Genomic DNA, 144,179 nt, shown 5'->3' on the forward strand with positions numbered 1-144,179 from the left:
GAAAAAGATGGGCGTCCATCTTTTCTTTCATAAATACGGTTGGAACCTGCCAAATGCCTAGGATTTGAGATGGGCGGATTTGAGATGGGCGCCCTCGGTTTTCAGCGATAATAGAAACCGAAGGCGTCCAGCACAAAAACGAACCCAAGCCATTTGGTCGTGGGAGGGGCCAGGATTTGTAGTGCACTGGTCCCCCTCACATGCCAGGACACCAACTGGGCACCCTAGCAGGGGCACTTGTAACAATTAAAAAAAAAAAGGAAAATACCTCCCAAGTCCAAAGCTCCCTTCCCTTGGGTGCTGAGCCCCCCAAATCCCCCCCCCCCCCAAAACCCACTGCCCACAACTCTACACCATTACCATAGCACTTATGGCTGAAGGGGGGCACCTAGATGTGGGTACAGTGGGTTTTGGGGGCGGTTTGGAGCATTTTCCTGTGCTTTGGAGACTTGGATTTTCAGGCACTGCTCATCTCAGTTTCATTTTATTGCGCTCTATGTTTGTTTTTATACTTTAATTATTTATTAGTTTCAAAAAATTTTTAACAAATAATACATTTGAAACAGAAAAGGTACCTTCGTCAATTTTACAAAGAAATCTCATTCCAATATTAACTTTATGACTAAGTACACTCCAGTCCACAACATCTAATCCAAGATTTACTACTAAGAGGGATTACAACTAAATTAAATAAAAGGAAAAATAAGAACCGATCTATTTGACGGTGTCCTTTTTCATTTAAGAGCTTTACCTCATAGAACTTCTGGCGGCTATGAATTCAGATAATTGAACAGATTCATAAAAAACATATTTAACCGATTGATGACAAATTATGCATTTACAAGGAAATCGTAACATAAAAGTAGCTCCCAGTTGAAGCACCCCTGGTTACTTTTAACAGAAGAAATTGTTTATGCCTCTTTTGGGTATCTTTACATACATCCGGAAATATACGGACCTTGAGTCCTAGGAAATCTTTCTCTCTACTTTTAAAGAATTTTTTCATAATTAAAGTTTTATCCATGGCTAAAGCCAAAGTAACTAATAAAGTTGCGGAACTTATTAAGTCTGCTGTTGGTGTTTCTAAAATTGCGGAAACATCCAGTGATTGATCCATCTGTTGTTCAGGTTCTTCGAAATTTTTATTAGGTAAATAATATACTTGAGTCATTGGAGGTAAAATGTCATCTGTAAAACCCAGATTTTCTTTCAAGTATCTATTTATCATTTCTCTAGGAGTAGTAGTGACTATCCTAGGGAAATTCAAAAACCTCAGATTTTAAATCTTTGAGCATTTTCCAGGTTTTCAATTTTTCTTCTCAAATTAGAAACATCTTTTACAATATTGTTTTGCAAATCTCGTGATTTCTCTGAGTTTTCAGTCACTGAATTTATCTTAGCCAGCATTTCTTCTTTTTCCAATTCCAAACCCTCAGCTTTCTCTTCAATTTTCCTTACCCGGGACTCAAGACCTTGAATTTGAGGGCATATAGCTTTACCCAAATTAGTAATTAATACCCAAAGACTTTCCAGGGATATCTCTGCTGGTCTCTCTTCTAAAAAGGATAAAGTACCTTGCATTTGTAATCCTCCGGTTTGTAACTTCTTCACTTCTGAGTCCATAGCCTTCTCCTTCGTTCCTCCCGCAGTGAGAGTTGTATTCTCCCGGTTCAATTGAGGGCTTTTATCTCCCTCAATTCCTTCTCTCTCCAGCTCCCGCTAGCTCCGGGACGCCAATTCCTGGCTGTTTCGGGGTCGACGCCATCTCTGGAGAGGAAACACACTGGGGTTGCGGGGGAGGAGCCCGTTGATCGGGGCTGAGGGTAACCTCCAGCAGGGGCGGCGTCTGAAGCCCTCCATTCGTCGCAGACGCCGCCAATCTGCCACCCACTGATCCCGTCGGCACCGTCGGTGTCCGCACGAACAAGTCCATGGGGCCAGTCTGCGAAGAGAGGGGTCGGTTCGGGGGAGCAGCTGCCGCCGCCTTCCCTCTTCGTTTAGGCATCACGAGAAGGTAGGAAAACGTGTGGACAGACGATCGGTTCAAGCGGCCATCTTGAACCAGGTGTCCTATGTTTGTTTTTTTTTAAATTCCCTTTCCTGCACATATATTCTCTTACTGTGAACGAGTAACAGTAATACTTTAGAGCATTTATGGTGTTTTTTTAATGATTTTAAACAGATATCACCAAGTATAACCCTTTATTGTTAGACACCTTTGGCACATAGTTTTAGAGGTTTTTTTCTGACAATACGCAGCGAGCATACACATACCATAGCACTATTTTTTGTGACACAGCAATATGTAGTATAACCATGACATCATTCCATGAGATGTTTCTCACATACATTCAGTATATTGTGCATCTCCACATCCTGTTAGTCTGAACAGTAGTGATTTTATATACATTGTTCATTTTCATTTTTAATTTTCATTCCTTATTTTTTGGACAGTCATTTTAAGCATCTGCTGTATGCGCTGGTTTTTTTCCAATCTATTATACGCCACAAGTGAGTAACCTTTTATTGCATAATCTTATTCATATTGCTATTTATTTTTGTTTTTATTTCTTATTTTTTTATTTTTCATTATTATGATCTTTTATCATTGCTGGTTTGATACATTTATATTTAGTGTTTGATTACATTTATATTTTTAGGTTTTCCGTTTTTAGAGTTGCTCCTTTCAGAAGGTTTCAAATTAGGTATGTGTCCACCACTCCATTTTTATTATTTAATATGTTACACAATATTTTCACATATTTCTATATGTTCAAGGTCTAATGCTGTACATCAGTGCCCTTGCTTTGCTGTTTTTATGTATATGTTCTTATATAGATATTTATTATCTATTATATATATGTTGGGAATCGTATACATGCTTATATATATATATACAATTTTTAAATACATATAATGCGGTTTTTGTGATGGGATGATTTATTTATTTATTTATTTGTATTAAGTGGTCCTTTCTATGTACACCACATACTTATTTATTCATGTTTAGATTTTACATACATGTATGTATAACATTTTATTTTCATTTTATAGCTTATACATTATCACGTTTCCCAAATGTGTTTGTCACACATGATATGTACTGTATTACAAAAGCACTCTGTATTTGTTCACATCGTACTGGTGATCGCCTCTACGATACTAAGTAAGCCACATTGAGCCTGCAAATAGGTGGGAAAATGTAGGATACAAATGTAACAAATAAAATAAATATTCTTATTTCTAGTCATGTAATTCAAATCTCTTCTTACTGGGTGGCCAGTATATCTATTTGATATTCCAATCGCTCGTATTTCAAGAGTGGCCTTTTAGTAATCCTGCCACCCTGTAGATTGCACTTGGAATCCTCCCTTCAAAAGACCTTCAGGTATCTGGTTCCAACAATGTGGGACTCTATCCTCCATTCCATTTTATTCACTTGCTTACAACACAGTAATTAAGCGGTGTACAAGCACAAACATATGCATCAAATCAATAACGTACAATATAACAACAATAAATGACTAAAACACAAAAAATAATAAAAATAAACATACAGTATTACATTGAATGTTCCTAACTCTCCATATCCATGGCTTGAGGATAAATGGCACATATTCAACCTTCAGAACTGGCCTTAAAACCTAGCTGTATATAGAAGCTTTTGAAGATCAGCACTAATTCTACCTTGTTACCTGTTTTCTGACTTCATCTGTATTCCCCAGTTCAAGTTTCTCCACAGCTTTTCTGCCACTTCAGTGACATTCTATAGTTCTTTTGCTATGCTTGTAATTTTCCACTTCTTTTGCTATCCTGTATTGTCTGGTTCATTAATTATCTGAGGCAGTATATCAAGTGAAGTCACAGAACTAAAATCAAAATGGTGATAAATAAATCCACCCTCCCTGACCCTCACCCTGCTTAGTTTCACCCTGTTAGATGCTGTTCCCTGTCTACTCCTTGTATACTTTTCTTAATTTCCTATTTTGTAATTTTACTTAACTTTTTGTAAGCCACATTGTGCCTGCATGAGTGGGAAAATGTGGGATATAAGCGAACCATAAATAAATAAATCTATTTGTTCATGAATATATGAGAAACTATGGTGGTATGTTGTTTTTATATTTTAAGCATGTTGTTTTTATATTTTAAATTTAATGATTTATTTATTATAATTCAATCTGTTTGTTTATTGTAGCCCCTGACGCAGCCCTTGGTGGGCGAAACACGACCTGTGTCGGGCAATTTGTTTACATGCGGTATCTTCAATAAAATCTTTCTGATGTTATATTGATCTGCTGGCTTCTTTTACCATTTGAGGCTGGCATACAGGCTGGAAAAAAAGTTTTTAAAGGTCTTTTTTTTGTGGTGGGAGTGGGTTAGTGACAACTGGGGGAGTCAGGGGAGGTCATCCCCGATTCCCTCCGGTGGTCATCTGGTCACTTAGGGCACTTTTTTTGGGACGTGTTCCTGAAAAAAAGGGTCCAAAAAAGTGACCTAAATTCCCGCTAAAAACGCCCATTTTTTTTGATTATCGGCCGAAGGCGCCCATCTCTCCTCGGCCGATAACCACACCCCAGTCCCCACTTCACCACGCCTCCAACATGCCCCCGTCAACTTTGGCCGTTTCTGCGATGGAGTGCAGTTGAAGACGCCCAAAATCGGCTTGCGATTATACCGATTTGGGTGCCTTTGCGAGATGGACATCCATCTCCCAATTTGGGTCGAAATATGGGCGCCCATCACTTTCGAAAATAAGGCAGATAGTACCTTGTTTTAACTACTGCAGAACTTGTGTTCATGAAGGAGAGAGAAAGCAAGCTCTATTTGGCAGGCAGCTCTACAAGCATGTTTGTAAAGAAGTTGGCTGTGATTTTTAGCTATAATTGGGCTCTTATTTATTTTTAGTGCAGTTATCCAGCCTGGTGTTTGCAGTTTTCCTACACCAACTTGGGTTAAGTTTTATTTTTGGTGCATCTGTGTTTTAATGGATGGCTGAATTGTGTTTTATCCTTTACATAGAATGGATTCATTTTATCTGTATAAGTGCTCTTATTGTATCCAAGATTTTATGTCTGAAATACATATAGACAATTGACTGTAGTGTTCTTAATGTATGATTGAAACAGTATAAATGTTTTGTCTGGTAGTGCTTTTATTGTATTTAAGGTTTTATGTCTGATTATATATATAGACAATTGTTTTTTTGTTTCTTGGGAACAATTGTGGTTCATGTAGAATTTATAATGAATAGTCTTTTTTAATGGTGTTTTTATTTATTTGTTTATTTATTCCTATTCCTATTTATATTTATTTTCAACAGTATTTTCAGACCCTGAGACAGCCCATTACATGGCGAAACTTGGCCGAGTTGGGCATTTGTTTAACCCTCCAGTTCTGTCGTCTGATTTATAAATTCTACTTTGGACAATTCTACATTCTGTTTTTGTTAACATGGTTGTTGCTCTGGATTTTGTGGACCGATCTTCCTATTTCTTGGGACCTTACACCAGAAAGTGCAATATTGACTAGACATGCAGCTGGCAGTGGTCAGCTTTATTTAAATGCAGACCACTGTGGGCAGAATTAGGCCCCAATACTCAATGCCAGGACATGCCCAGGCACTGGCACTGAATATGTGACCATGATGACCACCTATGAGTGTGCTGCTCTTGCTTATGTGGGTCTTGGCTGATATTCAGCCAGGACCTGCATGAAATTCTTATGCAGGTCTTAGCTGCTGTCAGTACTAGGAAGAGCTCCCAACTTGGTGAGTGATATTTCACTTAGCACACGAGGTCACGAAACCCCTCCATGTCCAGGGTCAGTGAGGGCATTGCAGTGGAATACCATGCAAGAGCCATCAGAAAATGCAGGTGATATTCCTCAGTCCTTGCAGTAAACCTTGGAGAACATTGGTTCAGGAGCAGCATTTGGAGGTTTGGGAGAGCTGCTGATGGTGGGAACTGCTGAAGGTTCACAGAGTGTTGGCAGTTCTTCTATAACTTTACCTTTGCCTATTGACTTGGCATCCTCTTTTGAAACTCTGCTGAAACCCAAAGTGGTAACGTTGAAGGCTTTATGGACAATTATGGATAAACTTTATTAGGTATGTTCTCTTTTATTGCAGTACCCGCTTCTTCCTCTTATGATACAAGAAAGTGAAGCCAAGACAATTAATCAGCCATTATGAAGATGGACTTGGGAATATTCACTGCTTATTTCTAGGATAAGCAACATAAAATCTGTTTTACTGTTCTGGGATCTTGCTAGGTACTTGTGACCTGGATTGGCCACTGTTGGAATCAGGATACTGGGCTTGATGGACCTTCGATCTGTCCCAATATGGCAATTCTTATGTACTAGGATGACAATTTGGAAACTTCAGTGGACTACTGTAATTCCCTTTTCTCAGGTTTACTACTTTCTTCTTCGAAGCGCCTACAACTCATACAATCCACTGCAGTTATACAATGCTTGAAACTTTGACCAGTTACCCCTCTTCTACAACAAGAGCACTGACTGCCCATATCATTTTGGATTATCTACAAATTACTCTTACTGGTAGATAAAGACCTTCTTCCACCTGCCATGGAATATATCTCGACTACTTATACCATAACATTCCCCTTGTATCCTGCGCTCTACCCAACTGAATTTATTATACCTTCACCCTCCCCAATCATATATCTAGATGTTACACGTGCCACTGCTTTTGTATACACCACCCCTCAACATTGGAATGTCCTGTCATTATATCTCAAAACTGAATAATCATATCCTGCATTTAAGAAACTTCTGGAAGCTTGGCTATTCTCTCAAGCCTTTCCAACATAGTCTTTTCCCTATCTTCTTTCTTCCACTCTGTCCTTTAGCCATACACCAAACTTTTTCTTTCCCTCCCCCACCTTTTCATTCATCGCGCTTCTCGCTCATTGTGTATTTTATTGTAAACTGCCCAGATGCACATAGCAATAGGCAGTATATCAAATGCAAATAAATAAAATAAACAAGCAGGGCTGCAGTATCTAGGAAGAGACTGAGGAAGAAGAGTGACCTTAGCAGAGAGTGCTACCCTCTAAATGACAGAAGCAGAAGCAGATTTGAGGTAGGATAAGTTTATGGTGGGGTGGTGGGATTGGGTCAGGGGGATATAAGGGGTGTCCTAAACACCTGGTTATTTTGAGGAGGTTAGAAGGGGTGGAAAGTGCCCTAGACACCAGGGTTTTTTTGGGGTGGGGGAGGGGGTCAGGATTAGGGGAAGGGAATCATTCCAGGTAGAGAGGATCAGATTGGATCAGTTTTGTCAAAGGGAATTGGGAGAGTAGGGGGTCACCTCAGTGGGGAGGTGAGGGGTGGGAGGATCAGGGAACCGATGACTCCTTTGGGAGGCCTGAGGAGGGGTGCGGTCATGCCAAGGGGGAAGGGGGATGTTGCTAGACACTAGGGTTTTTCTTAGGTCTTTATCTGCCATCATTTGCTATGTTACTATGTTATGTATGTTGTTGGGAGCAGACTACCAGGGATGGGGCCAATGCAGAATGCCAGAGACTTTTTAAAAATGCTTCCCTTCCTGTCAGGTTGTGAGCCAATTGCTGCTCACACGTTGATAGAAAGTGGGATATTATAACAATGAGCTGCAGGTAATTGCTATAATGCGAGTAATTTGCACAATCATTGCATACTGCATTGCCGTGCGGTTTTCTTTTTTAAGTTAATTTTGTGGTAGAAGCTGTGCATTAAGCCATCAGTGTGCAGTTTTACTGTGTGGCTTTCTGCTTCAGTCAGAGCTGCCAAGTACCCAGTTCCAAGGAGGGTGACTTTTTGTCCAGTCCTGATTTTAAGCTTACAGTCCAGAGCAGTATGGTGTTTGCAGTCTTTGATTCTACCTACTGAAATCAGTGCTGCAGGTCCCATAATGCATCAGTTGTCTGAAATCTGTTAGTGGCCTAAAATCTCCCTCTTGAAACTGAGTAACTTAGCAGCTCTGCAGGAGGGAGATCTGACACTAGTCCTGGATTTCTGATAATCTTATCCTGATGTATTATGGGGCCTGCAGCACTGATTTCAGTGGGTAGAATCAGAGACTACAAATCCCACACTACTTAGGATATAAATTCAAAAGCAGGAGTAGTCACATGGAGGCATATTTTCAAAGCAGTTTGGGAGGCTAAGTTCCATAGGTTTCTATGGAACTTTGGGAGGCTAAGTGCTTTGAAAATGAGCCTCCTAGTCTCCCTGCTGAGACTGAGTAACTTGGAAGCCGGGCATACTGACAGCAAGACTCCTACTGTTGTTAAGGTCAGGGGAGTTTATTGCAGTTGAAAAGTGTGCTAAAGTTTTAGGTATGATACTTGACTCTTGCTTGTCTTTTGAGTCACAGGTAAATAGTTTGGTCAGGAAAGTATTTTTCATGCTGAGGCTGTCAGAATGATTGTTCAGGCTATTATTCTTTTGCAGCTTGATTATTGTAATCTGCTTTCTCTGAATATTTCTTCAAAATTGCTTCATAAGCTTCAGTTATTACAAAATATAGCTGCCAAATTAATATTAGGTTTGCAAAGTATGATAGAGTAACACCAATATTGTTCCAGCTTTATTGGTTACCCATCGAAGCTCAAGTTAAATGCAAAATGGCGTATCATAATAAAATCTTACAAGGCCTTTGTTCTGCATGCCAGCTCTGTTTGATGAGTTTCTTTAATAGGATATAAAATCAGGATTCTTGACTTCGTTAATGATGAACTATCCTTCTATTAAGAATATTCGTTTTAAAAGGCTCTGGGAGAATTCCTTAACAGCTCAAGAAAGTAAGATCTGGAATGGCCTTCCTATTCAGATTAGAACATTATCTTCTTACCTGCTTTTTCAAATTAATTTAAAGAGTTATTTATTCCAAAAATTCTTGTTGAAATAAGTGATAATGGATAATCTTATATATAGATTTGTTTGTAACTCACAACTGATTGAGTTGATCCTTCTTATGTCAAGCTGCTTTGAACTCTCAGAATAGAACAGAATATCCTTTTGCTGCTGCAGCTCTAGGTGGGAAGTAAGAAAACATTTCTGAAAATAGGCACCTTTATTTCTGGTTGGAACTTTGTGTTCCTACGGAAATCAGAAGTATATTTCTGTATATACCATGGGGAAAAACCAGGAATGACCAACTTGTCTCAGCGACATGAAATTATATAATTATCCTACCTATAAACTGTCCCTGTGATATTGAAAACGGTTTAACCAGCTAGCAATGGTTCCTGGCCAGTTAAATAGGGTTTAAGCACCTAACCATGGGTATTCAGCGGGAGATAACCAGTTATCTCCCGCTGAATATCCCAGTTAGCGGCTAGCTGCTAACTGGCTATATTGCGTGATATTGGTGGTTAGGTGCGGACATTCATCACTAAACTGGCTATGTTGAGTGATCAAAATAGGCAGCTTAAATAGCTCTGCTAAAAAGTTAACAAATTAGGATTGAATATTGGCATAGCTTGTTAATGTTTTAGCAGCCAAAAGTACTCTGGATATTCAATGTCGGTCACTGGAAATGGCCTGGCATTGAATATCCAGGGTCAGCGCCAAATGCGGCACTTATATGGGCTGAATATTGGCCCCCGTGCACTCACTGCTTGCAGCCTTAAGGGTGAATCGTGGTCACGTTGGGTAACTTGTTTTAATAAACCACTTCTCTTTTATCTTATCTTATTTTATTTTATTTGATCTGCTTTCTTTTATACTTGTATCTGAGCAGACAAATCGGTGCCTCTTGTTTTGGTTATTTTATTCACATACTGGTGCCAGCATTTTAATTAATATGATGGCTGCCGCAGCTGAAAATTGGGCTCAGAGTATAGTGAGCCACTACTGAAGCAATGTATTTGCCTAGTCAACATGACAGGTTAAAGTACATAATGAACGCATAACTGTAAATAATAGAAAACAGACAACACCTCCCTCCCCATCCCCCAATATTCAACATGAAATGATCACTAGTTTTAAAGCCACTGACCACCATGGACTAAATCTAACCTGAATATTCAATGACAGGCCAGGGCATAAGTATTGAACATCTGGATCAGCTGCAGACCTGGAAATTATGCTGGCGCTGGCTGATATTCAGGGCTGGCCCTGTATAGCTAACTGGGCAAAGACAGGACTGCCTTTTGTGTGGCCCTGTCTTCTTGGCTAGCTATGGAGCACTGGCAATAAGTAGTGCCAGTTCCCCCAACTGCCAGCTGTTTCCCAACTCTGCCCATGGACTGCTCGCGGCAGTCAGAGAGAATATTTAGCGGCACTGTGCAGTTAAGTTCTGGTGAATATCTGGGGATAGCCTTTTGAGGGAAGTTTACACTTAAACTTCTTTCAGTATTTTTAGAGTCAAGGATTTTGTATTTTACAAATAGAATATTATACAATATAAACTTTAAAAAATATTTGTGGAAATGGCATAGCAATATACAGTGGTGGAAATAAGTATTTGATCCCTTGCTGATTTTGTAAGTGTGCCCACTGACAAAGACATGAGCAGCCCATAATTGAAGGGTAGGTTATTGGTAACAGTGAGAGATAGCACATCACAAATTAAATCCGGAAAATCACATTGTGGAAAGTATATGAATTTATTTGCATTCTGCAGAGGGAAATAAGTATTTGATCCCCCACCAACCAGTAAGAGATCTGGCCCCTACAGACCAGGTAGATGCTCCAAATCAACTCGTTACCTGCATGACAGACAGCTGTCGGCAATGGTCACCTGTATGAAAGACACCTGTCCACAGACTCAGTGAATCAGTCAGACTCTAACCTCTACAAAATGGCCAAGAGCAAGGAGCTGTCTAAGGATGTCAGGGACAAGATCATACACCTGCACAAGGCTGGAATGGGCTACAAAACCATCAGTAAGACGCTGGGCGAGAAGGAGACAACTGTTGGTGCCATAGTAAGAAAATGGAAGAAGTACAAAATGACTGTCAATCGACAAAGATCTGGGGCTCCACGCAAAATCTCACCTCGTGGGGTATCCTTGATCATGAGGAAGGTTAGAAATCAGCCTACAACTACAAGGGGGGAACTTGTCAATGATCTCAAGGCAGCTGGGACCACTGTCACCACGAAAACCATTGGTAACACATTACGACATAACGGATTGCAATCCTGCAGTGCCCACAAGGTCCCCCTGCTCCGGAAGGCACATGTGACGGCCCGTCTGATGTTTGCCAGTGAACACCTGGATGATGCCGAGAGTGATTGGGAGAAGGTGCTGTGGTCAGATGAGACAAAAATTGAGCTCTTTGGCATGAACTCAACTCGCCGTGTTTGGAGGAAGAGAAATGCTGCCTATGACCCAAAGAACACCGTCCCCACTGTCAAGCATGGAGGTGGAAATGTTATGTTTTGGGGGTGTTTCTCTGCTAAGGGCACAGGACTACTTCACCGCATCAATGGGAGAATGGATGGGGCCATGTACCGTACAATTCTGAGTGACAACCTCCTTCCCTCCGCCAGGGCCTTAAAAATGGGTCGTGGCTGGGTCTTCCAGCACGACAATGACCCAAAACATACAGCCAAGGCAACAAAGGAGTGGCTCAGGAAGAAGCACATTAGGGTCATGGAGTGGCCTAGCCAGTCACCAGACCTTAATCCCATTGAAAACTTATGGAGGGAGCTGAAGCTGCGAGTTGCCAAGCGACAGCCCAGAACTCTTAATGATTTAGAGATGATCTGCAAAGAGGAGTGGACCAAAATTCCTCCTGACATGTGTGCAAACCTCATCATCAACTACAGAAGACGTCTGACCGCTGTGCTTGCCAACAAGGGTTTTGCCACCAAGTATTAGGTCTTGTTTGCCAGAGGGATTAAATACTTATTTCCCTCTGCAGAATGCAAATAAATTCATATACTTTCCACAATGTGATTTTCCGGATTTAATTTGTGATGTGCTATCTCTCACTGTTACCAATAACCTACCCTTCAATTATGGGCTGCTCATGTCTTTGTCAGTGGGCACACTTACAAAATCAGCAAGGGATCAAATACTTATTTCCACCACTGTAGGAATATATCTGCTGCATGGTGAGATCCAGAAGTTCTTGGAGGACTGATTATATGCAGTATGTATTAATCCTTCAAAACCTTCAAATAGTTAATTGGAAATACATGGCTTCTCAGCACGATGACTGCTGGATATGGGCACTAGCTTGTGTTTGAATTATGGGATATATTACTTATGTTTTCCAAATCCAAGCAATAGGCAGGTTACATTCAGGTACATGAGTTATTTCCCTGTTCAAGTGAACTTACAATCTAAATTGTACCTGAAGAAATGGAGGAAGAAGTGGTCTCCCAAGATCATACTGAGTGTCAGTGGAAACTGAAGCACAGTTTGAATTCTGGCTTCCCTTGTTTGCAACCTGCTTCTGTAACCACTAAGCTACTCCTCTGCTCCAGGTTGGCTCTCTTGGGTTCCACTTCTCATCTTAACATTTTACAGTGTAGGATGACTAACATATTTGGCAGTAAGGTTACCAGATTTAAAGGGACTGTCCCTGATTTGAGGCCTATGTCCCCTCAACTCTGTCTAACAACTGGCTGTCTCCAATTTCAGGGCTGATCGAGATGTAAGAGTTCTCTGGCCCACCACAGGTAAAGTGCAATAGAATACTGGTGACCAGTCATCAGGACTGGCTTAATTATTGGACCAAGTGAACACTGGCTCTGGGCACCAGTAATAAAGGACATCAAAATCCCCAGTTTCTGACATCACCACCAGTGCTTCATGTGGTCTAATGTTAAGCCTTCTATCCCCCCCCCCCCCCCACTCTTTCCTTCTCAGAGGTCCAACATCTCTCCCTCCATCCTTCTCCCTATTTAGCATCTCTCCTCCTTCTCTCTTCCCCCTTACCATGAGTCCGGCATTGCTCCCTCTCCTCTAACTCCCCCCCCCCCCCCCCCCCACGGTCCTGTAAATTTTATGTAAGTTGCTGGCAGCAGCAGCATGAAGACAGGCTACCTTTGGCCAGTCCCAGGTCTTCCCTCTGCAGTATCCCTCCCGCACAAAGGAAATTGCATCAAATGAGGCAAGATACAGCTGAGAGAAGACCCAGAGACTGACTAAAGGCAGCATGAAGCCTTCAAGCAATTCACATAAACTTTACAGACTGCTGGGGGGGAGGGAGGGAGAGAAGAGAAGGAGTGATGCTGAACTCAGGAGGGGGAAGAAAAGGGACAGAGAGATACTGAACTTTGAAAGGCAAGGAACCAATGGGGGAGGACATGCCAATCTGGGAAACGGGGGTGGGGCGCACCGAAGCAAGTTGGCTCAGGGCTCCAAAATCCCTTGAACCTAGCTCTGCCATTTGTGTCCTATCAATGCTTCCCCCTCCTTGTTCTGGCTGTTATCTTGTCCTCTTTATCCTTACTCCAAGCAGGCAGCAGGAACAATGCTTAACAGTATGTTAGATTTTTGTACCATGAGTGACCAGTTTCACACATGAAATTGACATGCTATAAAAAAAACTGTTCCTGCAGCCACCATTAGGGGAAGATGAGATTCTCTTGTGTTTATGCCAGACTCAGTTGATAAAGAACAGCTTCTTCCATTTCCACCATCCTGGCTAACATAAGTACATAAGTAATGCCACACTGGGAAAAGACCAAAGATCCATCGAGCCCAACATCCTGTCCACGACAGCGGCCAATCCAGGCCAAGGGCATCCGGTGAGCTTCCCAAACGTACAAACATTCTATACATGTTATTCCTGGAATTGTGGATTTTTCCCAAGTCCATTTAGTAGTGGTTTATGGACTTGTCCTTTAGGAAACCGTCTAGCCCCTTTTTAAACTCTGCTAAGCTAACCGCCTCCACCACGTTCTCCGGCAACGAATTCCAGAGTTTAATTACGCGTTGGGTGAAGAAAAATTTTCTCCGATGTTTTAAATTTACTACACTGTAGTTTCATCGCATGCCCCCAAGTCCTAGTATTTTTGGAAAGCGTGAACAGACGCTTCACATCCACCTGTTCCACTCCTCATTATTTTATATACCTCTATCATGTCTCCCCTCAGCCGTCTCTTCTCCAAGCTGAAAAGCCCTAGCCTCCTTAGTCTTTCTTCATAGGGAAGTCGTCCCATCCCCGCTATCATTTTAGTCGCCCTTCGCTGCACCTTTTCCAATTCTACTATATCTTTCTTGAGATGCGGCAACTAGAATTGAACACAGTACTCAAGGTGCAGTCGCACCATGGAGCGATATAACGGCATTATAACATCCTCACACCTGTTTTCCATACCTTTCCTAATGATACCCAACATTCTATTCGCTTTCCTAGCCGCAGCAGCACACTGAGCAGAAGGTTTCAGTGTATTATCGACGACGACACCCAGATCCCTTTCTTGGTCCGTAACTCCTAACGTGGAACCTTGCATGATGTACCTATAATGTGGGTTCTTTTTTCCCACATGCATCACCTTGCACTTGCTCACATTAAACGACATCTGCCATTTAGCCTCCCAGTCTCTTAAGGTCCTTCTGTAAGTTTTCACAATCCTGTCGCGAGTTAACGACTTTGAATAACTTTGTGTCATCAGCAAACTTAATTACCTCGCTAGTTACTCCCATCTCTAAATCATTTATAAATATGTTAAAAAGCAGAGGTCCTAGCACAGACCCCTGAGGAACCCCACTAACTACCCTTCTCCATTGTGAATACTGCCCATTTAAGCCCACTCTCTGTTTCCTATCCTTCAACCAGTTTTTAATCCACAATAGGACATTTCCTCCTATCCCATGACCCTCCAATTTCCTCTGTAGCCTTTCATGAGGTACCTTGTCAAACGCCTTTTGAAAATCCAGATACACAATATCAACCGGCTCCCCTTTGTCCACGTTTGTTTACTCCTTTAAAGAATTGAAGTAAATTGGTCAGGCAAGATTTCCCCACACAAAAGCCGTGCTGACTTGGACTCAGTAATCCATGTCCTCGGATGTGCTCTGTAATTTTGTTTTTGATAATAGTCTCTACCATTTTCCCCAGCACCGATGTTAGACTCACCGGTCTATAATTTCCTGGATCTCCCCTGGAACCTTTTTAAAAAATCGGCGTAAAAATTGGCCACCCTCCAATCTTCTGGTACCACGCTCGATTTTAAGGATAAATTACATATCACTAACAGCAGCTCCGCAAGCTCATGTTTCAGTTATATCAGTACTCTAGGATGAATACAGAAGATCAGAACAGATGTTCAGTGGCGTTCCTAGGGGGGGGGGGAGACGGTAAGTGCGGTCCGCCCCGGGTGCATGCCGCTGGGGGGGTGCCGGGCGTGCCTGTCCTCCGTTGTTCCATGCGTCTTCTCTGCCCCGGAACAGGTTACTTCCTGTTCCGGGGCAGAGAAGAAGCATGGAACAACGGAGGACAGGCGCGCGTGGCACCCCCCCAGTGGCGTGCACCCGGGGGGGGGTTCCTTCGTGGGGGGTCCTTGCGCGGGGGGGGTCTGCGCTGCATCCGGGGGGGCGCTGCACCCGGGGGCCGGGGCGCAACAGTGATCCGCCCCGGGTGTCAGCCCCCCTAGGAACGCCACTGCAGATGTTGAACCTGTTCCTCTTACAACTAGCTCCTCTCCCTCCTTCATGATTCAGATCAGTCATTGGACCTCAGGGAGGGAGAGTATCAAATAGGAGAAGCAAGTTTGAGGTACTCAGCTACCACCTAACCTTTTCTTCCATTGTTGCTGGGGAAGGAGGTGGAGGAAAGAGATCTGAAGGGCAGGCAGAAGGAGTAGGAGCAGCACTAGCCAACTTCGTTAAGGGGAGAGATTGAGGACCCAAGAGGGGGGAATAGGAGAGAGTGGGAAGAGGGTAGGAGTTTCACAGGGACTTGTGAGATAAGGGGAGAGAATGGTACTCAACAACTGGGGAGGGAGAAAGGAGACTCAGAGAACTCAGAGACTGGGTCAGAGGGGGAATAGTGAGGACTCCAAGACAGTGTTGGAGGAGAGCAGGGGTTGGGGTATTGGGGGCATAGTTGAAACTCAGGAGAGGAGCAGAAGCATAGCCAGGTTTTGATGTCAGGGGGAGCAGACCTTTTGTAAAATGGGCATCATTGCGAAACTGAAGAACTGATCTGCATAAGCACCATTTATTCAAAATCTGTTTCGGGGGGGGGGGGGGGGGGGGGGGGGGGGGGGGAGGGGATGCCGTTCCCCTAGAACCCCACCTAGCTATGCCTTTGGAGACAGTGGAGACTTTGACATTCAGGAGGGGAGAGAACAATAAGGATTTAGGAGCATAGGGATTCAGGGATTGGTGAGAAAGTATGAGGAGGTTAATGAGACAGCTGATGATGTGAGATGGGAATAAGAGGGTGGAGAAAGGCAGATGAAGGCTTAAGAGACAGGGTAAATAGAAGGGACTGGTGAAAGAGTGAGAGTTTATTTAAAGATTTGCTATACCATCTTTCAACACTTTAAAGCAAAACAGTTCACAATAATTGCAAAAAGGAACATAAAAACAAGATAAAAAGAAAACAATGTTTAGATGGGCAAGATAAAGTTAATAAATTCTAAGAAAAGCAGAAAAATGCGTGCCTCCCTTCACTCTTTCCTTTCATGATGATACTACTGCTGTCCATCTCTCTCCGTCTTCCCAGTTCCTCTGTTGCTCTCTCCCAGAGGATGAAGGGAAGAAAGGGAACCATAAGGAAGAGTTGGAAAGATGAGAAAAAGAGAAAGATGGAGAGGGAAAGAACAAGTCAGAAAAGGAAAGGAATGGAACATTCACCGTCAAGGTAAAGAAAGATGAAACAACTGGAAAATAAAAAGGAAGAATAGACAGCAATAAGGCAGAAAAAAAGAGGCAGACGGGGTGAATAAAGAAGGAAAAGCAGAGCAGAATATAAAACCAGAGACAGAAAAGGTTACAAGAATGTGAACCAAAATAAAACCTCTTGGAACCCAGTTCAAAAGTACTACAGCCAGCACATAGGGCCACAAACTACAGATGTGACAGCATGCTTCTGCCCATCTCATGGCATAGATTGGTATCCCAGGTTGGGCCCTGAAATTGGGGCTGGATAAAATTGATTGCAACAATGAGTGGTCTGCCTACTCCATTCCTGCACCCCCATACCTGGTTGCGAAAATCTCCAAATGCTCCAGATTAGGCCTTCAAAAATCTGGTAACCTTACTTTGAAGTAATAGACCACTAGGATTGTCAGAAGAAGCTTACTAACAGCTGGAAGAAAGTGACATTTAGAACACTTTTCAGTGGGAGAACCCAGAGAAGACCAGAAGAGGCCATTAGGAGAAAAGCTTCAGTAGTAGAAACCCAACAGCAGCTGGAAGAAAGAGACTGCATTGAAGTTGAGTGCTGCAGTTGCTTTTTGAGAAATTGATCACATGAATTGATTTCTCAGGGAAAGCAGCTTTTCCTCTAGAATCACTCATTTGTTCTGTAGCACAGCCACGCAGTTCAGTCACAAATCCTGCACAGAAAAGTAATATACATATTGTCAGTTTCACAGAGAAATAATACACATGTTCTCAGTTTCACCACCGGCATGTTATCAGTATCTCTGCGATCGAGTTATCTACATCTCGGCATGTCTGTACTCATGTTACTTACTTTTCAGTAAATAGTCAAATGGGAATTTGAAGTTATGCTAATACTCAATACGTTTCAGTTTTTAGGGTTTCATTGGGAAAAACTTTTCCAAAGGATTGCAAAGCTGCCAAATTACCAGCTCCAGGAGGGAGGTTTTTGGCCAGTCCTGTATTTCTGTCAACCTCAGCCTGATGCATTATGGGACCCACAGCACTGATTTCAATGGATAGACTCAGAGACTGTGAATTCTACAGTGCTCTGGGATGTAAGTTTAAAACAAGGACAGGCCAAAAAGTCTCCTTCCTGGAATGGATAACTTAGCAGCTTTGGGACTGACATCTCAACAGCTCATGAACAACACTGATTCATATCGTGGAAACAAACTAGAAGTGAGTGGTAAACCCTTCATCATTCTCCTGTGTTCCACCTTGGAGTGGAGGTGTTGCCTAGTGGTTAGTGCAGCAGACTTTGATCCTGTGGAACTGGGTTCAGGTCCAACTGCAGCTCCTTGTGACTCTGGGCAAGTTACTTAACCCTCCATTGCCCCAGGTACAAATAAATACCTGTATGTACTATATAAACCACTTTGAATGTTGCAAAAAAAAAAAAAAAAACCCATAGAAAAACAGTATCCTGCTTATAATCGAAAGAGAAAAACGCCTATATTTCGACCCAAATCGGGAGATAGACGTTTATCTCACAAAAACGAATAAATCGGTATAATCGAATGCCGATTTTAGACGTTTTCAACTGCACTCCGTGGCGGATGCGGACAAAGTTGACAGGGGTGTGTCGGAGGCGTGGTGAAGGCGGGACTGGGGCGTGGTTATCGGCCGAGGAGAGATGGGCGTCCTCGGCCGATAATCGAAAAAAGAAAGGCGTTTTTAACGAGAATTTAGGGCATTTTTGCTGGACCCTTTTTTTTCACGAGTAAGTCCCAAAAAAGTGCCCTAAATGACCAGATGACCACTACAGAGAATCGGGGATCACCTCCCCTGACTCCCCCAGTGGGCACTAACCCCCTCCCACCAAAAAAAAGAAGTTTAAAAACTTTTTTTTTCCAGCCTGTATGCGAGCCTCAAATGTGATACCCAGCTCCATCACAGCAGTATGCTAGTCACTGGAGCAGTTGTTAGTGGGTGCAGTGGACCCCAGGCCCATCACCCCCCTACCTGTTACACTTGTGGTGCGTAATACTGAGCCCTCCAAACCCCCCCAAAACCCACTGTACCCACATATAGGTGCCCCCCCTTCACCCCATGGGGCTATGGTAATGGTGTAGACTTGTGGGCAGTGGGTTTTGGGGGAGATTTGGGGGGCTCAGTGCACAAGGGAAAGCTGCTATGCCCTTGGGAGCTCGTTTATGGTTTTTCTTTGATTTGTAAAAGTGCCCCCTAAGGTGCCCGGTTGGTGTCCTGGCATGTGAGGGGGACCAGTGCACTACGACTCCTGGCCCCTCCCACGAACAAGTGCCTTGGATGTATTCATTTTTGAGCTGGGCGCTTTCGGTTTCCATTATCGCTGAAAAACAAAAGCACCCAGCTCAAAAACGAACACATCAAAGGCATTTGCCCCGCACAACCCATATTTTTGGGAAAAAATATGAACGTCCATTTTTTTTCGAAAATACGGTTTGTCCCGCCCCTTCAGGTACCCGTTATCGGAGATAAACGCCCATTGAGATAGGCGTTTTCATTCGATTATGCCCCTCTCTGTCAATTACATATTAACATAGTAAATGATGGCAGATAAAGACCTGTATGATCCATCCAGTCTGCCCAACAAGATAAACTCATTTTACATGGTATGTGATACTTTATACCAGGGGCGTATCTGCGTGGGGCCTCAGGGGCCTGGGCCCCCGCAGATTTCGCCCTGGACCCCCCTACCGCTGCCAACCCTCCCCCTCCGTTGCTCGCCTACCTTCGCTGGCGGGGGACCCCAACCCCCGCCAGCCGAGGTCCGCGTCCTCCTGCCGCTGCCGGCTGCCTTTGGTCCTTTCATTTGTCCATTGAAGCTAGCGCCGACGAAAGTTTCTTTTGAGTCTGACGTCGCTGCACGTTGTACGTGCAGGACGTCAGGCTCAGAAAATGTTTCTGAGTCTGACGTCCTGCACGTACAACGTGCAGCGACGTCAGAGTCAAAAGAAACTTTCGTCGGCGCCAGCTTCAATGGACAAATGAATGGACCAAAGGCAGCCGGCAGCGGCAGCGGCAGGAGGACGCGGACCTCGGCTGGCGGGGGTTGGGGTCCCCCGCCAGCGAAGGTAGGCAAGCAACGGAGGGGGAGGGTTGGAAATGGTAGCAGCTGGGGGGAGGGGGATCGGCAATGGCAGCGGCGGCGGCGGCGGCGGCGGCGGCGGGGGGGGGGGCTATAATGTGCCCCCTCACTCTGGCCTTGGCCCCCCCTACCGCCGCAGTTCAGATACGCCCCTGCTTTATACCCGAGTTTGATTTGTCCTTGCCATTCTCAGGGCACAGACTATAGAAGTCTGCCCAGCACTGTTGTTGTACTAAGTTCTGAAGCTAATGTTGAAACCCCTTAAAATTTACACTCCAGCCCATCCCTATCTATTCTGTCACGATCAGAGCGTAGACTGTAGAAGTCTGCCCAGCACCGGTTTTGCTTCCCAATTACCGGCGTCACCACCTAATCTCCGCTAAGATTCCGTGGATCCATTCCTTCTAAACAGGATTCATTTATGTTTTTCCCACGCATGTTTGAATTCCATTACCGTTTTCATCTCCACCACCTCCCGCGGGAGGGCAGTCCACATATCCACCACCATCTCTGTGAAAAAATACTTCCTGATATTACTCCTGAGTCTGCCCCCCTTCAACCTCAATTCATGTCTTCTAGTTCTACTGCCTTCCTGTCTCCAAAAAAGGTATGTTTGCGGATTAACACCTTTCAAATATTTGAACATCTGTATCATGTCACCCCCGTTTCTCCTTTCCTCCAAGGTATACACATTCAGGTCAGCAAGTCTCTCCTGAACATTCCCTTTCCTTAGGTAAACTCAAGTGCCCAATACTCAATTGTATGGTCTCATACCTCTCTTTACTACATCAAACTGGATACATTCCGTTTCCTCCCCTCTGCAGCTCATTGTTTCCTCCTCATCACAGGAGTTGGCGTTCATTGAAGAAAAGCAAGATGGACAGGTTTGCCCATTCAAAGTAGTATTTACTGAAAGCACTAAGAAAGGGTAAAACCAGAATCAAATTTCTGGCTCAGGGTTTTCAGACAACATTAGGTCAACAGGTACAAGCTGAATTAAACCTTTCCTCCCCACCTCCCTCCAGTTTTCAATACAGCCACTTTGCTCAGGAAATCAGAGTTATAAATCCAGACATGCAATGGAAAAAGGGCAACCTGCTGGACTAGTTAAAAAAGAAGCCTGTGTTATCTGTTCTTTACAACCTGGAGTCAGATGATCACTCTTAGAGGTTGGTGTAATAAAACCTGAAAAAATACAGTTTTTGACTCCTGATATAGCAGTGCAGTAAGGAAATAATATCCAAATATATCATGAGTTTAAAAAAACATACTAATGTGAAGCCCCATTTTAGACAGAATGTAGAAACTGGATTTGAAATCAGGGTCCAGAGGTATGCAGCTCTGGTAGTATTTTAGAATAGGATCTGCCAACCTAGTGCCTGATCTAAAATATTTTCAGGAATGGGCCTGTGTGTACCAGTTATGTGTGATGGAAATATTGATTTGACAAAAATGAATGGGGTTAATACTCAAAAGGGTTTAACCACTCTCTTGAGTCTACCAGTATTGGATATTCAGCGGCACTTAACTGTTAGTGCCACTGAATTTCCCTACTAACTGGCTATCCTCTAACCAGCTATGTTAGGGCCGGGTTGGGGGGGGTGGACCATCAACTCAGCTAGTTAGCATCACCGCTAACGGGCTAAGTGAGCACACAAAGTTAGGACAGCAAAACGGCTTTCCTAATTTTATATGCTAACTAGGCACTGCTCTGAATATTGGCCAGTGCCCAGTTAACTTCTTGGTTAACCCTCATACCTAGACATTCATTTCTAGAAGCTGCGCATGCCTTGACACTGAATATCTAGGGTTAGGTCATCCTGTGGCTGGAAATGGCTTACAAGCTGCTTACTGCCACATTACATGCTTCTAATGTGGATAACATCAATGGAGGAAACACAGCTACAAAGATGTCTATGCGCCGACACATAGGCTTTTCTAGAAGTCCCAAGCTTTAGACATATTATACTTGATGTGATGTATACAGGAATTCAATGTTTATGGTTATAGGTCCATCGCTTTGGAACTCATTGTCATTAGGCCTACGTCAGAATGAATCTATTCTTTCTTTTCGCAATCAATTGAAAGCCTATTTCAGCAGGCTTTTTCTTGATTTTGAATTCTACTAAGTGATTTGCTTGTTGTATTTTATTTGTTCAATATTATTGATTTTAGTATTTTGTTCTTATGTTACTTTGTAAGTTGTTAGTTGTGTTTTGATTATGTATGTTTATTTGTAAATTGCCTAGAGTGATAGATAGGCGGGGTATAAAAGATTCTAAATAAATAAAAGTGCGTACCATTTTGGAATCATACACATCTATATGTTGCCAATTAAGAATATAGCCTGCTAAGGTTCAGCACGGTTCCTTTCAGGCGACATTAAAAAACGCTGGGAGATTAAGGGAGCAATCACTCCAATCCTTCATTTGGAGCACTGCCAAACTGAGCACATTTCTGAAACCTAGACATCCCCAGAAGCAGCTGTAAATCCCAACATTGATGTCTATAGTCATAGATGTGCATTCACCTTCTGAAATGGGGAATACATGTGCATCGTTTGTTCCTGTCCTAGTCCCACTCAAACAACGCCCCCTTTGCATTGTGCATACATTACACATTTAGATACATATCTGGCTTTCTAAAACTGGTTTCCAAATGTGTATGTGATATACCCATCTAAAATGACTGCCAAAATGTGGGTGCAGAGACATGACTAAAAGAGGCAAGAAGCCTACTAGACTTTCTACATCAGACAGTGAGCTAAATTGCTAACTTTATTAGTAATGTTACCTTCGGTGGCATGAGGTGGAAGAAAAGTCTAACTCACAAATCTAAGTATTAAATTGAAAAAAAAACCTTGAAGACACCATGTTGTAGCCTGAGATCCTTGAGTCAGATGGACTCTTCCCCAGGAACCCTGAGTCAAAGACCCTAGGCTCCTGTGACCACTAAGCCATAAATCAGGAACCCTAGTGTTCAGCCTTTGATTTTTAGGATTGGAAATTTAACTCATGAGTCAGAGATACAGTTAATTCACATTTCTGGGGTTCCTGGGTGTAGTGGTCCACCATGGATCTAGGTGATCTGAATCTAGGATCCCCAGTACTCAGGAACTTCAGGTCCAGAATTATGCTGGCATTGTATCAGCACCACTAGTTTTCAGTTACATTTCATATTCAATTTAAAATATTGATTCTTGCCCATAAAGCCATTTACATTAATACTTCCCCTTACTGGATTTGCACACACAACTTAAGTCATACTATATAGAATCTGGGAGAAAATGCAGTCCTATATTTATACAGTTATTGATAATCGGTTAAGTGCTAAATATCGCATTTAACTGACTATGTTTTTGCTGGCTCCATATACCCAGAAATTCAATGCTAGAGTACAGACATGGCCCTGCTTTGAATTTCTCGGTATAACATCAGCGGTGGTCAACAAAATGCTGATTGCCACTGGCTGAATATTGGACCCTTTGTTTTTAGCCCGAAAGGTGGTATATCAAGTAAAAGTAATCGTAGCCATAACTCTTCTTCGTATAAAGTTATGCTTCTCTGTTTGACTGTTGGACATAGGTACTTAGGCTGACTGAAAACAGGTATAAAGTTATGTGTATAGCTTATACGCATAACTTTATTACTTTACTTCACCCCTGACTCAGGGCTTGAATTTCCAGCATTAAAAAAAAATGTGAACTAAGCTTTCAGGGCTTTAATGTATCTTTATGCATAGGAAAGTTACAGCTAATCCCTTCATATAAATGGAATTTGCATAGAGACATGCTAATTTTAACACACCTTCTTAAGCTTATGTGGACTAAAAATAAATCATGATTAAAGTTTAATTTAAAAAAGAGTGAAATGTTTCATCAGCTTGTTAGTGGGTTAAAACAAGAGCTAATTACTGTTAGCAACCTATCAACCAAAATGTAACTACTTGTGATGGACTATGTGTGGGACCACTGCGTGTTCAGGGGACCCCTGTATGTGCATATCTGTTTTTATTTCTCCAGTGTTGTAATACTTGCTGAGTTCAGTTTCTTGGGGTACCCATTTTTATTTCTATTTGTGATACCTTGTTCTGTATTTGGAGAAGGTCTGTCTGTGTGTGAAGAAGTCATTTAAAGTTGTTTTATGTTTTTCCCTTGTGGTGCTGCCAACTAAAGTGGCTTGAGCTAAGAAAAGAGCTCCCTTCTCTGCAGTGGATTTAGTGGTAGTAGGCTGATGAGACCAGTCTGATGCTAGGGCTGGGTAAAGGGGGCTGGGGGCTAACAAGGGAGCAGGTGAAAGATGGGAGCTGGGGCTTGGAGATGGGCTTGATACGGGAATGGGAGGAGGGCATTGGTGGTAGGAGAAGGAGGAGAAGGACAGATATTGTTGGAAGAGGGAGAAACAGGCATATGCAGGAGAAGGTGAAGATGGAGAGGCACAGAGATGGATGCTGGGGTTAAGGTGGAAGAAAGTAGTAGAAAAATATTGGAGGAGGTGAGTGGATGCTGGGGAAGTGGAGAAGGAAATATGGGAGAAAAGGTAGGGACAGTGGCTGCTGGGGAAAAAGAGGACTACAAAGGGTGCTTGAAGGATAAAATAAAAGGTGACATGTGAGAGTGGGTGGAAATAGGGGAGGTAAAATGGGGTAATATATAAGAAAGGGACTGGAGGTGGGGGAGATGAAAAATAGGGATGATATAAGAGGCAGAGATTGATGAGGTCTGGAAGGCAATGAATACAGGTTCTGGAAATGGGAGACTGGAAAGTGAGTGAAATTCAGGGATTAGGAGACTAGAGAAGGAATGAGGGAGAAGGGATCAGAGGTGAAGGGGAGAAAGTGGAAAGCTGAGAAGTAGGTGAAAGAGGAGACCAAGGATTGTGGAGAGAAAGAGGGATGAAATCTAGTTACAAGTTCATAAAAAGGCAGGTCAGAGAAATTGAGACAAAAATGAAACAAAAGGATCAGTATCAGAGTTAGTTATAAGGAAGAAGACAGGACAGTGAAGAAACAGAAAATGGAAATAAGATCCTGGAAAGGGACTTGGAGAAAAGCAACAACAGGAGAGACCAGGATTATAAAATGGTCAGAAAACAAGGATACACATAAGTTTATTTTTGGTATTCAGAGAAAGATAATTTCAGCTTTGAAAATGTGCACTTGTATTTTGTTCTGTACTGAAGGAAATACATCTCTGTTTTTCAGGGGCTTTATTGCTCAGTCTGGTTTCTTTTGTCTTCCATTTAACTTTTTTTGTCTATATTATGTTTCAAGTTTATAATCTCATATTTATTTGGTAAGTGGCCTGTGTTAACCTTGTGTAACAGGGATGAGGGATTCAGTTGATATGTAGATTCTGTATAGGAATCTGTAGCGATCTGTCCTTTTCTGGGTGAAAAGGAGCCTGCCGCCCCCTATACTTAATAAAAGACCCTCACTACCAATCCCTGGAGGTGTGATGGTGTTCTAGAGCATTTGCAGTGCTAACTTCGTTGGTAGGGTTAGTGCAGTTTGAGTCCTTTATTTGATGCCAGTATGGTAAGCTTTGGTTAATTTCTGTTTGCAAGGTTTTGTTTTGCATCACATATTATTTGGTAGTGGAGGGAGTTTGTGTTGCTGTCACTGATTTGACACCAGAGATTGAATGTTGAGTTGTAAAGTGAAACATTCTATTTTTGCGCTGTACCTCTTGTTGGGAGAGTTTTATTGGTTGATCTGGGAATGCTCCATGAATGAATAATCATACTCTATATTCTCTGTGAATACTTGTGCTCCTTACCCTAGGCCTCAGTGGTTTGCAACTAGATCCTGGTGGCCACTAGCACCAGAGGGCTCAACCCTGATGGAATGAACAAGACATGTTTTTTTTTTGTGTGTGTGGTTTGACTCCATTAGGCTGTTCCACTTTGGTTTTATGTGCATATGGTTTATGTATTTTCATGATTTTGTGATAAATTTAATTGCTTGGCTCCTGTCAGTTTGTAATTTTCTATCACTGTCAACCACCTTACTCCCTGATTGTAGCTCTGAGAGGGAGTTTGGGGGGGCAGGATGTGGGGGCGCCATCTCATCCCTCGCCTCAGGCAATAGATTGCCTTGAGCCACTCCTGATGTGCACTGAACATGAATTCTATAAATAGCTGGTATACATGTTTGTGCCTAACTGTAAGTATTCTATAAGAAGTGGGCATAAGTGCCAGGTATGCCCCTGTCTTGCCTAGGCCCCTCCCAGCCCCCTCCCTCTCCAACAGTTGCACTGTATGGAAAATATGCCCACATTTTATAAAATACTGATTCTGTAACTACTAGTCAGTGCCAATTAACACCAAATATAGCCAGTAATTGCTTGTTAAAGCCAAGAGGAGTGGCCTAGTGGTTAGGGTGGTGGACTTTGGCCCTGAGGAACTGAGTTCAATTCCCACCTCAGGCACAGGCAGCTCCTTGTGACTCTGGGCAAGTCACTTAACCCTCCATTGCCCCATGTAAGCCGCATTGAGCCTGCCATGAGTGGGAAAGTGCGGGGTACAAATGTAAAAAAAAAAAATTATTTGATTATTACACATGCAACTGATTTTAATATATAACTTGGCCATGCAACTTTCTGTGGTTAGTATCAAGTTGGGTGCGCAAGTTTATTGAATGATGAGCAGTATGGTGCCATATGTTACTAACAGAGCAAATAGCATGGAGCAGTTAATGCCAACTCAGTAGTTGGCATTAAGTGCATCCATGTTGTCTGCATCATAGCTAACATACAGTAAGTGTACTGTCTCTCTGTTAATAATATGGGAAGATGCTGGTCATGTGATTTACATTTGTATCTCAGATGAACATAGAAATCCCCGATGCTAGAAAGCAGGGATTTAAACATGCAAATCTGCAATTCATGCATATGACAATAGGACATGGTTTGGACAGGGCTAATTAATGCATGTATATTCCCCATTTCAAAAGGAGAATGCACATCTGTGTCTATCGAGATCACTGTTGGGATTTATAGTTGCCCCCAGGCCCATCTTGATTTTTGAAAAGTCTTTGTTTTGGGCAAAACTCTACTGTAAGACATTATGGGAGGTTGCACCTTCATACCCCAGTGTTTTGTCTGCCCACCACAATCAATTGTGCTGAATGATTGTGGGCTCTGTACTAAGTTCTGACACTTAGGCGTGTAAGTTGCTATGCTGACCCTCTGCTGTTCTAAATATTGGCAGCACTTAGATATGTAGGGGCTCAATATTCACATCATTTACAGTGGTGGAAATAAGTATTTGATCCCTTGCTGAGTTTGTAAGTTTGCCCACTGACAAAGACATGAGCAGCCCATAATTGAAGGGTAGGTTATTGGTAACAGTGAGAGATAGCACATCACAAATTAAATCCGGAAAATCACATTGTGGAAAGTATATGAATTTATTTGCATTCTGCAGAGGGAAATAAGTATTTAATCCCTCTGGCAAACAAGACCTAATACTTGGTGGCAAAACCCTTGTTGGCAAGCACAGCGGTCAGACGTCTTCTGTAGTTGATGATGAGGTTTGCACACATGTCAGGAGGAATTTTGGTCCACTCCTCTTTGCAGATCATCTCTAAATCATTAAGAGTTCTGGGCTGTCGCTTGGCAACTCGCAGCTTCAGCTCCCTCCATAAGTTTTCAATGGGATTAAGGTCTGGTGACTGGCTAGGCCACTCCATGACCCTAATGTGCTTCTTCCTGAGCCACTCCTTTGTTGCCTTGGCTGTATGTTTTGGGTCATTGTCGTGCTGGAAGACCCAGCCACGACCCATTTTTAAGGCCCTGGCGGAGGGAAGGAGGTTGTCACTCAGAATTGTACGGTACATGGCCCCATCCATTCTCCCATTGATGCGGTGAAGTAGTCCTGTGCCCTTAGCAGAGAAACACCCCCAAAACATAACATTTCCACCTCCATGCTTGACAGTGGGGACGGTGTTCTTTGGGTCATAGGCAGCATTTCTCTTCCTCCAAACACGGCGAGTTGAGTTCATGCCAAAGAGCTCAATTTTTGTCTCATCTGACCACAGCACCTTCTCCCAATCACTCTCGGCATCATCCAGGTGTTCACTGGCAAACTTCAGACGGGCCGTCACATGTGCCTTCCGGAGCAGGGGGACCTTGCGGGCACTGCAGGATTGCAATCCGTTATGTCGTAATGTGTTACCAATGGTTTTCGTGGTGACAGTGGTCCCAGCTGCCTTGAGATCATTGACAAGTTCCCCCCTTGTAGTTGTAGGCTGATTTCTAACCTTCCTCATGATCAAGGATACCCCACGAGGTGAGATTTTGCGTGGAGCCCCAGATCTTTGTTGATTGACAGTCATTTTGTACTTCTTCCATTTTCTTACTATGGCACCAACAGTTGTCTCCTTCTCGCCCAGCGTCTTACTGATGGTTTTGTAGCCCATTCCAGCCTTGTGCAGGTGTATGATCTTGTCCCTGACATCCTTAGACAGCTCCTTGCTCTTGGCCATTTTGTAGAGGTTAGAGTCTGACTGATTCACTGAGTCTGTGGACAGGTGTCTTTCATACAGGTGACCATTGCCGACAGCTGTCTGTCATGCAGGTAACGAGTTGATTTGGAGCATCTACCTGGTCTGTAGGGGCCAGATCTCTTACTGGTTGGTGGGGGATCAAATACTTATTTCCCTCTGCAGAATGCAAATAAATTCATATACTTTCCACAATGTGATTTTCCGGATTTAATTTGTGATGTGCTATCTCTCACTGTTACCAATAACCTACCCTTCAATTATGGGCTGCTCATGTCTTTGTCAGTGGGCAAACTTACAAAATCAGCAAGGGATCAAATACTTATTTCCACCACTGTAAGTACATAAGTATTGCCATACTGGGAAAGACCAAAGGTCCATCAAGCCCAGCATCCTGTTTCCAACAGTGGCCAATCCAGATCACAAATACCTGGCAAGATCCCAAAAAAGTACAAAACATTTTATACTGCTTATCCCAGAAACAGTGGATTTTCCCTCAGTTCACTGAATAATAGTCTATGGACTTTTCCTTTAGGAAGCCGTCCAATCCTTTTTAAAACTCCACTAAGCTAACCGCCTTTACCACATTCTCTGGCAACGAATTCCAGAGTTTAATTATACGTTAAGTGAAGAAAAATTTTCTCAGATTTGTTTTAAATTTACTACATTGTAGCTTCATCGCATGCCCCCTAGTTCTAGTATTTTTGGGGCTGAGTGCATACATTTTTACTCAGAAATTCATTTAAATATAGGAGCATAAAAGGTGGGTGACACAGGGGCAGATTTAGGGTAGAGAAAAGAAGCTAGGTGCTTAGCACTGATTTTCAGTTCCAGGCTCATAAATTGGACTCATAAATCTAGGCAAACAAATACCAGGCCTGAATTAATGAGCATAACGTTTAAGCTCCTAAATTAAGATGAATTTTAGCTGAGAAGTTATGCTTCTAAGTTTGGCTGAAGTAGGGCACAAATTTAGGCAGCTAACGTAGGAGCATAAATTTAAGAGCTCAGCATTTTCTGAATATTGGGCCTGTTGAGAATGGCAAACATACATGTTTACTTGTTGGCACTTACTTGTCTAGGCTCTGAAATATCCATATACACAGGTAAGTTCTGACACTTAGGTGTGTAAGTTGCTATGCTGACCCTCTAGCTGTTCAAAATATTGATAACTATAAAATGGCTGCCCCCTGTTGCATATAGCTGGCACATACACATTCATTCTTGCATGTATTTTAGACAATGACAGACACTTTTTCTAAAATGCTACCAGAATTTGACATGTTGCAACCTTAGCATCTGAATTCTAAGTTCTATTTAAAATCTGTTGTAGAAGCTTTGCAGTTACTAGGTATTCATTTTAGCCAATACATGTCAACAGCTAAATTTTAATGTACATTAGCAAAGAGGCCCCAAGTGTCACTCAGACAAATTGAACACATCACGCATACCCAGTCGTTCCTCAGGATATCATTGCAAACCCTGTGAAACCCTGTTGATGTTATCCAGCACAAATCATTTTTTGTTGCTGCAGTGCTCCTTGATTTTAGTCTGCTCCTGAAAGAGTTGTGCCTATATAATTTTGCTTTTTTTTTTTTTCATGAGTGGAAAATAACCATTCTGTCCTGATAAGTTGTAACTACAAGGGCTAGTCTGAGCTTTTCAGCCAAGTGGAGTGACTTTGATCACTGGAGTAACAGTTGTTTTTAACATTTTTTAAAATCAATTCCAGAAGCTACAGGAAGGATTTCATCCTTTGAGGAAATATAGGCTGGGACATTTTAAGAAAAACAGGAAGAAAACAAAGAAAAGTACCCACATGGGGAAAACAAGGAAATGGGTAAATGCCATCCTACCAAAGCCATTAATTAGAAACAATTTTGTCTTGAAGCAAAGGTAATCTGAGGAAGCAAGGGCAATCCACCATGATATTTTAAACCACAGGTTTTCAACCCAGTCGTCGGGCACACCCAGCCAGTCAAGGACAGTGCATTTTATCTAGCAAAAAAGGTGCCGGTACTCAAATGCTAGGCCACCCTTCAGGGGTGGGGTGATCACTGAAGGACCCACCCCACAATAGCCAGGGCCCCTGCAACCAGTCACAGAATCTATGACAAGGAAGAATTGGTGTATAGAGCCTGAGCTCTTTCATTACAACTTGCAATCCATGGGTCAATTTTAGCAGACAATGAAAAAGGTGCCGGCACTCAGTACCCCCTCAAAAAAAGCCCTGGTCAAGGATATCCTGAAAATCCCAACTGGCTGGGTGTGCCCTGAAGACTGGGTTGAAAACCCCTGTATTAAACCAATGAATGAGCTGTAGCCCATTATAGGGCTGCCGATACATACACTTTGGTTTCCCATTGTTACAAAGGTCAGAAGTACAGCAGAGTGTGTTCACGGTCACTCGGAAGTTTCCAGCAGTCATGCTTGAGTTCCAGCAGTTCTCTTTTCTTCCACAGGCTTTCTCAAAGATCTGTCTCTTATGACTTTCTGTTGAGGTGAGGCATAGTGTTAGGGAGATGGATGAACCTCGTGCAATACACTTCAAATCTAAGTACAACCCTGCAAATATTTTGACTCAAATTGATTCAGAAAAGTACTTCTCAGCCCCAACTGGAATCTGACTAGCCACAAATGTCATTCAAGACATGTATGTACTGTGCCCTGAATTTGATTTGCTGGGAAACAAGTGTTAATCCCCCAGAAATGCTTCCCTTTTTTTGTATGAAGACCTATAAGTCTCAGTCCAGTGTGTTTTGTGCCCTATATATAGAAAGGGAGAGCTTACTACTCATGGGAGGATTGTAAGGGAGTGATTTAAATTTGACGTCGATGCTGTCCATTCTGAATGGCAGAGCAGTATTATGAAAGAGGGGTAGGGCCGGCTTAACCATTGGATCGGGTGAGGCACTGGCTCAGGGCACCGGGTGATAAAGGACACCAAAATCCCCAACCTCTGACATCACCACCAATGCCTCATCTGGTCTAAAGGATAAGCCTTCTCCCACTCCCTGGTGAGTCTAGCATTTCTTCCTCTCTCCTTTCCTTTATCCAGCGTTTCTCCTCTTTTCTCCCCACTTCCCAGTCCAGTATTGCAACCCCTCCTCTCTCCTTCCTCCACTGCAGTCCTGTACATTTACCTTGGTTTCTGGCAGCAGCATCATGAACAATATTCAGCTTTTGACCCGCTTCTGTGGCTTTGCTCTGCCAAATCCTGCCCATACAAAATTGCATTGGAGGAGGCAGAACACGACAGAGGGAAAGGGCAGGCCAAATACCACCTGTTGTTCACACTGTTGCTGCTGGAAACTAAGGTGAAGTGTACAAGACCACAGTGGTGAAGGGAGGGAGGGGGAGAGAGAGACCAGACTGGGGGGGGGGGGGGGGGGGGGAGGGATTAGGAAGATGTAAACCCCCACTATGATGTCATGTGTGCTCACTTGAAGGAACAGGCCCTGAAAATGTCACAGTGCTTTTCCCCACAAATAAAAACTACCAGAGCCTTTGTCAAATTAAGGTAAATGTTACAAATTAACAGGGCCATGCCAACACGGTAAGCGAGGTAAGCACGGCAGGAGGGCACCGTCCTCTGGGGGCGCCCTCCCGCATCCCAACTGCCTGCCCTCTTCTCCTCACCAACAAGATCCCTTTGAAATTTACCTCCGTCCAGCAGTGAAGGCGCGCCGCAGCATCAGTGAAGGAGGCGGTGCTCCCAACGTCTCTACTAGTCTTCCCTTCGCTCAGTGTTCCGACTTCTTCTGACGTCAATGAAATGACGTCAGAAGAAGGCGGGAATTTTTGAGCGAAGGGAAGACTAGTAGAGACGTCGGGAGCGCCGCCTCCTTCACTGACGCTGTGGCGCGCCATCGCTGCCGGACGGAGGTAAATTTAAAAGGGATCTTGGGGGGAGAAGAGGGTGGGCAGTTGGAACATGGGAGCGGGAGGGCAGTGATCATTGTCACGGGGGGAGGGGATGGGAGGGGGGGCACGCGCCAACTGTTCGTCTGCGGGGGGGCGCCAACTGATCTCCTGCAGGGGGGCGCCACAGACCCTTGGCACAGCCCTGCAAATTAATGTTTATTAAAAAAACTAACAAACTATTCTAACATCCTAATTTTCAAGTAAGTAATTTATAAACTAGTCTTTTAATCCTTTTCTAGATTCAGTTCCAATGTTCATGTAAAAATGCCACCAATACTGACATTTGCATTTAAAAATGAAAACTGAGTGTGCACACACACAAAAAAAAACCGATGAGGCTCATTTTCAAAGCACTTAGCCTCCCAAAGTTCCATAGAAACCTATGGAACTTAGCCTCCCAAAGTGCTTTGAAAATATGCCTCCATATGTATTAAAAGAACAACTTCACCGGCTCCGTCACTTTCTTGCGGTGGGTACCTTAGGTTCTCAGCACCTGGTTCAGTCTCTGGATCCCCTCCTTGGATCTTTAGGGTGTCTTCAGAACCTACTAACCTTCTCAAAAAAATCAAAGAAGGAAGACCCTGACTCCCTGTGTGTGCAGCTGAATCAGTGTCTTCTTTGGCAGAAAAGCCGTGTATACTAACTAATTCTGAAAACAAAATATAATTATTTGTCCCTGTGCTAAAATCCCCAAAATCCCATAAGGTCTTTTAATGCACACTACACTCTCAACAATGCTCCACACAACAATGTAGCACCCAAACCTTTCTCACTGTAGAACCCATAAATTCTACAACATGTCAAGTCTCAGATTTTGTCAGTCACTAAGCAGCTTCCAGCACTGCTCCCTATGCAGACCCCAACATTCTAAAGCTGCCTCAAGCTTAAGGTCACTTCAGCTTCAATACAGCACTGGGCATTCTAAACTGTTTTTCAGCCCTGCTTTTTCTCTTTCTCCCCAGCAAACTCAGGAAAGCAATCAGAAATTACTAAACAAAAACCCACAGTATTCCCTGAAGTTACTCTTCCCTGAATCTGTTTTTTTTTTTTTTAAAGCTTTTTTTCCTTTAAAACCAGCCTCTCAAATCACCAGTTCCCTTTTATAATGAAACTATGAAATTAGTAACTTTCTCTTTTAATCCCATGTCATATCCCTTCAGAGAACATTATTTCTCTGAAATCCCAAGCTCCTCAAACTCTTTTCAGAGCTCTGACATCAACTAAAATAAATTTCTGGTTTCCAATGTGTTTCTCATCCCCTGTAAACAGAGGTTTTCTTTCCCCTTTCTCCCTGAAACAGTACCCTTTTCCTCCCAGACTACTAAAAATCCTGAAATTAGATAACCTTTTTTTTATCTCTAAATTCTGCCTAAAACTCAGACTGCAGCCACACTTGCCTCTGTCTCTCTTCAGGTTTTCCAACTGACTCATACAACTGAACTTTTCTGATGACATCACTCTTTATACCAGGCTCATGCATGTGAAAGTTCTAAACCCTGCACATGCCACAACTCACTGCACAAATAAACTCTATCTCCTCTTAAAGACAGACACAGTTTCCTCGTCCTTTCTCCATACCACAGCAGTCAATCTGCCTAGCAGTATTTATTTATTAATTTTACTGAGTTTACATTTTATCCCCTTGATAGAAAAATGTCGACCCCGACATTTCTACAACACCTACATTTTCAACATTTTCAGACTTGGTATACTACATAATCTTTCAAATATCTAGACGTACAACCCCGGGTTATCCTCCTTGGCCTTTCTACAGTAACATCAGCACTTCTTATGCTGTCAGTTTCAATTTCTGTTAAATCATTTTTTTCATTCTCAGCCCTTGTTTCAAAATCATTGACCAGGAACCACACAGTCTCAAGGTCAGTTAACTCTGAACTCTCATCATCATTACTATTTGCATGTAAGCTAACATTACTTTGTAAAGACAGAAATATAGACTTAACAGGAGTCAAACTTTCTCTCAATGGTCCAGGCAATATTGTTATGGTGTACTAATTTGTATATTCCATTTGAATTTCTAATTTTGTACACACTTCCTTCAAGTGAACATATACTAACAACTTCATAAGGGGTACTTTCCCATTTATCTTTTATTTTTTTACGACCCCAAAATTTGTTGTCTCTTAACGACACTCAGTCTCCTTTCGAGATGAGTGTTCTCTTGGAAGGCCAAATGAACAGATACTTCTTCCTTTTCCTGAAGTTGAAATATTGTTTGTTTCTTTTCTTCATAAGTTTATTCTTCAAGTTCCTCAGGAGAATGCCACTTGATAAATCAGAGTTTGTCCTCCAGAACTGTCTCCGATCCCTTTTATTTTCATTTTTGCTGTCACCTTTCACTTCTCACTTCCTTTTTCCTGCCAGCAGAAAGCCTCTATTTCGCCTGCTACTTTGGGTGCGAACCTCTTTTCCTTTACCACTTCTTTTCTCTCTCTTCTCTATCTCTGTAAGGAAAGAGTTATCAGTACTGACCTCTTTACTCTTGCTGTCAGACAATCCTCCTGCTTCAACTATGTCCATTATATCTTTTTCCTCCACCTGAGTTCCTAAGTCAGTCGAATAAGTTTCCACTTCATTTATTTCCTTTTCTTCTACTATAGGGTCCATGAGAATTGCTGCTTCCTCTGTATTTGTGGAGGCTATAATCTTAATTTCCTCATCCACTTTTGGTTCCCCGTCCGCAGTAATCTTTATAGTGTTGGCTTCATCTTCAATCTCTTCCAGTAGATTTCCTCCTGCTATGAGTTCAAGAGGAAATAGCAGTTCAGAATTCCTTACCAAATTAATCTCTGACAGACATTCCTTGTGCGTCACTCCTTTCGAGGAAGAGTATGGCAGTTCTTCTCCCAAAGAGGAATTATCTTCCTCATTTTTTACTTCCATTCCCTTGAGCTTCACCTTTTCAGGTGCCTTTCCTGAGCTTTCTTCCAAGTGGAGGAGTGGCCTAGTGGTTAGGGTGGTGGACTCTGGTCCTGGGGAACTGAGTTCAATTCCCACTTCAGGCACAGCTCCTTGTGACTCTGGGCAAGTCACTTAACCCTCCATTGCCCCATGTAAGCCGCATTGAGCCTGCCATGAGTGGGAAAGCGTGGGGTACAAATGTAACTAAAAAAAAAAAGATCATCCCTCAAGGGTAAAGGACTCTTTCCCATCTGCCTTGTATAATTCTCCTGTGAAGACAGGGCAGTATTTCAACTTCTCCATATCCTCTTGTATTGGGTTTTCCTTTTCAGGTTCCATCTCCATCACCTCAGCTGACCACATTAGTTTCTCTAGTTCCATTTTCTCAGCCTTCTCAGCTAAATCAGGGGAAGTATTGTTCTCTTTGGAAGGAAGTTCTTCCAAAATTATACCAGTTTTCAATGATCCAGTATATTCTTGCGATATCAACACTGATCCTTCTCCTTTCTCTATTCCATTGTTCTGATCATCCAAAAGCCGACTCTCAGAACCTGCTTCCCATAGGTTAAACATCTCTTCAGCTATAGGCTGAGTTTCCTTCCCATTGCAACATGTAAGATTGTCGAGTTTCCCATAGCCTGCATCCGCAGCCACAACTAGAGTATTACTGCTGGAGGAAAAACCGGCTTCTGTAGTACCTAACATAGCTGAACTTACTTTCTCCTTAGCAGCAATCTGACTTTTTTTCTCACATACTTCAGTTAACTTCTCCATCATTTTCTCAAAGGCCGCATCCAATCTGCGGTACCCTTCTTTCCTCTGTTCTTCCATCTTACGGTACCTTTCTTCTCCCTGCATTTCCATTTTACGGTACTCTTCTTCTCTCTGCAGCTTTTGATACCACTCTTCTACTATTTGACTTTCAGCCTGCAAATCTTCCAAGTACTCCTACCCATTCTCATACCTCTCTTGACTGTAATGGACTTCATATATATTGTCATACTTTTTGTAATGTGTCTTCCTGGAACACCACATCAACTCTACAGTAACGCTGGATATGACCCACTTCTCCACAACGATAGCATATGGGTCTTCTTTCTCTTCTGTCAGTTCTGTTTCCAAAATATCTTCTTCTCCAGAATCCCTCCTGCCTCTCTTGATATGCTTGCCACTCCTCTCTCAATGATGGAGCCCAGTCTTCCATACTGCCTCCAAGGAACACCAAACTCAACCAGGAGACCAAGTGTTGTTTGAGACTCTATTGCCCCCTCCCGTGAAGGTGTACCCACACTCTGAGACCCTAAAACTCTATCCTGTCCAGGGAAACCCCTCCTTGTATTCACTCCATTCTTCTCTCAAAGCTCTGGCCCAGTCTTCCATGACAACTATCCCAGGGAGCACTCAGCCTCAGGACAGATCATGCACCACTCATAAATACAAGTTTGACTTGTTCCTTCAAGGAATGGGTTTACAGGAGAAAAAAAAAATATTTTTAGGAACTCTGCTTAGAATGTTGGACTACAGAAGATCCTGTCCGTGATGCCATTTGTAAACCCCCACTATGATGTGATGTGTGCTCACTTGAAGGAACAGGCCCTGAAAATGTCACAGTGCTTCCACAAAAAATGTAAACTCAGTAAAATTAATAAATTAATACTGCTAGGCAGAGTGACTGCTGTGGTTTGGAGAAAGGATGAGGAAACTGTGTCTTTAAGAGGAGATAGAGTTTATTTGTGCAGTGAGTTGTGGCATGTGCAGGGTTTAGAACTTTCACATGCATGAGCCTGGTATAAAGAGTGATGTCATCAGAAAAGTTCAGTTGTATGAGTCAGTTGGAAAACCTAAAGAGAGACAGAGGCAAGTGTGGCTGCAGTCTGAGTTTTAGGCAGAATTTAGAGATAAAACAAAGGTTATCTAGTTTCAGGATTTTTAGTAGTCTGGGAGGAAAAGGGTACTGTTTCAGGGAGAAAGGGGAAAGAAAACCTCTGTTTACAGGGGATGAGAAACACATTGGAAACCAGAAATTTATTTTAGTTGATGTCAGAGCTCTGAAAAGAGTTTGAGGAGCTTGGGATTTCAGAGAAATAATGTTCTCTGAAGGGATATGACATGGGATTAAAAGAGAAAGTTATTAATTTCATAGTTTCATTATAAAAGGGAACTGGTGTTTTGAGAGGCTGGTTTTAAAGGGAAAAAAAGCTTTTAAAAAAAAAAAAAAAACAGATTCAGGGAAGAGTAACTTCAGGGAATACTGTGGGTTTTTGTTTAGTAATTTCTGATTGCTTTCCTGAGTTTGCTGGGGAGAAAGAGAAAAAGCAGGGCTGAAAAACAGTTTAGAATGCCCAGTGCTGTATTGAAGCTAAAGTGACCTTAAGCTTGAGGCAGCTTTAGAATGTTGGGGTCTGCATAGGGAGCAGTGCTGGAAGCTGCTTAGTGACTGACAAAATCTGAGACTTGACATGTTGTAGAATTTATGGGTTCTACAGTGAGAAAGGTTTGGGTGCTACATTGTTGTGTGGAGCATTGTTGAGAGTGTAGTGTGCATTAAAAGACCTTATGGGATTTTAGCACAGGGACAAATAATTATATTTTGTTTTCAGAATTAGTTAGTATACACGGCTTTTCTGCCAAAGAAGACACTGATTCAGCTGCACACACAGGGAGTCAGGGTCTTCCTTCTTTGATTTTTTTGAGAAGGTTAGTAGGTTCTGAAGACACCCTAAAGATCCAAGGAGGGGATCCAGAGACTGAACCAGGTGCTGAGAACCTAAGGTACCCACCGCAAGAAAGTGACGGAGCCGGTGAAGTTGTTCTTTTAATACATATGGGTTTTTTTTGTGTGTGTGCACACTCAGTTTTCATTTTTAAATGCAAATGTCAGTATTGGTGGCATTTTTACATGAACATTGGAACTGAATCTAGAAAAGGATTAAAAGACTAGTTTATAAATTACTTACTTGAAAATTAGGATGTTAGAATAGTTTGTTAGTTTTTTTAATAAACGTTAATTTGTAACATTTACCTTAATTTGACAAAGGCTCTGGTAGTTTTTATTTGTGGGGAAAAGCACTGTGACATTTTCAGGGCCTGTTCCTTCAAGTGAGCACGCATGACATCATAGTGGGGGTTTACAAAGAGATGTTGGACCAAGCAAGTGAGGGAGGGAGAGATGCTGGACTTGTATGGGGCACTGGAAACAGAAGCTATGTGGAGTGGGGGAGGGGCCGAGTGCCAAACCAAGTTGGCTTAGGAAACCATAACCCTTTGAGCCGGCCCTGAAGAGGGTACTCACTGCATCCCAGAGCCATTACCAGAAAAAGGGTTGTTGACCAGAAGAGGAGTCAGGGAAGCAATGGGAGGCAATGAGGGGAGCTCTGCTCTCAGGTGTTGCACATGAGAGGAGGAGATGAGCCTTTTCCTTTTGTCTTACAGAAAGTGAGGATCTTTGAGTCAGAGCAGTAGAAGTGATTTTTGTAACCAAAGAGAGATTTATGGACTTCCTTCATTTGCCCTGAGGGGGAAGAGTGAAGAAAATCTAGAGGGAACAACCAGATTCCGTTTTGTTTCTGTAAAATTCTCACCTGTTTTCTCTGCCTGCCATTTTAGTGAGGGGGGTCAAGACAGGGGCGAACTGATAGTAATCTGGGCCCCTGGGCAGTAAAGGTCATTGGGCTGTCCCTAGCTGCTGCACCCATCCCACACACTATAGCCTGCTTTACCGCCGCCCCTCTCCCACACATTACAGTTCCCTGAGCCTCAGTGGGCCCTTCCCGATCCTAACTTGAAGGGCCCACTGAAGAGGTAGGAAAGAACCCCACTCTTTCCTGCCCGGTGCCACCGTGTTTTCAAAATGGGTGCTGAGACTTCTCATGAGACTGCTGCAGGGAGTCTCAGCACCCATTTTTAAAAATGTGGTGGAGCAGGCAGAATAGCGGCAGTGGGCAGGAAAGAGTGTTGTTCTTTCCTGCCCCCACAGAGGCCTCTAGACCACCAGGGCCCTTCAAGGTGGGACCAGGGAGAGCCCACTGAGGCCGGGGGATTGTAGTGTGCAGTGGCAGGGTGGGGGGGGGGGGGGGGGGGAGAGCCTCTGGGCCCTTGGGCACTGTCCAATTGCCTGAATGGTCAGTCTGTCCCTGGGTCAAGATGCTTGAATTTGGATTGTCTGTGAAGTCTGGGCATATTTTCTACTTCTGTAGCTGTCAGTCACTGAGGCCTCAACATTTTGGACTCTCAGATTCAGTTTTGTTTCTGTACAATTCTCACCTGTTTTCTCTGTGTGCTGTTGTCTGCCTTTTGTTTCATGAATACAGTTCTCTGGCTTGGAACAAACATTGGACTGTGGTCTAATTTTGTAGGAGTGAATAATCCTCTAGGTTTAAAGCTTCCCAGCTACTTCAAGGCCCATCTTAAAAACCTGTTTCCAGACATTTCCTAGATTTTTGCTGCAGCCTCTGAAGGTAGATACCTAACAGAAGCAATCCTCACTAAAAAGGGATTACAGCATTACTGAGGTAAGAACATAAGAATAGCCATACTGGGTTAGACTGATGGCCCATCTAGCCCAGTATCCTGCTTCCAACAGTATCTAATTCAGATCAAAAGTTCCTGGCAGAATCCCAAAGAGTAACAAGATTCCATGCTACTGATCCCAGTGATAAGTAGTGGCTTGGATGGATTATTTTTATAGCATTTGAAGAAACCCACATGACAGCCTGGACCAGTTAAAGTTAGTAAAGTGAGCCAAGCAGCTAATCTAAGCCTTAGTAAAATTATAGGCTAGACTTTTCCATACCGTGTGCCATGGTCACAATAGAGCTCCACAAACTGTTCTTGCTTTAGATAATTAGGGAAGGCAGATGGTCATACTGTTTGCTTGCCAAAATGACAAACCAGAAACTGTAGATGATAGGAGAGGTGGAGGGCATTAACTTGAAGTCTCCTACAAAAGTCTTCTGTTATATTTATGTGAAATTATTTGATGGAAAGCATATAGTGAAAGTTTTAAGAATCATGAAGAAAAGCTAATGTTGACTTCTAACAGTGTCCGATACATTCCTTCTCTTCCGCTGTGGTAATGCTTTTGGCAGCTCCTTCTTTAAACTGTCTTCAGCTTAAATACCAGGAATAGGACATTTTTGGCATGGCCTCCCATCTTATGCAATTTATTTCCTTTGGGGTTAAAAATATGTGAGAATTTTTCTCAGTTCCACATTAAACCTTTTTTTTTTTTGCTTTTGTTTTTTCTAGACTGATGCAATTTGGTCTGGTAGGTTTCACTGGATATCAAGCTTCTGGCTGATATTGTTTTTAATGGAGGTTCAGGATAGACGGTAAAGCTGCTGAGCGTGATATTTGTACTGTGCTGTGCACTGTATATTTATACCATATGATTTACTGATTTGTATCTTTTTTTATTAGGGGTGCATCAGAAAATATTTTTGTTTCATTTGTCATGTCATTTCTGTTATTTCTCATTTGTTTGGTGTAATATGTTTTGTGTGTCATCAATAGCATACACTGTTTTTCAATAGAATAAAATAATGAATGACGTGGACCAGAGAAACGTGAATCAGTTATTTACTGTTTCAGAAAGATCTAATTTTATTTTTCGGTACTACCCAAGACCTGTTTTTTCTTCTTTCTTTCTCTTCTGATTTGTCCCTTTCCTATCCACATTTATAGTTCTTTTCCATTTCAGTTTTGATTCATTTATTGCTTATTGTAAACTGCTTTGATTGTTTCAGAAAGGTGGCATGTCAAGTATACAATAAACAGCATTTTTTTTTTTGTCTGCCACTGGTGCACGCTAAAACTGGAAATTCAGTGCTGGGCCCTATGTGGGGTTCAGCATTGGTGGATGTGGCAGCTCGTCAAGATGCGGTGTTTGGCTCGTCGGTGACTTCTGCCGGGTTGGGGGTGTCCCGCCCTACTTCAGGACTGCTTGGGTACATCCCACAAGTCTCTGGATTGATCTGTGGGACGCCATGGAAGGAAAAATTAATTCTTACCTGATAATTTTCTTTCCATTAGTCCCAACAGATCAATCCAGAGGCCCCCCTGGATTTATTGTCTGCGGTTTTGTTGTATTGGTTAGGTTCTTTTCAGGTTCCGTTCTGAATGTTACTTCATTTGATTAAAAAATAAATGGGCAGACTCCTGCGTTCTGTGCCCTGAAGATGGTAGATACAAATCAAGGTCAGGCATACATATAAAGTAGCGCATATCAGTTTATCTTGTTGGGCAGACTGGATGGACCGTACAGGTCTTTTTCTGCCATCACCTACTATATTACTATGGCATTGAATTTCCAGTTTTTTAAAAGCCAGCTAGCATATGCACAGTTAAGTCAATATTCAGACTTAACTGGTGAAGGGCTAGCGCATAAATATAGGACAGCTATTTATGTGGTTCTATTTATGCAATGAACATGACTAGTTAGGTCTGAATATTGGGAACTAACCAGACTGTGTCCCTGAAATGCCCCTGGAGCCCCCCCAGTGTAGCCGGTTTCCACTTCAGCAACACTAATCAGTTAAGTGCTTCTGAAAATGACTGGATAGCCACTTACAAGTGAGTTAACCAGTCAGCGACCATTTCTGGCCAGTTAACTCGCTTTGAATATCAGCCAGAGAAAGACTAGGGACAGGACCAGCCCCAATCTATAAGCGGACTAGGTGTCTGCCTAAGGCAGCACCAATGCATCAGTGAGCATGCTTAAGACCCACTGGCTCCCAGGGCCGGTCTTAGGGCGAGGCGACCGAGGCGGCCGCATAGGGCCCCGTGCTCAAGGGGGCCCCGCGCGGCACGCCTGGGGTCGCCCCGCCTGCTGCTCCCACCCCCGACGATCGATTGCTGTAATGCAATAAAGTTGAGAAGCGCCGAGTAGCAGGCAGTGCCTCGCATCTGCCCTGCTAAAAATCTCCTGCACGTCGTCGGGCCGGCCTTCCTGCATTAAGTCCCGCCCTCCTTTGAGGTAATAGGCTCTTCCCGCATTAAGTCCCGCCCTCCTCTGAGGTAATAGCCTATTACCTCAGAGGAGGGCGGGACGTAATGCGGGAAGAGCCTATTACCTCAGGAGGGCGGGACTTAATGCAGGAAGGCCCAACGACGTGCAGGAGATTTTTACTAGCAGGGCAGACGCGAGGCTCTCCCTGCTACTCGGCGCTTCTCAAGTTTTTTTTTAAGTTAGTGGGTGCAGCAGGGGAAAAGAGTTGGTAGGTGGGTCGGGTCAGGGGGGGGGGGAACTCAGATGTGAGAAGGGTGTGGGATGGGGGTTCTCAGTTGGGGGGAGGGGGTAAGGGGGACTCAGATGTGAGAAGGGTGTGGGATGGGGGTTCTCAGTTGGGGGAAGGGGGTAAGGGGGACTCAGATGGGAGAAGGGTGTGGGATGGGGGTTCTCAGATGGGAGAAGGGGGCTGGAACTGGGGTTTGAGAAGGGGCCATATGGGAAATGGGGGCCATGCATGGGGCTGGTGGGAAAATGGGGCATGCGTGGGTCAGGTGGGAAAATGGGGCATGCGTGGGTCAGGTGGGAGAATGGTTCTGGGTCTGAAAAGGGGGGGGGCTCTAATACAAGACATGTGGATGAAGGGGGCTGGAACTGGGGGCTGAAAAGGAGGGTAGGTGGGATAAGGGGTCTAGTACTGGGACTGGATGCTGAAAAGGGGCAGGGGCTGAAACTGTGGGTACTGGGGGCTGAAAAGGAGATAGGGAGAAGTGGCTGGGGCTGAAGCTTGGACTGGTGAGAGAAAAGGGCTGGGGACGGGTTGAAACTGGGGGCTGAAAAGGGGACAGGGAGGAGTGGCTGGGGGCTGAAGCTCGGGACTGGTGGGAGAAAAGGGCTGGGGCTGAAACGGGGGACTGGTGGGATAGTGGGGCTGGAACTGGGGGCTGAAAAAAAGGCAGATCCTGGATGGAAGGGGGAGCGAGAGGGAGGGCAGACCCGGATGGATGGGAAAGGGAGGGTAAATGGTGGATTGAAGGGGCAGAGAGAAAGGGCAGACAGTGGATGGAAGGGATAGAAAGGGCAGACAGTGAATGGAAGGGGCAGAGATAGACGTGCACAGAAGGGGCAGGGAGAGAGGGCAGACATTGGATGAAGGGGACAGCAGAGAGGGCAGACACTGGATGGCAGAGAGAGAGCGAAGACAGATGCTGGATGGAAGGAAGACAGTGAAAAGAAGATGAGGAAAGCAGAAACCAGAGACGACAAACTGTAAATAAAATATATATTTTTATTTTTTTGCTTTAGGATATAGTATTGTAGCTGTGCTAATAAATGTTTATAATAGAACATGTAAATAAGGTAATCTTTTTATTGGACTAATTTTAATACATTTTGACAAACTTTCAGAGAACAAAGCCCCCTTCCTCAGGTCAGGATAGGATACTTTAACAGCTCTATACTGTATTGACCTGAGGACGGAGGTTTTGGCCTCTGAAAGCTAAATGTATTAGTCCAATAAAATGCTATTATTTTATTTTCTATATTTGTTTTATTTCTATTTGTTAATTTGTAAAGTGGTGATTGGTATTTGTTAGGTTTTTTTTCAAATTTACATCTGTTGTCTTTATATTTTGCACAGTACTAGGGCACATTTTCTGTTTCTGTGGTGTTGTATTGTATGCAGAGTCTGGCATCTTGGGGGTTCAGTTTAATTTTTGTCTAAATAGAAAGTTTAAATATTACTACTTATTCTATAGTGGATTAGGGTGTATCTGTGTTTGTGAAAAAGACATGGTTTTCAGTTGGCATTGACTGTGTAGGATCGACAAGCCCTGGAGCTGGGGGCCTTGGAGCTCGGAGAGAGGGGTGGCCGGCTCTGGAGCTAGGGTGGGGGTGGAGCTAGGGTGGGGCGGAGTTAGGGTGGGGCAGGGCTAGGGTGGGGCCCTGTCAAATTGGTCTGCATAGGGCCCCGCACTTGCTAAGACCGGCCCTGCTGGCTCCCATTGCTTCCAAATTTCCAGTTTCAGAAGGGGTGAGACCTGGTAGGCCTTGAGCATGTGTGGATGCTTAAGTCCCCGTGCTGGCCACAATGAGTGTTATGTATGCATGCTGGCTGCTACATCAGTGCCACCCCAGAGGGGGTAAGGAAATAAGGAGAAGCCACTGGACACCTTGGGGCAGAGAGGAGGGAGGGAAGGGGAGATGTGGAATACCACATTGGGGAGGGAGAGTGGGGAATGAGAGAGATTTTGGACATCATAGTGAGGAGGGGGGGAGTAAGAAAGGAGAGAGATGGTGAACACCACAGCAGGGGATGGGGGACAGAAGGGAAAGAGATGTTGAGCACTACAGGGGAAAGTAGATAAGGAGAGGGATGCTGGATACCCCTGGGGGGTAGAAGGTAGGGAAAAGGTGATCCTCGACTATAAAGGGATAAGGGAAGAAAGGAGATTTGGGATGTAAGTGGAGTGGAGGAAGGGCCTTGAGCTGCCAAGGGGTGGGGGGCACATAACTGAAGGTTCACTTAGGGTGTCAGGTACCCAAGGGCTGACCTTGACTAAGGGGCAAGCACTGAAGTTACAAGTAGCACATTTAAAATAAATCAGAGAAAATTTTTTTTATGCAATGCATGATTATGCACTGGAATTTATTTCCAGAAGATGTGGTTAAAAGCAGTTAGCATAGCTGGGTTTAAAAAGGTTTGGATGAGTTCCAGGAGGTAAAGTCCATAAACCATTACAAATATAGACACTGGAAAAGCCATTATTATCCCTGGGGTTGGTAGCATGGAATCTTGCTACTTTTTGGGATTCTGCCAGGTACTTGTGACCTGGATTGGCCACTGTTGGAGGCAGGATACTGGGCTAGTTTAACCATTGATCTGATCCAGTATAATAGGTCTTATGAAGGAATCTGATATTTCAGGATTTTTTTTCTGTCATCTCATTTTTAAAACAACATGAAATAACATAGGCATTGTCACTCAAAATATTATATCACTGCATACATTTCAAGAATTGTATATTATAACTAGTAAGAAAGGCCTGTTTCTCAATCAAATGAAACAGGTGCTAGCAAGGGTTTTATCTATTTGTGTTTGTTTTGACCTGAACTGTTTTAATATGTTTGTTTTTTTATTGATAGTTTGTGTTTGAGTGGAGTTCCTAAGTGTTGTACATCATTGTTCTATTGACAGAGGAGGGGTAGTTCTTGGCTTTTTCAGTGTGTGTGTATATGATTCAGACAGTAACTGTGTATGTGATAGTTAGATTTTGTGTGTGTGTGTTTCTGACAGTGACAGTGGTGGGGGTGGGTTTGATGAACTGCGATGGTGCATGAGTGTGTGTGTGTGAGTCAGTAATTGTGTGTGTGTGTGTGACAGTCACCTTGTGGGTGGGTTGGGGAACTGTGTGTGTTGTATGTCACAGAGAGAGATCGCGTGTTTATGTGTAAGTGAGACAGGGGAGGGTTTTTGAGAGGGTGGTACAGTTTTTTTTTCTCTGTCAGAATGAGAGAGGGGGTGGGGTGATGGGTGTGGTGAAGTGGTCTGTGTCGGTGTCAGTGGCGTAGCAAGGGCGGGGCGGTGGGGGCGGTCCGCCCCGGGTGTCGGCGGCTGGGGGGTGCTCCGTCGAGAGCTGACAGCTCTCGTCTCCTGCCGCTACCCTGCTTTTTTTTAAATCCATTGCAGCGACGCAGGCAGCGCTTCCCGTCTGCCCTGTGAAGGAGAAAATTGCGTCGCTGGCATCGGGCCTTCCCTCGTTTTGTCCTGCCCTCTTCTGAGGTAACTTCCTATTTCCTCGAGGGCGGGACACAACGAGGGAAGGCCCGACGCCAGCGATGCGATTTTCTCCTTCACAGGACAGACGGGAAGCGCTGCCTGCGTCGCTGCAATGGATTAAAAAAAAAAGCAGGGTAGCGGCAGGAGACGAGAGCTGTCGGCTCTCAACGGAGGGGGCACAGGATGGGACCGGCTCGGGGGAGGGGGAAGCTCAGAGGGGAGAAGGGGATTGGGGAGGGTGGGAGAGCCTAGATGGGTCACTGGGTGCTCAGAGGGGAGAAGGGGATTCGGGAGGGTGGGGGAGCTTAGAGGGGTGCTCAGGGGAGAAGGGGATTGGGGAGGGTGGGAGAGCCTAGAGGGGTGCTCAGGGGAGAAGGGGATTGGGGAGGGTGGGTGAGCTTAGATGGGTCACTGGGTGCTCAGAGGGGAGAAGGGGATTCGGGAGGGTGGGGGAGCTTAGAGGGGTGCTTAGGGGAGAAGGGGATTGGGGATTGGAGAGGGTGGCGGAGCTTAGAGGGGAGAAGGGGACTGGGGAGGGGAGTGCTCAGAGGGGAGAAGGGGTCTGAAGCTGTAACTGGGGTCTGACAAGGGGGCAGGAGGGAAAATGGATCCATGCCTGGGGCAGGTGGGAGAATGGGTCTGGGGCTGAAAAAGGGGGGTGCAAGGCATGTGGTGAATGAAGGGGGCTGAAAAGAGCGGGCAGAGAGAGAGGGGACAGACCCTGGATGGAAGTGGGGAGTGTGAGGGAGGGCAGACCCTGGATGGATGGGAGAGGGAGGGCAGACGGATTGAAGGGGCAGAGAGAAAGGGCAGATGGTGGGTGGAAGGGGGAGAAAGAAAGAGGGCAGACTGGGGCAAATGGTGGATGGAAGGGGCAGAGATAGAGGGCAGATGTGGATGGGAGGGAGATGGCAGACTGGGGCGTTCGGTGGATGGAAGGGGTAGAAACAGTGGGCAGACAGTGGATGGAAGGGGCAGAGAGAGAGAGAGGGCAGACAGTGAATGGAAGGGGCAGAGAGAGAGAGAGGGCAGACAGTGGATGGAAGGGACATTAGAGAGGGCAAACACTGGATGGCAGAGAGCAAAGACAGATGCTGGATGGAAGGAAGACAGTGAAAAGAAGATGAGGAAAGCAGAAACCAGGGACAACAAACTGTAAATAAAATACTGTATATATTTTTATTTTTTTGCTTTAGGATATAGTATTGTAGCTGTGTTAAATGTTTACAAATAGAACATGTAAATAAGGTAATCTTTTTATTGGACTAATTATTTTTTTTTTATTGAAAATTTTCATAACTTTACAAGCATTATACTTGCTACATGAAATACAGATATGATTGATACATACCATTCAAGTGGAAACATAATTAACTAAAGAAAAATATTAGTATTTCACCATATCTTCCTTTGACCACAATTAAAGAGGAAGGAGTCCAAATAGTTCAGGGGAACATAAAAAGGAAAGAAAAATATAAGGAAAGGTCTAGCCCTAAATACCACCATACAATACTTTGTTGGTTTTATCATTTGACAAGCTTTTTCATATTTATAAATTCTCTCAATTGTGTTGGTACAAAAAACACATACTTTATATTTAGATATTTTATAACACACTTGCAAGGATAAGCAAGTAAGAAAGTTGCCCCTAAAAACCTGGTTTCCTCTCTCATTTCCAGAAACTTCTTTCTTGAGTGATTTTAGTCACGTCAGGAAATATCCACAGTTTCTGTCCACAAAATTGTTGCTGTGTATTTTTAAAATAAAATTTTAATACAGCGTCAAAGTCTTGCTCAAATACGAAGGATACAAGGAGGGTAGCTCTAGTTGTCACCTCGGACAAAGAGTCCTCCAATATCTGTGAAATATTGTTCAATTCTTTAGCTTCCTCCAAAACACCTTCTCGATCTTTCTTTGTAGGTAAGAAATAAATCTTGTTTATCGGCAGAATATTTTGAGCTGAAAATTTTAAGTTCTCCACAAGAAACTTTTTGAACAAATCATATGGTAACATTCCTACTGGTTTGGGGAAATTAAGGATTTGCATGTTCAATCGCCTATTATAGTTTTCTATTTGTTCAATCCTTTGACGCATAGACATATTATCTTTCATCACTGCAGTGAATTTTTCATTAGTTTTCACAGCTTCTTCCTAAGAGTGTTTTTCCTGATCTTTTAAATCTTGCTTCAGCTTATCCAAAGATTGAGATAGCTGGCCTACAGTATTAGCAAGTTTTTTGGTCTCTTGAGTAGAATTTATTATTAAATCTTGCATTTTTTGCATTGACTGCCAAAGCATGTCAAGCGTTACCACTCTTGGCGGGGTCTCCCGCGTCGATTTACCTTCAACAGCCGACTCCAACTCTGGGAGGGGTCCCTCTCCACTGGCCACACCGCCTCCGACTTCCGGAGCTTGTAGTTCAGCAACCCCTTCCCGAATCGCGGCTGGGCAGAGTGGAGTACCAACAGTCGGGGGAGACAAAGAGGTCTCAAATTCCAGCGACGTCTGAGCCCCTGCACTGGCATCAAGCGGGTTTCCTCCTCCCGAATCTCCTGGTGGACGCCGAATTGCAAATCCGTCCAGAGTTCGCTGCATCGGAGAGGACGTAAGAGCCTGAGAAGGTAAGGCTCTCACCAATCCTTTTCGCTTGTGGGGCATTATTATTTTTTGAGGAAAAACAAGTTTAGCCGCGAATTATTCTGAGCAGGTTTGCAGCGTTCAGCGTGTCGGCGCCATCTTGACTCCTTCCGAACAGACTTTATTGGACTAATTTTAATACATTTCGACTTAACTTTCAGAGAAGAAAACCCCCTTCCTCAGGTCAGGATAGGATACTGTAACAGTACTATACTGTATTGACCTGAGGAAGGAGATTTTGGCCTCTGGAAGCCAAATGTATTAGTCCAATAAAATGGTATTATTTTATTTTCTGTATTTGTTTTATTTCTATTTGTTAATTTGTAAAGTGGTGATTGGTATTTGTTAGTTTTTTCAAATTTACATCTGCTGTCTTTATATTTTGCACAGTACTAGGGGACATTTTCTGTTTCTGTGGTGTTGCATTGTATGCAGAGTCTGGCATCTTGGGGGTTCAGTTTAATTTTTGTCTAAATAGAAAGTTTATGATTACTTATTCTATAGTGGATTAGGATGTATCTGTGTTTGTGAAAAAGACATGGCTTTCGGTTGGCATTGACTGTGCAGGATTGATGATCTGTACTAATCTGTCTGTTTTCGTTTTACAATAGGTGAATTGATGTTCTAGTGTTCACTGTAGTGTTTAAGATGCTTTCCTTTTCCTTGTGTGACTCGTACAAATTACTGTTTATGGTATGGTAGAATTGCTCTATAGGTCCTGAGTGTTTTGTATTCTCGGTATGCCTAGTACTGGATTTGGGGGGGGGGGGGGGTTAAAAAAATGACCGGCCCCGGGTGTCAACTACCCTAGCTATGCCACTGGTCGGTGTTGGGCTTGTATTGGGGTTCCGAAGGGTTCATCATCTGTGTTGTATTCTCCAAGGAGGGGTCAGTGTGTGTGTGTCTATGAGACAGACAGTGATTGTGTATGTGAGAGAGTTATTGTGTGTGTGTGTGTGTGTGTGTGTGTGTGTGTGTGTGTGTCTGACAGTGCTAGAGGTGAGGGTTACATTTTTCTTTCTCTGTCAGAATGACGAGGGGGGGAGGTTTTAGATGTTGCATGAGTGTGTGTGTGTTTGGGGGGGGGGGGTGAACTGTGTGTGTTGTGTGTCACAGAGAGAGATCATGTGTGTATGTGTGAGACAGGGGAGGTTTTCTGACAGGGTGTTACATTTTTTTCTCTGTCAGAATGACAGGGGGGGGGAGGTTTTAATGCTGCATGAGTGTGTGTGGGGGTGTGGAACTGTGTGTGTTGTGTATCACAGAGAGTAGTATGTGTGAGACAGGGGAGGTTTTCTGACAGGGTGTTACTTTTTTTTTCTCTGTCAGAATGCTGCTGTTGCTTGGGCTCTCTGGATGACGTCATCCAAGGCTTCAGTCCCAGGCACAGCCAATCAGAATGGAGGCACGGACCCAGGCAGCTTCATGGAATGTTCATGGTGCAAATTATTATATAAGATTTAACAGACCATCAGAGGTGCCATTCCACTGGGGGGAAAACTCCTATTGTGAAAGTAGTTGAAATGCCTTATTTCGTCATCAGTCCGACTTCTTTCTTAATTTTTGCAACTGATGACGAAATAAGGTGGAAGGGCACCTCTAATGGTCTGTTAAATTATAATATACAATTGTTTAAATTTATGCAGTGATGATATTTTGTGTGGATTATATCAACAACTGCATAATCTAAAACTTGATAGTGGTGAGGCCTTGTGAGTACTGATAGGCATTGTCACTGATACTTCCTATGTAGTTTCAAATGAATGAACATCCCTAATTTTTATCAATGGTTGATGGAAAAGGCAGAATTTAAATTGGATGAACTTGGTAGTGAGAGAGTAATTTTATAAGGAGCCACCTAGATTTAGGTGGCAAGAATGTATGTAAATGCCTGAATTCTAATCATTTATGCACTAGGTAGACATATACACGTGTAGATCTTTTTTCTTTGCAGCTGTTCACCATTGGAATAATCTTCCACCAGGATTACACTTGATAAGAAGTTATGCTTCATTTCGAAAGGCTTTATTTATATACTAGCTTCAGGGGGATATAATTTTCTCTCTGATTTAATTTTTGTAATGCCTGATAATTTGTAATCAGCTTCGTACTTCTCAATTGTTGTAACTCACCTTGAACCTTATTTTTTAAGAGAGCTGGCGAGGAATAGATCCTTGATAACATAACATAACATTTTCTGGCCACACACTATTCTGTAAACTGTGTGTACTTTGGAGGTGGGCATTCACATAGGTGGAGTATGGACCGAAAATGGGCAGAACACGTATTAATTTGTTATAGCATTACAGAATGCTATAATCTATGTGCAGTCCTTTGCAATCTAGATGCAAGTTCTGTGGCTGTCTAGATGCAAGTTGTGTAGCTGGTGTAAGTGCTCATGCCTAAAATATAGGCACATATTTGACCTGTTATACTATGATTCTATATTTATTTATTGCACTTGTATCCCACGTTATCCCACCTCTTTGCAGGCTCAATGTGGCTTACAATACATTTTGAATAGTGGAAAGTGCTAGAAGATAGACATTTATTGTCAAAGAGGGATCTTTGGCAATATGAAATTAATAAAACAAAATCATGGTATAGCAATCAGGAATTGTGAGATAGTTCAGAATATATGTGGAATAGTTGTGTGTGTTCACATTGGTTGATCTTTGTTGTATGCCTTGTTGAAGAGATGAGTCTTGAGCAGTTTGCGGAAATTCATTAGTTCGTAGATCGTTTTTAAGTTGCTTGGCAGTGCATTCCATAACTGTGTGCTCAAGTAGGTAAAGTTTGACGCGTGCATTAATTTGTATTTTAGAATTTGTATTATAGAAAAGTAAGTGTCTACTTTCCTTTATAGAATAGGCTTCAAATAAGTGTGTTGGTATCCTCCGCATGTCTCTAGTTTCCTTAGCTTTGCCTGAGGTCTTCAGCTCCTCCAGGAAACATTAACTGCCAGTAACTAAATTAGACTGACAGCATTGGATTTTATGCCTACACTAGTTTAAAAGGCCCGTTTCTGAAACGAATGAAACGGGCGCTAGGAAGGTGTTTCCTCAGAGTGTGTATGTCTGAAAGAGTGTGTGTGAGAGTGAGTGTATGAGAGAGAGAGAGAGAGAGTGAATACGCGAGTGTGTGTGTGTGACAGAGAGAGAGTGAGACTGGGTTTGTGTGAGAGAGTGAGACTGGGTGTGTGTGTATGTGATAGAGTGTGTGTGTGTGATAATGAGAGTGTGAGGGGGGAGGGTCCCCCCTCCCCTCTCCTCACTCCCTCCCAGTTCCAGTGTGGTCCATCCAGTTCCAGGGTTGTTGTCACTCCCCACTTCCCCCCCCCCCCCCTCTTCCATGGTCATCCCTACCTCCCAGTTCCAGGTTTGGTCCCTCCCTACTTCTCAGTTCCTGGTCCCCCACTCCGTCCCTCCAGGTTCCAGCTCCTTCCCTCTGTGTTTGATGATCCTCCCTCCGTCACAGTTGGAGTGTCCTCCCTCCCTCCCAGTTCCAGAGTTTTCCTTGACTTCTCTGCCTTTTCTCCTACATTGCCCTGCCATGCATCATTCCCTTTCTGTTCCCATCCATGGCCCTCCCCCTGAGTTCTGCAGTCGCCCTTGCCCCCGAGATCGCCGGTCACGGCCGCCCCCCCCCCCCCCCCCGCGGCATCTTACCCCCGTTATAAAGTGCTGCACGCAGCAGGCCAGGCCATCCATGGCCCTGCCCCTGAGATCGGCGGTCACCATTTCCAACCCTGGCGCACCAACCTGTTTCTTGGCCCACAGAAGCTCCGGTCTAGTGCTGCATGCAGTACGCCTCGCCAGCCCAGCAGTTTGCTTCCTTTCGGGTCGTCTTCCCTCCTTGTGTCCCGCCCTCTTGTGACGTAGGTTCCGGAAGGGCGGGACACAGGGATGGAAGAAGACCCGAAGAGAAGCGATATGAGAGGCAGTGTTCGTTCTTTGGTTGATGTTTTCCGCAGGAAAGCGTGTTGTCCTCAGGTTCTTGCCGGGGGGGGTCCGGGGGGGGGGGGGCGAGTGTTGAAGTCGGTGGGAGGGACGGGAGCATAGGCGTAGTTTGACTGTTTCATTTGGGGGGGGGGCAAAGAATGGGCGGAGCATATTAGCATATCATTTGCATATATACATATGCAAATGAATATGCTAATGTGGAGGAAGGAATTGTAATTTACAGGCAAAATATCACAGATGCACATTTCAATTAATAAATTCTGAATAAAATACTTTTATCTACCTTTGTTGTCTGATCATTTAGTTTTTCTATTCGCTTTGGTCCCAGTGTCTTCTGTTTTATGCAGTGTCTTCTTTCCAGTAGGCTTCCCTCTGCTCCCCACCCTCCCCAGTCCCATCCATCTCTTGCTCCTTCCCTCTGCTCCCCACCCCTCCCAGTCCCATCCATCTTCTGTTCCCTCCCTCTGCTCCCAGTCCCATCCATCTCTTGCTCCTTCCCTCTGCTTCCCACCCCTCCCAGTCCCAACCATCTCTTGCTCCTTCCCTCAGTTCCCCACCCCTCCCAGTCCCATCCATCTTCTGTTCCTTCCCTCTGCTCACCATCCCTCCGTCCCATCCATCTTCTGTTCCTTCCCTCTGCTGTGCCTGACCTCTCCCAAACCCATCCATCTCCTGGTCCATCCCTCTGCTCCCCACCCCTCCCAGTCCCATCCATCTCTTGCTCCTTCCCTCTGCTCCCCACCCCTCCCAGTTCCATCCATCTTCCTTCTACTGCCCCCCCCCCCCCGCGAGGTCCAAGATCGTGACTCCGTTTACCCCCTCTCTTCCTCCCTCCCTCCGGCGCAGGCAACAGTCTTCAGCTTTTTCAGCGTTCCTGGCAGCGGTAGCGATGTACACGCTGCCTTCGGTCTGCCCCGGAAGCCTTCTCTTCAAGTTCCTGTTCCCACCTATGCGGGAACAGGAACTTGAAGAGAAGGCTTTGGGGCAGAGCTGAAGGCAGCATGTACATCGCTACCGCTGCCAGGAACGCTGAAAAAGACTGCTGCCTGCGCCGGAGGGAGGGAGGAAGAGAGAGGGGTAGACGGACACGCTCCTCTCCGTCCGCTTGGCTTCCCTGCCCTCTCTGTCTGCGTCCCGCCTACCTCTGACGTCAGAGGAAGGCGGGACGCAGACAGAGAGGGCAGGGAAGCCAAGCGGATGGAGAGGAGCGCGTGCCTGCATGTGTTGTTTTTTTTTTTTTAAACTAATGGCGCGGCGGCGCCTCGTCGTCGTTTGGGGGGGCATTGCCCCCCTGGCCCCCCCAGTCTACGCCTGTGGACGGGAGGGGTGTTGAAGTGGCAGCGTTGGAGGAAGAGAGTGACATCTGTGTGGGTGGGGGCGTGGTCGGGTGGTTCAAGCGATCCCTTCACTGTTACAGATCCGCCCTTGACGTCATAACGTTTGACGCGAGGGCGGGGCACAGAGACTGTGAGTGGGATGGCTTCACCACCATGAATCCACGAACCCTTCAGCCTGGGAGTGACGTCAGATGGCTTCAGAACGTTGTCCTCAGAACGTTGAGGGTGCGTTTTATTATATTAGATACTGTACATTGCTTTGAACAACTTATCAGCTTATATGTGAGTGGAGGAGTGACCTAGTGGTTAGGGTGGTGGACTTTGGTCCTAGGGAACTGAGGAACTGAGTTCAATTCCCACTTCAGGCACAGACAGCTCCTTGTGACTCTGGGTAAGTCACTTAACCCTCCATTGCCCCATGTAAGCCGCATTGAGCCTGCCATGAGTGGGAAAGTGCGGGGTACAAATGTAATAAAAATAAATATTAGCAGTATACAAGAATTAAATTAACCACCCATATTTCATGGCCTTGGGTCCTGGCAGACAAAAATGGCAACATTGGTGAAGTTAATGCATGATGTTTGGTATGATACATAGATAAGTACATAAGTATTGCCATTCTGGGACAGACCAAAGGCCCATCAAGCCCGGTATCCTGTTTCTAACAGTGGCCAGTCCAGGTCACAAGTACCGGGCATGATCCCAAAACAGTACAATACATTTTATGCTGCTTATCCCAGAAATAAGCAGTGGATTTTCCCGTCCATTTAATAATGGCTTATGGATCTTTCTTTTAGGAAGCTATCCAAACCTTTTTTAAACCCTGCTAAGCTAACGGCTTTTACCACATTCTCTGGCAACAAATTCCAGAGTTTAATTACACGTTGAGTGAAGAAATATTTTCTCTGATTTGTTTTAAATTTACTACTTTGTAGCTTCATCGTGTGCCCCCTAGTCCTAGTATTTTTGGAAAGAGTAAACAAGTGATTCACGTCTACCCATTTATATACCTCTATCATGTCTCCCCTCAGCTGGCTTTTCTCCAAGTTGAAGAGCCCAAGCCATTTCAGCCTTTCCTCATAGTTAAGCCATCCCATCCCATCCCCTTTATCATTTTCATTGCCCTTCTCTGTACCTTTTCTAATTCCACTATATCTTTTTTGAGATGCAGTGACCAGAATTGCACACAGTATTCGAAGTGTGATCGCACCATGGAGTGATACAAAAGCCATTATAACATTCTTGTTTTTATTTTCCATTCCTTTCATAATAATACCTAACATTCTATTTGCTTTCTTAGCTGCCGCTGCACACTGAGCAGAGGGTTTCAAAGTATCGTCAACGATGACTCCTAGATCCTTTTCCTGGTCGGTGACTCCTAATGTGGAACCTTGCATCACATTCCTCTTTCCCACATGCATCACTTTCTTTGCACTTGCTCACATTAAACATCATATGCTACTTGGATGCCCAGTCTCCCAGTCTTGTAAGGTCGTCTTTAAAGGATGCTCATCTGGCTGTCTCCCATGCAGTTTCAAAAGAATGTAACCCACCCAGTATTAATAACACTATGATACCACAATTTTGAAATTCTTTAACAAGCTTCCCTTTGCACCTCTGGGACACCACCCACAATATGTGAGGAACTGTTATACTTCAAAGAGAAATAATCTAGTTACAACATGACAGGAAGGGGGTTTCAACTTACCCATGAAGGTTTCTTTCAGGGTGGCTATGCATAGACTTTTAGAGGCACCACAGGTTTCCGACACACCTGTGCAGCTTGCTCCATGCAAGTTGGTGCATCTTTCACATATCAGTGAATTCCCTGAGGACACAAAAGAAAAACAACATGCTGTTATTTCTTAGAGCATCATTAATAACTCACAATTACTGTCATTTCCTTTTTAATCCCCAGAAGCTTGTCCTGAGGGAACAAACCAAATCCAGGATACCTCCTCATTGATTCTAAGGCCTATCATAAAGGAGCAGGAAGAGTTTTTGTATTATAATATTCCAACCCTGCAACAACTGACAGGCTTCTAGTTCAGTCCATTTCATCATTGTAGGAGTGTCTCGTTACAACATCAGTAACCTGTGTATCAGGGAGTGGAGGAGTAGCCTAATGGTTAGTGCAGCAGGCTTTGATCCTGGAAGCCTGGGTTCAATTCCCACTGCAGCTCCCTGTGACCTTGGGCCAGTCACTTAACCCTCCATTGTCCCAGGTACAAAAACTTAGATTGTGAGCCCTCTAGGGACAGAGAAAGTACCTGCATATAATGTGTACAGCGCTGCATACATCTAGTAGCGCTATGGAAATGATTAGTAGTAGTATCAGGAGACATTTTTTTTAGTAATCTTTATGTATAAAACTTTTTGAACAATTGCAGACATTATAACCAGAACATATCATAACAAAGCATATAGCAGTTCCCCCCTCGCTCCCTTGCCCCATCCTCCCCTCCCATGCACAGTAGGCCTGTATAACTAGATCTAAAACTTAGAACCCTGCTCCCTGAGGAACCAGTCATACTGTAAAAGCTCCCCCTTAAAGAGAGTTTGGCCTTCTCTGTGCGCACTGCTGTTGGTAAGGCTCCCATGTCTTATAAAATTGAAGCATCTGACCTTGTTGCATAACCGTCAACTGAGTCATTTGATAGATGTAATCCAGTTTGCGAAGTACTAAGTCCAGTGAAGGAGCATGTGGTCACTTCCAAGCTGCTGCTAAGACCAGTTAAACTGCCACAAAGAGGCTAGTAGCAAGTCTATCCTGTTCTTTCTTGACTCCCAAAGGTTTGAAATGAAGCAGACAATATTCTGCCTGATCTGCCTGACCTGTAAAATCTGCTGTAAGTGTGCAATATCACAGTCCAAAGTGTTTTATCACTGTACAGGACCACCAAAGGTACATATCTCCTCTGCACCCACACTTCTGCCAACAGGTCTCTCCACCTGCTCCGTACATCCATATGAGGCGAGTAGGGGTGTAGTACATCAGTATAATATCTTATATTCATTCTCCATTAAGCTGCTAGCCACTGACACTTTAAGGAGATATCAGAGGGCATTGGAGCCGACTCTGTGGATGCTGTGGGTGCTTGAGCACCCCCAATATTGATAAAATTCCTTGTATGTGTCCAAGGAGGGGTTATTTTCATTGGACTTAGCACCCCCAATAATTTTGAAAAGTTGGCTCCTATGTCAGAGGGTAAGTTCCCATTGGTGAATGTCCCACTGCTTACCCAGATTCCTCTCCCATTTAGAGATATAGAATTGTAAGGGAATAGATGAATTAAGTAAAGCCTTATATAAGTGGGATAATCCACCTGTAGGTCCCCCACCCTGCAGTGCGTGCTCCAAATGAGTCGCCACCAGTCCCGATTCCCCACAAACCGTACGTTGCATAAAATCATGTACTTGCCAATAATGGAACCTATCACTCTCCATGAGTCCATACTGTTCTTGCAAGTCTTGGAATGGGGCAAATTCTCCTTCCTTCCAGACCTGTTCTAAAAAGCAAAGACCCTGGTGTTTCCATCGCCTGTAGATGAAGTCCAGCCAACCCAGCAAAATAGCCGGGGCTCGGCTGATCGCCATCCAGAGAAAATAGTTGCGACCAGGGAAAATTTGACCTCTAATCCCACTCCGAGTACAAAGGGGAAAGCCAATTCTGGTGGGTATGAACCGCAACAATGTATTAAAATCCTGTTTAGGAAGCCAAACCACTACCCATACCGGAATATCTCCCACCCAGAATTGCTCAATTCTTGTCCAGGCCTTTTAAGACCACACTCAAACTATATGAAAAATATCATAAATACATACACATATAGTACATCACTTCCAAAGGATTATAACAAACACAATTCTAAATACTTAAGTTGGTCAATCAATTTGCATATATCTATAACTTCACTTTCAATCATCAGATTACAGGTTATGGTGTAATAAATGCTTATATGGACTTCTGCTGACCGAAAAAGGTTATAAAGACTATTTATTTATTTATTTATTTTCTGCATTTATATCCCACATTTTCCCACCTCTTTGCAGGCTCAATGTGGCTTACAAATACCATAGTGGCGATCGCCATTTCCGGAATAAGAAATACAGAAGAATGTTCCAATCAAAGTATATAAAGTACACAGTAAAAACTATGAAAACTCTAATGTGAACCTATATGAGAAATATCCGTGGAGTGACCTGGGATTATTGATTGAAAGTGTAGATATATGCAAATTGATTGAACCACTTAAGTATTTAGAATTGTGTTTGTTATAATCCTTTGGAGGTGATGTACTATATGTGTATGTATTTATGATATTTTATATAGTTTGAGTGTGGATGAAATGAATGAATGTGTTTGATAGTGTTTGAGGAATTTTCAAACAGCAGTGAATATATAGTAATGAGATAATATGTTTAAATAAAGATTGTTAATAAATTGGTAACGGTTGTTAATGATTAGCAGTTAGATGTATGCAACCATTTAATGAGAGTGAACTCAAATAAGTATAGTGGCCTTTTAGGACCGAGACAGCCATTCAGCCAATATCTGTAACTGAGCCGCTTGAAAATATAATTTAAAATTGGAGACCCCCATTCTTCCTCCCACTCTTAGCTGATATAAAACAGAGTGACAAATTTGTGGAGGTCTCCTCCTCCAAATATAGAGAAACATCCATCTCTGCAATCTAGTGAAGAGTTGCTCTGGAATGGGGAGGGGAAGGGCCATAAATAAGTATAATAATTTTGGGAGAATCATCATCTTAATTGCTGATATCCATCCTAGCCATGATAAATTGAAACTTTCCCACCTATCTAGATCTGCAAATAGGTCTTTCAGCTTTGAAGGAAAATTAGCCTCTTATAACTGCTTAGCCTTCGGGTTAATATTTACACCCAAATATCGTATCCATCCAGAAGTCCATCTAAATGGAAGCGTCTTTGAGAATCCATCGTAACCAGGTGCCTTTCTCAATGGCAAATCCTTAATGGCCTCCTGAAGTTCAGCTAAAGTAAAGGGAGACAACAGGATTTGCTCTGCTATAGGAGAGATCCAAGGCAGAGAGGCCTGCACCAGATAATTGTCAATGGCCTCCTCAGAGGGTGGATATCAGGCGTATATAGCTGGGAATAATACCGTGAAAAAATGTAAAGATAGCACATGCCAGAGATAGTGTTAGGGGGTAAAACTAAGGCAACTGCCCTTGATCCTGTTGGAATGTAATTGTATTTTACATGCATTGCCTGTCACCTATTATTTCTCTGTGATTACTCTGTGACCTCTGATGTGAATTACTTAGAGAGGTCACACAGCTATGCAACTTCCTGTGGGGGTTTAGACACAGCACATGCAGCACATGGAGCACATGGAGCTCATGATCTCTCCTAACCTGAGAGGATCTATGGTGGTGTGAGCATCCATTACCATCTAAGCACATGGAAGGAGCTGATAATACAAATGTATAGTGATATGTATATATAAGCCTGTCTGATTATAATCTAACTACAAACTGTGAGTAAACAGATGTTTTGTTACTTCAACTTTAAAGTGACTCAGCAGTGAATTATTCAGGGGTGTATGAGAGAGAGATGAAGAAAGAAATTAACATTTCTAAAGCTGAAGCTGTGTGTACTAAAATCTGCTAATTATTTACTACAAATAATCCAACAAAAGGGTTATGGGCCCAGGGGCCAGGAATTGAAAAAGAAGAGAAATATTACCAGGCAGAAAAAAAGGCCACATTTTTCTCTTAAGTTTTAAAGGAAAGATTCAGTCTGTCTCTCTCTCCCCCCACACAGCAGACAGAAGGCTAAGAAAATGGCTGAGGGAAGAAATTCACCATTTTTCTATTCTCTCAAGGTGCCTAAATTAACTGAGTTTAATTATCGGCAGTGGGAACTAAGATTCATATGTCTCCTTCGAGCAAAAAGATTAGATATATGCTTAGACCAAGACAGAACAGCTGAAAATATGGCTGAATGGGACAATGCAAACTATTATGTGAAGTGCATGCTTTTGGAAGCTCTCTCAGAGAAACAAGCCATATTAGTGGAGGGAAAAGATACACCAAAGGACATTTTATATAAACTGAGAACTATGTATGCAACTACATATGCAAAGCAGCAACCAATTTGGTTGGCAGAGTTGAATGAAACCAAATTAAGGGATAAAAGTAAATGTAATGATCACATTATGCATCTTATGTCTTCATTTCAAAAGCTAGAACTTTCAGGAATTCCCATGTGTGATGCATTGAAAAGAGCATTTCTTTTTACCTCACTATCAAAGAAGTTTGATGTTTTTAGGTCTGTAAATGAGGCCATTGAAGGGCAATCTTTTGAACAGACAACATCAAAACTAAGGCAGGAATGCATAATAAATGATTCTGAGGAGATGTGTTCTCAAAGCAAGTCAGAGAGAAATGAAACAAATTTCTTGGCAAAGAACAGAGGAAGGCGGAGCTATGGGAAAACTCCACCCAAGGGCAAGCTGATTTGCTACTCATGTGGAAAGGAGGGACATGTATCTAAATGGTGTAAGGAAACACAAAACACTCCCTCTAGCTCACCTAAGCCAATGGAACTAAAGAATTTTCAAACCAGGAAATGTATGAAGGACAAAGATAAACACAAGGGCTTTCTAATGGCAGAAAAATCTTTGACTATGGTAAATAATAATTCAAATGAAAGTACTTGGATTTTGGATTCGGGGAGCACATGCCATTTAACCAATTGTAAGAATTTCTTTCAGGAAATGTGTCCAGAGGAAGGTATTCTTAAAACTGCAAACGCAGGGACTGCTAAGATCCAAGCAAAAGGTATTGGATTCTTAAAATGCAAAGTGTCTAATGAAGTTAAAGAAATTCCTGTAAGTGATGTCTTGTATATTCCCCAAGCAGTTTGCAATATGCTTAGTGTATCTACATTAGATAAGAAGGGATTTGTGATTCATTTTGAAAATAGTAAGTGCACAATCTCTAAAAATGATGAAGTGTATGCTGAAGCTTTTATGCATAATGATGTTTATAAGCTGAACATTTCAGGTGAAGCCTCACATATGGCGCAAGTAAGGAAGAATGATGGTAAATGTAGTCTGGAAATCTGGCATCGCCGCCTGGGACATCGTGATTCTAAGGTGATCCAGGATCTTTACAGTAAGCAACTGGCCACCGGCATTCAGATAAGTGCAGATGCTGGTAAAATGGAGAAATGCATAGACTGTGTTACTCAAAAAGGTGTGAGACCCTCATTTCCTGCATACACAGGAAATAGGAGTAATAAAGTGCTGGACTTAATACACAGTGACTTATGTGGACCGTTTAATATCCCATCATTGGGAAATAACAGATTTGTGCTAATATTCTTGGATGATTTCTCTAGATATTGTGTGGCCTATTTGCTGAAAGAGAAAAGTCAAGTCACAGACATGCTGAAGAAATACGTAGCCATGGTGAGCAATAAATTTGAAAGAAAACCAAAGGTTCTTCAGACCGACAATGGTGGTGAGTTCACTTCACAAAGCATGCGCACATTTCTAGAACAAGAAGGCATTCAACATATCACAACAGTAGCTTATACACCAGAGCAAAATTCTGTTGCAGAGAGAAAATTTAGGTCACTTGTGGAAATGACCAGATGTATGCTGTCAGATAGCAATCTCCCTAAAAGACTATGGGGGGAAGCCATTCTCACAGCAGTGTACCTACAAAACAGAATGCCAACTAAAGGCGCTGAGCGCACACCACATGAGACATGGCATGGTAGGAAGCCAAACCTGTCACATATAAGAACATTTGGAAGTACAGCATATGCTCATGTACCAAAGCAAAGAAGGCATAAGCTGGATTCCACAACAGAAAGGGGCATTTTAGTTGGCTATGCTCCAGGACACAAAGGATATAGAATTTTGAATCTGAAAACTGGCATTGTTGGCATAAGACATGTTACATATTTTGATGAAAACAAAAGGGTTGATAAAGGCTGGATTATCCCAGATGAGCCTTATCATCCAGAATATGAAACTAGAACCATAATAGACATGCCAGTGTATATAAATGCCATACCAAGGCAGATGTCTGAAAGCAACTCACCTGTATCTAACGAGGAACAGGCAGAGGAAGCAGACACAGAAAGGATCATTGAAGAAGACAGTACAGTTGGAGAAGGGGAATCAATTGGAGAAGGACTCTCAGATTTAGAGGATGCAGAAAGGTCAGACCAACCTGTTGTCAGACGCTCATCCAGGGAAAACAAAGGTGTTCCACCCCCAAGACTGTCTTACTTAACAAAGTCAGCAGAAGCTCAAGAGCCCTTAACATGGGATGAGATTGAGAAAATGCCAGCAGAAGAAGCTGCTGAATGGCATAAAGCTGCACAAGAAGAAATTGATGCATTGGATAAAAATAATACTTGGATTCTTACAAAATTACCTCCTGGCAAGAAAGCTATAGGATGCAAATGGGTATTCAAGTTAAAAAGGAATGCACAAGGAAAAGTGGAAAGGTATAAAGCCAGATTAGTGGCAAAGGGATATCTTCAAAAATATGGAGAAGATTTTGATGAAGTGTTTGCACCTGTAGTGAAACACACGACAATAAGAACACTTCTGAGCATTGCAGTCTCAAAAGGCATGCAAGTCAACCACATTGATGTGAAAACAGCGTTTCTTCATGAAGATATAACTGAAGACTTGTACATGGAACAACCAACAGGTTTCATAAATACAAAACAAAGACAGCTAGTGTGTAAATTAAACAAAGGTCTTTATGGATTAAAGCAAAGTGCAAAATGTTGGAATGAAAAATTGCATGAAATATTGACAAGTTTAGGATTTAAGCAAGGTGAAGCAGATAAATGCTTGTACACTAGGTGCACAAATGGACAATATGCATACATTTTAGCTTTTGTTGATGATCTGCTCATTGCAAGCAAAAGTGAGCAAGAGTACAAGGACATTGTAAAGTGTTTAAACCACAATGTTGAGATAAAAGAACTTGGAAATGTGTCATACTATCTTGGTATAGAAATTGAGAAACAAAATGATGGTTCTTATCTTCTAAGCCAGAAGCAGAAAATAAATGAGCTTATTGAAAGTTTAGGTATGCAAGATGCCCAAGTTGTAAGCACTCCCATGATCACTGATTTTCTGAAGGATGAAACAGTAAGAGAACCTTTACCAGATAACATCCAATATAGATCAGCCATAGGTAAGCTTTTATATCTAGCTACCACATACAGGGCTGATATAGCAAATGCAGTAGGAATTTTGAGCAGAAGGGTCAGCTCACCTACCAAATCAGATTGGACTGCAGTTAAAAGGATGGTAAGGTATTTAAAGGGTACCATTGATTGTAAATTAAAGATTTCAGCCAATAGTAACCCAAAACTAATATGTTACTGTGATTCAGATTGGGCAGGGGATCATTCTGATTATAAATCCACAAGTGGATATGTGTTTATGTATGGAAATGTACAAATTTCATGGGCCAGTCATAAACAAAGTATTGTGAGTTTGTCTTCTACAGAAGCTGAATACGTGGCCGCATCGAAAGCGTGCAGAGAACTGATGTGGATTGAAAAACTTTTGCTGGATTTTGGTATAGCTGAACAGAGACCAATCCAGATAATGGAAGATAATCAGAGCTGCATCCGACTGTCACAGAATGACAAGGTTCAGTCACGCACCAAGCACATCGCAACGAAATACCACAACGTGCGAGAGTTGGCGAAAGAAGGGGTCATCAGTCTACACTATTGTCACACCAGTGAGATGACAGCTGACATCATGACCAAACCGTTACCCAGAGAACATTTTGTGAATCTGCGTATAAAGCTTGGACTTTGTATGAATAAATAATTGCATGACAGTTATGCATGAGAAGGGGTTTGTTGGAATGTAATTGTATTTTACATGCATTGCCTGTCACCTATTATTTCTCTGTGATTACTCTGTGACCTCTGATGTGAATTACTTAGAGAGGTCACACAGCTATGCAACTTCCTGTGGGGGTTTAGACACAGCACATGCAGCACATGGAGCACATGGAGCTCATGATCTCTCCTAACCTGAGAGGATCTATGGTGGTGTGAGCATCCATTACCATCTAAGCACATGGAAGGAGCTGATAATACAAATGTATAGTGATATGTATATATAAGCCTGTCTGATTATAATCTAACTACAAACTGTGAGTAAACAGATGTTTTGTTACTTCAACTTTAAAGTGACTCAGCAGTGAATTATTCAGGGGTGTATGAGAGAGAGATGAAGAAAGAAATTAACATTTCTAAAGCTGAAGCTGTGTGTACTAAAATCTGCTAATTATTTACTACAAATAATCCAACAGATCCCCTGGCCAGAGAAAGCCCCCAAGGCTGCCAGAAGCTGAAGAAGATGTAGTCTGGTAGTAAGTTTTGGGGTCCCCCTCCCAAATTTCTACCCCAAGCCCCAGCCATTTCTAAAATCAGCTCTGGCAGGATGCCCATTTCAAATCTGACATATTCTAATCACAAATAGAAAATAGAATTATTTTTCTACCCTTTGTTGTCATTTTATTTTTCAAATGTTGGTCCCAAGCTCTGGTTTCTGCTTTTTTGTCTTCACTTATCTCGCTCACCAAGGTTCCCTGTCCATTTGACATTTCTTCTCCCTCCATGTCCACTATCCTTCTTCCATCTTTGTGTCTATCTTCCTCTGTGTTCAGCATCTTCCTTTCTCTGTGTCCCTTTATTTCCCTGTCCAGCTTCTCCCCTCTCTTTCTCCCTCATGCCAATGTGTCTCTGTCCTCTCTGACCCCACCCCATCCAGCTGCTCTCCCTCTCGCTCCCCCTTCCAGCATCTGGCTTGTTTGCTTGCCTGCCTGCCCACCCCCTCCCTCCTGCAGTGGGTTTAGTATTTGATCCTCTTGGTCTGGCATCTCTTTCCCTTCCCTTCCCTCCCCACTCCTGCAGATCCAGCACCTCTGTCCCTTATCTGCAGTCCCCCTCCTCCCACAACAAGTCCAGCACACCTCTCCTATCCATGCAGCTTCCATTCCACCCACAAGTCTATTACATCTCTCCCTTCCCTGCACCCCCACTCCTCCCACAATAAGTCAGCACATCTCCCCTTCCCCTGCAGCCCCCCTCCTCCTCCAACAAGTCCAGCACACCTCTTCCTTCCCCGAGTCCAGTCACCCACCCACAATCCAGCATTCTTCGCTGGCTTCCCTCCCGTAGGTCCAGGATCGCTGCCGCTTCATACTCCTTCCCCCCACTGTTGCTGCAGTGCTTGCAGCTTACATTTTCAGGACACCCGGCAGCGATTCACTATGGGGCCTTTCCTCTGTTGTATCCGGCCCTCCCTAAACAAGAATTTGCATCAGAGAGGGCTGGACGCGGAATGCCTGTGTGAATCACTGCCGGGCATCCCAAAAATGTAAGCTGTATGCACTGCAGTGGCGGTGGGGGAAGAATACTGGACCGAATTGTGGGTGGCTGGGTGCACCACCTCTCGGTGGCCCTCGGGCAAAGGTGGGTGGGCCTGGGCCTACCTAGGCTGACCCATGGATAAGCCCCTGCCCTCCAGATATGCAACTCATGGTGATCAGTGGTTTTTTTTTTTTATACACTGGCCACTGCATGTTTTTAAAACTCAAATATTCAGCACCAGGCTATATCTGGATACCAGTGCTGAATACCCAGGCATAAAACAGCCGCCAACACTGACTAACTACTGCCTAGAATCAGATGCTACCAGATCAGTCTGGCAAGCACTGGGACAGTCAGTGATAATTTTCAGTGCCATTATCCAGATAATGCCACTGAAATTCATGGCCACTCCTACCTGGGAAACTGCTGCTGAATATTGACTCTGTTGTGTCCATTAAACGCTGCTATCCATATAGTGAGCATTGCTGAATATACATTACGGCGACTATTGTATATAGCTGTCCTTAATTAATCTGCGTAGTTGTGTAGATAACAGCTGAATATCGACAACTATCTGAAGAATTAGTTGGAACACCCACGTACCAGAGCTTTCCAGATAGTTCTGAGGTGGTCTGTAAGAATATTCCCCCAATAGGGCACTTATTCTACTACTACTTGACATTTCTAAAGCGCTACTAGGGTTATGCAGCGCTGTACAATTTAACATAGAAGGACAGTCCCTGCTCAAAGGAGCTTACAATCTAAAGGACAAATGTACAGTCAGTCAAATAGGGGCAGTCTAGATTTCCTGAAAGGTATAAAGGTTAGGTGCCAAAAGCAACATTGAAGAGGTGGGCTTTGAGCAAGGATTTGAAGATGGGTAGGGAGGGGGCTTGGCGTAAGGGCTTAGGAAGTTTATTCCAAGCATAGCGTGAGGCGAGGCAGAATGAGCGGAGCCTGGAGTTGGCGGTGGTGGAGAAGGGTACATGTGAAGGAATCTGTAATCTAGGCACTTGTGTGTATAAATGTCCAGAATACCAGCACTTGTTCAGTAAGCTCAAATGGAGGAGTGGCCTGGTGGTTAGTACTGAGCTTTGATCCTGGTATCTTGGGTTCAATTCCTGCTGCAACTCCTTGTGACCGTGGGCAAATTACTTAACCCTCCATTGCCTCAGGTACAAAACTTAGATTGTGAGCCCTCTAGGAACAGATGAAATACCTGCATATAATGTGTGATTGCTCCCTACATTGAACTTGATGGTTAAGCAGATTATAAATGACTTAAATTAAATTAGGATGCTTAAGTGCTATTCTGTAACTTATAGCACATAAATGCAAAGGGGCATACACATGGGCAGGAGATGAGCAGGGTTCCCATGCATGACTTACAGACAGTGACATTTCCAGACATTCAGTTTTGGGGGAAAACCTGAGCACAAAGTGGGTGAGCACAAAATTTTGCCCCCACCCACTCTCCACTCCCACCCTGTTCTTTGTGCCCCTCCCTGTAACCTGTAATTCAACTTGCAAATTTCTAAGCTAGAGGGGATCTCCATTCCTCCCCACCAGTAGAAGAGGTCCTCCTCTGGCAGCCAGAAGCTTCCATACATTCGTAGATGGCTGCACTTTCCATGTGTGACAGCCTTGCCACTCCTACCACCCCCATCCTGCGCATGCTCAGCTTATGTGTGAAAACCAAGCATGCATGGGTGGGAGGGTCCCTGACTGTGAGCATAGGGGAGTTTCCAGCTGCTGTGACCTCTTCTGCAGGTGGGGCTTGGAGATCCACTCCATCTTAGGTTTTTACAATTTGAGTTTGAGGTCCCAACAGTGCTGCAATTTTGGGGGTGCCTGAACCCCTCTGTGGCTACACCATGGCTTACAGAATACTGTAAGTTACACATGTCCCTGTTACATTTAGGTGCCCGCTGTAGTACCAGTTCTGTGGCTGGTATAACTGCAGACACTTAAATGTTAGGTGTGCTGATTCAAGGTTATGCTAGTATTCTATAATGGAACCTGAGAGCCCAGATGCTGTTCTAGAAGAGGCTCAGGGTGCCTAAATGGTAGATTTGAATATTGGGCCAAGTGGTCTTTGGGTGAAAAAAACTCAAAAGATGTCAGCCCTTTCTGTATTTAGATTGCAACTCAAGTCTTGTGGCGTCTTCTTCATTTCTAATAAGTGAAGGCTAGTCAGGTATTCTGGCTTTCTTTTCATAAGAACATAAGAATAGCCATACTGGGTCAGACCAATAGTCCATCTAGCCCAGTATCCTGCTTCCAGCAGTGGCCAATCCAGGTCACAAGTACCTGGCAAAAACCCAATTATTAGCACCATTCCATGCTATCAATCCCAGAGCAAGCAGTGGCGTCCCTCAAGTCCATCTCAATAACAGACTATGGACTTTTCCTCTGGGAACTTGTCCAAACCTTTTTTTAAACTCAGATATGCTAAGAGCTGTTACCACATCCTCTGGTAATGAGTTCCAGAGCTTAATGATTCTTTGAGTGATAAAATATTTCCTCCTATTTGTTTAAAAATTATTTCCATGTAATTTTATTGACTGCCTCCTGGTCTTTGTTCTTTTTGAATGAGTGAAAAATTGATTCACTTCCACCCACTTCGCACCACTCAGGATTTTGTAGACCTCAATCATATCCCGCCTCAGCTGTCTCTTTTCCAAGCTGAAGAGCCCTAATCAGCCTTTCCAAAGAAAACAATGAGTGGTAACAGGTTCTATAATTAACCATAGCACAAACCATGAACAATCTCCTTATCCCAGAGCTGTGTTAGCTCCTGTTCTATCCATTTATCTCTCACACAGTGGCGTACCAAGGGGGGGGGGCGGTGGGGGCGGTCTGCCCCGGGTGCACGCCGCTGGGGGGGGGTGCCGCGTGCCAGTCAGCATAGTTGGTTTTCATGCTCCCTCTGCCCCGGGTGGGGTGTCCCTTCGCCGGGGGGGGGGGGGGGGGGGGACATGCTGCACAAGGGGGGGGGCAGGGCGCATCGGCGATCCACCCTGGGTGTCAGCGCCCCTCGGAACGCCACTGCTCTCACAACAGGTTTAGTGCAGCTTGGCTAAGATGTCTGTGGCTGGCTTTCTGGATGTGAAACTAGCAGCAGTTTCACACATCTTCTTTGGTATAGGATCCTCCCCATTGATCCCTCCTTTCTCATTCTTGTGGTGTGTTGTGTCTTTGTGGTCTAGCTGTGACCCTTAAACTCTTTCTTTTCTCTCCACATTCATCTCCTATGGGATCAGGCCCCACTCCTTGCCCTTCCCTTCTCTTCTTGTCCCCCCTTGCTCTCTGAATTAGAAGGTCTGGTAGGCCCTGGGTGGAAAACCCTCACATTTCCCACTGCATCTTTTACTGGACTCCTTCTGCAAGAAGGAAGGACAATTCTGGGCACTTCCGTTCAGCCAGACATTATACGTCCTTCCAGTTTCTAAGGGACATCATCTACCGGAGCTTTCTTTGATTAGACCACCCCTTCATTAACTCTCATCTGACCGACATGTTTTGCATACAGAAGTGACCAATTGGGGTCCCTGGGGACCCCACATTCAGTGCTTGCAGAAATGATCAAAAGTGTATGTTGGAGCTTCAGCTGATACACTACATTCACCAAGGATAACAGACTATGAGTGTCTGAGTCAACTGCTATTTCAGTATCACTGCTTAGAGCAACGTTTCCAAAACTGTGCGCTGCAGCGAACTCACAGGGGTGCCACGGAGCAGATGGGAGGTTCACAGGCAAGCGCTGGGACATCACTTAATTTCAACATATTTAAACAAAGTTGTATGGAGTTCTGGGAAATCTACATGGTTAGGGCAAGCTACCAATCACAGTTCAGCTGTGATTGGTCATGGAGCCTGTCTAGCACCTAAAAGGGTGATTGGTAGCTTGCCCCAGCCATGTGAGACAGGAAAACAGTGGTCCTCCGTCAGTGAGAAAGATTTTATATGCAGCTGGTAGAGAGAAAGAGATAAAGGTAAGCACAATTAATCCTGACCCTGTAAGAATGGCAAGTTAAAAAACCCATAAAACCAAGGGGAGGCTTCTGGGTTAGCGACAGGCACCATGTGAGAATCACTGTCACTGCCAGGGACTCGTTCAAACAGAGGGAGAATTGTGGGTGGGGTGGTGGAGGGAAGGAGAGATGTTGCAGGAGGAATGGAGGCATAAATGTTGGACATGAATTGGGGGGGGGAGGAAGGGGTAAAATCTTGTTCATGGGGGTCGAGAGGAGGGTGAGATGCTGCATGGAGAGGGGAGAGGGGCCAGAGAGGGAGAAATGTTGGACATAGGGGTGGAGGGAAGAGAGAGATACTGGGCATGATGTGTAGTGGTGGGTAGACCCTGTGTGGCGGGTCTGGGGAGGTGCTGCAAAACTTTCTCGGACACTAAGGGTGCCTTGAAACGAAAAAGTTTGGGAACCACTGTCTTAGAGACTTTTCTGACACAAGGTGTTCATAGTCTATGCAGAACTCTGACTGTTACTCACACTGTCACTACTCTCTTCACTTTCCTCCAAAATGTGATTTAGAGCACCTGCAGTACTAAACCTAACTCTCCTTGCCATATTGCTCATGAAGACTGTGCAATAAGTGAGCAGCAGCACAGGTAAAACCTAAGGAGTCCGATATTCAAAGTGACTTAAGCAGGCAGGAGAGGCTGGGAAATTGCTGTGATTCAGTGGCACTTAAACAGGTAGTGTCGCTAAATATCAGCTCTGACAGGCCATAAAAAGTGGGCCTGTTGGTATAGGGAGCGTTGGGAAGGACCCTGCAGTTATGTGAGTGCTAGCAATATTCGGTGCCGGCACCTGCATAGCTAAGCATGAAAATGTAGAACAGCATTTTCATGATGCTGCCACTAGGGGCAGGAGCGAGAGGGTTCACTCCTGCCCCCATTGGACCACCAGGGATTGAATTTAGGCCCGGGGGTGTGGAGATTGGGGGGGGGGGCTGTTCCAGAAGGGAGGTAGATTTCTTCCAGTTGTGGGCCGGGTGAGGGAGAACAGGAGAAGGGGCTCTTTTGATGGGCCAGAGGGGGCTCGGAGGGCTTAAAAAATGGCTTTGAAAGTTATTTGGGTGCCATCCGATATTCAGCGGTAGCAATCGCATAACCGTCTTATGCGGCACCAGCTGGATATCTACCAGGACTTGCATAAGTTCCAATGGATAGCTGCCTAACAATTAGCCCCCAATATTGAGTGCCCTTGCTTGCACATGACCTGGCACTGAATACCAGCAGCTAATTTAGCCAGTGACTGTTGGCATTTAAAAAAAACACTGACTGCCGCCGGCTGAATATCAGCTGGAAAGTTATTGCAACAAACACTTTTTAATTCAAATAATGATATAGGGTATTTGGGGATCCTCAAAATAAAATTATATTTTATATGTTTCTACATCAAATGTGTTCTAATAACAATGGTGCTGTGAGTGATAACTACGCAAAAAATTGATGAAATGCTACCTAATTATTTGCTATGGCACAAAAATAGCCCAACATGTTCCTCCTGTTACTGCAAGGAGTATCCTGCTACATTAGTATTAAAGCTAATATATTTTTGTATTTTTCAGTGCATTATTTATGATAATGTACCTACAGGGAAGATCATTTTCAAAGGCCATTTATGCAGGTACATGACTATTTACCCCATAAATCAACAGTATGAAAATCCACCAGTGTCCCTGTGGGTAGATGTTTAGTGGTAGTGGTGGTGGGGTGGGAGTGGGGTTAGGGCAGGAGGGTGATGCGACACATGATGCATTTTTAAACCTATATGCAAATCATCATGAAGGGAACAAATATTCAAAGAAAAATCAGGTGCATGGGGCTATTTTTCCCCTAGGCATTTCTCCAAACAGAAGTACACACATGCTTTCTCTATGAGAACTGATAAACTTGTGTTGTTCTGAAAACTGTCCCATTAATGGTTTGTATATTGCAGAGCTGCCAAGGGGTTCTGATTTTTGAGAAGGAGATTTTAGTATATGTCCCCAGTCCCACCCAACTCTGCCTTGGTCCCACGCATTCTACCTAATTTCTCTACCCCCTAGCACACCCACATCCCACAGCCATTCCAGAAAATATTTTATTTACACCAGTGACAGCAGGGATGACTAACAGGGAGTGTTTTAGTTCAATCTATTACAGCCCTATCCAGCACCTATCCCCCCCCCCCCCCCACCCCCGGGGCATAACCGTGAGGGGGCCTTGACCCCCCACCCACTTGGAGCTTAAGCCCAACTCCAAAATTGTGGCACTGGTTGAATTGTTGGTGGAAATGCCCAATACCTGTTAGTTGAAGATGTCCTCTGCAGGAGCCCCCTACTGTGCTGTTTGAGCAATACAGCAGTTGGCAGTGTGCTTCAGCTGCCAATGTCAGCCCTCCTGCATAGGCTCAGTTCAGGCACTTGAAAATGGAAAATAAGATGATACCTTTTTATTGGACTAGCCTAATACCTTTTTCAATTAGCTTTCAGAGGCCAAAGCCTCCTGCTCAGGTCAGGTCAAGACAGTATACTGCTGTTATGGTGAGGAAGGAAGTGTTGCTCTCTGAAAGCTATGTATTAAAATTATTCAAATATAGAGTTGTCACCTTATTTTCTATTTTGTGTTTTATTTGTATTTATAACCTTTATTAACACAGCTACCACATTACTTTATCTGAAATTAAAAATAAAATTATTTTCTTTACCTTTGTTGTCTGGCCATTTACGTTTTCTAACTGTGTTGGTCCCACTCTCTTGATTCTACTTTCCTTCATCTTCTCTTAACTCTCTTGCCAGGGTTTTCTGTCTATTTTTCATTTTTCTCCTTTTTCTTTATTTTTTTCAATTTATTTTTCTGCATCTCTGTCCAGATTTAATTCTTACTATCCAGTCTTTAATTTCCCTCTTTTTACTTCATCTACCTATAGCTTTTCATCTTTCCCTCACTCTTGTTCTCCCCTATGCCCCTTCCTCTTATTCTTGAGTCGTTCACTAACTCTATCCTTCCCTCTTTCCATCCAGCATCTCCCCTCTTTCTTTCCCTACTCTTCCAGCCAGCATCTTCCCTCTTTTCCCCATCCTTCCAGTGTCTCCCCCTCTTTCTGCATCCTTCCATCCAGTGTCTCCTTTCTTTCTCTCAGTACCATTCCATCCAGCATCTCCCCTCTCTCTCCCTACCTTTCCATCCATCTTTTCTTTCTCTCCCTGCCATTCCATCCAACAACATCTACCCTATCTCCAAATTCTTCCATCCAGTATATTCATCTTTCTCCACTTCCTTCCATCCAATGTCTCTCCCCTTTTCTATTCAACATGTCCCCTTTCTTCCCATCCTTCCATTGTCTTCCCTATTTCTATACCTACCCTTCCATCTAGCGTATTCCCTCTTTCTCTTCCCACCCTTCCATCTAGCATCTTTCCCCTTTCTTTCCCTACCCTTCCAAGTGTCTTCCCTTCTTTCTCTCTGCATCCTTCCATCCAGCATCTCCTCTCTTTCTTTCCTACCCTTCCATCTCTTCTCCATTTCTCTCCCTACCTTTTCATCCGGTGTCTTCCCTCTTTCTCTCCCTATCTTTCCAGTGTCTTCCCTCTGCATCCTCCCATCCAGCATCTTTCCTCTTTCTCCATCCTTCCAGCCAGGGTCTCCCCCTTTCTCCCCATCTTTCTACATATCATCTTTTCTCTCTCCAGTTCTTTTCCATCTGTGTCCCCTCTTTCTCTCCCCATCTTTCCACTCATCATCTCCTCATTATCTCTCTCTCTCTCTCCCATCCAGCATTCCCACATTTTCTATCTTTTTCCTCCCCTCTCTCCATTCAACATCTCCTGCCTCTCTTTCCACACCCCTCTACTTCCCTTTCCCTTTTCCTTCCCTTGCACATTATCTTCTGTTCCCTGGCCACTGCTACTTCTCCCGATGAACAGCAGTGGCCATGGGAAAACAACAAATAGCAAACACAGGCCAGTAGCCTTCAGGCATGTGCTGTCAGTCCTGTGCCCCGGAACAGTAAGTTGATGTCACCAGGGGCAGGGGACCAGCAGAGCCGACAGCGTAAGCCTGAAGGCTGCAGCCCCGTGCTTGCTATTTGTTGTTTTGCCACTGCTGCTGCTCATCGGGAGAAGCAGCAGCGGCGGTGGCACTGTCTCAGCACTGAGCGGGAGTGCGGGAGATGACCCACCAAAGCAGGAGTCTCACACTCAATGCAGGAGACTTGGCAGGTCTAATAATGTTATTACTGTAAGCTGCGTTGAGTCCACCTTCAAGAAAGCAGGATACAAATATAAACACAGAATAGGACAGAAAGGCTATCACAATGATGCCGGTTAAGATCTCTGTCCTGACATGTTTTTCACATTTCATATAATTGCAATTATGAAGAATAAAACAAGCAAAGGCAGTGTGCTCTGCCTTCCATGAGTCTCCAGGAGAGTTAAAAAAATTATTTCCTTATTTGGAAGATAGCTGCTTGGATAAGGAGGAGCGACTGCACTTACTTCTGCAATGTGCAGGAGGGAATGTATTTAGCATGAAGACCTCCAATAGGAGAATAAATCTGAGGGGTCAATATTCAAAGTGATTAAACTGGCCAGAAATGACTCCTGACTGGATAAAGTTTTGGGCTAACTGCTAATTTTCAGTGGGATTAACTGCTAATTTTCAGCAGCACTTAATCAATTAGTGCCGGTGAAAATAATTGGTTAGCGTCAAACTGAAAACTGACTATTTTGGGGGTATTCCAGCGGTGGAGTCAGCATTTGGCTGGTTAACTGCATAAATAGGACTGCATAAAAGTCAGTCTTTATCTATATGCAGTGCAATATTCAGCACTTAACCAGATACTGTATGTGTTAGCCAGCTCTGAAAACCAGGAAATTAAATGCTGGTGCCCGTACATGGCCTGGCATTGAATTTCTTGGTTTAACACCCGCTGCAGTCAGTAAAATGCTGGTTGCTACTGACTGAATATTGGGCCCTGAGTGCATGTATAAGTAATATAGCTCTTAGTGGTCTAGACTGGGAGCAGAGAAGGGATTAATGAAGCACCCAATGTTAATTCTGCTTCCTGTGTACTCTAAACAGGGCTGGTGTAAGCATATTAGATGCCTTAGGCAAAATTTCAGCTTTGTATCCCTCAATTAAATTTTAGACCTGCAGCCTCCTCCCATCCTGAGATTTTGATCTTTAAACTCAACAGTTATGATCACCTCAATCCCACCACTCCTGAAATGATCCATAAAAATAATGCACAAAAGTGTAAAAGAACACAGTGACATTTTACTTTGACTACAGCATCTCGTTGCCACTCTCTAGAAGCTAAACCAAAAGCAACCACAAAAGTGGAGAAACTAGATCCGCTATGAGGGGAAGCACAGAAACAGAGGAGTAGCGTGATTAGGTATTAATCTACAAACAAACCTTTTGCGGAGACAGGAAGGCGGTAGAACTCAAGAAAAATGTCAGGAAGTATTTTTTCACGGAGAGAGTGGTGGACTTGGAATGTCCTCCCGCGAGAGGTGGTGGAGATGAAAACGGTAACGGAATTCAAAAATGCGTGGGATAAACATAAAGGAATCCTGTTCAGAAGGAATGGATCCTCAGAAGCTTAGCAGAGATTGGGTGGCAGCGCACGGGTGGTTGGGAGGCGGGGCTAGTGCTGGGCAGACTTCTACGGTCTGTGCCCTGAAAATGGCAGATACAAATCAAGGTCAGGTATACATATAAAGTAGCACATATGAGTTTATCTTGTTGGGCAGACTGGATGGACCGTACAGGTCTTTCACTGCCATCATCTACGTTACTATAGGGAGCATTGTGAACATCTTGTATGGTTGCCCTTTGGTGTCATTTTCTGGGTGGTCTTAGAAATAAATGTCAGTCGGATTTACCAATTCTTTAAGGCTGGAATTCCTAGTAAAGGCAAAGTGTAAATGTGTCTGGGAAAAAATCAGGTGACATGTTCAAAATGTTCCAATGCTTCCGAATAATTCTGGAGACTTTACCAATCCCCGGGGTATACTTAAGGATGCAAGTCATAGTCATCTGTTTCCTGGTTTATTGATTTAGGAGCAAACAATAAATCCCTGTTTGAAAACCGTGCTCTTGTATAAGCTTTGTGGATGACCTGCTTATGATAACCCCGCTTTAGAAGGCATGCTTTAAATGCTTTCGATTCCTTTTTGAAATCAGATAAATCAGTACAGATTCAACAAAATCTGAGGAATTGGAAATAGGGGAGGCTGCATTTCAAAGATGGTGAATGGTCACTTGAAAAATGGAGCAACGTGTTCCGATCTGTTTCTTTTTTGAACACAGAGGTCATCAGAACATCATTCTGTCTCACAATCAAAATATCCAAGAATGATATTTTGATAGGATGGTAATTCAACGTGAATTGTGTCTTTGGGTGGCATGTGTTCAACCAGTCAAAAAATACAAGCAGTCTCTCCTCTGTTCCAGTTCATAGAACAAACACGTCATCTATAAAGCGCATCCACAGGGCTACAAATTCCCCAAATTGGTTGTGAAGTATCCATTTGATCTCAAAATCCTGCATGAACAGATTCACCACCAAGGGGGCAAATGTGGCCCCATCGCCACACCCGAGACCTGTTGAAAAAACTCATCTTGAGACCTGTTGAAAAAAACTTGAAAAAATTTGTTTCAAAGCCAAATTTATCAAGGATATAAGAAAAGAGGTGGAAATGCCATGATTTGGTTCTTCTTCCAACAATTGGGTATAAAGGACTTGAAGTGCCTCCATTTGTGGAATGGATGTATAGAGAACTTTGACGTCTAAGGTGACAAGAAACGTAATCTCATGTACATTCTGCACTGTATCCAATTTTGTAAGGAAATCAGAAGAGTCTTTGATGTATGTAGGGCTTCTAATCACTAGTGGTTTTAAGAAGGTGTCCGCATATACAGATAGAGGTTCCAATACTGAGCCTACCATTGATACAATTGGGTGTCCAGGAGGTTTTATTAGAGTCTTATGAATTTTTGGAAGTATAAAAAACAATGGAATTCTAGGGTCCTCTCTGTTCAAAAACTAAAATTCCGATTTAGATAAATAGCCCAATTCTACTACTTCTTCTGTAATATTCCTAATACAAGATCTTAAAGTTGGAGTAGGGTCTTCTTCAAACTTTATATAGTCTGTAGAGATCATGAGTTGATGGTATACTTCATTGTCATAATCCTCCCTGTCCATAATGACCACTGCACCCCCCTTGTCTGCTTGGCAGATCCTGATGTTGCAATTACTTCTAAGATCATTTAAGATTTTTTTCTCAATCTTGGTTAAATTTTGATGTTGATGGATGGATTGAGTAGTATATTCTTCAACCTCTTTAATGATCAATGCTTTAAATACAGACAAGGGGGGGCTCATGGGTACTGGGTAGATCCGGGTCGATTTGTTCCATACTCTAGAATTGGTGGTGGTAGAGAATTGGTGTTCCGAAAAAACTCTTTCAGATGTAATTTTCTGAAAAAACGTTCTAGATCCACTCTTAGCCAAAAAGGATTAAGGGGTTGAACAGGTACAAATGACAATCCTCTACTAAGAAGTTGTTTCTCTGTTGCATTCAAAGAATACTGGGATATATTTATAATCCCTAAATCTTGGTTCAATCCTTCTGAGATTGGGTGTTCGGGCGGTGGTTGTTGGATCTGTTTTGGGACCTGTTCTGTGATCTGCCTTGTCAATTTTGTGGGCCTTTTTTTTGAGTGCGCCTGTCTAAAAAAGGTTCATCAGAACACGTGTTCTCTTCAGAGGAATCTAACTGTCAGGTTCTCAGGTTCAGAGCCCGCGAGGCTGGGCTCTGGAGCAAACGTGAGCCCTTGGGCTGCTGACGAGGAGCGACAGCAGCAGGCAAAACCTACCAACCAATGCTGGGCAAGCACACCAACACCGGCAGGGACTGCAGGCACCGTCCAGCGAGCCGGAACACATGGACTGGAACACTGGACTGGAATTCCCCCGACTGGAGGACACAGGACTGGAATCCCCCGGACTGGAACACTGGACTGGAATCCCCCGGACTGGAGGACACCGGACTGGTCCACACAGCTTCACCTGCACTTAGCTACTAAGCCCCCTAGGAGTTGAGCTCCTGGGTTCGAGTAGCCGGCAGGACTTACTGGATACCGGATGACACAGGGACCAGGACTGGAAACAGAAGTGCTCCTAAACCTAAACTGATCTACGTGCTCCCAAGCCCTAAACCAGCAGGAGTGTTCCTAACAGTAAACTGACAAAAGGACTTCCTAAGCCCTATACTAAACAGGAGCTCCTAAGCCCTGCTCAAGAAAGGGACTTCCTAAGCCCTAAACTAACAGAGCAGGGAACTAAACACAAAGCTAACATAGGTGCTACTAAGCACCAAGCTACAAGCAGAGCTCTACACTAACAAGCTAAACACAAAACTAACAAGCTACCTAAGCACTGCTCTAGCAAGCTAGAAACAAAACTAACAAGGTGCTTCCTAAGCACTACTCTGGCAAGCAACCAGAAGAGCTCCTAGCACTAAAAGGGAAGACAGGGGAGCCACAAGGAAAAAGCAGGGAAGCTAACACATAAGCCAAAAGTGCTTCTAAAGCACCAAACACCAACAGCAAAGACTGCAATGCTCCCAATAGCACAAACACCAGAAGTACTTCTAACAGCAAACTCTGCAGTGTTCCTAACAACACCAAACCCTGAAGTACTTCTATCAGCAACAGAGCTTCCAAAGCTCTACACACAGCAATGCTTCCAAAACCAAGAGGGAAAAGCAGGGGAACCATAAGGGAAAAGCAGGAAAGCTAAACACACAGTCACCAATGCACACTGCACTAACACTAACCTGGCCCTTAGCAAAAGCAAGCAGGGAAACTAGACACAAAGTCAGAAGTGCACACTGCACCACCCTACCTAAAGCAAACACCACCGTTGCAAAGGCTCTGAAGGAAACAACACCACTTCCTTATCAAGGCCCTCCCTGATGATGTCACACTCCCTAGACCCAGGCAACAGCACACTGACCCAGAGAGCACACTGAAACCCATAGAGGCCCAACCCACACCAATGCAACACCGTGAAGCACTTGAAGCCAGTACACCCAAAGAGAGTTAGAGCAACTCAGACTACACCCACAGCTGCAGTGAAGTGAGACAATTAACCCCATGCTGCTGGAAGCTGCCAGCACAGAGAGACAGAGCCAGCTCAGACAGGACAGGCAAAAGAAACAGAAGCCAGCTAAGAAGCTGACCCCCAGAAAAGAGGTAAGTTTGAGAGGGGTTCTGACCCCAATCATAACACTAACCGATCGAATGTCACCTTGTTGGATTTGGGTTTAAAAGTAGGGTTCTCTTGTAACCACTGGTATACTCCTTGGCATAATCCGATGAATCCCTTTTGAATTTTATGATCTTAAATTTATGTAGGTCCTGTCTAAAGGAATCTATTTTCTTATTTATATCAGCCATATGGTTATCAAAGTCTGTCTCTGATGTTAAGAATTTTTTAAAATCCAATTTCTTAGTTTCCAAGCTTTTTTGAAGATCGTCCGTGACCAGACGAGTCTTTTCAATGATTAAGACCATCAGGTCAAGCGAGCATTTGTTTAACACTGTGGCCCATCTGTTGAGAAACTCTTTATCCTCCGTAAACAGCTTTGGGGGTTTAACAATCCTGAGGCCACGAGGAATCATCTCTTTTTTTAACAGTATTTCAATATAGTGGCCCCATGTAGTGTGGCGTGGACCAATCTCTTACATTCTATAAGGAAATCATCCCAAGAGGCCAACTGTACAGTACCAGGATCGCCCATATCCAAAATGGATGGTCTCTGTAGGATATCCGATATAAATTCTGATGTAAAACTCAAGCCGCTTTGCCAAGTGGGGAAAGCCATATTCCTTAGGGTGACCCTTTTTGACGTTACAGGATATGACATTATAACAAACTTTCAGGATATGACATCATTCAATTGACAATATAAAAGAAAAAAGACGCCGCGGCCATTTTGTGGCTGTTGATCCCATTGCAGTAAGGCTAAACATGCTTGATATCAGTGGCAAGTATTTTCTCTTGAACTATTTATCTTAATTTTTGACTTGCTGGATGGATTTTTTCACATTTAAGTTTATATTGGAATTACACTTGCTGTTGCTTTTGCGTTTTGTTTTCACATTCTTTTGATTGACTAGTTTTTGTTTTATATACTTTTTTAAGGTCCTCCATGCCTTGAGATGGCTTATTGTGAAACTCTGGCCAAAGTCATTGTGATGGACTGGCCACTTGCACATTGCCTGTTTTATTTGAAAAATGAGCTATGTAAAATTTCTTTTTCACTTATTTTGGGGATCCACCTTAAGTCAGTTCTGTGAAGTTAGCATTTTTCCACTATACATTTTGAGATAGAAGGGTTTTTTTTGGAGTCCATGGAGATAAAACAGCCGTTGATTTTTCTCCACCCACGTTGTTTTCAACGTTTTCTCAGGTGGGTGGTTGGGCTTCTTGCTGAGGCTTTTTTCCCCTTTTCTTCAAAAGAAATTGTTCAGTTTAAGAATAAAAATTTCTAAATGCACTTCACAGAACCATAGTCATACATAAAAATACTTTGTGCCAGCATATGAGAGAAATCTTTGAGGTTACATGGAGGGGCATAATCGAAAGTGGGTGCCCATCTCCATGGGCGGCCATGCAAAGGGGCGAGACAAACCGTATTTTCGAAAAAAGATGGGCGCCCATCTTTTTTTCGATAATACAGGTTGTGCGGGGCAAATGCCTAGGATTTGGGTGTTTTTGAGCTGGGCGCTATTGGTTTTCAGCGATAATGGAAACCGAAGGCGCCCAGCTCAAAAACGAACAAATCCAAGGCATTGGGTCGTGGGAGGGGCCAGGATTCGTAGTGCACTGGTCCCCCTCACATACCAGAACACCAACTGGGCACCCTAGGGGGCACTTTTACAAATTAAAAAAAAAATTAAAATAGCTCCCAGGTGCATAGCACCCTTCCCTTGTGTGCTGAGCCCCCCCAAATCCCCCCCAAAACCCACTGCCCACAAGTCTACACCATTACCATAGCCCTAAGGGGTGAAGGGGGGCACCTACATGTGGGTACAGTGGGTTTTGGGGTTTTTTGGAGGGCTCAACATTAACCAGCACAAGTGGAACAGGTAGGGGGGGATGGGCCTGGGTCCGCCTGTCTGACATCCACTGCACCCACTAACAACTGCTCCAGGGACCTGCATACTGCTGTCAGGGAGCTGGGTATGACATTTGAGGCTCGCATACAGGCTGTCAAAAATAGTTTTTAAAGTTCTTTTTTTGTGATGGGAGAGGGTTAGTGACCACTGGGGGAGTCAGGGGAGGTCATCCCCGATTCCCTCCGGTGGTCAACTGGCCAGTTGGGGCACTTTTTTGGGACTTGGGTCGTGAAAAAAAAGGGTCCAGCAAAAGCGACCCAAATTCTTGCTTCTGCCGCCCTTTTTTTTTCGATTATCGGCCAAAGGCGCCCATCTCTCCTCGGCCGATAAACACGCCGCAGTCCCGCCTTCACCACGCCTCCGACACGCTTCCGTCAACTTTGTTCGTTCCCGCGATGGAGTGCAGTTGAAGTTGCCAAAATCGACTTTCGATTATACCGATTTGGGCGCCTTTGCGAGATGGGCACCCATCTCCTGATTTGAGTCGAAATATGGGCGCCCATCACTTTCGAAAATAAGGCCGATAGTATCTCTAAAACCCTTTTTTGTGATATATAGTAATAGGTACAGTGTAACATAAAACTTACAATTATGTTAACAGCATAACAATAGTAAAATAATGCCCACTCTTCACCCCTGGTACACCCCCTCAAAAATTTTTTATTGCATAATTAATGTGTGCTCATTTGACAGTTACCACAGGATGCCTGAGCATATCCTGCAATACACCATTTTAAGCTGCATTAGGTGTGCATCAGTGTCTGATACAGCTTAGTAAAAGGGCCCCTACATTTCTTGCATTTACTATGGTGCACACTACATGTCAGCAGGGGCAGATTGATCGATTAATAATCGGGCAGGTTATGTAGTGGAGGCTGTGCTCAGATACTGCACCAGTGGCATTGCTCTGGATTTGGCTTGCTTGCTACCCATGCTTTCCAACTGCAACAGTTTCACATCCAAATTGGGTCCCAGCCTTGTTGCTGAGGTTGCAGATGTCAGTATCAGCCTCACTCAGAATGATGGGAATCAAAATAATTGGACTTTGGATAGGCAGCAGCAGCAACACCACTGATACCAGTTGCAACCAGAATGATTTGCTGCTGCCTTTCTCAGTCTCGACCCCTTTATTCCTGACCCTCTGCTGTGAATTTTTTTAAATGTACTTGTGCCAGGTGAGTATGGCGTTACAGAGAGGAGAGTGCTTCAGCCATGGGAAATGTCTGGCCCTGAGTATTTTGGACATAATTAGATGTGCCTGTAATTAGGTTCCTAGAGAGAACCTGGTAGGAACCTATTCTATAAAGGAAAGTAGGTGCCTACATTCCTTTATAGAATGCTAGTAACCAGGCATATATGCATATATGCAGTTAGGCAACAGCACTTATGCCAGTCATAGAACTGGTATGTGTGCCTAGTTACATAGAAACAGAGAAAAATGATGGCAGATAAAGACCATGTAGCCTACCCAGTCTGCAAAGGAAACAGTGGATACAAAAAAATCCTCTCTCAAGTGGTGTCTTCTTAAACAAGTTCAGTTGTTTTAACTGTTTTTCAATAAAGAACTTGTTTAAGAAGACACCACTTGAGAGAGGATTTTTTTGTATCCACTGTTTCCTTTGCTTCGTTGTTCTTCTGTGGAGAGAACACCTTCTGTGTGGGTTGGCGCCTACCCAGTCTGCCCATTCATGCCATCTACTCTCCCTATTGCTCCCTTATTGATCCTATGTACTTGTCCCAAGCACTCTTGAATTCAGATATTGTATTTGTCTCCACCATGAATTCCGTGAAGAACCAATTCCTTTCCTCGGGTTATTTCGGAATTAATCTCCTTTCACCTTCATCCTATGCCCCCTCGTTCCAGAACTATCTTTTCAATTTGAAAGAGACTCACCTCTTGTGCATTTATGCCACATAAATATTTAAATGTACCTGTCATATCTCCCCTCTCCTGCCTTTCTTCCAAAGTATACATATTGAGAACTTAAGTTTCAATGCTTTATGACGAAGACCACTGGCCATTTTAGTAGCCATCCTCTGGATCAACTCCATCCTGTTTATATGTTTTTGAAGGTGCGGTCTCCAGAATTGTACACAATATTCTAAATGAAGTCTCACTAGAGTCTTATAAAGGGGCATCATCACCTCAGTTTTTCTACTGGCCGTTTCTCTCCCTATCCACCCAAGCATCTTTCTAGTTTCTGTTGTCGCCTTGTCTACCCTGTTTGGCCACCTTAGGATCATCATATATGATCACGCCCAAGTTCCGCTCCTCTTTTGTTGTGGGAAATAAATTTGTAACATAGTATTCTATAAGTTACGCATGTGACTGTGCCCCCTGCCCATGATCCACCCAGACCCTGCCCATGTCCATTGCATATACAAAATAGCATGTAGGTGTGTATTCAGCATCCATGCGAATATGTGCACAGATATGTGTGTATATGCTAGTTTTCTAAACATTTACCCCCTCTTATGCTGGACCTCAGTGGGAGAAGTAGAGGAGAGACAAAGAAGGAAATGTGGGAGTGTGATTCTGAATACTTGCCCTAGGCATAGAAAAAGCTGGTCCCAGATCTGGCATGGTTACAGTAACTGGATAATGCTGATATTTACCACTGTCAAGTTAAAGTTATCTGATTAAGCTGGGCTATATAAATAGCTGTTCTAATATTAATTGGATAAGCTAACCAATTACCTGAATACATTATCCAATTAAACTAACTGGATTAGTTTACTGAATATCCAATTAAAGTTAACTATAATAGGATATTGGCACACTGAATACCTTTTGGGGGGAAATTTAAATATCCTCATATTGTCACCAGAGTTGGATATCACAGGTGGAGTAGGACCAGGGTGTCCCCTCTCTCATTGTTCTTTAAGGGTGGGTCTAAGGGGAGAGCGAGGTCTGCCATCGCAGAAAGAGGAGATGAGGAATCGCTTTGAAGAGGGATTCCCTTTTCCCTTTTCATACACTTTCTGAGAGGCAGAGCAAAGACAAAAGGAGTGGTCTCCTCTCCCCTCCCTCTCATCTGCCAGCAGGAGGACAATAATGATTCCTTATCTCTGTCTGGCCTCTCCTCTACTGGCTTTACTATGAACTTTGAACTATGCTGGGCTAGCAGGTCCCATAAGACTAAAAGGCCTTGTGAGGTTCTGATAAGCAGGGGTCTTAAAATCCATTTCTTGAGGTCCACAACCCAGCCTGGTTTTCAGGATTTTCACAATGAATAGGCATGAGATCTATTTGCATTTGATGGAGACAGTACATGCAAATAGATGTCATGCATATTCATAGGGGACATACGGAAAACCAGGCTGGGTTGCAGTGGTGTACCTAGATTGGTTGCCACCTGGGACAGAGCACCCCTCTCCTCCTTGCACATCACCCCTCCCCTGCCCTCTCTCCTCCAAGCAAAGGGGTACACTGAGCAGTTGCACGGTTGTTGATTCCTGTTCCCGGGCAGGGGACTGGCAGAGCCGACAGCTGCGTGACTGCTCAGTGCACCCGTTGCTGTCTGCACCCTGGGCGGACTGCACCCACTGCCCCACCCTTTGTACACCACTGCTGGGTTGTGGACCTTGAGGACTGGATTTGAGGACTCCTGTTTTAAAGGTAGGCTAGTAGAGGAGGAGGAAGCAGACATTGTTTTCCTCCTGCTAGTGGCAGGGTGGGGACATTTGGGTGGAAAGGATCTATCCTACCTGTGGTGTGAGATAGGTGGTGAATAGGATTATATTGGGTGGAAGCAACCCTGCACAGGCAGATTTTCCTCAGACTCCTCAACTCTCATTGCACTCTAATGCTTTGGAGGGGGATCCAACCCTTTTGCACTTAAGCCTAAAGAAGAGATAAATCCAGTCCCACTGGCCGCTATTTCCTGTAACACAACATTTTTGCATTGACAGAGTCTTAGGAAATATCATCCTGAAATGATGAAACCTTACATTGAAGTGAAGAAAACTTACCTGTAGCTACCAGTGCAGAGAGGATGCAGATGCTGGTAAGAAAAGACCTCATGATGCTGAAAAGAGATAGATGTAATATATTTGCAAGGCGGGATCCACGCTTTTACCTTGAAAAGTACAGAGGCTCAGGCGGTGCTACTTATCACCAAGTTTCAAAAATCCAGAAGGTGCTTTTTCTGGTGTGTTGCACATTACTGCCTCCTATTCCGGACACAGCTGGCCTGTGCTGAAGGTTTACACCCTCCCTGAAAGCCAAGCAGATGAGTTGAACGGTGACCTCTGAGACAGGCAGCAGGCACAGGACAGGTCTAGGCAAACACAATCAAACCAAATTCACTGCCAGAAATTCTTTCCCTCTCTCTCTTTCATAGATTGTTTCCTCAGCGATGTACCTGGAATTTTTAGGTAAAGGCAGAACGGTTCACGTAGGTTGGCATTCCGAGATTGTGTTGAGAATTGTCTGCCTTGCTTCTGTCCTACATGCTGCCGTTGTGAAAACTGTGCTAACTGCTCAATACATACCCATAGGCAGCACATTCAGTAACAATTCTAAAGTTCCAGGGGAACAAGACAGTCACTACTAAATTTGGTGCTGGGCCAACACAGATCTGTTGCTGCTGCCAAGAAGGAAAAGTAAAAGTAACCACATTTGAACTCTGTAACAGCAAGATGAAGCTCTGTGGTTTCATCATTGTATCTTGGTGCTTAAAACAAATATATGCCATGTATGCAAATTTAGACACATTATTCTATCTATGTAAGGGGGCATAATACACAGAGTTAATTTCAATGTTTATTTTTTTGCAATGGAGAGGTTTCCCATTCTGACTTGCTCCTAGCAGACATCCCACTGCATCAGCGTCACATCAGCTTGGAGGAGGGACTGTCTGACCTTGCATCATCAAAACAGGTGGAACCGGTCCCTCTTTTGTCCCTTTTTCACATTTACAGACTTTAGTTTCAGTTTCTAGATTAAAGTCCGCTTCTGGGAGGGGAGAGTGAAAGGATCATCAAGTAGACAACACTCCTTTCATACCCATCCTCCATCTTCCTGGTGAAAAGCAAACAAAAATAATGTTTTGTGCATTTATATTATAAACACTGAACATAGTGCTGGCAAGAATGGGACCGTGTCACATGCTTACAAATGGAATCAGTGGTGTGAATCCTAAAAAGATGAAGTTGTCATATTTATATGAGTTTGAAAATGATCACACATATGCAATGAATTCTTTGGAAGAAACATGTACTGGACTTTAGTTTTTTGACACTATTTGAATTTTAGACACTGTGGACCAAACTTTCTATATATATAATGCTGAAAAATCAGTACCTAAAAAAAATAAGCACTAAGTGCTATTCTATAAACAGTGCTGTGAGTTTGGCCAAGCACCGGCATCCATGCCTAAAAGTTACACCAACTGAAACCTGCTGTAAATTCTTGTGCCTAAATTAGGAGTGAACAGGCATATTTTGTAACAGTACATGCAAATTTTGGAATATTCATGACATGCCCAAGCTCCTCCCATGGTCATTTCCCCTTTTCAAATCTGCACACTAGAATTAACGCATGCATCCTTGTAGAATATGCCTAGCAAGATGCACGTGTAAGTTCAAATTATTGCCAATTAGTGTTGATTAATGATTAGTAACACCCAATTATTGGTGCTAAATAGTTCGTTCAGTTTAATTGCGTGAGGAAATTGGACACATGTCCAAATTTCCACATGCAATTTTGAGCGCCATATATGGAAATGGAAATGGGACTTGATATACCGCCTTTCTGAGGTTTTTGCAACTACATCCAAAGCGGTTTACATATATTCAGGTATTTATTTTTGTACCAGGGGCAATGGAGGGTTACGTGACTTGCCCAGAGTCACAAGGAGCTGCAGTGGGAATCAAACTCAGTTCCCCAGGATCAATATATAGAATCTGGGGGTGGGGGGGTGGGGGGTGATTTGAAGTGAAGGAAGAGGTAACATACAAGATCTCATTGATCCATGGTGGTCTCTACCAATTTATGATTACATGTACTCATTTAGTCAAAGATGGTTATAATTTCTGTTGAATTATTTTGAACTGTGAGATAGTTTATTTTCAAGTTATTATTACAAGGCTTTTACAAGCTCATTGCCACATGATGGGACACTGCTTTCATAAAATTATCTAATATAAAGTAGCTTCATTGCAGTGTTTATCTTGGGGGAAGATAAATTTCCCTAGGACATTTGATGTTTCAATATGACACCAGGATGGGGGAAGACAATTTTGTTATTTATTTTCTGGAACCAATTAGCACATTATGAGAGTATCACCATGATAAAGGTAAGTACATATGAATTATACAAGTACACCTGAGTGATAACAATACTCTATCCTTGGTGAGAAGACTAACAACAATTATTTTTTTTTTGTTATGACATTTTGTTTAGAATGAAAATATAGAACAATGAATGTACAATGATGGTTCCATGGATGATTTTCACAGATGTTTGGTAATTACTTTGGTGAACTGAACACATTATTCACATTACCTCGACATATCCAAAAAACCAGCAAACACCTACCCTTCCGAAAGCTGCTGAAGACTTACCTATTCAAACAAGCCTACCCAAACGACCCTACAAAGTCTCGGACCTAACCCACACCACAAACAATACCCACACTCCAATCCTTTCCCCACATCGCATACTATTGTCCCACTCTTTATAAATGTGTTATCTCTATGATACTTTGTACCATACTTGGTATTATCTCCTTGATAATTTGTACCATACTTTGTATTATCTCTATGATGCTATGTACCATACTTTGTAAGCCGCACTGAACCTGCTATTGAGCGGGAAAGAGCGGGGTATAAATGCCACAAATAAATAAATTATTCACATTATTAATTTGTTTGTTTATATGCTTATGTAATACTTCCAGAAAGCACTAAAGACAGACCTGTTCAGAAGAGCATACCCCACTGTCTCAACATAAAATACCTGGACACCTACATCATAATGAAACCAAAGACCTTAATGAACATTACCTGACTCTTCCTCCCCTCTCCCTCTCTAAGACCCCCCAATCCAACCTACCATACATGTACTTCATCCCACCACAATATCACTTTGTATTATTCACACCATGTATTTGTTCATACCGGAATCGGTTGTCGCCGTTAACGGTAATATGTAAGCCACATTGAGCCTGCAAATAGGTGGGAAAATGTGGGATACAAATGTAACAAATAATAATAATAGTGAGATTATTTAGATTTTGTAATAAGTACTGCTGTACTTTAATTGTTTTTCCCTAGCATTTATATATTGTTTATCTTGGCCAAAACCATGTTTGAATATCCATTGGAGCTGGGGTGGAGTTACAATGTACATTAAATGAACAATAAAGGGAAACTAGTTCTAGGTTAAACAACCACACAACATCCCAATAACTGGAGAATAGAGGAAATTGTATATCTCTGATAGCCTTATCTTGGAAGAAAAGACCTCACAAGCCTCACAGTGTCCAAAAGCTGTTGTACAAGATCTATACTGAACTTCAGTCACAGGCCTAAAAAACCTCCAATCTTTGAATTATTAGAAATAAGTGATGTGATTTATAATTTTAAAAATGGAGGTTTTTTTAAATATCTGCAATTGAAGTTCAGTATGGCCCTTATGCACCAACACCGTGAGCCTTGTGAGGTCTTTTCCTGCAAGATAAAGTTAACAAATATATAATTCACACTGTTCTCCAGTTCTTGGGATATTGTGTGTTGGGTTTACTTTATACAATATGCACAAACATTATAAAGTGGAAGCAAACACTTACTCCTGCCTTGAGGCACATATATATTTGTGCAAGATTGTTCATGAGCCATTGGGGATATTGTTGAGAGCCTGTTTATAAAAGCACATAGGTGCCTATTGTCTTCATAAAACACTCCCAATTGTCGGCCAAAACTTTCTCCATGGATGTCAATAAACCAATATTAGTCCAAAACTCCAGCGGATCATTCAATTTAAACCAGATGCCCTCGGCAGTGACACTTGCCGGTAGTATATGTTCTCTACCAATGCAAGATTTACTCCACCACCTCTTCACTGGACAACTGATATTTTTAACATATATCAAAACTTTCCAAATAAATACATACTTTTATATCAGAAGTGTTTTCTAAATCTTATATTGATATTAATAATAAAATTTGGTACTCGTCTTTGATCTTAAGTATGTTGGGTCGATGTCTCCGATCTGACATCCTTAAGATCACAGATGAGTACTGTATCCCCCCCCCCCCCTTTTACAGAGCCATACTAGCTACTGCCACGCTGATAATGCTTCTCTGCCCTCTGCTCAAACGAGCTCTCTGTAAAAAATATTTTTTTTAAAAATAGTGCAGACTAACCTACATGTTAGCTAAGAGGCGAAATATCACAAAATGCTTTAATGCATTTTATAGTACGCCTTTTCATGCACTCTAAGCACACATTAGGGATTAACGTCCTTCAGTAAAAGGGCTCCAAAATAAGCTATTTTTTGGAAATTGTTTTAGACACACCTTATGAAATTACTGTACCTCCCACATATGCTCTGACATATGATAATGTGTGGTGCCTTCTATCATAGTATATGCACTATTAATTGCATACACAACTTATTCTGTTTGGTGGTCATCTAAGCCAACATTTTCCATGTGCTACCCAATTGCTTTTTTTTTTTTTTTTTTTGCAGGTTAGAAGGAAAAGTATGTCTTTTTTTCAGATGACACAAAGATTTGCAACAAAGTAGACCCCCCCAGAGGAAATAGAAAACATGAGAAGAGATCCTCAAACATTAGAAGAATGGTCTAATGTTTGATAGTTAAAATTTAATTGAAAGACGTGCAGAGTGATGCACTTGGGGAGTAAAAATTCAAAGTAGCTGTATGTGCTAGGGGGTGTGAGGCTGATATGCATGGCCTGGAAGAGGACCTTTGGGATGAAAGTATCTGAGGATCTCAAGTCAGCAAAACAATGTGACAAGGCGGTGGCCATAGAAGGATGCTAGGCTGCACAGAGAGAGGAATCATCAGCAGAAAAAGAGAGATGTCCTTCTACAAATCATTGGATGTAAGAAGACTTGAAACGGTTCAAAGGAGGATGATGAAAATGATATCAGGATTGTGCTAAGAAACATATGAGAAGAGACAATGAAGACCTAGATATTGTAAGGATTAAGAGGCTGTCCTACCCTGGTTAAGCCCCTGGAGGGCGCTGTTCCCCTAAAAATGTCCAGGGAGAAGGGCTGGGTGAGTTAGAAAAGGGGGATGTATAGCAGGAGGTCGCTAGGACCGAGGAGAGTCCTGGGGATAGAAACAGGTGCAGCAGGTTATGGGCTGGGTCCTGTTTGGCTATTAACCAGTTATTACCCCACCTGAGGAGGAGAAAAAGGAGGAGAGCTGGCAGCTGAGAAAGAAGGCTGGTAACTGAAGCAGAGGGATCCCCATGAGAAGTGCTGGCTGAGCCCTATGGCCTGGTGATGAAAAGAGTGTGTCTAGAACAGTGAAGAGGTACTGTGTGTGTCAGATGCAAGGACTGTGTCTAGAACAGTGAAGAGGTACTCTGTGTGTCCCAGAGGAAGAGACTGTGTGGCTAGAGCTGGGGGCTACCAGGAGGGACTGGGTGTCCAGGGACTGAGTTAGGACTGAGCCCAAATGCCAGTGTGAGAGGGCTCAGGGGGAAGAAATCCATGGATATTGAACTGTGCAAGAAGAAATGTTTAAAAGGGAAGATTGCACTGAGTAGGAAGAAATGAAAGGGTTAAGCTGGAAGAACTGTTGAAGCTTGTAGCTTGTGAAAGTGTTTTAAGCTAAAAGAAGTGTGCCCCAGAGGCTGGAATAAAGTTGTGTATGAAAATAGCCTGATTGGTGAAACCTGACTATGTTTGCTTTTTGAGAAGCAGGTCACCCTGAGCATAAAAGGGTGGTAGATTAATTTGCATAAATCTGCATACTAAGAACCAGCTCACCCTGAGTGAAAGAGGGACCTGGGATCCTGAGGTGGGAGCTTCTTCTGCACAAGAGCTAGCATCCTCTTTATAATATTTACACCCAAGAGGAAAGGGAGGGATAGAGGAGATATGATACAGATGTTTAAAGACTTGAACAGTATTAATCTACAAACAAATCTTTTCCAGAGACAGAGAAACAGTAAACCTAGGGGACATAAGTTGAGTTTGCAGGCTGATAGATTTATGAGTAACATCAGGAAATACTTTTTCACAGAGAGAGTGTTGGATGCCTGGAATACTGTCCTGGTGGAGGTGATGGAGACAAAAACAGTGACGGAATATTAAAAAAAAACATGTGGGATAGACACAAAGGATGCTAAAATAGAAAGAGGATAGTATCAAAAGAAAACTTAACACAACAGCAGCTATGAGTTAATTTATGATGGGCAGGAATGGTGCTTAAACTACAGCTCCAGCAGTGGGGAACTGAGGCCATGGCTGGACAGACTTCTACAGTCTGTGTCCCATATATGACAAGACAGATCAGGATGGGCTGGAATAGTCTTCAACAGCAACTCCAGTAGTTGGGAAGTAGGGCCAGTGCCAAGTAGACTTTTACAGTCTGAGCCCTAAAAATAGGAAGGATGGATCAGGATAAAATATGTTTATTTTATACCACATTCATATCATATGTTATGAATGTGGATGTTGTGTATCTCAGTGAGGGAGGGGAAGAAATGTTAAAGAGGAACTTAGTAAAATGTTGTTAATAATACTATTGGATTGTTGATTCAGTCATGAATTAATAATGAATGTGACTGCAGGGCAGACTAGGTGGGGCATAATCGAACGTCGCCGGCCAAATAGTTCGACGGCGATCTATTGTGGCAGCGGCGCTACAGCTGGCCGGAACCGTATTATCGAAAAAGATGGCTGGCCATTTTTTTTCGATAATACGGTTTAGCCCGGCCAAATGGCTTGGATTTCACCGGGTTTGAGATGGCCGGTTTTGTTTTTCAGCGATAATGAAAAAAAAATGCCAGCCATCTCCAACCCGGCGAAATCCAAGCCATTTGGTCGTGGGAGGAGCCAGCATTTGTAATGCACTGGTCCCCCTGACATGCCAGGACACCAACTGGGCACCCTAGACATGTGGGTACAGTGGGTTTTGGAGGGCTCCCATTACCAGCACAAGTGTTACAGGTAGGGGGGGATGGGTCTGGGTCCGCCTGCCTTAAGTGCACTGCAGTACCCAATAAAAGTGCTCCAGGGACAGAACTTGTTGCTGCTGTATAAGCTTGGCACACCAGTTGACACCTGAAGACTAATCTCTTTGAAAAAGTCCTTTATTTGAATTAGCACGTTTACTCACAGTTAACTGCAGATCAGAGGTTGTGCCCCACTGGCAATGAGTCTCCCTGGTACTGAGATTAGCAGTAGGTCAGAGCTGGCAGAATGCTGTACAATGCCCTCTTTCAGCCACATTCAAGGTAAGAAGTAACGTTCTCTAGCGTGAGTAACACATGAAAGGGATCCAAAACTGGCTTACAAAAATGGCCACTACCTCATGGACTAACGGAAGTAAAACAGGGCACACTCTGACTCAGTTAGCAGGGGGAAAAGCACCATGGGAGTACAGCCCAGTACCCTACACCCACCACAATGCATTGCTGATGTGACTCTGCAGTGCACCTAACAGAAAAGGTGTCACACTCACAACCAGGGAAAGGCTGTCGGAGGATAGAACACATTCTGCTGTCATGGAGGTAGGTACAGCATTTGAGGCTGGCATATAGGCTGGCAAAAAAGGTTTTTAATTTTATTTTTTTAGTGTGGGAGGGGGTTCGTGACCACTGGGGGAGTATGGGGAGGTCATCCCCCATTCCCTCTGGTGGTCATCTGGTCAGTTGGGGCACCTTTTTGAGGCTTGGTCGTGAAAATAAAAGGACCAAGTAAACCCGGCGAAATACTGCTTATTGCCAGTTTTTTTTCCATTATCCACGAAAGCTGGCCATCTGGTAGCCACGCCCATGCCTGCCCATGTCCCACCTTCACTTAGCCGGCGACACGCCCCTTTCAACTTTCGCCGGCGAGACGACGGGAAAGCGGCGATGTTGTCAAAAAAGCAGCTTTCTATTATACCGATTTCGCTGCTTTTCCGAAATCGCCGGCCATCTCCCGATTTATGTCGGGAAATGGCCGGTGATCACTTTTGAAAATAAGCTGGTAGGTGGACCATGCAGGTCTTTATTGGCTGTCATTTACTATATTACTATGCTTTCAAGTAGCTGAAACAAACATGAAGTTCTCTCAGTACAAAGAAAATATTCTTAAACACTTCTTTTACCCAAACCAGCTCCTTGTCTTTTCTGTACAGGAGCTAATTGATTGTAATGACTGAGGCCCAGATTATTATTATTATTTGTTACATTTGTATCCCACATTTTCCCACCTTTTGAAGGCTCAATGTGGCTTACATATAACCATTAACAGCGTTAGCCAATTTATGGTCTGAACAAATACATGGTATGAATGAGTACAAAGTGATATTGTGGTATAATGAGGTACATGTATGGTAGGAACAGTTGGGGGAAACTTAGAGAGGGAGATGCGGAAGAAGAGTCAGGTAATGTCCGTTATGGTCTTTGGTTATATTGTGTCGCATGTGACCAGGTATTTTTATGTTGGGTCGGTGGGATATGCTCTTTTGAACAGGTCTATCTTTAGTGCCTTCTGAAAATTTAGGTGGTTGAGCATAGTTTTTACTGCTTTTGGCAGTGTGTTCCATAGTTGTGCGCTTAGGTAGGAAAAGCTGGTTGCATAGGTGGATTTGTATTTGAGTCCTTTGCTGCTTGGTTAGTGGAGGTTTAGGTATGATCATGCAGATTTTGTGGTGTTTCTGGTTGGCAAGTCGATGAGGTCTGCCATGTATCCTGGTGCCTCGCCATAAATAATTTTATGAACAGTCGTGCAGATTTTGAAAGTGATGCATTCTTTGATTGGTAGCCAGTGCAATTTTTCTCTGAGTGGTTTGGCGCTGTCAAAATGTGTTTTTCCAAATATAAGCCTGGCTGGTGTGTTTTGGGTGGTCTGGAGTTTCTTTATGATTTGATCCTTGCATCCCGCATAGATTCCATTGCAATAATCTGCATGGCATAGTACCATGGACTGTACCAGGCTACGAAATATTTCCCTTGGGAAGAATGATTTTACGCGTTTGAGTTTCCACATTGAGAAGAACATTTTCTTTATGGTGGATTTCGCTTGGGTCTCTAGTGATAGGTTGTGGTCGATTGCTACTCCGAGAATTTTCAGGCTATCTGAGACAGGGAGGGTGTATCCTGGGGTGTTAATGTTTGTGGGTTTGTATGCATTGTATTGGGGATGAGATGATGAGACAGTGTGTTTTTTCTGTATTGAGTTTTAGTTGGAATGCATTTGCCCATGAGTTCATGATGTTTAAGCTTAGCTTGATTTTGTTGGTGATTTCCGCCAGATCATGTTTGTATGGGATGTATAATGTAACGTCATCAGTGTATATAAATGGGTTGAGGCCTTGGGTGGATAGGGTCTTGGCTAGTGGTGTCATCATGAGGTTGAAAAGGATCGTTGATAGTGGTGATCCTTGTGGTACCCCGCAACTTGGTTTCCATGGTGACGATATATTTGTTTTTGATTTCACTTGATATGTTCTTGTGGTTAGAAAACCTTTAATCCAGTTGAGAGTGCCACCACTGATTCCAAAGTAATCTAGGAGTCTTAGCAATATGTTATGGTTAACCATGTCAAATGCACTTGACATGTCAAATTGGAGGAGGAGAATGATCTTGCCTATTGCTATTTCCTGCTTGAATTTGGTTAGGAGAGTGAGTAGTACTGTTTCGGTGCTGTGTAGGGGTCGAAATCCTGATTGTGACTCATGTAGTATAGTGAATTTGTTTATGTAGTCATTGAGTTGTTTGGTCACCAGTCCTTCCATTAGTTTGACTACTAATGGGATAGATGCTACTGGGCAGTAGTTGGTAATGTCGTTTGTTTTTTTCTTGGTGTCTTTTGGTATTGGGGTGAGCAGGATGCTTCCTTTTTCTTGAGGGTAGATACCCTGTTGAAGCTTGAAGTTTAAGTGGGATGTGAGATCTATTATGAAGTGGTGGGGGGCAGATTGTGTTAGGTAGCTGGGTCAGGTGTCCAGTTGACAATGGCTGTTTGAGTATTGCTTAATCACCTGGGTAACTGTGTCAGCGCTGAGTAGAGTGAAATTTGACCATATTCGGTCAGCAGGGTATTCACCCGGGGTTGGGTCTAGACCATTAATGAAGTTTTCTGTGTCCATGTTGTTCTGGACATAGGTTTATGATTTTATTCATTGAAATATTTAGCAAGGCTGTCTGCAGATGGGATGTCAGTGTTGGTTGTGGTGACCGGTGTTGTGTCTAGTAGTTTGTTCACGAGATGGTATAGTTTCTTCGTGTTTTTGTAGTCCGGCCCAATTTTAGTTTTGTAGTATGATCTTTTGGTCTGTTTTATTGCGTATTTGTATTTCCTTTGTAGTTTTTTCCATGCGTTGAGTGTTTGTTTGTCTTTTATTTTTTTCCATGCGCGTTCCAGTTTCCTTGATTGTGTTTTAAGTTTTTTCAGTTCTTCATTGAACCACAGTGTCAAGTTGTGTCTACATGAAGTTCTTATTTGTAAGGGTGCTATTTTGTCTAGTATGTGTCTGCATCTTTTGGCCCATTCTGAGAGGTAATATATGGATTCCGTTTGTGCTGTCCAATCGTTGTTGTATATCTGTTGCCAGAAAGTATCCGGGTCTATTTGTCCTCTCGTGGTATAAGTTGTGTGTTCTCATGTGTGGGGAGAACCCCTTTTTTGCCATTTTAGGGATAGGTTTAGTTTGTAATGGTCAGTCCATGTGGTTTCTGTCCATCTAGTTTGTGTTAAGATTCTGATCAGTGGACAATTTATATGAGATGAGGTCGAGTGTGTGACCCTTCATGTGGGTGGTTTGCATGTGTGGCCATGTAAGGTCACATAGTTGAAGGAAGTCCTTGTAATCTCGTGCGTTGGTAGAGTTTGGGTCTTCAAGGTGAAGGTTAATGTCTCCTAATACTAGTGTATTGGAGTTTGCATGTATTTGAAACGAAGTCCATGAAGTCCGCCTGTCTTTCGTTCCAGTTACATGGTGGTCTCTAGAATAGGACGCAATTTAGGTGGTTGAGCAGGGTTTTATGGTAGATTCTGATTGAGGCTATTTCGAGGTGGGTTGTTATAGATTCCGCAATGGTTCAATTGTGAGGTGAGATCGGTATATGAGTGCTATGCCCCCTCCTCTTTTTTTTCTTTTCTGGTCCAGTGGGTCCCCGTTAAGAATCTGTCTGTATTTCCAAATCAGTAAAAATTACCGATTTGAAATTACAGAGGGATTCCCAAAGAGAATTGCATACAAATCAGATGCTCATTGCTTTTGCAAACAGGCTCATTTGCATGCAATATGGAGGAAGCCAGTCGGCCAGCTGAGCATGCTCAGAGCAGCCCATCACTAAGTGTGGCTGCTCTGCGCATGCCTCAGACAGCTTTCATACACGCAGATAAGCTGCGTGTATGTAAGCAGGTAGCCTTTTTTAATAAGCTGCGTGTATGAAAGCAGGTAGCCTTTTTTTTATCCCCGCTTGGATAGACTGTGGATATACTGTCAAAGAGAAATCAGCAGTGCTGATGCTTGTTGGCAGTTTTGATGAAGCGAGGTAGAACCCAGACTTTGGAGGGTCGGGAGAGAGTTCTGGAGAAAGAGAACTTCCCCTGGGCTTTAAAACAATCACAGCTTATTACTGCAGGCGTTCATTCATTGGTTATTGTTTTATGTATGTTCTAATTAGACCTGATTAGAGCTACTTCACACTTCACAGCAAGAATTAAGTGCCTCCAGTTTCTCTTGCCTTCAGTCTCCCTCTCCAACCCTCTCCTTGTTTATAGTAGCCTTTCATGTTATGGTCTCTGCAGGGGTAGGAGAAAAAGGCAAAGATCCTTAGATATATGCCGCAATGACAGAGGCTGCCTGGCTCTGGGAAAGGTGGGGGAAGGGAAAAATGCAAAGCTTTGCCCTTTGTCTGTTAATCCTTCTTCTGCTGTGTTGTGGATGCTGGGTACTACGATAGACTTCTGCACTGCTTACAATCGTGTTCTCAATGGTTTTGAGCACCAGCTAGGCATTACTGACAGCTCCAGACCTCCCATTAAATTTTCAGTGCTAAAGGTAGGGGCTGCTTCTGTGCATCGTTTGGAAAATGGCTTTGCATGCACATTTGTATAGTAATTAGCTCATTATAATAGCTTTGCATACAACTTTTGTTAGCTGCTACCTTGACTGGAAAATAGCTCAGAGAACCCTTTTGTGCATGTCTCATTTAACTCCTTGCTCGCTAAACCAGCTAGAACTGGTGTAAAAACCACGTTGCTGGCTCATTAGGTTTTGTGCATCTGGGCCTGAATTTCTGTCCACAATGGTGAAGCAAATAGATGATCAGATGGCATTCATGTCATTCTCCAAGGACAAGCAGGACATCACTTACCACATATGGGTGACATCATCCAATGGAGCTTGGTTTGGATGTTACCCAGCATTCTGGATTTCTCTGAAGCCTTTGGCAGTGCCGTACTATGCATGTGCTGGTGTCTTCCCACCAGATGTGAGCGCATGGGAACAGCAGTGTTTTTTATCTGCAGAATGGTCATGTTTAGCTAGCTCTCAGTGCATGATTTTTTTAAAACTTTCTGATGCCTTCCCTTGTTACATGGGACTTTCCTCCCTTATTTTCTTCTCTTTTATTGTACCCCTTTTAGTCTCCTTACGTTTTTCAACCTGTTTATGCTTTCTTTATTTTTCCATGGCTCCATCAGCTCGTAGGTCTAAGCATTCAGTTGAGTGGGAGTGCATGTGTTTCCCTACCTAGGCAATTGGCTGGTCAAGAGTGCATCCAAAGAGGTGCTCAAGGATCAATGCAAAGAACCATTCAAGTGCTGGAGCTACTAGGGTTCATTATCAGCTACCCAAAGTCCCATCTCCTCCCAGTTCAACAATTGGATTTCATTGGAGTCCTGCTAGACATGGCTCAGACCTTCCTTCCAGGCACCAGGGCCAAGACCAGGATTTCCATTGCCCTAAAGGTCCACCACAACCATCAGATCACAGCCAGGGCCACCAAGAGACTAGGCCGGGCCCGGGGCAAGGCCGCCCTGCCTCTGCTCCCCGCTGCCCCACCTCCGCTGCCGCCCCCCATCGCTCCTCCCACCGCTGCAGTCTGTGGTCTCACCTGCCTGCCTCCATGGCTCCGGGCCCCCTTCATTCAAAGCAGCAGTCACAGATCGCGTCTCTTCTGGCCTTCCCTCCTTGTGTCCTGCCCTCGTCTGATGTAACTTCCGGTTTCCGCGAGGGCGGGACACATGGAGTGAAGGCAAGAAGAGAAGCAATCTGCAACTGCCGCTTTGAATGTAGGGGGCCCGGAGCCGAGGAGGCAGGCAGGTGAGACCGGGGACTGCAGTGCCGGCAGCCTGAAACCGGCGCCGGGCCCCCTTTGGAGGCCTGGGGAATTTTGACCCCCCTGCCCCCCCTCTCGGTGGCCCTGATCACAGCTCCACAGATGATGAAATTATTGGGCCACATGGCCTTCATGGTACATGTCACTCAGGGCCGCCGAGAGATTAGGCCGGACCCGGGGCAAGGCCACCCCACCTCCCCCGCCCCCCGTTGCTCTCCCAGACACTGCAGTCCGTGGTCTCACCTGCCTGCCTCCACGGCTCCAGGCCCCCTGCATTCAAAGCGGCAGTCGCAGATCGCCTCTCTTCTGGCCTTCCCTCCCTGTGTCCTGAACTCGTCTGATGTAACTTCCGGTTTCCGCGAGGGCGGGACACAGGGAGGGAAGGCCCGAAGGGAGGCGATCTGTGACTGCCGCTTCGAATGCAGGGGTCTGGAGCTGAGGAGGCAGGCAGGTGAGACCGGGGACTGCAGCGCTGGTGGCCTGGCGCCAGGCCCCCCTTGAAGGCCCGGGCCGGGGGAATTTTGCCCCCCCTGCCCCCCCTCTCAGCATCCCTGATGTCACTCCCATGGGTCGTCTCCATTTGAGAGAAGCTCAGTGGACCCTAGTGTTTATTACCCTGTTCCTTAAGAGACGCAGCTGTACTATCCCAGGCATTTGCAGTCGTGGAAGACACCTCAAGCTGTATCTCTGGAACGGTGTGATACAATATAAACTAACCTAGTCCAAACATCTCAAATTTGGGTGGAGGAACAGAAACTAATTTTAGGATTTTTCTGGATTTGGGAAACAAGCCACAAGAGAAACTGTAAGTTGATAACAGAATTTATTTGAAACTGTAATATGAATGTAGTTGTCTCTTAAGAGCTCTTGTCAATATTTTTCAAAATACTGTACTAACAACAGTATTTTAATAAAAAGTGTAATTCAGTTGATGTGTGAGTTCAGCTGAACTTTACAACTTTGTCAGTGTTTTTTTTCTCTCTCTTACAGAAAATTACATTCACCCTTGCAGTAAACAGAAAGTTTTCTGCAAACGAAACAGTCAGACTATCAGATAAGTAGCTCCCATTTCCCTTTGTATAACCAAATTTTAGCTTATAATGTGATTCAAACTTTCTTTTGACTTAAAGAATTGATTCTTTGTGTTTATTTTCCTCCATACAGAACCCGTGTTCACCCTTCGGAACTCACTCCAGGTAAGTATGCTACCCTGTGCTTTACTTTTATTTTTTTCAAAGTCCTTCCTTGTGCTTGTATAGGTAGGTGTACAAATAACTTAGCCGAGGTCTTTCTTGACTCCCAGACTTTCTTGAACGGGGGGGCCTGTAGACTTCAGTGATGATCACAGCATAGATGACCTCCATGATCGTTGCAAGGCTATTACTGTACCAGACTTAAAGGAAGTAAAATTCTGATTCCTAATCCTTTAAATCGGGGTCTCAGTCTAGGGTTTAAGCTTTAAAAGACTGTGGCCTTGCTAGAAAGTAAAATAAAATCTTAATTGTTAGCTCTATATTCCAAGGACCTGTTCTCTGTCCCCCTCCCCCCACCATGGCTACTGAAAAGCTGCTTTGGCTTTCATTCACTGGCAACTGACACTTAGACTTGCAGCTATTTTTTGCACATCCATTACAAACCTTACTAGGTTTGCACACAGAACCTACAGTCTCTCACAGGAATTCTCAGGAATCCAGTCACCTGTCATACAGTTCTGCAAAATGTTTTGATCTTTTTTTTCAACACCCAAAATGTACTTTTGAATGCTTAATAACAAACTGGTCACATTTAGGGCTTGTACTACTAGTACTACTACTTATTTCTATAGCGCTACTAGACGTACACAGCGCCATACACTGGACATGAAGAGACAGTCCCTGCTCGACAGAACTTACAATCTAATGAGGACAGACAAACAGGACAAATAAGGGATAAAGGAATTACTAAGGTGGGAATGATAAAATATGGGTACTGAACAAGTGAGTAAATGGTAGGAGTTAAAAGCAGCATAAAAAAGGTGGGCTTTAATGGGAGATTTGGAGCTGTCAGTAATGCCTGGCTGGAGCTTAAAAACCATTGAAAACACAATTGCAAACAGTGCAGAAGTCTACCGTAGTGCCCAGCATCCACCATACAGCAGAAGAAGGGTTATCAGACAAAGGGCAAAGCCTTGCATTTTCCCCTTCCCCCACCTTTCCCGGAGTCAGGCAGCCTCTGCCATTGGGGCACATATCTAAAGATCTTTGTCTTTTTGAAGATGGCCAGAGATGGAGCTTGACGTATCTGCTCAGGAAGTCTATTACAGGTATATGGTGCAGCAAGATAAAAGGAACAGAGTCTGGAGTTAGCAGTGGAGGAGAAGGATGCAGATAAAACAGTTACTTACCTGTAACAGGAGTGCTCCGTGGACAGCAGAATAAGTCAGCCACATATGGGTGATGTCATCCGACAGCCAATTGGATGGAAATGCTCTCTAATAGCTCAGAGAGATTTTTTTTTAATCTCTCTGGGCATGTGCAGTAGGTGCACCTACCGGGCGAGTCCCCTCACTTCCACTTCCTGCCTCAGTCAGTCCCTAGCAAGGGGCGGATCCTCCTAAGGGGAGGTGGGTGGGTTGTGTGGCTGACTTATCCTGCTGTCCACGGAGAACTCCTGTTACAGGTAAGTAACTTCGTTTTCTCCTAGGACAAGCAGGATGTGTCAGCCACATAAGGGTGACTCCCGAGTCAAGGGGCGTAAGGAGGTTTAGGTGCTCCAGTAGGTTTTCGGTCCTTACGTTCCTTGATGTGCTGTGGTAGGCGGGTCCGGCCCCAGCCACAGGAGCAGGGAGTGAAAAAGGGAGTTGGTCATACCAAGTTTGTTGGCAGTAAATGGTCATGAAGGTTTGCAGTAAACATGGTGCAGTAAGTACACTGGAGTGTCAGCGGTTTGTGGAAAAAACAAACAGCCTGACTGTAGGCACATAGTCCATATGATGATGACCGCCATTGGTAGTGTAGGCATGAAGTCCGTATCACGGCAACCGGCAGTAATAGTGTAACATGTAGAAGTGAAACAGGGATAACACGGCATTGAGAAACAGGAATACAACAGGTTATTATTCTTATTCCTATGTGACCGCTAGTGGTAGTGTAGGCATGAAATCCATATCAGGGCGACCTTCATTGATAGTGTAACATGTAGAAGTGGAACAGGAAGAACACGGCATTGTGGGACAGGAATACCACGGGTCATTCTTCTTCTTCATCTTAATTTTATTTATTTATTTATTTGAATGAATGAATGCTGGTGATTTGCAATGATGAGAACCAGAACCGTTAGACCGGAATACCCACAACACCTCAGTGTGAGGACCACCAGGATGGGTGGTGGTAATGAACTGTGGAGGAGAAGGTCGGGGAACTGCAGAGCTCTGGATGGCATGGTATGCAGTTGATTTAGTCATGAAGGGTTGAAAGTTGATTTTGGGGTGGGTTTTTTTTTCGGAGGTAGTCCTGAACCCAGCATGATGATTGTGTCCGCATCCAAAGATTTGGGGGCTGTGCTGTTTCATGATCACGGTGCTGACTTGGTTGTTGTCTTTATCCCCATGTACCATGAATATGGGTTATCTATGTATGTAAGTAGCTGGTCTGAGTGTGTCAGCGAATCAACTGCTATTTGAGGGCCAAGAAATAGCCAGAGTAGTGTGGGATAGGGTCGTTCCAAACATAAAGGGTCATGTTGGTACCGATAAGCGTTAGGTCAGTGATTTTGTGACAATGTGGTTTGAAGAGCAAAGACCACTTTGGCATTGCTTTGTGTTATGTCATTGAGTTTGAACTATTCCAGTTGGTGTTCCAATATATTTGCTGGTATAAATATATATATGTGTTTGTCTGTATAATCTATCTGTACCGGAACCAATTATATACCTTGCATGGTAAGAGGTCCGTGTACCAGTGGCGTAGCCAGACCTGACATTTTGGGTGGGCCCAGAGCTAATATGGGTGGGCACTGTGTATATAGGTATGAGTAGTGTTTCTTGGGATACTACAAAATAATTAGTGTTGAATTGGTGTAACAGAGAAAAGCCCTCAGAAACCGCTGGCAAACTGCCTACGGTTTAGTGCGTGGTTATATGTTGCTCAAATTTTAACTCACACAGCGTTTCTATCACTGGGCAAAAAACTCTGTCAACCCTGAGCTAAGTTATTTTAAAGAAGCCTCAACAAAAATGTGTTAACTGATAGCGGTAGTTTTAGAAACACAGGCCCCACTAATAGCCTGAATCAATTCAGCATAAAAAGAAAAGGACTTAGCTTAAACTGAATTCAAGCACTCTTCATTGTCCGTTCTACGGAGATCACCGTTTCACCTAAGACCACGGCTTCATCAGGAACGGAGTGCTCATTATACGCTGAAATCTAAAACAGACAATAAATATAGTTGTGAATCTGCTATCAAAGAAACAAATATTCATAAGAATACAAAACACAAAAGAAAGGTCACACCACGGACAGACATACTGAGTTGAAGGCGTGAATTTTTTCAAAATGGCGCCTTAGCGTTCACGTTCAGACAGCTGATAGAAATACTGACGTGAGCGTGACGTATTGAACACTAGTAAAAATTGAACCAATCAATTGAACTGTTTAGCCCATCGATCAATAGAAATTTGACTAAAATATGTGGGCATTTTAAATGTGGCCATTGTCAAATCTGTAACATCACTATACAAACTAAACAAATTACAAATCCTAAGACTAAAAAAACACATAAATTGACACATTTCACCAACTGTCTTTCTGCTCATGTAGTGTACTGTCTGACATGTCCCTGTAATAAAAAATATATAGGGATGACCACAAGACCTTTAAAGGTCAGGATACTCGAACATAGATCAAATCTTAGGAGGTCAGCAATCAAGGAACCCATTGTTGAACATTGTATCAAATACAAACATAAATTTGAAGATCTACAATGTATCGCAATCGACTGGATAGAACCGTCTCTTCGGGGCGGTAATCGGAAGCTTACATTAGCAAGGAAAGAGGCTAGGTGGATTTTTGAATGGGACACTTTAGAGCCCAATGGGCTAAACAGTTCAATTGATTGGTTCAATTTTTACTAGCGTTCAATACGTCACGCTCACGTCAGTATTTCTATCAGCTGTCTGAACGTGAACGCTAAGGCGCCATTTTGAAAAAATTCACGCCTTCAACTCAGTATGTCTGTCCATGGTGTGACCTTTCTTTTGTGTTTTGTATTCTTATGAATATTTGTTTCTTTGATAGCAGATTCACAACTATATTTATTGTCTGTTTTAGATTTCAGTGTATAATGAGCACTCCGTTCCTGATGAAGCCGTGGTCTTAGGTGAAATGGTGATCTCCGTAGAACGGACAATGAAGAGTGCTTGAATTCAGTTTAAGCTAAGTCCTTTTCTTTTTATGCTGAATTGATTCAGGCTATTAGTGGGGCCTGTGTTTCTAAAACTACCGCTATCAGTTAACACATTTTTGTTGAGGCTTCTTTAAAATAACTTAGCCCAGGGTTGACAGAGTTTTTTGCCCAGTGATAGAAACGCTGTGTGAGTTATAATTTGAGCAATATATAACCACGCACTAAACCGTAGGCAGTTTGCCAGCGGTTTCTGAGGGCTTTTCTCTGTTACACCAATTCAACACTAATGAATTCACGTTGGAGTTAGTTTGCATAGTATTGGTTTACATGGTTTTGCTCCAACGACACTGCATGTTGTTTTAGTAATTATCTGATACTACAAAATAATGCCTTAGAATGCACTTGATGATGGATTTCTAAGTAGTCTGCCCAACAGCTGCCCTGGATCAACATAAACCACAGACATACTTAATGGAAAAACTGATATTTTTAAATATAGTTACATTATGCCATATCAAATTTGACCAGACATAAGTCTACTATAATGGCAAACATCTCAATGCACATGACAGGATCCTGCAATATAATTACAGCAATGACATATAACAATGTATTCAAATTCTGGTAGCACCTCAATAATAGCAACAAAATCCCTTCACTGCCAGGTACTTTGTAAAGTAGCACTAAATCCTGCATAGAGGCTTCTTAGATCCTATGTTGCAAACCTTAACATCAATTCCAATAACAGTACCTTTACAAAGGCAGCAGTAAATATACACAACACCACTACGCATCCCATTGGAAAAGCCAGACAAGTCAGACTCATAGATCCCCACACAAACCACATGCCAGCAGAATCTCTCACCTACTCAGTCACATGCAGAACACAGACCAACCCTCATCAATTACAGAATAAAGGACCAAAAATTAGAAATTGTCATCAGCCCTTCCCTACCCCCCCCCCCCCCCCCATCTATCCCCATAGACTGGAATCAGCATTTCCCTTCTCTACCATCCATCTCCCTATCCCTGAATCTGCCCTTCTTTTCCTTCCCTACCCTCTTATCCATCTCCGTAGCCCAATATCAGCACTTTCCTTCTCTACCTTACTCATTCATCCATTCTGGTATCAGCCCTTCCCTTTCCCACCATCCATCCCATAGCTAGGCATCAGCCCTACCCTTCCCCCACACCTCCCTGTAGCCTAGTGTCAGCCCTATCCTACCCCCTACCCATCCCCGCATGGTCTGGCATCTTCCCACCCTCCCAAAGGACAGCAGCATTAAATGTGACCCTTTTTTATGTCCTGGGCACTGCAAAGCCCACCTCCACCTAGAAACCCACCTCCATTAAATTTAAAACTTTTTTTTTTATATTTTACCAAGGCACTGCATTTCAAAGACCAACCCTACCCAAAAACCCACCAAGGCACCAACACGACAAATATACTACCTGGGCACTATTAACATTTATTGTCGTTGGGTTTCTGGGTGGGGCAAAATAAAGAGCCCACCCCTACTCAGAACCCCACCATCAGCCAGCATTAGAGTGTACACGTTAACAATTTTTAAAAATATTTATTTTACCTGGGCTAGGAAGCTGGGCTTTGGTGGTGGCAGGCACTGGTGCAGACTCGAAGAGCACTCTGTGCTGCTGTTGTAGGGCCACAGGGGGAGTGTTAAGACCAAGGCCGTGGGGGGGGGGGGGGGGGAGATTAACAAAAAAAGCTGATTGAGCCATCGAGGGGAAAGTGAAGAACGCGATATCAATGGCAGCCAGCAGATTTTTCCATTCAGCACTGTGGCGCCATTGTGTGCACTATGGGAGGAGCGGAGGAGCGTAAAACAGCAGAATGAAACCAGATGGGGAGCAGCGACGGAGGAGTAGCGGTGCTGGCATGCAGTGCTACAATGGTCGCTGCCGGCGCCTACATCTGCTCACTTCCGGATCAGGACCCGGCCTGCATTACAGGAAAAAAATGGGTAGGTAGGAGGAGGAGTGGACGGTTGCTGCGCCGGCTGCCTGGGTGGGCCTGAGTCGAGATTGGGTGGGCCAGGGCCCACCCAAGCCCACCCGTAGCTACGCCCCTGCCGTGTACTTGCAGGTGGATCCTAATTATATTTGTTTTCCGGTGTGGGGGGGGGGGGGGGAGGCTCGTAGCCTGCAGCCCCTGTTGTGATGAACCTAAGAGGATCTATGTTTCTGTGGCCCTAAAGGAACGGGCTTAGGGTTAGCAAGGAGTTGACGCAGTGGGTCGGGCCCTTTCAGGAGCCTGTTGGCTGGTTACAGTCATTAGGTGAAATGGCCCCCGGCCTCAGAGTCAAGGGAAAAACTGAGGTTTACAGGGAATACAGTGTGGGGCACTTTTTAGAACGTCTTACAAGCAGGGGATGTGGGTTAGGTCCCCTTTCTTTTGCTGGGAAATTCATTGCCCAGGCTGTCTGTGGAATGGGCTCCAGGCCCGTTCTGTATACCCTGAGGATTTTAGCTTACCCGGGAGAGACCTCAATGGAATTCAAGTCCATCCCATTAACCCCCCCCCCCCCCCACACACACACACACACACAGTAATGGGTGAACGGGGATGACCTTGGTGGGCTCTGATGGAAAGAACCTTTTGGCACGAGGGGTGGACAGGCATTGGGCAGTAGCATGACCAGTGGTCAAGAGCCTGAAGCAGGACTAGGTTTCCTTGGGTGTGCACAGTTGTCTTTGGCCCCGGGGAAGTTATTTATTTATTTGTTCACCCTGGTGAAGGTCCCCTCCTGCTGCAGATTGGGCCTAGTATGTGTAGAGTCAAGTGGATCAGTGCAGCAGATGGATGGAAGCAGAGCCGTATAGTCTATGCCATTTGGAGGGAGCAAATCATATCAGGGGATTGTGTCAGGATTTAGATGTGCTCAATAGACCGTGTCCTGGGCTAAAAGAAAGAAAGGGGCCATAGGAATTACCTGGGGCATGAATGCTATAAGCTTGAGGGCTTGCACTCAGGTTTGTCCTACCTATGTTGAGTCTGCCATTAGATATGGTAGGCTGCAACAGAAGGTTGACTGGGGAACTAGGTATTTGGGTCCCCTGGAGGTTTTTATTTTTTTTTATTTTTTAGGTTGTGTATGTTGCAGCTGAGATAGGATTCCCTTAATGGAAGGTTAGTTGCACCATTATAGTAATAATGAATAGCTGAGTTCTTGTATATGTGTGGAGTTTTATTTGTCTGTTAGGTAGTCTGTTTTGAATGTCGGGCCAATGACCTTAGGTTGGTAAGTGCCGAAGGCTTCCCAGCCTGTGAAGTGTGAGAGACTTTGTTAGGTCCCCAAGAATAGCCTGAATATCCTCGCTTCAGGGGGATTATAAGGCAGGGAGGCTGGTATAGGTCTTGCGAGAAACCCCATCTGAATTAAGGTTGTGCCTGAGGTCACGGAGAATTAAATTGATCCATGCAGGATCCGCAAGGGTAGCAATGGGATTTTCACCGTTGAGTTTGTGCTCAACTCATTGCCAGTCACCCTTAGCGTCTTCTTCCCCTGGTGTGTGGATACACAACAGCCTTGCTGTAGCGGAACCGACTGAGGGGCTATTGTCTCAGGTCCTATTTCTGTAGTGTTCCATCGAAAGCACAAGTACTGGCAGGGTAGAAGGTGGCTGAGCTCGAAATTGGCCATGCTTGTTGATGCACGGCTTCCTCAGAGTCACAGTGCTATGTACGGTGCTTGGGTGGTGTTTAGGTTGAGATGAGACAGGGCCCGGTGAGGGCTGTAAGATGTGTCTTGGGATTGCTAGGTATTGTTCCCTAATTGCCAGAGCAGCCTGCTTCAGAGTTCATGCAAGATGGTGCTGTCGCCGGCATGATTGATAATAATAGTAATAATAATAAATAACCTTACTTCTACCCCACCGTAGAATTTTTTTTTTTTTTGTAATCCTTCTTTGCACCTCTGTTGTAGTTGTTTGTGTGGTTGGTGCTTAGAACAAACTTAGGTAGGAGGGCAGCATAAGAATTTTTATCTTACTGGTGTTTGATCCAGTCAATTTAAATCATGTTGATGTTTGAACCGGGACCTCAGAGGTGTGGCTCTGTGTGGTGCAACACTCTGTGAAAATGACCTCTCCCTGGACCCTGTAAGAGGTTTGTGTTCAATATCAGGGGTTGTTCCGGTACCTTCAGGGTTGACAGCTATTAGTACTATTGATTAGTAGTAGTGAAGCTGGGATAGCATATTGGTGGATTTTATTTTTTGAGGGGAACACTTAGTTCCCTGTCAGCAAGTGGTGCAGTCAGAAAATGTACGCCGCCTTGGTTTAATTTCTTCATAAGGGCGGTTAATAGATCCCAGTAAATAAATAAATGAGTACTGCTGTATTAATCTGGAACAGATAATAGTATAGCACCGTCTGAGAGGAGCCGCTGCCTGATTATGGCCCATGGTGGATTGGTCATGACAGTGCATTTTGCTAGTGAAAAAGGTGCCGGTACTCAAATGCTGAGCCACCCATCAGGGATGGGGTGATCACTGAGAAACCCACCCCACAATAGCCAGGCCCCCTGCAACCAGTCACGGAATCTATGACAAGGCAGAATTGGTGTCTAGAGCCTGAGCTCTTTCATTAAAACTTGGGGACCATGGGTCAAGTTTAGCAGACAATGGAAATGGTGCTGGTACTCAGTACTCCCAAGTACCCCCTCAAAAAAAGCCCTGGTCATGACAATCTTTTGTGGCCCTATAGTTGATGAACTGGTGGCCTGAGTCGAGGCTGGATGGTGGCTTGAAATAGGTTAGAAGGATCCCATTGAAGGGACCTGGTGCTGATCATTGCCGGTTGCACAGGGAAGATACCACCGTGTGAGGGGGTGGGGGCATGCAGCCCCGGAGATCTTAGGTAAACTTCCAATGTATACAGGCAGTGCTACATACCAAGGAGCCAGTTCCCTGGGTGCTTGAGCACCCCTACTATTGTGAAAATTCCATGTGTGTGTCCCTGGAGTAGTTGCAGTGGTATTGAAAAGCTGGCTCCTGTGGTTACAGAGAAATCGTAGTCATAGTCTTACTTTAAAATGCTCTTCTTGTTTGTGTGTAGGTTTTTTTTTGAGCCATGGAGCAGAGATTTGGGGGGGGGGGGGTCAAGTACCTTGACGAGACCCCAGCGAGGTGGAGATCACCAACTAAGTCTGCCAGACATTTAATCCCCCGCTGAGCCCAAGCATTAAAGATATGACTAGACAATCCAGGTGTAAATTCATAGTTACCTTGCAGGGTAAGTTGATCCGTCATTACCGGGTCTCCACCTAAGTGTCTAATAAGTACTCCCCACACCTCCCGGAGTGGCCTCAGCAGCACATTTGTTCTGAAGTCCCCAGGGAGCTGTCGTGTTTTATGGTGTATTAATGAAAATAACTGATAAGCTTCAAAGTGTGCAGCCTCCAAGGTTATTGGGGTATATGTCTGAGTGCCTAGACACCAATCTCCTATGTCTCATCTGGCATGCTTGATTATATAACGCTAAGTCCAGCATACCTATTCCCCTCCGGCTCCTTCCCCCTATTAAGTGCAAGAATCGAATTCTAGGTTTCTTATTCCTCCAACAGAATTTTGACCATATTCTATAAAAATTCTTCAGATCTTGACGACGTAGCCAGAGAGAAATTGTCTGTAATACATGTGGAGGGGCATAATCGAATGGAAACGCCTATCTCCATGGGCGTTTATCTTCGAGAACGGGTCCGTGAAGGGGCGGGCTGAACTGAATTTTCGAAAAAATGGACATTTTTGAGCTGGGCGTTTGTTTTTTTTTTAGCGATAATGGAAGCTAAAAACGCCCAGCTCAAAAACGTCCTAATCCGAGCCATTTGGTCATGGGAGGGGCCAGGATTGGTAGTACACTGGCCCCCCTGATATGCCAGGACACCAACTGGGTACCCTAGGTCAGTGCGGTGGACTTCAGAAAAAGCTCCCACATGTATAGCTCCCTTACCACGGGTGCTGAGCTCCCAACCCCCCTCCCCCAAAACCCACTACCCACAAATGTACAACACTATCATAGCTCTTAGGGGTGAAGGGGGCACCTACATGTGGGTACAGTGGGTTTTGGAGGCCTCCCATTTACCAGCACAAGTGTTACAGGTGGGGGGGGGGGGATGGGCCTGGGTCCACCTGGCTGAAGTGCACTGCGGTACCCACTAAAAGTGCTCCAGGGACCTGCATACACGCAGGCCTCTAGGACTGGTTGCTGCTATATAACATTGGCACACCAGTTGACACCTGAAGACTAATCTCTCCAAAAACGTCCTTTATTGGAATAACCGCCTTTACTCACAGTTAACTGCAGATCAGAGGTTGTGCCCCACTGGCAACGAGTCTCCCTGGTACTGAGATGAGCAGTAGGTCAGAGCTGGCAGAATGCTGTACAATGCCCTCTTTCAGCCACATTCAAGGTAATAACTAAGTTCTGTAACGTGGCTAACACAGGAAAGGGAACTAAAACTGGCTTACAAAAATGGCCACTACCTCATGGACTACAACAGGAAACACAACAGGGCACACTCTGACCCAGTAGGCAGAGGGAAAAGCACCATGGGAGAAGAGCCTACCAACTACCAACATCGTGAGACTGTAACACAAGCTAATGAAATCACGGAGCCCAATACCCTACACCCACCACAGTGCAATGCTGATGTGACCCTGTAGTGCACCCGAGAGCCACATCTGACCCAGGGAAAGGCTGTGACAGGATCGAACACATTCTGCTGTCATGGGGGTGGGTACAGCATTTGAGGTTGGCATAGAGGCTGGAAAAAAAGTTTTTAAAGTGGGGGTTTTTTGGTGGGAGGGGGTTAGTGACCACTGGGGAGTCCGGGGAGGTCATCCCCGATTCCCTCCAGTGGTCATCTGGGCAGTTGGAGCACTTTTTTGGGACTTGTTCGTGAAAAAAAGGGTCCAAAAAAAGTGACCCCAAAATCGCGGTAAAAACGCCTTTTTTTTTCCGATTATCAGCTAAAGACACCCATCTCTTCTCAGCTGATAACCACGCCCCAGTTCCTCCTCCACCATGCCTCCGACACGCCCCGTCAACTTTATTCATTCCCGCGATGGAGTGCAGTTGAAAACGCCCAAAATCGGCTTTCGATTATACCGATTTGGGCGCCTTTGCGAGACAAAAGTCTATCTCCCGATTTAGGTCACACTATAGGCGTTTTTCTCTTTTGAAAATAAGCTGGAAAGCCACCTAGGAAGGAGCACCATTTTAACCAAATTCACACTGCCCAATAATGATAGTGGCAAATCTTGCCAGCCTTGAAGCGTCCTGTGGGTTTCCTCTAACATCCAGGTAATATTAAGATCATGTAGTGCTAATATATTCATGGGTAACAAAATCCCTAAATATTTAAAAGTTATGTGTTCTCCTCAAAGGAAAGTCATCCCTCCAACAACTCCAGACCTCCTCCGAAAAAGCCAAAGCTTCTGATTTCCCTAAGTTCAAGCGTAGGCCCGCATAGTCACCATATTCGGAGAAGATCTCCAACAAGGCCGTTAGGGAGTCCCGCGGATTCGTTAGATGTACCAGGATATCGTCTGCAAAAGCAGCCACTTTAAAAACTTCCTTTCCTATCACTACTCCTGCCACCGCTGGCTGCTCCTCAATGTTCCTTAATAATGGGTCTAACGTCAACACAAATAAAAGAGGGGACAAAGGCCAGCCCTGTCGGGTTCCCCTTCTTATCTCAAAGTCCACCATTTCTTATTTACCGATACCCTAGCCATCGGGTTCGAGTACAGAGCTTTTATCCCTGACATAAAGCTGCCTGAGAATCCATATTTCCGCATCACCGCATACAAAAAACTCCAGTACACGCGGTCAAAAGCCTTCTCGGCATCGAAGCTGACCAGTAGGGAATCTATATTCCCCCGACGTCTGGCTTCTAGGGAGGCCATAACCTTCTGAACATTTTTAACAATCGTCCGTTTCCTCACGAACCCCACTTTAGTTTCCTGTATTAATTTTGGCAGAACTTTAGCTAATCTATTCACCAGAATCTTAGCCATCAACTTCACCTCATAGTTTAGTAGCGAGATAGGCTGATATGATTCAGCCATTTCTGGATTTCTTCCCTTCTTGGGAATCACAATGATACAGGCAGGGGGCAGATGTTCCTTTTCTATAAATACATTAAACATATGTGCTAAAGGTTCTGCTATCTCCTCCCCCATGATTTTATAAAATTCCGCCCTGTATCCAGCCACCCCCGGTGCTTTAGCCAGTATACTTTGATGGATAGCCAATAATACCTCATCTGCTGCTCATCCCATGGTGAAACCACCGGTGTCTTAGTCTGATGTAAGTAGAGCTCTCCTGAGAGACCTTCATCTTGCGGGGCCTCATACAGCTGCTGGTAATATCTGTAAAATACCTCACCAATTTCCCGATCTGTGTGAACTCGATCTCCTTGCTGCATCTTCATAGCTAAAATCCTAGCCCTGCCTCGTTTAGCCGCTATAAGACGTGCCATCAGCTTACCTCCTTTGTTTCCATGCTTATAAAGTTGATATCTGTAATAGATCTGCGATTTCAGGGCTTTTGATGAAGGAGTACATTTATTGCCGTTTGGAGGGTTAGTATTTGCTGTCTATTTGCCACGGAAGTTATCTGACCATACCTTCTTCTAGCAGCGCTTAGCAATTTACTCAGCCGTAGGACTTTGCAATCTCTGGCCTTACACTTATGGGACACATAACTAATGATCTCACCCCTTAATACTGCCTTTGCCGCCTCCCAGTACAGCACTCTATCCCCTACATGCCCTTCATTGTGTAACTTATAGTCCTGCCAGCTATTATGGATTGAGGCCTTAAATATCTGATCTTGATATAGCTCTATTGGAAACACCCAGCGCCTGCGTGATCCCCTCATATCCTTCTGTGACCATTTCCACCCAGGCATGATCAGAAATTGGATAAGTCCTCAAAGCAGACTGTGTAACTGACCCAAACAATTGACCTGAAATCAGCAAATAGTCAATTCGAGCTTGTGTGCCGTGTGCCCGGGAGAGATGTGTATAATCCTTCTCTTGTGGGTGTAATACCCTCCAAATATCTACTAGCCCCACCTGTTAGCAAAGATTAGGCAGCCCTTTCTCCTCCCGTCCAGGATGTTGCCTCCGAGACCCTGAGCTATCCATCAGTGGATCCATAACCATATTGAAATCCATCCCATCACTATGGGCAAAGGGGCTCCCGCGATCAGTTTTGTCATGATCATCTTATAGAACTTTCGGTCATATTGGTTAGTAGCACATACATTCCCCAGTAGTATCTTTTGACGCTGAATAGTAGCTTCACAAAGCAGAAACCTCCCCCCCCCCCCCCTGGATCAGCAAAACATAAATCTAACTTATCTACTACTCTTTTCCTAAACAGAATGGCAACCCCCCCCCCCCTTTCTTCCCCTGAGCTGCTGCGGACACACATTCTCCCACCCACCAAGTTCAAAGCTTAGCATGTTCAGCATTTGATAAATGAGTTTCCTGGAGTAAGGCTATATCTACTTTGTGTCTTTGCAGATGATGCAGAATCTTAGCTCGCTTAATAGGTGATGTAATGCCTCCTACATTCCACGTTACCACTTTCAGAGTCCCATTTTCTTGTATGGTTTATTCATAACAATTATATACCTATCCTGCAGTAGAGGAAGGCGTCCCAGCCACCGCCCCCCTCCATTCTTATTAATGAGCTTCCAGTTCTCCCACCTCCGCCCGTCTATCACAATCCCCCAAGTTTCTATACCACCCCATTCCCAAGTCCCCCCTCTCCCTCTAACCCTACCCCACCCTACTCTCCCCAAACTTCCCCTTGTAATCCCCCAGTCTCATAATGAGACCATCATGCTTAACACCACTTACCCCCACCCCTCTTGTAAATTAACTCAACATCTCCTTTCCCCAATTGTTCCTCATCAAGATCTCAGAATAAGGTCCTTATCCTCAGCTGGCATCTTCTTCTCCTCTCCTTCATAACCAATAAGTCTAAAACTCAAACAACTGTTATTTCCAGACTGCGTGGAAGCCCAGCTGCGTTGATTATCCAGCTTATCGGAAAAGGCACCTTTATTGAAGTATAGTTTTCCTCGGGTAGTTCCACCCTCAAACCACTGGCGACCCCATCGGGCAGCCAGCTGCTTGAGCTTGCATGTGTTCTGTAGTATACACCTGGAATGGTCACAAAATAACTGTGTAAGTCCCCAGCTAAGTCTTTACCGCTGGCTTAAACGTTGGCCCTTCAAATCAGGGTCTGCCTCCACGTAAATCCAACTGTTCCACTTATTGATCCAAATCAACTGTAAAATCAACTTTGTAGGGTCAACTATTGGTAGAATGCCAGAGCCTGACATCTCCTAATCCCCTTGGAGTAGGCCATAAATTCAGTCTCTGGCTCCCGATCATCTGGACTCCACCGAGTTCAAAAAGCTTGCGCTTGCTCCACTGTTGTGTAGATCTTCGTGTCCACCTGATATGTTACTCTTAGTTTAGCTGGATATTGTAGAGCAAATTGGATTTTCATGGCAAATAGTTTAGTGCATATAGGTGAGAATTTCCTCCTCTGCGCCGCCACCGCCGCTGAGTAATCCTGGAAGCACAAAATTTTTTTATTATCATATCTCAGCTCCTGATCTTTACGTAAGGCCTGTAGTATGGCTTCCTTGTGTGCAAAATTTAGGAAGCGGCAGATCACCACTTGTGGATGTGCACTCTCTGAGTGTCTGGGACCCACCCAGTGCGCTCTTTCCACCCGGAGTTTCCCCAGGTCTGCTGGAAGCTGTATCTGCTCCTGTAGCCACTGTTCTAGGAACGCCCTCAGACCAGTACCCTCCAGCATCTCTGATAGCCCCACGAATATGAGGTTATTTCTTCTCGATCTGTTTTCAAGATCTTCTAGTTTCTTATCATAGCGTTCTATTATGGATTTTAGTTTGGCGTTTTCCCCTTCCATCTGCAGCACTCTGTCTTCCAGAGCTCCATGATGCTGTTGAAAGTCTGCGAGATCTTTATTGAGCTGTCCCAGATGCTCCTGGACCTGGGCCAATTTACTGTCGATGATACCCAGCCTCCTGTCCAGTAAGGGCTCCATCGTGCTCGTCACCTCCGCCGCCACCTCTGCCACCCACGCCGAACTCAGAGAGGCCGCGGCTGGGCTCGCCAGAGCCGCCATCTTGTTCTCTCCGACTTGCGTCTTCTCCTTCTCTCTCCGGGCGCCTTTCGCCGCCATAGATATGCCAAACGTCAATTTGATACGCCGCACCCTTCAAGCGGACCACAGCTACTTCAGAGAGGCTCGCTTTGGGGTAAAATTCGCCAATTTTGAGGGGTTGGTTGGCAATCTGGCAGGAGCGGATTTTTCACCAACCGCTCCTGATCATGGCATCACGTGACCTCCCCCAATGATTCTAGTTTAAAGCACTCTCACTAGGTTAGCCAGTCTTCCCTTCTTTGATAGATTGACACCATCTCTGCTCAACAACCCTTGGAGAATCATTCCATGGTTGAGGAAGCCAAAACGCTCTTGATGACACCATCCATGCAGCCATGCATTCATCTACAGGATGCAAAAATCTCTGCTTTGGCCTTTACTCTCAACAGGGAGGCTTGACAGGAACACCACCTGTGCGCCCATCTGCTTCACCTTCTCTCTGAGCCATGAAGTCACTTTTGATATATTCAGAGGTGTACCTAGCCGTCTCACTTGTGCCAACATGTATGAGCAGTATTGGATCATTAGGCTTGATGCATAGGCGTAGTTTGACTGTTTCATTTGGGGGGGGCAAAGGATGGGCGGAGCATATTAGCATATTCATTTGCATATACACATATGCAAATGAATATGCTAATATGGAGGAAGGAATTGAAATTTACAGGCAAAATATCACAGATGCACATTTCAAAAAGCTGACATATTTCAATTAATAAATTCTGAATAAAATACTTTTTTCTACCTTTGTTGTCTGATCATTTAGTTTTTCTATTTGCTTTGGTCCCAGTGTCTTCTGTTTTATGCAGTGCCTTCTTTCCAGTAGGCTTCCCTCTGCTCCCAACCCTCCCAGTCTCATCCATCTCTTGCTCCTTCCCTCTGCTCCCCACCCCTCCCAGTCCCATCCATCTCCTGCTCCTTCCCTCTGCTCACCACCCCTCCCAGTCCCATCCATCTCCTGCTCCTTCCCTCTGCTCCCCTCCTCTCCCAGTCCCATCCATCTCCTGCTCCTTCCCTTTGCTCCCCTCCTCTCCCATTCCAATCCATCTCTTGGTCCTTCCCTCTGCTCCCCACCCCTCCCAGTCCCATCCATCTCTTGCTCCTTCCCTCTGCTCCCCACCCCTCCCAGTCCCATCCATCTCCTGCTCCTTCCCTCTGCTCCCCTTCTCTCCCTCTCCCAGTCCCATCCATCTCCTGGTCCTTCCCTCTGCTCCCCACCCCTCCCAGTCCCATCCATCTCTTGCTCCTTCACTCTGCTCCCCACTCCTCCCAGTCCCATCCATCTCCTGCTCCCCTCCTCTCCCTCTCCCAGTCCCATCCATCTCCTGCTCCTTCCCTCTGCTCCCAACCCTCCCAGTCCCATCCATCTCTTGCTCCTTCCCTCTGCTCTCCACCCCTCCCAGTCCCATCCATCTTCCCTCTGCTCCCCACCCCCGCGAGGTCCAAGATCATGACTCCGTTTACCCCCTCTCTTCCTCCCTCTCTTCGGCGCAGGCAACAGTCCTCTTCAGCTTTTCTGTGTTCCTGGCAGTGGTAGCGATGTACACGCTGCCTTCAGTCTGCCCCGGAAGCCTTCTCTTCAAGTTCCTGTTCCCACCTATGCGTGAACAGGAACTTGAAGAGAAGGCTTCGGGGCAGAGCCAAAGGCAGCGTATACAGCGCTACCGCTGCCAGGAACACAGAAAAATTGAAGAAGCATGCTTGCTGCCTGCGCCGGAGGGAGGGAGGAAGAGAGGGGGTAGACGGACACGCTCCTCTCCATCCGCTTGGCTTCCCTGCCCTCTCTGTCTGTGTCCCGCCTTCCAAGGCGGGACACAGACAGAGAGGGCAGGGAAGCCAAGCGGACGGAGAGGAGTGCGTGCCTGCTTGTTTTTTTTTTTTAAACTACTGGTGCGGCGGTGCCTGTCTCACATCGTCATCATTTGGGGGGGAGCATTGCACCCCTCGCCCCCCCAGTCTACGCCCATGGCTTGATGAGTCTCAGCAAGCTCTCTGTAACATCTTGAATCTTGGCACCTGGAGGACATCATGTCTGTTCAGCAGATGAACGTTTTTGTACCCATCAGAAGGAATCGCTGATCAACCATTACCTTTCTTTTCATAATGACTGCTGATCTAGTAACTTGGGGATATAAAGCTTCAGTTTCTGCTTTCCCTTGGATGCTCTCACTTCCTCCACTTCCAGGGCTGCATACCAATATTTTCAGTTTCAGGGTAGGTGGAGTCATGGTATGGGATCCTACAGGGTCAATTTGTCCTCTTTTCTACTTCTCCACTCCTGGAGATCTTTGCTGCCTCATGAAGCATTTTATTGATGTATTTCTCATTCACACAAATGCTTCTTAACCTTGCCACTTCCTCTCTCAGTGCTTCCATTTCTTTCATGAACAATTCAAGCTGCAGAAATCTTACACATGGAACCAGCCCCTCTCCTGGGATCTGTTTGTACAGAAGCAGAAGCTGTAACTGGGGCAACAGCTTTGGTGACATGATATTTCTCAGTCATACATCAGTTATGAAATATAGCCCTCATAAGTGCAGAGACTTCAAAAGAGTGTAATTAGGTCACCTCTTCTTCTGAAATGGAGGTTAAAAAAATTCTAGATCAAGCAAGCAAAGAAGCTCCTTAAAAGCAACAGTTATCCCAGCAATTTAAACAAACCCTTTCCTAAAATAAATCAGACAGAGTACTTGATGCAAAAAAAAAAAAAAAGAGAGAAAAAAATTAGGAAAGGAGTACATAAAGTAGAGTTCAATAGAAAAAAGAAATACACCAAAGTTAACATAACATGAAGTAAACAGTAACCCCCCTGTGTTCTTCAATTCGATTCAATTTAGGTCTTATATACTGTTAATATTCCCTGTTTAGGGTTCAGTGTGGTTTACAGAGGCTGTTAACAATATTATAAGAAGGCCATTGTGTGTATACAATTTTGTTGGTTATATGTTATGTTACTATATGGTAGGACATTGTGTGAATACAATCTTGTTGGTTAGCTCATTCACTTTGAATGGGCTGTGTCGGCATTGCCATGCGGCAGCCACTAGAACGGCTTAGTAAACATGATGGTAATTAAGTACAAAACCCATGTATTGCAAAATCTGCCAGATGCATACTTCAAATGAAAAATGCAAGATTGAACAGATGTTTTATGAACAGTTTTTTAAGAAGTTTGTTTCAGCTAAATTTAGTACAATTTACAATGGGGTCAATATGGTACATTAATCCAATAGAAGGTGAAATTTGGTACTGTTTATATCGCGCTGTCTACTGATTAATGTTAGTTTATATGTGGCCATGATTTAGGGTCCCTTTTACTAAGCAACGCTAAAAAGTGGCCAGTGCTATCTCCAGCATGGAGCTGAAGTCACTTTTAGTGTGGTCCATTTTCCATTTTGACTGTTATGGCCACATGTTAATTTTCCCATTAGCGCGTGGCCATTAGCACATGAGCCTTTGCTATTACATATTTTCTCGGTGATAAGGGCTCCTGCGCTAATCAGAACACGGTGATGTAGGGAGAGGTACAAGTGGAGCGTGTGCATTGGGCATTTGCCGACTTGCAGATAAAGGTAAGTACAGCAACAATTTTGTAATTAATGTGACTGTGTAATGATTATATGAAGCAGAATAGATGATTTCTGCAAGATTAACAATTAAATTAAAGGAAGGTTTTTGTGCCAATGATGAAGAGCAGATCCTTGAAATTGTATTTAGCTCATCTCCACCCTGTCCCCGCGGGATCTGTCCCTGTCCCTATCCCCGCTGTTACTGCGGGTCCCCATCCCCATGTCATTCTCTGCTGCCATGTGAAGAGAGCAGCACGGTTCCCAGCATCCCTCTGAATCAGCCATAAGAAAGAACTTGCATCTTGAGCGGTATAGCGGGTTATTCTAAATCATTGTAGTTAGAAAATATAGGTATCTGTGCAGCCTGAGAGAATAATGCTCAAAAAAGGCTGGAGGTGGGCAGAGATCCCAGTCTATGCGGCCATCTTGTTTGGACCCCAAGCTCTGCCAGGTTACTGCTTTCTTGAAGAGCTGATTCCTTGCGTTACCGCTGCCTTTCTCCTTGGGGATGGTGTTTATGGTGAATAGAGCGCTTTACAGAGTGGCCTCAGTGGAGGAGGCATGAAAGAAGTTAGTGGAGTTGCAAGTGCCTAATCTTCCTGTGGAGATGTGCAGTGGAGCGAGCGGTGCCAAGATGAGCAGCTGTTCATCCAAGTGGAAGCATGTGGATAAAGACCAGCAGTTGTCGAGATTGTCGGATACTTTGCAGCGAGAGCCGCCTCAATGATCACCTAGAGGAGGACACTAGCCTGGTGTGTGGATTGGGTGATGGTGACTGTATTGTGTCTTTGGGGGAAGTGTGCTCATGTCTTTGATACCTGGTTGGTCTGGGGTTTATGATGGTGGTTATTGGAGGGTTGCAGGGTGGGAGGGTACAGTCTGTTGTTGAATGTTTGAGTTTGAGAATGGGGAGGGTCTTTGCTTAGGTTTGTTTTCTGTGTTGGGGCCTGTGTTCTTTTATATTGCATTGGTGGGGAGTATATGTGAGTTTTGGGAAAGGATATGGGGGGGGGGGGGGTGGATGTCTGTTGCTGGGCCGCTGACAGGTACTAATCCATGGGTGGTTTGTTTAGATGATGGGTTCTGGGTGGTGGGGTGGGGGCTGGAGAAAGAGGGCAGGGACCCTGAAGGGTTGGAGGATGTGGTGGGGGTTTGGGGGGGCAGTTGGGTAGGGTGTGAGTGGGAGTGAGTTGGGTAAGGTGTGAGTTTTATAAGCTGAGCTACAGGTAGTTCATTGTGGAACAAAGGTACTTTTAATGTTTGCAGGTTGAATTCACCTAGGAAGCGATCCTTCTGGCTAAGGAAGTTCTTGTCTCCATTTTGATATCATTTTTTGGCAGGAAATGCATTTTAATAAGATGGGGGAATCAAAATGTGGTGTGTTGATTTTGGCGCCTAATAATTTATGCTTTGTTTTAGTTGAAGAGGTTCAGGGCTGGGCAGGGTGACTGCTAATGCTAATTTGGTAACTTAGGGGTGTATGGGTTACACTTCTCAATATTTATGCTCCTAATGAGAAGTTGCATTCTTTTTGGAAGGGGGTCTATGATCTTTGGAGAATAAAGCGCAGGTTGGGTTGTTAGTAGGGGAAGATTTTAATTTTGTGTTGCACCCTGGTGTTGACTGCCTACCCAGTAAGAAGGTCAGGAGTGGCCTAGTGGTTAGGGTGGTGGACTTTGGTCCTGAGGAACTGAGTTCAATTCTCACTTCAGGCATAGGCAGCTCCTTGTGACTCTGGGCAAGTCACTTAACCCTTCATTGCCCCATGTAAGCCACATTGAGCCTGCCATGAGTGGGAAAGCACAGGGTACAAATGTAACAACAAAAAAAGAAAAGACTATAGAAACTCCTTTGCAGCTTCAGACATTGATGAAGGACTTCAGCTTTTCATTTTATTCCACAATTCACAACAGTTATGTGCATTTGGATTATTCATTAGAGGATGCTTTTTGGCTGGATAGGATGAAAGAGTGTCATATTGAGGTAGCCACCTGGTCTGATCATGTTCCTATGTGGTGTTCTTTTGATGATGGGGGGAGTGCGGGGCCATAAATTTTGCTGGCAGATGAATGAGACTTTGCTCCAAGAGCAGCAGATCCGAGGGGATTTGGAGAGAGAATTGTCTCAGTATCTGCAGCATTATGATCTCCCTGACGTGCGGCCTTCTATTTTGTGGGAAGGGTTGAAATCTGTTTTGATATCAAGTGGGGCTATCGGAAGAAGACAGAGCAGAGACATAAGGAGAGCTCTCTTTTGCTTCAGATCCCTGAGGTCGAGTGTTGCTATCAGCGGAGTTTCCATCGGGTTGATAAGCAGTTGTTGGAGCAGCTCCAGGCTGAGTTTCATTCTCTCTGCTTGGTGAATATTAAACTTCAGCTTCGACTCACTCAGCAGAACTTTTTTGAGAGGGGAAATAAATTGGGTAGGCTTCTGGTGCAGAAGCTTCAGAAGCACCAGCAGCAGATACATATCTTGAAGATCCAGGGTGCACAGGGTGAGGCATTGTGTAAGTCTGAGCATATTCAGTGATGTGTTAATGATTTTTACAAGCTCAGGATGAGAGTATTCAGGAAGCTAATGTTGCTCAGTATTTGGTCCGGGTTTCTCTGTCTCGGTTTTCTGATGAGGCACAAAGTTGGTTTAAGGCTAAGATTACAGCTTCTGAGATTGAGGCTACTATTAAGAATTTGCCCCAGGGGAATGCTCTGGGGATGGATGGCTTTACGAATCAGTTTTTTAAGGTTTTTTTTAATGTCTGTGGCCCCTGTGCTCATGAGGTATTTCAATGCTTTGCAGGCTGGGATGGGTATCCCCCTAATGCTAATGTGGCAGGTATTACTGTACTTGGTAAGTCAGGTAGGGATCCTAATTTGTGCGGGTATTATAGACCTTTATCTCTTATTAATATGAATTTGAAGCTCTTTGTAAAATTATTAGCCTCTAGTATGGCGTCACATGTACCTGAAGTGGTTCATCCTGACCAAGCAGGGTTTGTCACGGGGTGTCAGACTATGAACAATATTAAACAGGTTCTGCATGCAGGGCCACCGAGAGACTGGGCTGGGCCCAGGACAAGGCTGCCCCTGCCCCCCCCCCCCCCCCGAGGTCGCCGCCGCTCCCCCCTCCACACGCTTCTCTCCGTCCGCCACCAGGCCAGGCCCCCGCACTATATATAGATCCTTCAAGAGGTAGTGTGTCATGATTTAGGCTCTACACCTTTTATGATGTTTTGGTGCCACCTCAGTAAGGCCAAAACACAATCTCTCCACTGCAAAACACTATACACAAACTTGTGCAAAAACCCACTCATAACCTTAGCAAACCATAACAGCACTAATTCCAAGGACAGTACAAGCTACAACCTTATGCGTGGAAAGGCAGCACTGTAATTACACCAGGCTCTAAAACACCAGTACACTACCTAATGAAAAACAAAACAAAAAGGGCTGCAAATACTACACACTAGCAGAATACTGCACCTTGATCACACATGAAAAACACATGACAACAGATATGACACAAGGAACTAGAAATTTTTTCTCCCACACTTTACAACTTTTCAAAGTTGCCACAATACCATTATACATCTATTATAGGTTTCTCAAATTTAGCCTCAATGGTGCTTAATTGTCCAATACTTAGTTTTTGGCAGTTGATCTATGCACCAAATTCCTCATCGGCTTCTACATAATTATTTGAAGAATAACTTAGTTGAGCTGGCGGCGGCGCTAGAACGGCATAAGGGGGGAGTCCTTGACACAGCCTAGCAGGCGAAACATGCATGTCGGACAGTTTTGAGCCCCCTGTCCGAATATACTTAAGTGCTTTAAAATATTCTTCAAATAATTATGTAGAAGCCGATGAGGAATTTGGTGCGTAGATCAATTGCCAAAAACTAAGAATTGGACAATTAAGCACCACTGAGGCTAAATTTGAGAAACCTATAATAGACGTATAATGGTATTGTGGCAACTTTGAAAAGTTATAAAGTGTGGGAGAAAAAATATCGAATAATATGTCGGGGACCATCAAATGTGAATGGCTTTAAATAAGACAGGAATGAGCATACCAAAATATAGAAACTTCTAGAAAGGACAGGATAGGCAGGCTTGCATTTATAAACAATTATAAACAATAATTTTATTACCTGGTCCCTGGCAGGTGACGTGACAACACAGCTTTGCTGGCTGGTGCTGCTCTTTCCTCCACTCCAGTGCACAAGTCAAGTGTGCACACTCAAATCCCCCGACCTGCGACCTCCAAAACTGCTTACTTAGCTAGTTAGCTTACAAAAGGGGTCCAGTGCTGCTCTCCCACAAATTATTGCTCCTCCAGCTCCAGTCACAACTGCAGCATTTCCCGTGCCGGTCCACCAGAACGGAAGTTGAACTTGGAACAGACCAGGCCACCAGCACTGTAGTAGTGCACTCCAAATTTAGCCCGGCCCGCCACGCACCACCTGACCTGTCCTGACTCCTGAGGTCACCCATGATGCGACCCGGCCGGAAAAGGAGCAGCAGGCACTAGCCCCATCCGCCCCGTAGTAGCACAGGCTGCCGCTGGCGCCGCTGGCCACACACCACCCACCCACGCAGCACGCACCGCACGTACACACAGGAGCAGTTCCAGAGCAGAGCGAATCGTGAGGCTGCCTTCAGTGCAGAGGACTGGTACTGTCTGCGAGCACGGAGCTGCGGCGGAGGAAAAAAAACATTAGCACGAACGCCGCTGCCGGGCCCCCCTTTCAGGCCGGGCCCGGGGAATTTGTCCCCCCTGTCCCCCCCTCTCAGCGGCCCTGTCTGCATGTGGTTGAGACGGCGTGCTCTGTCAAGCTCCCAGCAATGTTGTTGGCAGTGGAGGCTGAAAAGGCGTTTGACAGGTGAACTGCTATGGATTTACAGTGTGTCTCACTGACACAGACTACTGTGGATTCTTTTGGATTCGTAATAAATAAATGAAAACCTTTATTAGAGGAGCTAAATTCTACAATGATTAAGGTATATACAATGGTTAACACAAATACAATGATTAGCTCTATACAGTGGCATAGGAAGGGGGGGCGGTGGGGGTGGTCCGCCCCGGGTGCACGCCGCTGGGGGAGGTGTCGGCTCGCTGGTTCCCTGCTCTTTCTGCCCCGGAACAGGTTACTTCCTGTTCCGGGGCAGAGAAAGCAGGGAAGCAGCAGAGCCGACACAGCTCCCAGTGACGTGCACTGGGGGCTGATTGGCCCTCCCGCCTGCCCTCCGCTGCAAGGTGCGTTTCGGGGGCGGGGTGCACCGCGGAGGGGGGGGGGTGCACCGTGCCCTGCACCCGGGTGGGGGGGGAGGGGATGTGCAGCAGCGACCCACCCCGGGTGTCAGGCACCCTCGCTACGGTACTGGCTCTATACACACAATGATTAGTTAAACATCACTGGTCTCTACATCTAAGCAATGCAAAGAGTTCTTAGACCAGGAAAGGAAGCAATGCATACTCTATACATACAACATCTCTGGTCTCCATCATCCAGGCTCTTATCAGCTGGGGGGGGGGGGGGGCCGTTACAGTGAAAGTCAGGAGCTTTTTTTTAGACCAGGAACAGATCCTCTGCACAGTCTGTACGTTACTCACAGATGAGCTCCCACTCTGCTGTGACAAGCCCTCCCTTTTATTAGGCTCTGAGCGCATATTCAGAGCTAGGGAAAGTTTACAGGATGCTTCTAAGGAAAATTACAGAATGCTTCTCTGTTTAGGACTGTGGGAATGTGGTCACATGCTTTCCCAAGCCCAGGTGGCCAAGCTGAACTTCTGAAAACAAATGCCTTCCTCCCCTTCACATACCAAATTAGTTAGAGCTGTGTCTTCTCTTCTGCATTCCAACTTATTTTCACACAATTAAGGTTACAATGATTTTTAAACAGAATTACTTCTAATCAACAATACAGACCCCGAGTGCACTGGTCGATCAAGACAGAAATGAAAAACAATCTTTAAAATTCACTTCCATTACAACAGGGTACACTGATCCTTTTTGTTTACCATATTGTTTACCATATAACATTGCTTTTGACTCGTAACCACTTGTATCCACTCGCCTCCACCTACCCTCCTCTCCTCTTTCCTCTACACATTAATTGATTTGTTTGCTTTATTTTTTGTCTACTAGATTGTAAGCTCTTTGAGCAGGGACTGTCCTTCTTCTATGTTTGTGCAGCGCTGCGTACGCTTTGTAGCGCTATAGAAATGCTAAATAGTAGTAGTAGTAGTAGTAATATTCAATAAAGTTGGGTTGGGGGAGGGTTTTTATGCCTGCTTTGTATACTACATCTCAGGCATGAATTAAAATCAATGGGGAGTACACGGAGGCTTTTGATTTAGGCAGGGGCATGCGGCAGGGCTGCCCCTTATCACTGTTGCTGTTTGCGTTAGTTATGGAGTGTGGCAAAACAGGGGGTTTTCAAACCTGTGAATTGTAGTAATAATAATTTCATGCAGTGTATTTCTCTTCTTTGACCAGCAGGTGGTGTTTGTTTTCTGTTTTAAAGCTCTTGCAGATAAAGCTGTATTCTTTTCAGTTTAGCCCTGTGGAAAGGCAACCTGCATTGCCATTGGCTAGATACTTTCAGTTTGGTGCTCTGGGCTCTGATTGGCCCTGGAGTTGAAGTCTAGCCAGGAGGTACTGGATTTTCCCCAGTCTCAGATAGGGAGTGCAGAGGGTAAACATCTCTGCCCTGTGGCCCTGTTCAAGAAGTGTGAGCAGTATTTTCCTGAAACTCCCCAGGTGCTACCCAGGTAGTGACAAAGTGTTTAGATAGCTTTAATATTGATCCTTAGTCAGTTACCTATTATTGCTTGTTGCTTTTCTACCTGTTTTATATCGTCCACTCTTCTATTTCTGTGATAATAAACTCATTTGTTTATTAGCTCTCATGTCTTGGAGTAACTAAGAATCCTAGTAGGTTGTGTTTTGGGCCTGTGAGTGCTTTCTAGGAACTGTGGGACCCCTGGAAGTGTGGTAGACTCGTCCAGAGGCAAGCGGGACCCAGTCAGTGGGAGGAGAGTGTCAGTATAGAGCACGTGCACAGGTTCAGGTGGGCCTGAGCAGTACTGGGGACAGAATCTCCAGGTGCTCGCAGGATTAACCCCAGGTGGGTGCTAGGCGTTCCGTGACATGGAGCCTTTTGCACAAGCCATCAGGGATTCCATGGATATTTGGGGGATTTCTATCATAAAATCTCTTTATTCACAAATGATTTGATTTTGTCCATCTTGTATCCTCTTGTGTCTTTACCTGTGGTTTTTTGGGAAATTAAGAGTTACAGGCAGGTGTCTGGTTTTAAAACGAATATAGACAAAATGGAGGCTTTGAATGTTTTGATCCCTTCAGTGGAACTCTCTCATTTAGGCTACCTTTACTTTTAAATGGGTATCCCACACTCTCAAATATATGGGGGTAGAAATCATTTCTAAGGCCACTGATCTTTACTCGACTAACTATGTTCCCCTACTTCATCAGTTTCAAACTGATTTGCAAGAATGGAATTGGGGCTGTCATTCGTGGTTAGGGAGAATTGCTATCGTGAAGATGAATATTTTACTGTAGTTACTTTATTTGTTTCAGGCGTTGTCTCTATTCCTCCCGGATGGCTTGCTTCACCAATGGCAATGGTTATTATACCAGTTCGTGTGGCGGGGGGGAGGGGGGGTCGCCCTTGGGTGGCCGGGAGGATGCTTATTATTCGATTACAAGAATGGGGCGGGTTATGTATGCCTGATCTTCGTTCTTATTTGGCAGACGAGCTGTGTCATGTGTGGGATTGGCATCTAGGAGTTCCTTGTAAACCTTATATACAGATTAAATTATGTTAGTTGCATCCATTTCCATTATCTGTTGATTTGTGGATTCTGTGGATGGGGTGCGGGACCAGAATGTTTTCTTCATCATATTTTACTAGTCTGGCACAAGGTTTTGAAGTGCTTCTATGGGCCCTACTGGAGGTTCTGGTGCAGCCTATTTCATATTTGTTGAATGAGGAAGGTTCATGCCATCCTCAGTTGTTAGAATTGGAACACATGGGGTTGGTATTTTTTTTATCAGTATTATGAGGAAGGGGTTTTGAGCTCCTTTTCCAGCCTGAGGGAGCAGTATGGTCTTCCTCAGCAGGATTTTTATCTTTTTCTTTGGGTCTACCACTGTCTCCAGTCTCCTTTTATGAGAGAGGTCGTCAACCATCCCTTAGAGGAGCTATGGCTTCTCCCTATTATGTTGAGGGGTTTGATTTCTCGATTGTATAAAATTATTACATGGGGGGGGGGGGTTCTAAACTTGGGTATATGTATCACTGGGTGCAGAAGATGAGAATGGAGTGGAGTGGGATTAGTCAAAGTGGGATGACTCAAAGTATGCATATTCCCCACACAAAGTGGTTGCGGTGTGTGGGGAATATGCATACTTTTTCTGTTTCTGCTAAATTTAAAAGAAATACAAATTCCAACCACACACTAGCAAACTACTATGCCTCATACAGCTAATTAATTTTAGGGGTAAGTGACTTCACTTACCCCTAAAATTAATTAGCTGTATGAGGCATAGTAGTTTGCTAGTGTGTGGTTGGAATTTGTAAATTAAAAGAAAACAATTTTAAACTGCTCTTGTGCTGGTATATTAGCCCTTGTATGCTATATAAGAGGGAGTTGAGAGGAACTTCTTTCTGTTGGTGTAATTGTGGGGAGAAGGGTAATCATTGCTGGTGGACCTGTTCTGTTTTTGGTTGTTTATCCAAACCGCTTTTGCGCAAATGATAGAGGTTGCCTTAGAATTCACCCTTGAGACTTGTTTGTTCAGTCTGTACTCTGAAGATTTGGACTTTACTTTGGTCCAGGTACTGAAAAGTTGTTTGTCTGCAGCTCGGTTTGCTATTGCAGTGGATTGGAAATCTTTGCTTCTGTTTTTCACCACTAGGTGGTACCAGAGACTGCGATATATGGCTTTAATGGCCAACCTGACGGCTGTACGCCTGAATCAACTGCCCAGCTAGCTTCCAGTTTGGACTATACTTCAAGCATATAGTTTGGATTAATGGATGGGGGTTTGGGGTGGGTGGGAAGATGTTTTGGGTGCTTTGTTATTGTTTCATTCTTGCGTTTTGTATCTTTGTATTGAAATTCAATAAAATACTTAAAGTGAAAAAAGAAAGATAGGCCTGCGTTTTATGTGGTCATATTTATCTGGTTAACTTATCCAATTAAGGCCTGAATATTGGCACTTAACTGGATAAGTGCCAACTCCACCCCCAGACTGCCCACAAAATAGCCAGTTTCTGTACGGTTGCTAACTGGGTATATTCAGTGACACTATCCAGTTGTGCCACTGAATGTACCCAGTTAGCCCTGGACAAGTGATTTAAACAGCCATTTAAATCACTTTAAATATTGACCCCCCCTAAATTTACAAGTTGTAAACACCTAAGAGTAGAAGCCCAAGTTAGAAGGACAGCAACTGAATATCAGTGATATCTGAACAACTCTTGATTCCATTTCAAATAATTCTCCACTTTGACTTTTGGCAATATAGCAACTTGTTTGTGCCAAAAATGCTCTGGAAGATTTTTGTTTTTTGTTGCTTTTAAATCTACTTATATGGCAACCACCTGATGACAAGTTAATTTTTATTTGATATACTGGCCATAAAATTTATTTATCTAGACAGAGAACTCCAAGGGTGTGGCAAGCAGTATCTGGCAAGAGCCTGGTGAAGAAGAATGTCCTTAGCAAGGAGTGCTAGCCCATAACTGACAGAGCAGAAGTGGATTTGAGGTAGGACAAGTTTGTCTTACAACCTGGTAGATAGTGAGACTTCGGAAGTCAGGGCCAAGTGGTGCCCAGTGTGGACATTGAAACTGGAATGGTGAGAATTCCAGGAAGATACAAGGTGGTTGGGTTGCCTGGTGGGGGTGGGGGTGGGGGGGGGAGGGAACCAAGCATATGGCATGGGCCTACAGGAGCAGGCCACGGGAGAGATACCTTGTGACTATAAGAAGTGACTTTGTATGTTTATTTATCTCTGACCTGGGGAAAGGACAGGTTACACAATTCTCTACATATTTTCCTTTCACCTTTAGCACTTGTATGGCAGTGTTTACCGAGGACCCAGGCCTGTCCACAGAAGCACATTACCCCAATATCTAAAAGTTGATTCATCACTACTCCCAACCAAATGGCTCCATTCCCAAAACAATTCCCATAATTGCTCCAGCTCCCTAAACTGCCACCTTCCCAAAGCCCCCCAACTTAACTGCTCCATCTCAAAACAACTACCTGCAAATTCCCCATCACTCACACTACCCTCACAATTGCCCTTACACCCAAACTATCCCTCACAACTTTCCCAACCCACAAACTGCCCCACCGCTAAAATTATCCTGTGCAACTACTCCACTACTCCTTATCCACAACACTTCTCTAAATTGCTCCACAACCAGTGATGTGCTGGAGCTGGCTCGCGCTTACAAAAGCTGGGTGTTTTGTTTTTTTTAATTTTGCGAGCGAGTTATTGCCCCAGATCAGCTGGTGCAGGAGCGATCTCCCTACACTCTTTCCCATGCAGTCTCTACTCTCAATTCTGAAAAAGTGAGTGCCATAAGTTTCAGTGGCAATCTAATGAGATTGTCATGGGAATTCACAGCAGCCATTTTCAGTATGGAGATTGGAGACTGCATGGTAAAGAAGAAACTCGGAATAACATTCTTGAGATTTAATTTCCTCATTCAAATAGGAGCATGGGTTGGCGTGAGAGGAATGCTAGAGGCTGTGGACTAAAGGATAGGATCCGTGTGGCACACCTGTGAACTTGTTGCGTTCATTTGCATTAGTTATATTTTGCGGAGCAATGACTTTTTGGCTGGGCGGGGACCTTTTTAAGCCAATTTATAGCTAGGAGGCAATGGAGTTGCTTGTGTACCTGGAAACAGTGGGACATTGTTAGCTTAGCAGTCGCTGGGGGAGTATGATCAGTGGCGCGTTTTCTTCCTTTACTTGGTTACTTCGAACTTCCATTTTTTTTGGAACTCCAGGCTCCAGGTTATGGGTTTCTGGGGTGATAAAAGTCGTAGTCTGCTTGTGTATAAATTTCAATTTTGTTTTTCATTCTTTCTGCTCTTATGTTTGAGAGAAGGAGCAGGGTAGAAAGTGTTGGGTTATTTTGGAGATGTTAATCTGCTACTGGCAGTTTTTTCTCCTTAACAGAATGTTGCTTTAGAACGCATAAGAATGGTGAGAATAGGGAACGTATGTACTTGGGTTTTATTTTTTTTTAAATCTTGAAAAGCTTAATTTTTACTTGTGGTTTCATATGGACCTTTTAAAGGGTATGCTTTGTACACTATATTTTAGTGAACACACAAATACAATGGTAGCAGCTTGCTCAAAGGCGAAAAACACATCAACCCCTTGGTAACTGTTGGTGAAGAAAGCCTGCACAGTATTGTATTCATAGTATTACGGTTCCCCCCCTCAATTGCTGATCATTTATTTTTCATAATTATTTCCTCTTGTTATTGTTAAAGCCTACTGATTGTGTACTAAGCAGATTTGGATTTAGTGGCAGTCACGGAGACATGGTTCACGGAGAACCATGACTGGGATATAGCTATACCTAGCTATAATCTATTCAGGAAGGTCAGGGTAAGAAAAAAGGTGGAGGAGGGGCATTATATGCTAAGAATAATATTAAAGTGACAGACTGCAGGACACACGGGGTATAGAAAGACAAGATGGGTAAGACAAGGCACTCTGTGATAAACAAAAGTGGGTGGCTAGACTGAGCATCCGGGATCCACTAAACATTGTACTGTTCAGTAATCTCATCTCATGTCCTATACACTGCTTCTTGTAAATTTCCTGAATCCCTGGCAGTGGCTGTGTTCAGGGCTATGTCAGAAATTACTTTACGTAGGATGGAATCTCATTGGATGATGCTGTGTATGTGATGCAATCAAGGATCAGTCAGATCCAGTGCGTTAGATGCAGCAGGCCCTGTACTCAGCTTTGACATACCTTGATTGACTGACCTTGAGATTTATGATAGGGCAAAAGGCAAAGGAAGGGTATAATATGCAAGGGAATAAGCTAACTCAGGATTTTTGTTCTGATGCATATTAGGGCTGTGTAGCCTGAAATATTTTGTTTTGTGTCATTCTCTGTTGTTTACATGTTTTTTTTTTTTGGGGGGGGGGGGGGTGATGCAGTTTTTTCACTACAGGAGCAATATTGTTGGTAGTGGAAAGAGGGTACATTGTGTTCCAATAATGCATGCATACACCATGACTGCAGTCACTATAATATCTCTCAAAAGACACTGAGCAATACTATCGTGTTGCTTCTCTCTAGAGATTTCACATCTCTATATCTCCTTTCCCTAGCCTCTCTAGTTCTTTATCTTTATTCTTTATCTTTGACTCTAACCACTACTCACTTGCCTGTCCTTTTATCCTCACCTCTTTATTCCCTTACCCTTATTGTTCTGTCTGTTTGCCTGTCCTATGGACCGTGCAGGTCTTTTTCTGCCGTCATCTACTATGTTACGTTATCTAGATTGTAAGCTCTTTGAGCAGGGACTGTCTTTTTTGTGTATGGTGTACAGCGCTGCGTATGCCTTGTAGTGCTATAGAAATGATAAGTAGTAGTAGTAGTATCCCGCAGCAGGCTTCTTTCACCTCCCTAAGGTCTTCCTGTGCTTCTCTTCTTTCCTTTTCAGAGTGATTCCCCCAGGGAAAAATAAGGGAGGCATTTTGGAATATATAGAGATGTAATGTAATGGAAGGAAAAAAATATATCACAAATAGTGATAATTTAAGTAATAAAATTCCAGACTTACAAGTACTAGTTTTGAAGAAGATTTGGATGCAACCATACCAAGTAACATGCTCAGGAGGGAAAAGGTAGGCACTTTATATAAAATACAATATTGGGGAAGGAAGATCTTGCTAGTGGGAGATTTTAATCTTCCAGATGTTGATTGGCGCATCCGGTCTTCTGTAATAGTTAAAAATAGAAAAATTCCTGAACTTCTGCTCTTTTCAAACAGGCTCACTTCAGACAAGCAGAAGTAGAACCATAAGAGGGGGGCAGTGCCAGAAATGGAGTTTATACATGAGGAAACTGTTTCTAGTGTCACCTGGATTTCAGCAGAGCTTTTGGTATTGTTTTGCACAGGACACTCATTTATAAACCTAGCAGTCTAAGGGTGGGCAACAAGGTGATTGACTTGATTAAAAACTGATTAAGAAAACAATTTTCAAAGTTGTTGGGAAACAGACTCCTGAGAATAAGGTCTTTATCTGCCATCATCTACTATGTTGCTCATGTAAACATAATTTGGGATTCTATTGAAAGCCAATGTAAAGCCAGGGGCGTGGCCAGACCTCGCGGTTAGAGGGGGCCAGATCCTGAGGTGGGGGCACATTTTGCTCTGCCGCCCACCCGCCTCCTTGCCACCTTGTTGCTCCCCACCAACTGCCGCAGCAAATACCTTGGCTGGCAGGAGTCCACAACCCCCACCAGCTGAAGCGTTGTCCAGCACCAGTCTCTGGCGCCACCACGTTACCTGCCCTGCTCTGTCTTCCCCTTCACTAAAAGGAGCATGCCCGATGTGAGGGGAACACAGAGCAGGGCAGGCAACGTGGCGGTGCCGGGGACTGGTGCTGGATAACGCTTCAGCTGGCGGGGGTTGGGGACCCCCGCAAGCAAAACCAGGGGCCCAGAGGAAATTTGGGGGGCCCAGGCCCCCATGGCCCCACATAGCTATGCCACTGAAAGATACATAAGAAGGAGTAATAAGAAATGAAGTTTTTAAAGCATTGTATTGTAACCGTTTTTGTAAGTTTTTTGACATACCCAAAATAAGCTATATTACAATACTTCATTTTACTTAGGATATGTGATTGTACTACTAATCTAAATTGGTCCTGAAGAAGATATTTCTGTATCCTTCTTAATTTTCTCATGTTCCAGAAACAGCTTTTAATCAGATGGTTAATTTGTTCCTCCATAGTTAACCTAATGATTACACCTAAAATTTAATCTATTTTCTAGTGTGTGTTATATTTTCTACTACAAAGGTAAAGTCATTATGAAATTCAACATTATTAGTAGAAATTTTGTCTTCTTATTAAGCTATTATTACCACTAAAGCACTTTACTGTTGTCAACACAGTCTTTTAAATCAATCAGATAATCTAGACTTCAGATTTCCGGTGTGTTTATTATACTTCATAAACTACACCTCTCCGCTGTATCATTATTTTAACAGCGGGAATCCTCATTAGTCTTGATTAATGATTTTTTGCTTTTTCACTTTTTTAACTTAGCACTTATCTTATTTCCCGGCTTTGTCACTGGTTTGCTCATTATTAAGCTGTAAAAAATTATTACTCATCCATCTACTAATGAGACATATACTGGGTTACTGTTTAGAGTGAGTCTTCTAGTGTAGTAGAGTCAATTGTAAACAAGATGATAACACATTAAACAAAACTGGTGACAACAGGAACCCCTGAGGGACCCCACAACCAGGTGACCAGCATTCCGATAATTCCTCATACATCTTAACCATATAAGACCTAGTCAAAAGAGAGCCCCCAAACCATTTCAATGGATATTCCAATGCTGTCCATCACCCCTTCAGCCCTGCAAACTGTGAACTATTTATTTATTTAGATTTTGCTCACACCTTTTTTCAGTAGTAGTTCAAGGTGAGTTACATTCAGGTACACTGGATATTTCCCTGTCCCAGGAGGGCTCACAATCTAAGTTTGTACCTGAGATAATGGAGGATTAAGTGACTTGCCCAAGATCACAAGGAGCAGCATTAGGATTTGAACCCGCCACCTCTGGATTTGCAAGACTGGTGTTCTAACCACTAGGCCACTCCTCCACTATAGCTTTACTCTGCCTGTGACCCTCTTTGTGGCTTATATCAACCACAAACCAGAGTCTCTCTGTCCAGCTTCCTCTAAAGTTTATCATGATGAACCAAGTCGAAGGCACTCAAAAGATCTAACTGCATTATCAGGGCTCAATTACCATTGCTTATAATATGCTTAACTCGTGTAATCAATGTACACAATAAAGCCTCCGTACTATGTAATGCACGGAACCTGATTGAGAGACATGTATGACATTAAATTGATTGATCACTGTTTTTGTTTCTACCAGCTCAACTAGGAGATAATTACAAGCATCCTCCACCATCTCCCTGAAAAAAGTATATCCTGATGTTACTCCTAAGTCTTGCACCCTGCAACCTCAATTAACGTCTTCTAGTTCTACTGCTTCCCCACATTTGAAATAGATTTGTGTGCATATTAATACTTTCCAAGAATTTAAACATCTGTATCTTAGCTCCTTTGTTCCTCCTATCCTCTAGGGTATACATATTGAGAGCAGCACTAGGCTGTGACAGGGAGAAATGGTGCTCTGTTCCACTGCATGTCCTGACTTGTAAAGGGCAGATAGGTATGAAACAGCTGCAAACCTAAAGCAGCCCTGAGCCCTGGGAGACAGAGGCTGTCTGAGTCAGCAGATATAAAGGGTGGGAGCTGAAGCAGACTCAGATGTGCAAAAGTGCTAGCAGCAGTATTGATGGGGCTAGGACTGTGGGCTGATATATGTACGTGTCTGGTGCATGTGTGTGTATGTATATGTGAAAATAAGAGAGTGCATAAGTACATAAGTACGTAAGTGTTGCCATACTGGGTCAGATCGAAGGTCTATCAAGCCCACTATCCTGTTTCCAACAGTGGCCAATCCAAGTCACTAGTACCTGGCAAGATCCCAAAACAATACAATACATTTTATGCTGCTTATCCCAGAAATAAGCAGTGGATTTTCCCAGTCCATTTTAATAATGGCTTATGTACTTTTCTTTTAGGAAGCTATCCAAACCTTTTTTTAAACCCCACTAAGCTAACTGCTTTTACCACATTCTCTGGCAACAAATTCCAGAATTTAATTACATGCTGAGTGAAGAAATATTTTCTCCGATTTGTTTTAAATTTACTACTTTGAGAAAGCATGAAGCACAAAAGAGAAAAACATTGTATTTAAACATCCCGCAGAGCCTCAGAGCTGCTAGGAACCCATGCTCTGATCCTAGATAATCCTGAGGGCAGAGGAATTAATGTGGACTAGAGCAGAGAGCTCTGAAAATATTCTTTTGTGAAGCTGGGATATTGTTTGAATGTTTGTTTGTTTATTCTGACTTGCTCTACTGCCTTTCATTGCAAAACGTAAAAGCGATTTACAGGTAAACTACTTTAAGAAAATGGAAGGAATTCCAAATAACTTGACAGGGAAGCTAAGCAGAAGAGAAACTCCAAACATCTTGACAGTAAAGGAAAGCATAGACAGCAATTGAAAACAGATGAGAGGGAGAAAGAAAGGATATGGAAATGTGTATGCTTGCACGGAGCCTACCAATGTTCACTGTGACACTACGAGCCAGGGAAAGCAAGTGAAAAAAAGTTTGTTTTAAATTCACATGGAATTTCTTATAACAGGCCTCGCCCTCAGCTAGAGAGGCAGCACATTCCACAAGAAAGGGACTAGGAAGAAGGCGGCAGAATGCCTTGTAGATTCCAGACTTCCACAAATGGGGAAGGAGTACATAAGTACGTAAGTATTGCCATACTGGGATAGACTGAAGGTCCATCAAGCCCTGCATCCTGTTTCTAACAGTGGCCAATCCAGGTCACAAATACCTTTCAAGATCCCAAAAAGTACAAAACGTTTTATGTAACTTATCCCAGTAATAAGCAGTGGAGATTCCCCAAGTCCATTTTAATAATGGTCTATGGACTTTTCCTTTAGGAAGCTGTCCAAACCTTTTATAAACCCTGCTAAGCTAACTGCCTTTAACATATTCTTTGGCAATGAATTCCAGAGTTTAATTACAAGTTGAGTGAAGAAATATTTTCTCCGATTCGTTTTAAATTTACTACTTTGTAGCTTCATCGAATGCCCCCTAGTCCTAGTATTTGTGGAAAGAGACGCTTTACATCTACCCTTTCCACTCCACTCATTATTTTATAGACCTCTATCACATCTCCCCTCAGCCGCCTTTTCTCCAAGCTGAAGAGCCCTAGCCGCTTTAGCCTTTCCTCATAGGGAAGTCGTCCCAACCCCTTTATCATTTTTGTTGCCCTTCTCTGTACCTTTTCCAATTCCACTATAAGAGAGGGAGGATGAATATGTGACATAATAGGGAGTACCAGAATGGGGTGAGTGTGTGCTGAAATCTTCTGCCCAGTATGTGGCGGCAGCGAAAAAAGCAAGCAGAATGCTAGGAATTATTAGGAAAGGGATGCACAAAGGTTTGGACAAATTATTAAAGGAAAAATCCATAGCCTCTCTGCCTCCTTTCTCATGCAGCTTCTTTCTTTCTTTCTTTCTTTCTTTCTTTCTTTCTTTCTTTCTTTCTTTCTTTCTTTCTTTCTTTCTTTCTTTCTTTCTTTCTTTCTTTCTTTCTTTCTTTCTTTCTTTCTCTCTCTCCCTTCCTCATGCAGCTTCTCTGTGCGTGTGCGTCTCTGTATGTCCCCCTCCTTGTACAGCTTCTCTCTGTCTCTGTGTGTGTCTAGCAGAATTATGTTCAAGGAGATGGACCCACATAGCTTGCTATTATTTTTACCTCTTTTGCTGCCACTGCCAATGAACCAGAGCAACAGAGTGCAGTAGTGGTTGGTAGCAGGAGAGAGAAGAAGCTTGTGATTGTCTATGCTGGGTCAACGGCTTGCGACCCAAACATGGTTTTTGTGACAGCAATTGGGGTTGTGACCCATAATTTGGAAACTGCTGCCACAGAGGGCTGAGATTGTAAAGGAACTAAAATAGAGGGAAAACCTCTGTCTGTCTGTCTCTCTCTCTCTCTCTCTCTCTCTCTCTCTCTCTCTGCACTTCAGAGGAGAGGATAGGATTCTCTTGGTGCTGGGGCAACTTAAGTTACAGCAATTGGCCAAAAGAGGGCTGGGCTTCCAAAAGAGTGAACATAGATATATTTCTGTGCTCTGTCAGAATAGTATGGGTCACAGATCACAGTCACAGAGGACTGAATAATCCTGAAAGAGATAAATTCAAAGAAGTATTTATTAGAATTTTCCTGAGAAGAAAGAAGGGAAATCTCACCCACTAAAACCTTTCTACCTCAGGTGGGGGCACCAAGCGCCACACATACAAGGGGCCGATGAAGCTGGCTCAGGGGGCTCCTGCCAGGTTTGGTCCTGAGCCCAGGGACACTCCTAAAGGGGCGTTATACAATTGTGAGGCAGATTGTAGATACAAAAAAAAATGTCTGAATACAAATGCTAGAAACCTAAAAGATAAGATAGGAGAGTTAGAATATATAAAACTAAATGAAGAGGTAGATGCAATAGGCATCTCAGAGACTTGGTGGAAGGAGGATAACCAATGGTACACTGTTACCAGGGTAGAAATTAATCGCAGAGAGCAGTGTTGCCAGATGCCTGGGTGGGTTTCCAAATTTGCATCGCAGACCACTTTCAATCGAAGGCTCAGAAGTTAACCAAGTCAGAACTAGCAGCTGCAGAGGAGGGCTGGTAGCTGAAGCAGAAGGATCCCCATGAGAAGTACTGGCTGTGCCCTAAAGACTGTGGGTCTAGAATAAGAACTGTGTGTTCAAAGAGAACTTACTCATTGATTACTGTGGGACAACACTTTACAAAGGATTTTATGGTGAGAATACTAAAAGGGAACTTTAAAACAATACAGAAACGTAAGACCTTTGAGGTGTTTAGATTTTACCTTCCTACTTGGGGCTATCCTGCTGACGATTTCTGGGCGGGGTCACGTGACCCGCGAAACTCCACCTCCAATCAAAAAAGTGTTTAGATTTTACCTTCCTACTTGGGGCTATCCTGCTGACGATTTCTGGGCGGGGTCACGTGACCCGCGAAACTCCACCTCCAATCAAAAAAGTGTTTAGATTTTACCTTCCTACTTGGGGCTATCCTGCTGACGATTTCTGGGCGGGGTCACGTGACCCGCGAAACTCCACCTCCAATCAAAAAAGCAAGTTGTACTTTTCTATTTAAACTGAAGAGCTGCGGCGCTCGTGCTGCTGAGAACTGATTATTGAGGATATTGGACTGCATTGAGAGCTGTTTAAGCTGTTGTCAATCCAGAAAAGTGTTTTTATTTTGCTTTTATTATTTTTAGGTGTTTAGATTTTACCTTCCTACTTGGGGCTATCCTGCTGACGATTTCTGGGCGGGGTCACGTGACCCGCGAAACTCCACCTCCAATCAAAAAAGCAAGTTGTACTTTTCTATTTAAACTGAAGAGCTGCGGCGCTCGTGCCGCTGCGGCGCGCGCGTCGGGTGCGCGCCGGAGGAGCGCACCTGAGGAGCAGGTGCGCTCCTTAGATGTGCTCCTTGGGGTGTGCGACGCTGGGATATATAGCTGTTTTGTTTTTTTTTGTTTTTTTCTGGAATAATATTCATTCTTTTTGAGCTTTAGGAATTAAATTAGGAAAGTTAAGTTATGTAGAGGCCAAGGCCTTGGTTCCTAATGAACTAATGATGTTCCCTATTTTTATTCTGTTGATTCTCTGGAATTCCAACTCACCTTCTCTGATAACATTTAAAGGCATGCAGGATTTAGCATATATTCCAGTACATTGGAGTTGGCGTACTAATCAGAGACTTGCCTATTCTAGTAGATCTAATAGCCCACGCTATCTAACATCTGTTGCATTATCTAAAAACAGAGTCCCTGATATCACCCCTCCTTTTTCCTCGCTGTCTACAGCTTTAATTAATTGTAGATCTCTCAAGAGTAAGTTCTCCTATATTTTAGATCTCTGTAAATTGCATCAGCTTGATTTATTTGCTATTACTGAGACATGGCTTTTATCAGGGGAAGAATCTTATCTTTTTCAATGTCTACCACCAGGGTATTCAGTTAGCTATTCGTCACGTACAGGGAGAAAGGGTGGTGGACTGGCTATAATATTTAAGTCTGATTTTAAGGTTCAGGAAATCAATGACCATAGACTCTCACACCCTGAACTTCTACTGCTAAAATTTTGTACAGCTAGTTACACTTTTCATGTACTACTGTACTACTGTGCTCCTTCCACTACAGCAGTGGGGTGGGACCACATATATCAATCCCTTGCAGATGCCACGATTAGGTTTTCAAATCTTATAATACTAGGTGATTTTAATGTGCATATAGATGATCAATCTAATCCACGTTCAGTAAAATTTTTAAATTTTTTACGGGATATTAATCTTATACAACATGTGGATGGATCAACCCATACTGCTGGACATACACTAGATTTGATAATAACACATAAACTGGATGAAATTAGATGTTCAAAAATTGTATTAACTCCGGTATCATGGTCTGATCACTACTTTCTTCAGTTTTATTTATCTGTACCACAGTTGTTATATAATACCAATTCTACCTATATTAAAACAAGGAGTCTACAAAAAATTGACACGTCATCTTTACCTTCTTTAGCGGATAAGTTCCCATTGAATTTTGATACACTTCCTATAGAGGATCAAATTGGAACATGGAATCAAGTTCTATCTGTAGCTCTTGAAGATATTGCACCAGAAAGAATAATTACTAAAGGTACAAAACGGTTTCAACCATGGTATCATCTAGGATTAAAACTATGTAAACAACAGACACGTAGAGCTGAACGCCAATGGCGGAAGCATAGAACTATAGAATTTAAACAGAAATGTAAGCAGTGCCAAAAATATTATTTAACACAACTAAAAGCTGCTAAAACTACCTACTTCTCCAAAGAAATAAAGGAAGCTGCTAGTTCACAGAAAAAGTTATTCCACATTATGAAACGCTTGACAACTACGACTAGTGAAAATAGAGAATCTCCTGCTCTTGATTCCGAAACTCTGGCAAAGTTTTTCAGCACTAAAATTGAGAATCTAAGAGCTCAATTCTCAAGGGTATCAGGGATCAGTCATATTGACAACTCCTCAAATTCACAACTAACTGTACCCTGGCAAGACTTTGAACTCCCATCTGTGGAATCACTGCACACTTTAGTTGCAGGTCTTTCACCCACTTACAGTTCCTTGGATCCCATACCATCAGCATGGTTGAAAAACCACACGCTAGAAATCCAACAGTTTATGTATTTAATCATCGTACGGAGTCTTTCTGAAGGGGTAGTCCCTGCTACTCTAAAAGAGGCGCTAGTAAAGCCTATTCTGAAGAAGCCCTCATTAGATCCTATAACACCCAACAATTATAGACCAGTTTCTAATCTTCCGTTCCTATCCAAAGTGATAGAGACAATAGTGTTTAGACAATTGCAAACTTATGTGGATTCCAAAAATTTGCTACATCCTAGACAATCGGGCTTTAGGAAAGGCCATAGCACAGAGACTATCCTGACTTCGATGTTAAGTGAGATTCATGCAAAACTAGAGCATGGCTATATTGCCTTGGTTGTTTCACTTGATCTATCTGCAGCTTTTGATTTAATTAATCATAAACTACTTCTTGATAGATTAGGTGAGATTGGTCTTTCAGGGACAATTATGAAATGGTTTATATCTTTTCTTACCGAACGTTCATTTAAAGTAGTTCAGCAGCAATCGTCCTCTACAGAATACAATCTACCATGTGGGGTTCCACAGGGATCGGTCCTGTCCCCATTACTGTTTAATCTATATGTCAGTCCCTTGGCACTTCTCATTCAAACAATGGGTATTAGTTTTTATTCTTATGCGGACGATTTTCTTCTTATTCATTATGTTAAACCATCTAATATGGATCTTACACCACTACAAATTTGTCTGGATAAAGTGGCAGATTGGCTCACAACATATCAATTAGTATTAAATCCAGATAAGACTATAACATCTTGGATAGTAGGACAGGGCACATGTCAAGCAGTGGTACCTATGCTATTTGGCAAGAACATCCCTACAGTTAAATCTTTTAGATACCTTGGGGTTATAATTGATTCTGCTCTGACTTTCGAGGAACAAATATCTGACGTAGTGAAAAAATCTTTTTTCCATCTTAGGAGACTTCGGTCAGTTAGGAATTCAATTAGTAAGGATTCCCTTAAAACGCTGACATCTGCTTATATTACCTCACGCTTAGACTATTGTAATATCATATATTCAGGGATCACTCAAGCTAGCTTGAAGCGACTACAAAGAATACAGAATACTGCAGCACGTATGATTTGTAGGGCCCGGAGGGATGACAGAGTAACACCTTTGCTACATCAACTGCACTGGCTTCCGGCTGAAGCAAGAGTTAAGTTTAAAGCTTTAGTTTTGACCCATAAGGCTTTTTATACACTAAATCCTGACTATCTGTCAAATCTAACTATTCCTTACACTGCCACACGAACCCTTAGATCCCTGACAGACAACAGGTTAGTGATTCCTCCTCTCACTAGGGCTAGATGGGAATCTACACGGAATTCGGCTTTTTTCTATTTGTCTCCCTCTCTTTGGAATGGCCTTCCAAAAGAGATCAGACTTGAGAAATCTTACTTTCATTTTCGGAAACTTTTGAAAACCTTCTACTTTATCGAGTATGTAGATCAGAATTTAGAATAATGGAAGAAAGGTTATAAATTGGGCATCTGTAATATATACTAAGTCAAAACTGTATTATCTGTCTGTGTAGATTATATTATGTATTTAATTTTGTATTTGCGGTGTTCTCCTGTGTACTAATCATGAGTTATATTGTTCTCATCTTATGTAGCTAGTTTGTGGGTTTGCTGTGCTTTCCTGTAATGATTGGAGTTCTAATGTTTGTCCAATTTGTACTTATTGTATTGCTTCTTTTTATAAATTGTAAACCGTTCTGTCTTGCAGTAGCAATAAGATACGGTATATAAATTGACGTAAATAAATAAATAAAAATAAAAATAGATCAAATTGGAGAGGGGTGACATTATATGTTAAAGAGGTAATTGAGAGACTTCTGGTTTAGGGGTAATGGCAGCAAGACGAATCTGAGTAAGCTCCGCGGAAGTGCCCTCTTTGTAACTTGTTTTTCACTCCCCTTGGTGGCGATTTCCCTAAACCGGTTGGTGATCTTGAGTGTGGGGAATTGTCTTTGTGGTTATGCTGAAATTTCCCTGAACCAGTTGGCGATCCCGAGTGTCTTACAGTGTGGGGAATTGTCTTCGCGGTTTTGCCGAAACAGGTGAAGCTTCAGATGGACCCCTCGATCAAGGATCCATATGCCGCAAAGCCAGGTCGGCTGTTTCAAAATGGTGTGCAGGTCACAATTGAAGTTGTTTCCCTAGCAGCGAAGGGGTGGGGGGGGGGGGGGCTGAGTCCTCCTCAAAATTTATCAATGCAGGCACAGGTGGAAGATCGAACTCTGGTGCAGATCCTGGAAATGTTCCGGGAGGCTGAAAAGGAAATAGTTGAGCAGGTGGTTTCCTCGCTCCAGGAGTAACTGGGAGCATTCACTGAACAGCTGGAGGAAGTTGAAGCCAGATTGATGGACATAGAGGAGGATTGGATGGGCGATAGTAGCGTAAAGCTATGCATTTGGCAGAGACTGGGGAAATGCAGGACCACTCAAGGATCATGAAAATCAGAGCTGGAGGTCTAATCTGAGGATCACTGGACTGCAGGAGAGCGCTGAGGGATTCACCCCAGTGGCCTATGTTCAGTGGCTCTTTCAGCATTGTTTTCCATGAGAACATAAGAATAGCCATACTGGGTCAGACCAATGGTCCATGTAGCTCAGTAGCCTGCTTCCAACAGTGGCCAACCCAGGTCCCAAGTACCTGACAGAAACCCAATTAGGAGTAACTTTCCATTCTACAAATCCCGAGGCAAGCAACACCTTCCCCCATGTCCGTCTCAATAGCAGACTATGGACTTTTTCTCTAGGAACTTGTTGAAACCTTTTTTAAACTCAGATAAGCAAACCGCTGTTACCACATCCTTCAGTAGCGAGTTCCGGAGCTTAACTATTCTTTGAATGAAAAAATATATCCTCCTATTTGTTTTAAAAGTATTTCCATGTAATTTCATTGAGTGTCCCCTAGTTTTTGTACTTTTTGAAAGAGTGAAAAATCGATTCACTTTTACATGTTCTACACCTCTCAGGATTTTAAAGACCTCAATCATATCCCTCCTCAGCTGTCTCTTTTCCAAGCTGAAGAGCCTTAACCTCTTTAGCCTTTCCTCATATGGGAGGAGTTCCATCCCCTTTATCATTCTGGTCTCTCTTTTTTGAACCTTTTTCTAATTCCACTATATCTTTTCTGAGGTTTGGTGAACAGCACTGAACTTAAGGTTAGATCCCTTCATGTAGCAATACAGAGGCATTATAATAGTCTTTGTCTTATTTTGCATCCCTTTCCTAATAATTCCTAGCATCCCGCTTGCTTTTTTTGGCTGCCGCTGCCACATACTGAGCAGAAGATTTCTGGACTCGCCCTGTTCTGTTACTCCCTATTACTAATCCTCTATGCTTATGCCACATGTTCATCCTCACTCACTTACGCCCTTGCCACTTGTTTAAGTCTGGAATCTACAAGGCATTCTGCCGCCTTCTAAAATAGCTTCCCCTCTTGTCGGTTCTTGGACCAGTTGCACCAAGAAATATTATTTATTACATCTAAGAATTTTACCTCCCTAGTACTCCCAGATGTAGTATTTATTCAGTCAATATTGTGGTAATCGAAATCACCTATTATTATAATGTTGCCCAATTTGCCAGCTTTCCTAATTTCTGCAAACATTTCTTCAGCTGTCTGTTCGTTCTGTCCTTGTGGACATAGTACAGTCCTACCAGTATGCTCCTTCCCTTCACATGTGGAATTTTCTCTTCAATTTGATCCACTCTATCATTGTGATATAATTTGTACCCTGATAACACAGTGTCCCATTGATTGTCCCACCAGGTCTCTGAGATGCCAATTATATCTATCTCTTCATTTACTGCTATATACTCCATCTCTCCCATTTTATTTTTTAGGCTTCTAGTAGCATTTGTATATAGACACTTCAAATGGTGTTTTTTCCTTGCATCTAAAAGCTGGTTTGAAGTTGATAGGGATAATTTGCATTCTTTACTCTGCTCTCCCACTAAACACTCCTGGCTTTCTTTCACGGTTATTGAAACCTCTCTATTACGATTCCCTAAAGATCCTGTTTCAGTAGTATCCTTTGAAGATACTCCACACTGAACCATGAGCTCCTGGGTGACTGTAAACCCCCCTCCTCCATTTTAGTTTAAAAGTTGCTCTATATCTTTTTAAAATATTAGTGCCAGCAGCCTGGTTCCATGGTGGAGTCTATTCTTTTGGAAGAGGCTCTCCTTTTCCCTGAATGTAGTCCAGTTCCTAACAAATCTGAATCCCTTATCCCTGCACCATTGTCCCAACCATGCATTGAGACTTTGGAACTCTGCCTGCCTCTTGGGTCCTGTGTGTGGAACGGGGAGCATTTCTGAAAATGCTCCGCTGGAGTATCTGGATTTCAGCTTCCCACCTAAAAGCCTAAATTTGGCTTCCAGAACCTCCCTCCCACATTGTCCTATGTCGTTGTTACCCACAAATAGCAAGACAGCAGTTTCCTCCCCAGCACTATCTAAACTCTAGGGCCCTCATGATCAAAAGCCCTGTGCCTCCCTCCTCTTGGTTGACGACACAGCAAAATGGCGGCGCCCAGCCCTGCCTAGTGCATCCTGGGATACGCTGGGCGGGGCTACAGACCATGTAAGGGAATCTCTCCTGGGTAGAAGCACCTGGAGACACATCCTCAGTGTGAGAGGATATTGCATTCCACTACTACTACTACTACTTGACATTTCTAAAGCGCTACCAGGGTTACGCAGCGCTGTACAATTTAACATAGAAGGACAGTCCCCGCTCAAGGAGCTTACAATCTAAAAGACAATCTAAAAGACTAAAAGACAGGTGTACAATCTAAAAACAAGTATAGAGTCCGTCTGATAGGGAATACTATAATT

The 144,179-nt window shown here is 43.8% G+C and overlaps 1 protein-coding gene and 2 long non-coding RNA genes across 3 annotated transcripts; 2 read left to right on the forward strand and 1 right to left on the reverse strand.

The window, feature by feature from the left end:
* Positions 1-16,835: 16,835 nt before the first annotated feature.
* LOC115476677 lies at positions 16,836-29,403 on the forward strand. The gene is made up of 3 exons (XR_003943217.1): positions 16,836-16,920; positions 29,026-29,029; positions 29,391-29,403. It is a non-coding gene; the product is annotated as an uncharacterized LOC115476677 (long non-coding RNA).
* Positions 16,914-85,098, reverse strand: LOC115476676 (phospholipase A2 inhibitor and Ly6/PLAUR domain-containing protein-like). Its single transcript, XM_030213186.1, has 6 exons — positions 84,868-85,098; positions 84,476-84,720; positions 55,595-55,714; positions 30,729-30,872; positions 20,652-20,795; positions 16,914-17,478 (listed from the first exon to the last, which is right to left on the reverse strand). The coding sequence occupies exons 2-6, from the start codon at positions 84,525-84,527 to the stop codon at positions 17,294-17,296; spliced, it is 645 nt and encodes a 214-aa protein (XP_030069046.1). The 5' UTR covers positions 84,528-84,720; positions 84,868-85,098; the 3' UTR covers positions 16,914-17,293.
* Positions 85,099-120,932: 35,834 nt separating this feature from the next.
* LOC115476300 lies at positions 120,933-131,771 on the forward strand. Its single transcript, XR_003943158.1, has 4 exons — positions 120,933-120,944; positions 121,167-121,171; positions 125,208-125,217; positions 131,701-131,771. It is a non-coding gene; the product is annotated as an uncharacterized LOC115476300 (long non-coding RNA).
* Positions 131,772-144,179: the final 12,408 nt, after the last annotated feature.

This window comes from Microcaecilia unicolor, chromosome 8 (genome assembly GCF_901765095.1).
Source record: "Microcaecilia unicolor chromosome 8, aMicUni1.1, whole genome shotgun sequence".
Lineage (NCBI taxonomy): Eukaryota > Metazoa > Chordata > Amphibia > Gymnophiona > Siphonopidae > Microcaecilia > Microcaecilia unicolor.

Coding starts and splice junctions, on each gene's coding strand:
- LOC115476676 (XM_030213186.1), bottom strand. CDS start 84,527: ATGAGGTCTTTTCTTACCAGCATCTGCATCCTCTCTGCACTGGTAGCT. Junction 20,796..30,728: donor TAACAATGGGAAACCAAAGT/GTATGTATCGGC, acceptor ACCCTTTCTTAG/TGCTTTCAGTAAATACTACT. Junction 17,479..20,651: donor GTTTGATGTAGTAAAGAGAG/GTATGAGACCAT, acceptor TTTTCTGTGCAG/GATTTGTGACTGAACTGCGT.